The sequence below is a fragment of the Chlorocebus sabaeus genome, chromosome 25, assembly GCF_047675955.1.
Source record: "Chlorocebus sabaeus isolate Y175 chromosome 25, mChlSab1.0.hap1, whole genome shotgun sequence".
Classification (NCBI taxonomy): Eukaryota; Metazoa; Chordata; class Mammalia; order Primates; family Cercopithecidae; genus Chlorocebus; species Chlorocebus sabaeus.
The window spans coordinates 47312401-47456125 of NC_132928.1; the positions used below are offsets into that span (position 1 = coordinate 47312401).

At 43.7% G+C, this 143725-nt stretch overlaps 3 protein-coding genes, 1 long non-coding RNA gene, 1 other non-coding gene and 1 pseudogene across 7 annotated transcripts; 3 read left to right on the plus strand and 3 right to left on the minus strand.

The window, feature by feature from the left end:
- Positions 1-19308: 19308 nt before the first annotated feature.
- On the minus strand, positions 19309-46802 carry LOC140710275 (uncharacterized). Its single transcript, XR_012091247.1, has 3 exons — positions 46318-46802; positions 21281-21328; positions 19309-20319 (listed from the first exon to the last, which is right to left on the minus strand). It is a non-coding gene; the product is annotated as an uncharacterized lncRNA (long non-coding RNA).
- Positions 23094-40864, plus strand: LOC103230473 (transmembrane epididymal protein 1). Of its 2 annotated transcripts, XM_073011712.1 has the most exons (2): positions 23094-24145; positions 40599-40864. In XM_073011712.1, the coding sequence occupies exons 1-2, from the start codon at positions 23270-23272 to the stop codon at positions 40626-40628; spliced, it is 906 nt and encodes a 301-aa protein (XP_072867813.1). In that variant the 5' UTR covers positions 23094-23269; the 3' UTR covers positions 40629-40864. The 2 variants fall into 2 exon arrangements, with proteins under 2 accessions (XP_072867813.1, XP_007987474.3); XM_007989283.3 differs by lacking the exon at positions 40599-40864 and having other exon boundaries at positions 23094-24175.
- Positions 38824-40864, plus strand: LOC103230472 (transmembrane epididymal protein 1-like). The gene has a single exon (XM_007989282.3). The coding sequence runs from the start codon at positions 39723-39725 to the stop codon at positions 40626-40628; it is 906 nt and encodes a 301-aa protein (XP_007987473.3). The 5' UTR covers positions 38824-39722; the 3' UTR covers positions 40629-40864.
- A 1843-nt stretch (positions 46803-48645) lies between the features above and the next one.
- Positions 48646-57534, plus strand: GLUL (glutamate-ammonia ligase). Of its 2 annotated transcripts, none has more exons than XM_007989284.3 (7): positions 48646-48804; positions 51698-51876; positions 53145-53306; positions 54037-54183; positions 54542-54669; positions 54873-55072; positions 55701-57534. In XM_007989284.3, the coding sequence occupies exons 2-7, from the start codon at positions 51711-51713 to the stop codon at positions 56017-56019; spliced, it is 1122 nt and encodes a 373-aa protein (XP_007987475.1). In that variant the 5' UTR covers positions 48646-48804; positions 51698-51710; the 3' UTR covers positions 56020-57534. The 2 variants fall into 2 exon arrangements, with proteins under 2 accessions (XP_007987475.1, XP_007987476.1); XM_007989285.3 differs by lacking the exon at positions 48646-48804 and adding an exon at positions 48869-49953.
- Positions 57535-103945: 46411 nt separating this feature from the next.
- LOC103231033 (eukaryotic translation initiation factor 1 pseudogene) lies at positions 103946-107856 on the minus strand (annotated as a pseudogene).
- Positions 107857-113277: 5421 nt separating this feature from the next.
- LOC119619804 (U6 spliceosomal RNA) lies at positions 113278-113384 on the minus strand. The gene has a single exon (XR_005236260.1). It is a non-coding gene; the product is annotated as a U6 spliceosomal RNA (small nuclear RNA).
- Between the last annotated feature and the right edge of the window lie 30341 nt (positions 113385-143725).

The following is a 143725-nucleotide window of genomic DNA, read 5'->3' on the forward strand; positions in this document are numbered from 1 at the left end:
GCTACTCTGAACCTCAAAAATCATCATCTATTTTCGAAGACTGATAATTCTTCTTAGTCACTAGGGGGTTGTCAAAATTGAAAATAATAATGCTAGTAAGAGTATTTTCTAAATACCAAGGTAACATTTTCACATGTCCATGTTCTATTTTATTCTTTCTTTTTTATCTATTTATCTGTTTTATTCTTTAAGCTTTTAGTGCTACTTTGCCAGGGTTTATTGTGAGTTACTCTGTGACAGATGCTAAGTTAGGTTTTACATGTTTTTTCTCATTTAATCTTACAAAAAATCCTAATTTATGTTAATAATAATGCCAATTAGTATCTTCATTTTGAGAATGAGGAAACTGAAGCTTAGAAAGCCTAAGTAATTAACCCAAAGTTCATGCAGTTAATACACGTTATAGTCAGGGTTTAAGTTCAGGCAGACCAATTCCAGACCCCAGCCCTAAGTCTCTGCATAATGACAGAATTCAGATATCTTGGCTGGGGCTGTTGGGACTGGGGATCAGGGAAAGAGAAGAGGTGGTTTAGGGGATGAAATTTGCAAAGGCCCCTCAGATCACACCCCAGAGGCAGTCCTGGCTGCTGGTCCCCATAGTCAGCCTTCAGAGTTCCACTTTGAAGGAATTCAAACTCCCTTCTAGAAGGAGGTGTCAGACTTTCTTCCCTCATAGGGCACGGTGGGCTTCTATGCCTGCCCATATGTAGCTGACACTGCAACTTCTCCATGGCAGAATGAAACAAGCAAGGCCGTAGCACTCAGGGAAATATATCTGATGTCTAGATAATCCCAGCCAGGGCCTAAGACCTCTTCACAGCCCAGCTACTAACAAGACTTCAGATTTTTTTTTTTTATTTGCAATAAGAATTTGTAGCTTTAGATATTTCATTCCAATTCAAACAGGTTTATTTGAAAAGAAAAGTAAAAAACAGTTAATAATCCAATAGAAAGCTGTAGTTTTGAGCTGCTGATAGAGCCCAAACTCACCAGTTTACAAATATTTTCTTTGCCTACTTGTTCCCTCTGCCCATGCACCTGCCCAACCTCTCAGTATCAAAAGCTCCAAGATCAAAGTAGGCTTTATTCCTGGAATGCAAGATTGGTTAAACACACAAATCAATAAATGTGATTCGCCACATAACAAGAATTAAAAACAAAACCCATATGATCATCTCAATAGATGCAGAAAAAGCTTTTAATAAAATCCAACATTGCTTCATGATTAAAAACCCTTAACAAAGTAGGCATTGAAGGAACATATCTCAAAATAGTAAGAGCTGTCTATGACAAACCCACAGCCAACATCATACTGAATTGGCAAAAGCTGGAAGCATTCCCTTTGAGAAGAGGAACGAGACAACGATGCCCACTCTCATTGCTCCTATTCAACATAGTACTGGAAGTCCCAGCCAGAGCAATCAGGCAAGAGAGGAAAATAAAAGACATTTGAATAGGTAAAGAAGAAGTCAAATTATGTCTCTTCACTGGTGATATGAATATATACTTAGAAAGCACTAAAGACTTTGCCAAAAGGCTCCTATAACTAATAAAGTTAGTAAAATTTCAAGGTATAAAATCAGTGTAAAAAATCAGCAGTATTTCTAACACCAATAATAATCAAGCTGATAGTCAAATCAAGAAAACAATTCCATTTACAATATCCACATACACAAAAAATACCTAGGAATACATCTAACCAAGGAGGTGAAATACCTCTACAAGGAGAACTACAAAACATTGCTGAAAGAAATCATAGATGACACAAACAAAGGGAAAACCTTCCATGCTCATGAATTGGAATAATCAATATTACTAAGATGGTCATAGCAATCGACAGATTCCAGTGCTATTTCTATTAAACTACCAATGTCATTTTCCACAGAATTCAGCCAGGCACAGTGGCTGATGCCTGTAATCCCAGCATTTTCAGAGGCTGAGGTAAGAGGGTCATTTGAGCCCAGGAGTGGGCAACATAGTGTGGGCAACATAGTGAGACTTCATCTCTATTAAATTTTTTTTTTTTTTTCCGAGACAAAGTTTCACCCTTATTGTCCAGGCTGGAGTGCAATGGCGTGATCTTGGCTCACTGCAACTTGTGCCTACTGGGTTCAAGCGATTCTCCTGCCTCAGCCTCCTGAGTAGCTGGGATTATAGGTGCCCACCACCACGCCCAGCTAAGATTTGTATTTTCAGTAGAGGTAGGGGTTCATAATATTGTCAGGCTGGTCTTGATCTCCTGACCTCAGGTGATCCACCTGCCTCGGCCTCCCAAAGTGCTGGGATTACAGGCTTACAGGCATGAGCCACCACGCCGGGCTACTAAAAATTTTTAAAATGAAGAAGGTATTCTAAAATTCATATGGAACCAAAAAGAGCTCAAATAGCCAAGGCAAAATGAACAAAGTTGGGGTATCACATTACCTGACTTCAAGTTGTACTATAAGGCTAGAGTAACCAAAACAGACACAGAGACCAATGGAACAGAATAGAGAACCCAGAAATAAAGCCACACAGCTGCAACCATCTGACCTTTAACAAAGTTGGCAAAAATAAGCAATGGAAAAAGGACTTCTTGTTTAACAAATGGTGCAGGGATAGCTAGCTAGCCATATGCAGATGAATGAGACTGGACCCCTACCTTTCACCATATACAAAAATTAACTCAAGGTGAATTAAAGATTTAGATGTAAGACCTCAAACTATAAAAGTCCCAGAAAAAAACCTAGGAGATACAATTCTGGATACTGGCTTTGGCAAAGAATTCCTGACTGAGTCCTCAAAAGCAATGGCAACAAAATAAAAAAAAATTGATAAATGAGACCTAATTAAACTAAAGAGCTCTGTACAGCAAAATAACCTATCAACAGAGTAAACAGACAACCTAAAGAATGGGAGAAAATATTTATAAACTTTGCATCTGACAAAGGTCTAATATCCAGAATCTATGAGGAAGTTGAACAATTCAACAAGCCGGCTGGGCTTGGTGGCTCACACCTGTAATCCCAGCACTTTGAGAGGCCGAGGTGGGTGGATCACTTGAGGTCAGGAGTTCAAGACCAGCCTGACCAATGTGGTGAAACATTGTCTCTACTAAAAATACAAAAAAATTATCTGGGTGTGGTGGTTCACTCCTGTAATCCCTGCTACTCAGGAGGCTGAGGTAGGAGAATTGCTTGAACCTGGGAGGTGGAGGTTGCAGTGAGCTGAGATTGCACCACTGCACTCCAGCCTGGGCGACAGAGTGAGACCTCTGTCTCAAAAAGAAAAAAAAGAAATTTGACAATAAAAAATATAACCCCATTAAAACGTGGACAAAGGACATGAACAGACACTTCCCAAAATAAGACATACATGTGGACAAGAAATGTATAAAAAAATGTTCAGTGTCACTAATCATCAGATAAATGCAAATCAAAATCACAATGAGATACCATCTCGCACTAGTCAGAATGGCTATTGTTGAAAACTAAGAAAATAACAGATGCTGGTGATGCTGCAGGGAAAAGGGAACACTTATGCACTGTTGGGAATGTAAATGAGTTCAGCCACTGTGGAAAGCAGTTTGGAGATTTTTCAAAGAACTTAAAACAGAGTAATCCCATTACTGGGTATATGCCCAAAAGAAAATAAATCATTTTTCCAAAAAGTCACATGCACTTGTGTGTTCATCACAGCACCATTCACAATAGCAAAGAGATGGAATGAACTTAGGTGCCCATCAGTGTGGGCTGGAAAAAGAAAATGTGGTACATATACACCATAGAATACTACACAGCCATAAAAAAGAATAAAATTATGTCCTTTGTAGCAACAGGGGTTCATCCGAAAGCCATTATCCTAAGCTAATTAATGCAGGAAGAGAAAACTAAATACCATATATTCTCACTTGTAAGTAGGAGCTAAACATAGGGAATTCATGGACATAAAGATGGAAACAGTAGACAGTGGGGACTACTAGAAGCGGGAGGAAGATAGGGAGACAAAGGCTGAAAAACTACCTATTGGGTGCTACGCTCACTCCCTGGGTGACAGGATCGTTCGTACCCTAAACCTCAGTGTCACACAATATACCCATGTAACAAACCTGGACATATACCCCTGAATCTAAAAGTTCAAACAGAATCCCCAAGATCAAAAAGACTATTGAGTCATAGTCTGAAGAATTCCGAAATGATGGCATCCTCCTGTTAGAGCTTTCCTGATAACCTGGACCATATGAACAAAATAGGATTGTCAGAGTAGACTATCATCTGCAGCCCAGCGGATTTCACCAGGCAGAATTGGCAAGTTTAGGCCAGAAAACATCACTGTTTCTCCCGCAGTTTTCCACTTGCTCCATCAGTTACCGACTGGCCTGAACAGGATGATATTTTTAAAAATTAGCATTGGTGATAAACATTCTTCTTATGCAACAAACACTGTAGATAGTTAATCCTCATAATCAGCATCATTCTTATTTGACATGCAAAGTGATTGAGGCTCAACAACTTGTCAAAGGCCATGCAGCCAGGAGATGGAATTGGGATTCAAAGCCTGGTCCAGCTGGGGCCAAAGCCTGGTTTGCTTGTGGCATGCCATACTCACTGTCTCTCGGACCCATCCTCACCACTCTATCCTCTGGGTAAATGGACTTCACCAACACGTCTGGCCAATCTCAATATCATATGTGACAAGATGAATTACTGTGCCTCTAAGGTACTCAATTAGGTCTGATTTTTCACTGTTTGTTCACCCGGATCCATGGAAATGGGAGAGGACCATTAAGGCATACATGCCCCTGTCTGAGAAAACAGAGCTTGCTGCTGACAGCCAGGTGAAAGGACGGTGCCTGGCTTTCTGCACAGTATGTTGTAAAGCCAGCATCCAATACACTCATTCAGGAGGACCCTTTCTCCCCAGCCCACCCTTAAATGCCTAAAGCGAGTTTCTATTTCCTATTACTCTTTATCCCCAGGATTTTACTCCCAAGATTGCCCTAACTCAGAGAAGAAACTGAAGGTTGGAGTTAGCATAAAAACATGCACTTCTCATTAGATTGTCCAGAGTGTCAGTTGTAACCTGCCCCTTTTCAACACTTGGAACAGAAGCACAGCACAGAAAAATAGAACTACTGCTACATTTCCATTATGTCCCTGACTGCTCAAGACCTTTGGCTTGTTTGTTATTGATCAGACCCAACATAAACGCCACAATTGGGCCTTCAAGGTCTTCTGTCAGCTGTGTCTCTGGGTCCCTCTATTCAAGACTTCTGGTCCTCCCACCCCTTCACCTCCCCTTATATCAACCCCTTTTCCCCCTGCAACTTTGGCAGGCAAACTGCTCCTCCCCAAACCCCTCTTCCTCCCATCTCTATGCTTTGGCTTATGCTTAACACACCCTTTCACCTCTATGTTCCTCCTCTAACATCATCATTTCTTTTAAAACCCAAAAGAAACGATGCTCCTATCCCTGCAGTCCTTTTTACTAACACTTATTCAGTAGGCCTACAGTTACTGGACACCTCCCATGGGTCATGGAGCTCCTCTTTGGACAACATTTATTGAGCTTTTTTTATGTGCTAGGCACCAACTGCCTTGCATACCGCCTTGTTTCTCTGCTCCTCTTTACAGGAAATCTCAGATATGCCATTTATAGTCATTTCTCAATTCCTGTCTTTCCATGCTGTTTGAACCAACTTCAAACAGAGTCTTGACCCCTCCTCTTCACTGAAATTTTTCAAAGTTGGTAATGATTTCCACACTGCTAAATCCAGTGGTCAATTTTTAATCCTCTTCTTCATTAACCTCTCAACAATATTTGATACAAGCATCTGACAACATGTTATTTTAATGAAGTGTTATTTAAGAGAAGTAAGATAATGTTTAAGAAAATATTTTTCTTCATATTTCACCTTATGAACTAAAGGCTGAATAAGTACTTTTTTTTTTTTGAGACGGAGTCTCGCTCTGTCGCCCAGGCTGGAGTGCAGTGGCCAGATCTCAGCTCACTGCAAGCCCCACCTCCCGGGTTTATGCCATTCTCCTGCCTCAGCCTCCCGAGTAGCTGGGACTACAGGCGCCCACCACCTCGCCCGGCTAGTTTTTTGTATTTTTAGTAGAGACGGGGTTTCACCGTGTTAGCCAGGATGGTCTCGATCTCCTGACCTCATGATCTGCCTGTCTCGGCCTCCCAAAGTGCTGGGATTACAGGCTTGAGCCACCGCACCCATACATTTTTATATATATATACAAAATCACTATAATTATATCAGCTATAATTGGACTCTGATACAAGTGTGGTAATTCAAACAACTGGTATTGCTGCTAGCAATGTATTTTTTCCCCAGTGTTGAATAACTTTTGATAGAATTCTGAACAAAACAAAGTACAATGTTTCTTTGATTTGAATGATTTAATTTTAAGTGTATATTAAGATGTACTAAGAATACTTTGTACAGTGGAGACAGGGTGTAGGCTCAGAAATTACAGGTGTTTTGCCTGTAAATCCAGCATGTTGGCAGGCCGAGGAGGGTGGATCACTTGAGGTCAGGTATTCAAGACCAGCCTGGCCAATATGGCAAAGCCCAGTTTCTACCAAAAAATACACAAATTAGCCAGGCATGATGGTGCACACCTGTAGTACCAGCTACTAGGAAGGCTGAGGTGGGAGGATCGCTTGAACCTGGGAGTTGGAGGTTGCAGTGAACTGAGATTGCACCACTCCACTCCAGCCTGGGCGACAGAGTGAGACCCTGTCTCAAAAAACAGAACATTAAAAAAAATTATACAGTTTTTGTTTTCCCCACTTAAGTAAATGCTTACCAGAACATTCAAAACTTGTGTGGGGCATGAGATAATTCATTTTGCTTGATACTCTCTCATACATTGTGGAATATCTAATATACCTGGCCCTGGCCCATGAAATGACAGTGGCACTGTCAGTCATTGTGAAAATCAAAAATGCCCTTTAAAATTTCCACAGTGCTCCTCAGGAAGGTAATACTTTGTGGAGAGACAATTTCCTACAGATCTGTCTCATTTCTGCATGGCTCATGAGCAGGGCCACTGACTGACCTTATTCTGGACTGTCTTTTCAAGGATAACTGTATAGCAAAAAGCTTTGGGACATGGAAAGAGTGGAGCCATCGGAGCAAAAGGTAGGTATGTTTCTTGCTCATTGGAAAAGGTTCAGGCCTCCTAAGCCTGGGGTCGACTTACTGCATGTGCGGACATCTGCACTCTTCATGCTGCTTGAGGAATTGAGACCCTGGGATCTGGGATAGCAAACTGCAGATACTCTGGCTCCTGCTATTGCTGCAGTAAAGCCCTCGGTCTGTGAGCTGAGAGTCTTACATCTTCTGCAGCATTAATGAACCTGTGGCAGGCTAACTTGTTAGCATGCAGATTGGAGAAGAATCTCAGTTTCTTCATCGCTCTTCATACCTACTCCACTGAAAATCACCAGAACTATATGCTAACTCCCAAATCTATCTATACTCTCCTCCTGACCTTTCCTTGAACTCCAGACTTTTATAACCAGCTACAGCCATTAATACTTAAACATCATTCAGGCATCTCAAATTTTTTATTTTAATTTTTTAATCACTCCTACTATTCTGAACACCTCAAACTTTAAATGCCCCCAAGTAAACTCCTAGTCTTTTCCCAAAATTCTCTTCTCCCCAAGGGTGTGCCTTTTATTAAAGTTGTCACTGTTCTCTACTAGCTCCTAAATTGCAGGTATTGGGTCTTGTCTTTGTGACTCAGACAGCTCCGAAAGGTATGGTAGATGACACAAGCTGTGGCTAACGAAATGAGCTCAACCCATCCCAGTGCAAGCTGGAAGCAGTTTATCTTTCTTACCGCAGCCCCCTGTAAACCTGCCCTGTGGAACTAATTTTCTTTGCTCTTGGACAAAAACCTCAGTCACTCAGATAACAAAGGCCCAGTCCAGTATAGTCATCAAATAATTCATCCCAATTCAAGGTAATATCTAAACTATAAACATCTTTCCAACTTAATACTCCCCTCCCCCTTGCTGGGCTGCTTCAGGCTGAGGAGTCTGCAGAGGTTGGAGGTGGCTGTGACAGGGCCTTGGTCAGCTTCTCTCTTCCTGGCTTCACCTCCTACCCACTCTGTAACTGCCCTCTGTTCTGCTCCCCCGGGGCCCAGGGAGGAGAGACTGGGGAAACAGCACTGTCTTCTGTGGCTGATGGATTTGCTCATGTCCTCTGAGTCATCTCTCTCCAGAGGTGTCTCTGTGGCTGCTGCAGAGATCCTGAGATCAAGCACTGAGGCACCCTGGATGTCTACAATGCCCCTCTTCCAGACAGTGAAATAGAAGAAGGAGACTTCTACTCCTCCTCTATCTCCAAAGGTCCCTTTTATCCCTCCAGGATGTCTTCTGGGGGAAGAACCCATGAAGAAGATCCCAGTGCGGCTGGCTTTCCTGGGGTTCATACATACACCCTACAGACAACTGCCACTGTCCTTCTCCCATTAGTGGGTGTGTGCCCAACTCCCACTCTGAGCCCCTCCTCTCTGTGACCAGGCAGGCCCAGCCCCACATAAGGGTCAGACACAGCCTCTCGGTCCCTCAGACCCCGAAGAACACACACCTGTTCTCCACACAGCATCCTTGAAGCCTTTCTCACATGGCTGAAGGGCAGGGGTGGGTATCCCTCATCTTTCCCACTATCAGGGGAAGGGTGGGCTGCAGAGAGTGCACAGGACACTGATAGTTCTTTGCAGAGAAATCTCCTTTGTCAACCTCTTGCCAACCTCTATTCCTTACATGGGCTAAAGCTGGGGATGACCAAAGACTAATGGCGGCATTGACTCTCACCTCCATTTCAACCTCCTGTATAGGCGCTCCAGCACCACGCCTTGGAATGACGGTGGGACTTTCCACCAACACTTTCATTACTAGCTTCTGCTGAAACTCAGAGACAAGAGGGTTGGCTACTGTGAAGATCTTGTTTCAAATGTTTGTTGAAATGAATTCCAAAAATGGAAAATGACAAGATACAGCTCCAAAGGAGGTCTGCTGCTCCCGAGCCATGCCCAGAAGAGCAGTGCTGCCAAGAACAGAGCATCTGATGAATTCTTAAGCTTGCTGGGAATATCTTCAGACGGGGGAGGCAGGGAAAGAAATGTTTTTGAAAAAAGAGTTCTTTGGGGATGTGGATGTGGCAGGACACTGGGAAAAAAAGATCACACCACCCAGGAGGTTGTAACAAGGAGGGGAACAGTGGGGGCATTCAGCCTGGAGGTTCCAGTCCAGAACTCATTCTCCCCAGGACGCTAAGGTCTTTTATGACAGAAGGGAACTGCCCCTGCTGGGGGCTGCCTTTGGCAATCCCAACCCTCCTTAGTTAAATATCAGTACTTCTCAACTTCTACCTGAAAGTGTATATTTAAAAATGAATAAATAAATATCAGTGTTGATCGCCATTCTCCTTTTTGCCCCAAAACTCTATATCCCAGTAGAAAGTCTCAGAGATCTGCTTCTTACCAGCTTGAGGACTAGAATAAAGAAGGAGAAACAGAAATAGATGTGAGAGACAGTAACCACCATTATTTGAGCACATACAATGATCTAACTCCCTAGCCTATTACAATACAAATCATTTGACCTTTACAATTCTGAGGAGTGAATGGAACTAGCTTCATTTAACTTATAGGGAAAATGAGGCTCAAATTGATTGGGAGATTTTCCCATGAAAACACAGATGGAAGAAACAGGGTGAGTACAACTTGCTTCCCCCAGAACATTCCCTGCTCTTTCCTGCCAGTGCTCACACTGTGTGTTCCACCTAAAGGGCAACTTTTTTTTTTTTTTTTTTTTTTTTTTTTGACATAGAGTCTTGCTCCATTGCTCTGGCTGGTGTGCAGTGGTGTGATCACGGTTCAACCTCAACCTCCTGGGCTCAAGCGATCCTCCCGCCTCAGCCTTCCAAGTACCTGGGATTACAGGAGTGCATCACCACGCTCACCCGGCTAATTTTTTATTTATTTTTTGTAGAGAGAAGGTCTCACTATGTTGCCCCGTTGGTCTCAAACTCCTGGGTTCAAGTGATCCTCCTGCCCCAGCCTCCTGCCCCAGCAAAAAGTGCTGAGATTACAGGTGTCAGCCACTGCACCCAATCCCCATTATTCTTAAAAGGGCAGCTCTCATCTAACTCTTGCATCTGGCCATTTCAGATGACTCCAAGGTGGAAGCAAGCGCATCTGCCTCTATCAGATGGGACTTTGTACCTCTTTTATGACATGTCACAGTCTTCTCCTAATGTGGCCACCTGTGTACATCTTATTTCCTCTCCTAGAATGTGAAATCCTTAAGAACAGTGACAGTGTCTTATTCAACTAGGTATGACCCAAAGAATTTCATAGGAGCATTAGAGAAGTTTCTTGTTCACTGTAGGTGTTTGACGCATGTTTGTTGCATGAGAAACACAGAGGCATTGCAAAAGATGAAATCTCAGGTATGCTGGTACCACAGCCCCTTGTTTGCAGCTCAGATGAACTAGATCTGAGGGTTCGCTGTCATCAAAAGCAAACGCTGGCCAGTTGCCAGAGGGCATCTACCCCATCCTGGCTTCTGCTTCAAAGTTTCTCCTAAGTCCCAGCCGCAGCTCTCTTGATCTTTCCCTATTTGATCATTAAAGTTAATTTGGGACATGAAAAGATCCAGAACCAAATATTTCATTAAGTCCAGGTCTTAATGCAGCAACTGCAGACAAAACAGGTAAAAATAGGGCAGAGGTTCTGAGTATGAGGCCAGCAAATGTGGCACCTGTTGAAACCTCAGGCCCTCTGTTCATGGACTGATATCTTCAGTCAGCTTGGGGGATGCTGAGAATATCAAGGGAAACCAATTATGTCTCTTTATAGAGAAATTTTAAGTATTCAAGGAGCTCCTCAGTTCTCATTCTTGAGGTATTAAAGAAATAACAGGCCAGGTGCAGTGGCTCACACCTGTAATCTCAGCCTTTTGGGAGGCCGAGGCGGGCTGCTCACTTCAGGTCAGGAGTTCGAGACCCACCTGGACAACACGGTGAAACCCCATCTCTAGTAAAAATACAAAAATTAGCCAGGCATGGTGGCGCATGGCGCACGCTTGTAGTCCCAGCTACTCGGGAGACTGAGGCAGGATAATCACTTGAACCCAGGAGTCAGAGGTTGCAGTGAGCTGATTGTGCCACTGCACTCCAGCCTGGGTGACACAGTGAGAACCTGTCTCAAAAAAAAAAAAAAAAGAAGAAGAAGAAGAAAAGGAAGAGGAAGAGGAAGAAAAGAAAGAAAGAAACGACAATTTTTGTAAAAAGTCTCATTGAGAGTCCTAGAAAAGGACTAAGATACCAATTATTAATATTAGCTACCATTTTCTGAGTTATTACGAGGATTGTGCTGAGTATTTTTACATAAATTATGTTTTCTAATCCATACAGTAACAGTAAGCCTCTGAAGTGACAGAAGTTAAGCTATTGGCTTGAGCTCTTGTAACTACTGAATGGCAGAAAACATGACAAAGGTGAGGCTCCCACCATGGCAGAGTAGTCCTAGAGTCCGTACCATTAAACGCCTCACTGTGTTGCTTGTTAGGGTATCTCATAATGCCCTTTTCTTTCTTTTCTTTTGAGACAGAGTCTCTCTCTGTCACTCAGGCTGGAGTGCAGTGGTGCGACTTCTGCTCACTGCAAGCTCCGCCTCCTGGGTTCACACCATTCTCCTGCCTCAGCCTCCTGAGTAGCTGGGACTACAGGTGCCCACCACCACACCTGGCTAATTTTTTGTATTTTTAGTAGAGATGGGGTTTCACTGTGTTAGCCAGGATGGTCTTGATCTCCTGACCTCATGACCTGCCTGCCTCGGCCTCCCAAAGTGCTGGAATTACACCTTGTCCTTCTTAACAGGAAGAAAAGACACTAGCCAATAACTGCTGCATTAGATGATGCTGCTCTGAGTGAGATACCAGTGAGGTGAGGCCTTGATGTTAATTAAATCTCATATATAAAATTCTTTTATTTGAGGAACAAAAGAGTAGGGGCTTCACACAAACTATTGGTGCTACAAGAAACCAAGGACATCTTTGCCTGTGACATGCCTCTATTGCATGTCAAGGCTCTTAAGATCCAATGGGATTGTTTGTAAAGTTTGACAAAGCTGGAGCTGGAGGAGTGAGGAAAGCTGGAGAACACAGAAATATGGTAAATTGTCCCCAATCTCAGGCTTCTCTAATATTCCATTCTAACATACTTATCTTTTTTTAGGGGAAATTTTAATTCTAGTAAGTGTAAGTTACTCATTCTTATGGAATTTTTTTTAAAGGAAGAACTGGGGTCCAAAATATATCAGTAAGTCTAAATACATTAATGATCACATTAAATTTAAGTATCTTAAATTCCTTTGTCAAAGTAACACAGATCTTCTGAATACCCTAAACTATAGTGTTAAACTATATAGTATTTAAAAGACATATTCTTAAACTAAGGGGGCACAAAAAGGCTGAAAAACAGGCATTAAAGTATACTAGATAAATAATAAAAGAAAGCACATGCTATAGTGCTAATATCTGACAAAAGAAAATGAAATGAGAAGCATTAACAATTAAGAGGGGCAAAGATATTTTTCTTTCAATTGTATTCAATTCACCAAGAAGATAAAACAGTTATGAATCTTAATGCATTGACAATGTGGCATTATATTTTTATATATAAAAACATATGCATTAAATAAATGCTGATAGAAATAAAGAGAAATAATACAGAGCCATGGTCAAACAACATAATACATTCGTTTCAGAAATAATCATATCATATATAAAATTAATAAAAATTAATTGTGTTTGACTTAATTTTAAAGATTTGAATTAATTAATTTGAAGATTTGAACACTGCTCAAGGAACATTTATTAAGAAAAAAAATATCCCCTTGCTCTCCCCCACTCCACTCAAAGCAGAAATAACATCAACATAAAAAGAATGGTAAAAGGAAACAAAACAATATATTTGGAAATTAAGACATTCTTCTAGATAACTTTTGTGTTAAAGAGAACATTCCAAAATGTCGATTCCACTGACTGTGGGCCACCACTGAGTCCAGGTTTCAACTGGCCAACCTAGCGGACTGTATGTACTACTTCTATTTGCTCAAGCCAACATATTCAATTCAGAATCTCAAGGAAGTAAACTCATATTGAGAAATGTGGTTAAGTCAGCTCTTCAGTTTTACTTTAGATGGTTAAATAGCTTTAGGATTCATTCATAGCCATGCTCCCCAAACTCTGGCCAAAACTGATTGGTGAAGCCTCATAATTATTGTAGTGTGTCAGTTTCCTCTCCCACCTCAGACCAGGTCTTGTACATCCTTACCTGGGACCTACTGTTGTTATGATCTCGGAGGTACTTAGAGAAGTGGGAATGGATCCTACAGAAGTCAGCATCCCATGGGGATGGCATTCTCCCAGGTGCAGTCATTGAAACGTGTTTATACAGAGGAAGGTGCCCTCTCTGGTGGGAAGAGGGGTTTCCTCAATCAAAAAAGTAGGTCATACGGAATTGGGGAGTTCAAAGTTCTCAGCCTGCCCAGGCGCAGTGGCTCACACCTGTAATCCCAGCATTTTGGGAGGCCAAGGCAGGCAGATTGCTTGAGGTCAGGAGTTCGAGACCAGCCTGGCCAACATGGTGAAACCCCGTCTCTACTAAAAATACCAAAATTAGCTAGGCGTGGTGGTGTGGGCCTGTAGTCCCAGCAACTCGGGAGGCTGAGGTGGGAGGATCACTTGAGCCTGGGAGGTGGAGGTTGCAGTGAACTGAGGTTGTGCCACTACACTCCAGCTTGGGTGACAGTGAGACCCTGTCTCAAAAAACAAAACAAAACAAAACAAAACCAAAAAACCCAAAGTGTTCAGCCTCACCTCTTTCTCCCTCTCATATCTCAGGATCTCCCTCTTTCTCTCACCAGTGCCCTTTTAGTCTTAGAGACTGGCAGGGGCAAGCATTTAATTGGCTCTGCCACTGTGCAAGTCATACAATCCAGAGCCTGATGTCATCTTTGCCATATCTGCCATGAAACTAGAAGAAATGAGGGATTCCTTCAAAGTTGGCATAACAGTGCTTTCATTTTCCACCCATCTTCTGAATTGAGTATTTAAGGCCTTCAATTTTTCTTTTCACTCTGTACACTCTCTTGGGCAGCACTGTCTAATACAACCTTCTGCAGGGATAAAAGTGTTCTCTACCTGTGCTGCCCTATAATATAGCAGTCACTAGCCACATGCGGTTTTTGAGCACTTGAAATGTGGCTAGTGTGACTGAAGAACTGAATTTTAAATTTTATTTAATTTTAATTAATCTTAATTTTAATGTAAATAGCCACGTGTGGTTAGTGGCTACCAGACTGGACAGTGCAGCTCCAGGGCACCAAAAGGAGTTAGCTGACCCCAAATTTTTATAATCACTATTGTCATCATCTTACCAATTTGCCAAAGTCACTTCCTCTCCCAACCCCTTGTCCTCCACTTGCACTTCAGTCCATGCAATAATGGTGTGATTGTGATGCCACCATAACTTAGAAATGAAATGTCTCCTTTTCCCTGGCAAGGAGGTTATCCATGCATTTCTAAGTGTGAGAGCAACCTAGTCCCAGAATTCTATCTTCAGGGCCACTCCTGAGGCCACTCTTGATATCTGTTACTCTATCAATCATTGATCTAGAATTGCACACTCAAATGGGGTAAAACTGTTATGTGTTAATTAAATGAGTTATTTAAAACACTGTTGGCAGGAAAGTTAACATATCCAAGAGTTAGCGACAGTGAAGAGCCACTAAGCACACCTAGGCACAGGGAAGCAGCTGACCAGACCTGAGGGGTAGCTCTAGCTATAGGAGCTGGCCTCCTGCTGGAGCTGGGGCCCTCTGTAGGTGATGCAAACAACCTCTGCACTCAGCAGAGAGGCTAACTGGGAACGGATATGTCAGACCCATTCTCCTCCTGCTCACCACCCTCCTTCCTCCTGCCTGTGCCTTCCTTTAAGAAACCCAACCAGAAGCCAGAATGTGAAGAAGGTTGTTATTGCCATCCATAAAGTGCGGCCTCCAGAGACACAGAGGGTGGGCAAAGGTGGAGGGTGGTTCTAAAGTTGCAAACAAAACATTTCTCTGTTTGTGCTACTACAGTAGCTCACCCATGTTTGAACTATTAAGAAAAAAGTCTGGACAGATGAGGCCTGGACTCTGACCTTGTGCTGATTCCCCATAGAAATGCCGCCTGTGAATTCCTGATGAAGGCAGCTGGTCTTCCCTCCCCTAGAGCTATTTCCTAATGAAATAAAATGAGTTATAAACTTTAACAATGACAAACACAATGAGGAAAACTTAAGCAACCAAAGAAGGACAAATTTAAAAGGTGATTTTGAAAGAATCTTACAGTAAAACATAGTAAAAGGCAGTTTTCTATGACGAGTCTAGAGATGATTCCTTGTACCTTCCCCACAAACAAGTCTTGTTATTGAAATCCTCTAAAATGCATTCTACACATCACTCACCATGAAACTCTGTAATTCAAAATAATTCTTTAATATAGGTTTGTATACGTAGTGTGTGAGTATGTATACTACACTTTTAGCGATGTCGTAAGCTCTGTGAGGACAAGATTACGTCACCACAATTAGTAAATTCATATTTACTGGATTCCTGAGGACCTTCTTGCTCCCTGCAGCATTTCATGATGCTAGACACAGTGGTAAAGGCTGTGCCTGGGGCCCCTTGGGACTGTGGGATGGTGCATCGGGGAGACAGACGTTGGAGGAGTCTCACCATGGAGTAGACAGGCCACAAAGGACTTCCTCGGCTCTTTTGATCAGTCTGAGTTTCCCCCACGAAACAGCTTTCCTGGTACTCTGTGTCCAGACTCTGGAGCTGTCTGGCAGTTCTGCTAATCATTCACCACCTTTGGCTTCTTTCTCAGCTACTGTGGGCAGTGTGTCTGGTTTGGGATGGGTGATTCCTATCTTCAAAGTCCTGGGATCAGGATGTTCATGTTTTAAACGAACAACACGTAGCTTTGATGCCTGGCCAAGGAGGGGGACTGGACACCACAGATAGAAGGTTATTTTGGGGTTATTTATTCTGCATCCATGTAATTTGCAGCCTCAAACATCTGGTGTTCCAGTGCACACTTCTGCCTTCCTCCTCCTCTGACTGTCGACACCCCTGTTCCAGTTGTCAGGAGTTAAATAGGGTAGCCCGAAGATGAATGGTATTTGTTTGTCCCCCACATCTACTGTGTCCCTAGACCCACTTCCCAAAGGCAGTAGAAGTAATATTACTAGTGAACAAATTTAGCTCACCTGCATGCCTGCAGTCCATTCTAGGTAGAACTAGGTTACTCAGAAGCAGGCCTCGTTCTTTGCTGATGGTAAACACTTATGGGAGCACTGGAGTTCACTGCACCAGGGGACAATTTTCCTCAGGGCAGTTCAGTGATTTCCCAGAGCACAGGCAAGAACCAAAGAGAATCCCAAGCATTTCTCCTCCTTGGTCCACTCCATCACAACGTCACACCCACAGCTTCCCTTGTACCTCCTCTCCCTGAGCATGCAGCTCTTTGAAGTTTCCTGAATGTTTTGACCACTAGCTAAAAGAAGACAATTGTGGAGTAATAAATACTCCCTTTCTATGCAACAACCCCATTCTCTCTCTCAATTTAGAGAATACATGTCGAAGTCTTTCCTTTCTCTAACAGAAATAAAGGCTTTGCTAATTAAGAGAAAACTGGGACCAGAACCCTGATCTCTTAATTTCCAGTCAATTTTGTTTTTCCATTTCATCACCCTGTCTTCCTAAAGCTGGGTTTCTACAACAAAATGTTAACAGCGGATATCATCAGGTTTTGGGATTGCAAGTGTTTCTTTTCCTCTCATTTTTGGATTCTGTATTTTTCCAGATTTTTCTATAAGGGTTATGTACTAGCTTTGCATTAGCTTGGATGAACTAGCTGCACTAACAAACAAATGCAATAATTTCCATTCCTTAATTTTAAAAAATTAATTTATTTTTATATTCATGCATAGTCCAAAATGAGTGTTCACGATCTGTGTATAAGCTTCCTACAATGAGTAATCCAGGAAATCTGTCCCTTACATCTTGGAGCTCTTCCATCCTCAACAAAATATGACTTTTAACTAATCTGGGATACTCTGTATTAAGCCAGAAGAAAGAAAAGTAACATAGAAAAGTATGTGAGGGAGGATTTTATAGATAAGAACAGAGAGTAATATATATCACTTCCTTCACACTCCATTGGCTAAGACTCAGTTTCAAGCCTGCATCTAACTGCAAGGTAGGATGGCAAACAAAAGAAGAAAAAGAAATGAATTCTATGAATTGCTAGCCAGTATATGCCACATTTGTATATACTAAAAAAGGAGGTTGAAGTTAAAATGGAATAAGGAAGTCAAGTCCCTCTGGAAAGCAATCTTACGGTCTCTTTCCTACAGTATTTTCACACTCAAATCTCCATTCTCCCACTGGTAAAAAGTGGCCTCCACCCTCCAGGGTATAGAGAGATTGGATTTTCCTGATACAATCATGTGTCACTTAATGACAGGGATATGTGCTGAGAAATGTGTCATGAGGTGACTTCATCATTGTGCAAACATCTTAGAGAGTACTTACATAAGCCTAGATGATATAGCCTCCTACACATCTAGGCTAAAAGGAATAGCCTATTGCTCCTAATCTACAAATCTGCACAGTGTGTTAGTGTGCTGAATACTGTGAGCAATTGTAACATATGCTAAGTATTTATGTATTTAAACATACCTAAACATAGAAAATATATAGTAAAAATATGGTATAAAAGATTAAGAAAAATAGTATACTTGTATAAGGCACTTAGCATGAATGGAGCTTGCAGGACTGGAAGTTGTTCTGGGTGAGTCAGTGAGTGAGTGGTGAGTGAATGTGAAGGCCCAGAACATTGCTGTATACTTTTATAGGACTGGCAGTGCAGTAGGTTTGTTTATGCCAGCATTACTGTTACAGGACCAACAGGTTCATATGCCCACTGCGCAGCAACAGATCAATATGCCAAGACAGCAGGGTTTGCAGCAGAGAAAGAGTTTAATGATTGCAGGGCAGCTGAGTGAGGAGATACGAGAAACCCTCAAATCTATCTCCCTGAGGAATTTTGGGCTGAAGTTTTAAGGGGATCATGGAGGGCAAGAGGCTGGAAAATTGAGGTAATTGATGATTGGTTGGGGTAAAGCTGATGAAACCATCAGGATGTAGGGACTGAATTCTTTAGTGAGTCAGTTCTTTCAGACTAACTGACATCAGTAGTTTCACTGATATACAGGACCTGAAAGAATATCTCAAATGAAAAACATAATGTTTCACAATGTTCAAGTTGTTGTCTATAGAGCAGTTAAGGAGAACTACAATCTAGGCTCTGCATGATTCTGGGGCAATAGACAGCAAAAAACTATGAGGAAGCAAGTCAGAGAGCAAGCTGACCTAATGATTAATGCTGAATGCGCTGCAAGCTTGGTTTATTTTCATTTATCCCTCTTCCTTCTTCCCTGATTGAATTTATAAAATTTCTATGGATGGTTTCGTCACCACAAACATGTGAGTAATACGTTAAGCTATGATGTTGGACAGCTATGATGTCACTACATGACAGAAATTTTTCAGCTCCATTATAATCTTATGGGACCATGGTTGAATATGTGGTCCATCATCATTATGCAGCACATAATGGTATTAAGTACGTGTGAGAAATATTTGGATGGATAGGATTAAGTGGGGACATAAGTAAGTGTGAGAAATATTTGGATGGGAGAGAGAGCTCAGAGGCAGCGCGGTGACCTAGGTGTAAACTCTCCTTGTGCCCACTAGGGGTGTCAGCACACAGATGCTGTCTCTCTGCCCTACAGCATTGCTTGTATCATGAAGACAGATGATACGAGATGTGGAGGATCAAAATCAGCATGATTTATGTTCTGTGATGAACTTCTCCCTTAAGCACACTTATCACCCTCAGAGAAATTCCTATTCCATGTACCCTCTGTAATAAAACCAGAAATATTTGTGTGCCTATGCCTCACATTCCCTGTACCTTGTTCTCCATACTTTCTAAATGAAGACTTTCATATATTTTGGAAATTTGCCTCTTACCAGATATATGGCATCTTAGTCCATTTCTTGTTGCTTATAACAGAATACCTGAAACTGAAAAAGAATTTATTTCTTATAGTTATGGAGACTGGGAAGTCCAAGGCCAAGGGGCTGCATCTGGCGAGTGTCTTCTTGTTGATGAGGACTCTCTGCAGAGTCCTGAGACAGCATAGGGCATCAAATAATGAGGGAGCTGTGTGTGATAACTCAGGTTACACTTCCTCTTTTTTATTTTTTTGACAGAGTCTCACTCTGTCACCCAGGCTAGAGTGCAGTGGCACAATCTCAGCTCACTGCAACCTCCACCTCCCAGGTTCAAGCGATTCTCCTGCCTCAGTCTCCCAAGTTGCTGGGACTACAAGCATGTGCCACCACACCTGGCTAAATTTTTGTATTTTTAATAGAGACAGGCTTCACCATGTTGGCCAGGCTGGTCTCGAACTCTGGACCTCAAGTGATCCACCTGCCTCAGCCTCCCAAAGTGCTGGGATTACAGGTATGAGCCACCTCACCTGGGCACCCTCTATGTTTCTTATAAGGGTTATGGTTTCAGGTCTTACATTTCAGTTTTTAATGCATTTTGAGTTGATTTTTGTATATGGTATAAGATGAGGGTCCAATTTCATTTTTTTTTTACATGTGAATATCCAGTTTTCCCTAAGACATTTATTGAAAATACTATCCTTTCCCCACTAAGTATTCTTGGTTCTCTTGTTGAAGATCAGTTGAACATATATGCGTAGGTTTAATTTCTGGGCTCTCCATTCTATTCCATTGGTCTATGTGTTTGTTTTTATGTCAGACATAAAATGTTTTGATTACTATAGCGTTGGAATATAATTTGAAATCAGAAGTGTGATGCCTCCAACCATGTTCTCAAGATTGATTTGTCTATTTGGGATATTTTGTGTTTCCATTTGAATTTTAGAATTGCTTATTCTACTTCTGTGAAAAATGCCATTGAAATTTTGATAGAGATTGTATAGAATCTGTAGATTGGTTTTAGTAGTATGGACATATTAAACATTTTAATTCTTCCAATCCATGAGTATGGGATATTTTTCCATTTATTTGTGTCTTCTTCTTTTTCTTTCTTCAATGCTTTATAGTTTTCAGCATACAGATCTTTCGCCTTTTTGATTAAATGTAGTCCCAACTTGAAAACAACAAAACAAATAACCAGTTTAAAAACGAGTAAAGAACCTGCATTTCTAGACATTTTTCCAAAGAAGGCATAAATGGCCAGTGGGTATGTTAAAAGGTGCTCAACATCACCAATCACAGAAAAATGCAAACAAAAATCGCAAGGAGATATCACTTCACATCTTAGAAGAGCTATAACAAAAAAGACAAAAGATAAGGAGCATTTCTGAAGATGTGGAGAAAAGGTAACCCTTGTACAATATGGTGGAAATGTAAATTGGTTCAGCCGTTATGAAAAACAGTACGGAAGTTTCTGAAAAAATTTAAAAAGGACTATCATACGATCCAGCAATCCCACTCCTTGGTATATATCCAAATTAAATGAAATCAGTATCTCAAAGAGATATCTGCACTCTTATGTTACAATAATCAAGATACAGAAACAACCTAAGTTGGGGCCAGGTATGGTGGCTCATGCCTGTAATCACAGCACTTTGGGAGGCTGAGGTGGGTGGATCACTTGAACCCAGATGGATCCACCAACAGATGGGTAAGTAAAGAAACATATATATAATGATATGTTATTCAACCTTAAGAAAGAAGGAGGTCCTGCTGTTTGTAACAATATGGATGAACTTCAGCTGGGCGCGGTGGCTCATGGCTGTAATCCTAGCACTTTGGGAGGCCACAGCAGGTGGATCGCCTGAGGTCTGGCCTGACCAATATGGTGAAACCCTGTCTCTACTAAAAATACAAAAAAATTGGGCGGTATGGTGGCATGCACCTGTAGTCCCAACTATTTGAGAGGCTGAGACAGGAGAATTGCTTGAACCCAGCAGGTGGAAGTGGTAGTGGGCTGAGATGGTGCCACCGCACTCCAGCCTGGGAAACAGAGAGAGACTTAGTCTCAAAACAAAAAACAAAAAAGAAAAAAAAATATGTAGCACACTTCAAATACAGTAGTCCCCCCTTACCTGCAGTTTCATGTTCTTAGGTTTCAATTACTCGCAGTTAACTGCAGTCTGAAAATATAGAATTTTGAGAGAGAGAGAGAGAGAGAGAAATTATATTCACACAACTTTTATTTCAGCATCATTTTATAATTGTTCCATTTTTAGTTATTATTGCTAATCTTTTGCTGTGCCTAATTTGTAAACTAAACTTTATTATAGGTATGTGTATATGTATAGGGGAAACCAGTATATGTAGGGTTCAGTACTAACCTATCCCAGGTTTCAGGCATCCACTGGGAGTCTTAGAAAGTATCACCCATGGATAAGGAGGGGCTATATAAACATTAATTTTTATTAAAAAAAAAATGGGGGCTGCTTTGCCTGTGGAGTAGCAATTCTTTCATTCCTTTGTTTTCTTAATAAACATGATTTCATTTAAAAAATAAAAAATAATGAATAAATAAATAAATAGGGCCAGGTTTGGTGACTCACACCTGTAATCCCAGCACTTTGGGGGGTTGAGGTGGGTGGATCACTTGAGCCCAGGAGTTTGAGACCAGCCTGGACAACATAGTGAGGCCTCATTTCTACAAAAAATACAAAAAATAGCTGGATGTGGGGGCTCATGTCTGTTGTCCCAGCTACTCAGCAGCTGAGGCAGGAGGATTGATTGAGCTCAGGAGGTTGAGGCTGCAGTGAGCTGTCATCAAGTCACTGAACTCCAGCCTGGGCAACAGAGCGAGACACTGTCTCAAAATAAAAATAAAAATAAAAATAAATAAATGAAGACTCTTGCCTTGGATGCAATCCATCATATGCAACTGGTTGCTACCTAGTGCCTAGAACTCTTTCTGCCTATATGTGTTAACACATAGTAAATGATAATTAAAGAGAGAATAAAGTCGAGGACCTAATTCACATTAAAATATAAGCAACTCATTGGATCTACTTATCTCAACATATCTGCATTTTAATAAAAAATTACACCTTAACATTCCAAAATTGATCTCAAAAGGTGACATTTTGCGTTCATCTACTGTTCAGTGGAAAGACAATTTGGGGCAATTGAGTGGTTTTCTTTGTGGTCCCCAAAAACTGTTACAGAAGAATAAAGAGAACAAGAGCTCAAATATATGAACACACACCCAAATGTTTTCAAACTTTTATGTCTGGGAAGAATATATTTGCTCTTAGTATATGATCCAACATATGAGTAAGGAGTCTTTTTTTTTTTTTTTTTTTTTTTTGAGACAGCCTTGCTCTGTCACCCAGGCTGGAGCGTAGTGACATGATCTTGGCTCACTACAACCTCCACCTCCCGGGTTCAAGTAATACTCCTGTCTCAGCCTTCCAAATAGCTGGGATTACAGGCACTCATTAACATGCCCAGCTAGTTTTTGTATTTTGAGTGGAGACAGGCTTTCACCATGTTGGCCAGGCTGGTCTTGAACTCCTGACCTCGAGATCTGCCTTGGCCTCCCAAAGTGCTGGGATTACAGGCTTGAGCCACCAAGCCTGTCTGAGGAAGGAGTCTTAAAGGATGCATGAAGGTTTGTGAGTAACCCAGGTCTTCTCTGGATAATCTCCGTGCTCAGGCACCTCTTTTTTCCTACTCTGAACGTTGAACAGGGGCAGAAGGAAGCAAGCCATGAGAGAGAGGGACAAGTGTGACCAGAAGGTCCTCAAGGGCCCAAAAGCAGAGCTCCTGAGAGCACAAATTCCCACAGGTGCATACTAAAAAATATTTATGTTTCTATTTTGGCAGAACTCAATTAGTTCCCAATGTACTGGAATGAAATGGAATAATGAGACCTACCTCACTAAAAATCTAGGCTCCTGTCCAGAACTTTCCATTCTGTGAGACAGCAGTGGGCAGAAGGAGATGATAAAAGTAGGTAGAACTTAGCTCTGTATATATAGACCCAAAACTCCAGGGGCCTATGAGGGAGAGGAGGGTAGAGAGGTCCTGAGTATCGTTCTTCATGCTTCAGTCAGACAGGCCTCTATTCCATGGGAAAGTTCATTGGCCATTTTTACCCGGGGCTATTTCTTTTCTCTTATGGACTATATCAGGCCACAGTGGTCTCCAAGGGCATGATACTCAAAGGTTGTGTCCTGTATTCTTTGTGCCCTCCCAGGAATAAGCAAAGATGTTCCAGGCTGTGGAAAATAGCCTATGGAGGATTACTGAAGATAGTGACTGGCTCCCTCTTAACATTTTATGTGGTCCTCTGTCTTGATGGCGGGATGGTGCTAATGAGCAAGCAGGTGCCATCAAGGTTCATGTACCCCAAAGAGTGGCAGCACCTCACCATGTTCATCCTCCTCACTCTCAATGGCTGTGTGGACTTCATGAGCAAGAACGTGCTGCCTCAGAGGTGTGTGGGCCTAGAAAATGGTACCTTGGTCCTGATCATCTACCAGCTCCTGCTGCTGATGGTGTCACATGCTAAAGACTCAGAAGGGGTGGAGCTGCACGTTCACTCTCTGCTCATTTTGGTGGTGTTCCTGCTGTTGCTGGTGTTGACTGCACAGCTGTGGGCTCCCAACATGTGTCATCTCCAGCTGATGGAGACCTTTCTGATGCTGATGATGGGCTCCTGGCTGATGCAGGCAGGCTTTATTCTATACAGACCTGTCTCTGGCTACGCATGGCAAGACGATGACATCAGTGACATCATGTTTGTCACTACCTTCTTCTGCTGGCATGTGATGATCGATGCCTCATTCCCGTTGGGAATCTATGGCTTCTCTTCCTTTTGGTATCATTGTTACAGTCCAAGCTTGAAGCTGACTGGGCCCAAAGAAGCTCCGTATTACGCAAGCACTCCAGGACCCCTCTACAAGTTGCTACAGGAAGTGGAGCAGTCAGAGAAAGAGGACCAGGCTCTCTTTTTTTCAAAGAGCTCCCCCTGAGACAGGGCCTACAGTGGCTGTCATGTGGTCCACCTCATATTCCTCTTGTGGGCTTCTTAGTCATGAACGTGGCACCCTCTTTGGTCCCCAGTGAAGGGCATGGCCCTGAAGGACAGTAATTGGCCCCGACTGTTGTCCCTGTAGCTGGGCCTCAGATTGCTGAGGAGATAGGGAGAGAGAAACCTGAAGAGGGGGCACAGATGGGGTTATGTGAATGGGGCAAAGTGGAAGAGGAGGAAGAGGCCCAAAGGGGTAGGAATGTGGCCAAGAAATATCCATAGCGGGAAGAGAACAATCAAAGGGAGGCCTCTGAAAGGAGGAGGGTGGAGCCCAGCAGTGATGCCCTCACCAGCTGTCTGGCCTGGTTTTTACCTAAGGAATAAAGACTTCTCACAAATCAAGATTGCAGTGACGGGTATTTCTGTTGGCCAGCTAAGGTGAAACACCATAAACAGATGGAGTACCATTCACTTAACCCACCTGATTGAAATAAGAATCTCATATATATTTTTAACTTGGGTGGATTAGCATCGTTTCAAATTCTGCACATAAAGTGAGAATTAAAACTGTTTACATCATAGTTTTTCAAGTCTCCATAAACCAAACTTTCACTAAATGCCACCACATCTCTAACTCCTGACCTCTAATCCAGCCAAAGCAAAGTGTTTTTCTACTTGTTTAACCACCACTAGCCCCAGCAGCAGTTTACTAGATCCTGATTTACTGGAGCCTACACTTGAGCCTTTCCAAATAACGCTCTCTACAAAACCCATCGGCGGTCACATTTTTACTACGCAGTGTCATTCTACACTCAGCAATAAATTTCATGCACCACTTCCACCAAAAAGACCTCCTCCAGAAAATTCTCATAGACTCCTTGGGTCTGGAGATCCAGAAACTCTGTAAATCTGTGTTGCTATTTGCCCGTGCTGCTGATACACTCTCCATTGCTCTGTATCTCATATTGCCCCTCTCCAGGAGGTTTTGCTCCACCAACTACAAGGCAGGCTCCCGAACAGCAGGGAATTTATCCTATCCTTGTTACCCATTTCCGCTGCATGTTCCAGAAGAATATAACATTGTCCTCTGCACAGTTCATGTGTAATAAAGTCTCATTTGCTTCAGGCACCTCCCTTTCCTGTCTCTTCTAAATGTAGTGTCTGCTCTGTGAACTCTCAGAGAGGCAGCCACGGGCTAAGACTGCATCACATAGCAGCAGGTCTGTGTATAAAATAAACTCCACTGACCTGTTTAGGAGATCGGTTTACTCTGTGTATCATCTTTTACTGGACCTCTATGAGGTATGCCCCATTGGCTTCCCAGATGTCTCCATTTTACATATAAAAAACTGAAGGCTTCCACAGGTGTCTGTGCCCAAAGACTCACGGCTGGTCAGAGACAGGACAGGAACATATGCTCTGAAAGTCAAGCCCCTGCTTCTGTTGTCTGGGCTCGAGTGACTTCTCTGCAGAGAAAGGTGGAGGAGTGTGACTGATGTGGAAAACAAGATGGGCAGAAAGCAGGTGGCAAGAAGCCCCGGTGTGCATGAGTAGAGCACTGCAATGACCCCCAGGCCTCCTAAAGAGTATGTGCACATCATACCTTCTGTCTCTATCCTAGGCTGCCCTGGGTGTGCAGAGGATGCTGGGCTTCCATACCCCTGGCAGGGCTAATGTTTTGGGTACAGGTCAGACTGGAGCCTGAGACAAGATGCTTCTAATCTTTCTTGTTTATTGGATTATGTCTAATTACTGGGCTCTTTTTCATTATTTACCATCTGGGCTCTCATTTTTTATTGCCTTTTTTATTTTGTTTTGTTTTGTTTTGTTTTTGAGATGGAGTCTTGCTCTGTCACCTAGGCTGGAGTACAGTGGCGTGATCTCAGCTCACTGCAACTTCCGCCTCCTAGGTTCAAGCGATTCTCCTGCCTCAGCCTCCCAAGTAGCTGGGACTACAGGCATGTGCCACCATGCCCAGTTAATGTTTGCATTTTTAGTAGAGACAGGGTTTCACCATGTTGGCCAGGCTGGTCTTGAACTCCTGACCTCAGGTGATCTGCCCACCTTGGCCTCCCAAAGTGCTGGGATTACAGGCATGAGCCACTGCACCCGGCCTTATTGCCATTCTTGAATATAGTCATGGTAAATAACGAAGAAACCACTTCCTTATTGATCTCATCAAGTTATTCATATCCTAGTTCTAAACTGCTAAGCAAATCTCTGACAATTAGTGAATTTCTCCCAACATAATATCTCATAAAATATGTCTTGCAGCTAATATACCTGCATTTGTAGAAACATTTAAATTGAGTGTACTCCCCTCCAAAAGCATTCCCAATATAAGTTTAACGAAATTCAGCAAATCCATTGTAAAATATATCTGAGAAAGGAACACTGAGACAGCTCAAGCATTTTTTTTTTCCCAGAAGAAAAAAATGAGGGAGAAAATTGCTTTGCCAGCTTTCATAATCCATTATGAAATTAACTCAAGTATTAAAACAGTGTGGTATAGGAGCAAGCAAGTAACATAGGTCCATAAATCAACATGGTATAGCTTAATAGAGGTTCCAGAAACAGAAATATGGAATGTGAGAATTAAATACATATTATGAACGGTTTATTCAATTAATGTGAGGAATAATTGGCTTTTTATTTGTAGAAACAACAACTTTGTTTCAAGGTGTAGGCAGGGTTTGTTCCTCGTAGATGCTCTGATGTAAAATACGCTGCGTATCTCCCTCCTAGCTTCCAAAGACTGCTGGTAGTCTTTGGCATTCCTTGGCTTATACCGGCATCACTCCCAAATATGCCTCCATCTTCACATTGTCTTCTCCTGTGTGTTTCTCTGTGCCTTTAATCTCCTTCTGCTTTTCTCTTACAAGGACACCTGCCATTGGCTTTAGGGCCCACCCCAAATCCAAGGTGAGCTCATCTTGAGGTCCTTAACTTAATTATATCTGCAAATACTCTTTTCCAAATTAGATCACATTCACAGGTTCTAGGGGTTAGGACTTGGACCTATCTTTCTGGGTGCCACCATTCAATTCACTATCCTTTCATATATAAAGAAGTCTCATGTCCCATGTCCCATGTCCTACCTCCGTTTGGGGCCTAGAGGCAGTTAACAGCTCCAACTATTACTCAAGTATCCCTATGGTCTCCTCATACTCTGTCCACATCTGTAAGAGAAGTACCTTTATTTATGTATTTTATTTATTTATTTTTGAGACAGAGTCTCGCTCTGTCACCCAGGCTAGAGTGCAATGGTACAATCTCTGCTTATTGCAACTTCTACCTCCCGGGTTCAAGCAATTCTCCTGCCTCAGTCTCCTGAGTAGCCGGGATTACAGGTGCCCATCACCAGACTCAGCTAATTTTTTTTTTTTTTTTTTTTTGTATTTTTAATAGAGATGGGGTTTCACCATGTTGGCCAGGCTGGTCTTGAACTCCTGACCTCAGGTGATTCACCTGCCTTAGCCTCCCAAAGTGCTGGGATTACAGGTATGAGCCACCGCACCCAGCCCAGAAGTACCTGTATTAAACCCTCTGTGAACTATCCCAATTTGGGTTTCCATCTATTTCTAATTGAAACCGTACCTGAAACAGCAGTGGAGGAATTATACTGCAGGCCAAAACCTTAGAAAGAGTTCACCCTCAGATGTTGGTAAGAGTGAAAAAAGAAAACTTTCACTACTGAATTTCACAAAAGTGAAGATCCAATGAAGGACACTTATTTGTAATCATGTGGTTAATAAATGGAGGAGATTTTTCACCTCCAATCAAAATGACCAAGGGATTAATTAATATATTTAAGAATCCTAAAGAGCTACTCTTTTCAAGGAACTATGCAAGGATTGGCAATAAAATAATGAGAAAAATACAAATAACAATATACATAATTATATTGTAACTATGGTAATGGATGAAAAGGATAATTAGATGGTTTGGTAAGCAGAATTCTAATATGGTCCCCAAGATTCCTGCTTTTGGTGTACATATTCAGGTTAATCCCCTTCCCTTGAGTGTTGCTGGGACCAGTTCATATAAGGAAATATAAAATCTAAGCTTAGTTACTAATCAGTTGACTTTGAATTAATCAAGAGGAAGATTGTCCTGGATGGGTCTGACCTAGTCAGATGAGCCCATAAGAAGAAGGTGAATCATCAAGGATTCACTCCTTCTGGCCTGGAAGAAAACTCACAGCCATGTCATGATTTGTCTGTGAAAGCCATGTGCCAAGAACTGAGAGCAACCTCTAGAGCAGAAGATTCAGTTGGCTCCTTTTGGATTCCTGACCTATACGAACTGTGAAATGGTCAGTTTTCATTGTGTGTGCTCCTAAATTTGAGTTAATTTGTTACAAAGCAATCGGAAACTAGTAAAGATGGTGTTAAATTTTTGTAAAGGTTTATCCAGCACTGTGAGCAGTAGAAAACACTGTATCATACTGAGACTTGTGGCCCTGTAACAAAAAGATTTTATCCAAAATGAAGTAGGTGTACAAAGAGGAGCTAGTACCATTCTTACTGAAACTCTTCCAAAAAATCTAGGAGGAGGGATCCCTTCCTAACTCATTCTACAAATCCAGTATTACCCTAATACCACAATCAGGCAAGAATACAACGGAGCAAGACTCCATCAAAAAAAAAAAAAAAAAAAAAAAAGAAGAAGAAGAAGAAGAAGGAGAAGGAGAAGAAAGAATTCAATGTCATTTTCTATAGCCACACAAAAAAATAAAAACTAGAAATACATTTGACCAAAGGTGAAAGATCTCTACAAAGAAAACTACAAAATACTGACAAAATAAACTGTAGAAGACACAAATAAATGGAGAAACATCCCGACATCCCATACTCATATACTGGAAGAATCAATATGGTTAAAATGACCATATTACCCAAAGCAATCTACAGATTCAATGCAATTCTTACCAAATTGCCAACATTATTTTTGACAGAATTAGAAAAGCAATCCTAAAGGTCATGTGGCTCTATAGAAAAGCCTAAATAGCCAAAACACTCCTAAGCAAAAAGAATAAAGCCAGAGGCATTACATTGCCTGACTTCAAATTATACTACAAACCTAAAGTAACTAAAACAGCAAGGTATTGGTACAAAAATAGACTCATAGATCATGGTACAGAAATAAAGCCACATACCAACAACCAATTGATCTTTGATAAAGTGGAGAAAAATAAAGAATGGGGGAAAGAGATGCTAAATGGTGCTGGGTAAACTGGCTAGCTATATGCAGAAGAATAAAACTGGACCCCTATCTCTCACTATATACAAAAATTAAAAGGAAATTGATTAAAGACCTAAATGTAAGACCTGAAACTATTAAAAAAAAACCTAGAAGGACACCTAACCAAAAAAAAAAAAAAAAAAACTCTTCTGGACATCAGCCTAGCCAAAGAATTTATGGTAAAGACTCCAAAAGCATTTGTGCAACAAAAACAAAAATAGACAAATGGGACTTAAACTGAGATGTTTTTGCACAGCAAAAGAAATCATCAACAAGATAAACACACAACCTACATAATGGGAGAAAATATTTACAAATTTTGCCTCCAACAAAGGATTAATATCCATAATCTAAAAGAAACTCAATTCAAGAAGAAATAAATGAACATTTCCATTAAAAAACTAGGCCAAGGACATGTACAGACATTTCTCAAAAGAAGAAATACAAGTGACCAACAAACACCTGAAAAAATGATCAACATCAAAAATCATCAGAGAAATGCAAATTAAAACCTAACTGAGATACCAACTCTCAGCAGTCAGAATGGCTTTCAGTAAAATGTCAAAAAAAAAAAAAAATACATAAACCCCAGATGTTTCCTTTTATTTTATTTTATTTATGTTTTCATTATTATTATTTTTGAGACAGTGTCTCATCCTATCATCCAGGCTGGAGTGCAGTGATAGGAATACAGCTCACTGTAGCCTAGAACTCCTGGACTTAAGTGATCTTTCTTGCCTCAGTCTTCCTAGTAGCTGAGACCACAAGTGGGCATCAACACGCAAGGGTATTTTTTTATTTTTATATTTTGTAGAGGCGAGGTCTTGCCTTGTTGCTCACAGCCAGTCTTGAATCCTACTCTTAAGCTATCCTTCTACCTTGGCCTTCCAAAATGCTGGGATTACAAGTGTGAGTTACCTCACCTGTCCAAAAAACAACGATATTGGTGAGGATGCAGAGAAAAGGGAACATTTGTATACTGCTGGTGGGAATGTAAATTAGTTCCACTTCTATGGAAAACACTATGTACATATTTCAAAGAACTAAAAATAGAACTACCATTCAACCCAGCAATCCCACTATGGGCTATCTAGCCAAGGAAAAGAAATCATTATATAAAAAGACACCTGCTCTCATGTGTTTATTGCAGCACTATTTACAAAAAGCAAAGTCATGGATCCAACCTAAATGTCCACCAAGAGTTGATTGGAAAATGTGGTATATATACACCATGGGATACTATGCAGCCATAAACAAGAACAAAATCATGTCCTTTACAGCAACATAGATGGAGTTGGAGGCCATTATCCTAAGTGAACTGACGCAGAAGCAGAAAATAAAATATTGCATGTTCTCAGTTACAGGTGGGAGCTTTCTCCATCTTTATGTCCATGAGTGCCATTGTTATTAAACAAATGATACTCATGGACATAAAGATAGAGAAAACAGACTCTGGGGACTCCAAAAGACGGGGGTTAGGGAGATAGGACTTAAAATTACCTACTGAGTACGATGTCCAATATTAGGTGATGGGTACACTAGAAGCTCTACCCCCACCATGATGCATGTAATACCAATGTCCAATGTAACAAACAAGTACCCCCAAATCTAAAAATAAAAAAAATAATAAAATGAAGCAGATACTGTTGAGAAGCAGCAGCTTTACAGCCATTTACTTCTTGTGCTCCTTACTTCATAAGGAAGCTTTTGTGAACTTAGGTTCCTGAGCCCCAGAAAGCAGGTGAATTAGACAGGGCATATAAGTATTGTAGACCTGAGCTATTGAAGGCAGGGGAGAGGATTGGGTGAGAATAATTAGCTTAACCCTTCAGGTGATTGGTCATAATTGATTTCCAGGAGTTGCATTTACATGATCTTCCTGTAGTCCTCTTAGAGAAATGGTAGACAGCATGTATTAACTAATTGATTTAAAGAGATAAACCCTTCAATCTTATTGACTTAACAATAGAAAGTTATTAATCCCTACACATAAAGTTGAATGCCAGCATTCCTAGTTGGCAGGGAGCCTTCCACATAGTCTTTCAGAAGCCAGGGTCCACCCATCCTGTGTCTTTGCCTTTCTGCAGAGCCCCCCAGTTCTCTATGTTCAGCCAACAGATATGAAAAAAGAAATGGGGAGCAGGAGGGAGGCTTCCATGGGCCATGCCTTGAAGTGGAATACAGCACTTCTACACACATTCCATTGGCTCGAGCTCAGTCTCCAAGAGGCTGGGAAATGTAGTGCCTGCCTGGGCAGCCCCCTTCCACCACTCTACCTGTGGGAGGGAATGAGACTTTTTGGTGGTCACATAGCTGTATTGTCCACATGAAACTTGAAATTTAGAGGGATTCCCAAACTGCAGAATGAAGAATCCTTAACAAAGGAAGCAAAGGTTAACTCCTAACTAGGGGATGCATATTCTGGTTTGGAAGAGAAATGATCTTGGAAAAATAGATTCAGGGAGCTTGAGTTCTGTCCTCAGCCACAGGTTATGAGTCCATAGCATGGTCATAAGAGAAGATATAGGAATAACAGAGGTAGGGGCCAGGTGCAGTGGCACTTTGGGAGGCTAATGGGGTGCAGATCACTTGAGATCAGAAGTTCAAGACCAGCCTGGCCAACATAGTGAAACCCTGTCTCTACTAAAAACACAAAATTTAATTGGTGTGGTAACACATACCCATAATCCCAGCTACTTGGGAAGCTGAGGCAGGAGAATTGCTTGAATCCGGGAGGCATAGGTAGCAGTAAGCTGAGATTGCACCACTGTACTCCAGCCTGGGCAACAGAGTGAGACTCTGTCTCAAACCAAAAAAAAAAAAAAAAAGGAATAACAGAGGTAGGGTGAGTACACGCTTCCACCTTGACAAAAGTTTCCATAAGAAAAAGAAATTTGCAGCTATTGAAATGTGATCATTGAAAAGTACCTGAAACCAATTATACAAATGGTGAAAACGAAGTCATGGTTATGCAATGGAGGTACAAAGCTCACATTATACACAATTTTGAAGAGAAAAATTATGAGCTAGTGTGCCAGGTGAAATCAAGGATACATGACTCTTTTTTTTTTTTTTTTTTTTTTAACAGAGTCTCACTCCGTCGCCCAGGCTGCAGTGCAATGGCACGATCTCAGCTCACCGCAACCTCCACCTCCCAGGTTCAAGCTATTCTCCTGCCTCAGCCTCCCAAGTAGCTAGGATTACAGTCACCCACCACCACATCCAGCTAATGTTTTGTATTTTTAGTAGAGACGAGTTTTCGCCATGTTGGCCAGGCTAGTCTCAAACTCCTGACCTCAGATGATCCACCCGCCTAGGGCTCCCAAAGTGCTAGGATTACAGGCGTGAGCCACCGCGCCCAGCCAAAGGATAGATGACTCTTGAACTAAAAAATTAGAATGTTGCTTTCCATTTCTTTTTTTCTCTTTGTCTTTCCTTTTTCTTTTCTGATCTAACTTTTTTGCTGTGCCTCACCTGAATGCCTAGGCCAGTGGTGCAGGTGCAGGCAGCAGGAAGTTTTCCAGCTCTTATAAGCCTTGTTTTCGTAAGTCAGTAACAAATCCCAAAGCTTAGTAAACCTTACTTCAAATAAGATGAAAGTTTGAAACATGAGCAGATGAGCTATCTCTGACCTTGTTCTGATTTCCCTGGACCCACTCTCTGTATGACCTTCTCAAGCCTCCAGCCTTCTGACCTTCTCTTCCTAAGGTGTACTTGGCTTTGCCAACGATGCCCTCCTAAACAAAGTTAAATTAAAATATGCCTTTGAAAAATATCACAGTCTGTGGAAAAATCCCACAGTCATTAAGAAGTTAATAGTGTAGTGCTCTAGATGCCATTTCCGATCAAACTTCTACCTCTTCAATGAACTGCTTCTTTCACTAAAATTTTGAAATGGATATTTCCCTCAACAGGTCATTCAATTCCATCCAATATCTGTGCAATCCAACATGGTAGCCATTAATCACATGTGGCTATTGAGAACTTGGAATATGGTTTGTCTAAATTGAGATGGGCTGTAAGTGTAAAATATACACTGGAGTTTGAAGATTCTGTATGAAATAAGAAAGATAAAATACTTCATTCAGGCTGGGCATGGTGGCTTATGCCTGTAATCCCAGCACTTTGGGAGGCCAAGGTAGGCAGATCACCTGAGGCCAGGAGTTTGAGACCAGCCTGGGCAACATAAGGAGACCCTATCTCTGCACAAAATTTAAAAAATTGGCTGGTGTGGTGGTGTGTACCTGCACTCCTAGTTACACAAGAGGTTGAGGCTAGAGAATAACTTCAGCACAGGAGTTTGAGGCTTCAGTGAGCTATGTTTGCACCCCTGCACTCTAGCTTGGGTGACAGAGTGAGACCCTGTCTCTTAAAAACAAAACAAAATAAAACAACTTGTGGCTCATGCCTGTAATCCCAGTGCTTTGGGAGGCCAGGGCAGGTGGATCACTGGAGACCAGGAGTTTGAGACCAGCCTGGCCACCATGGTGAAACCCCATCTCTACTAAAAATACAAAAATTAGCTGGGAGTGGTAGTACACACCTAATACCAGGAGTTGGGAGGCTGAGGCATGAAAATTGCTTGAACCTGGGAGACGGAGGTTGCAGTGAGCTGAGATTGCACCATTGCACTCCAGCCTGGGTGGCAGAACAAGACTCTGTCTCAAAAAAAAAAAAAAAAAAAAAAGTAATTCCTAACTTTTATATTAATTACATTTTGAAATAGTATTTCTAATATATTGGGTGAAATCTCACTAAAATCAATTTCACCTTTTTTATACTTATTGAATGTGGGGGTTGGAAAATTTAAATTTACATGTGATCTTTGACTTCTATGAAACAGAAGTAGTCTAAGAAGTAGTCTAAATAGTTCCCTAATATGTGTGTGTATGTGTGCATGTGTGCATGTGTGTGTAGAGGTGTTGTGCCTTCAACTAAACAGTGAGCTCTTAGAGGGAAAGAATTTGTCTTTATACTCCTTTATAAGCCCTGCAGACTCAGAAGGGTCCATGGCAGTTAGGAAATCCAATGTTTACTGTGTTCCTGAGGACGTTCTTGAGTACTCTGGCATTTCACGATGCCAGACAAAAGGCAGTGGTTTTACCTGGGCTCCCTCAGGAATGTGGGGCGGCAGGTGGGGAGGCAGGTCTCGGCGGAGTCTCGCCATGGAGCAGCTGGGCCAGGAGGGACTTCCTGGACGCCAGTAGTCAAGCGATTTTTGGAAACTCAGCTTCCCATTGTTTAGGAAAAACTTTTAAACTGTGTTTTTCCTCTGCTTTCACACCACAGCATTCAACACAGAAGACTTCTGTAAGCAAATGTGGGGGTTTTCCTTCACACGCACCAAGTGGCAGACACCAGCAGGGTGTTGGTAATTAAATTCCAACACTATCTACCTGGAGATAGCGTCAGATCCCACAGGGTGAGGGTTCAATCACCAAAACTGCCCCTCCAACAGTAGCTGCAAGCCGGACTTTCAGAACTTCTGACGACCAACTTTAAGTTGGGGTTCCCATAACCCTGCTCTTTGGATTTGGTTAATTTGCAAGAGCAACTCACAGAACTCAAAGAAACACATTTGCCAAGTTACTATAAAGGATATTGCAAAGAATACAGATGAAGAGATGTGTAGCGTGAGGTATGGGGGAAGGGGCAAAGGGCTTCCATGCCCTCCATAAGTGTGCCACCCTCTAGGAACCTCCACCTGTTCAGCTACCTGGAAGTTCTCTTAACACTTCTTTGGCCTTTGGGCTTTTTTTTTTTTTTTTTTGAGATGGAGCCTCACTCTGTGGCCCAGGCCAGAGTGCAGTGGTGTGATCTCGGCTCATTGGAACCTATACTTCCCAGGTTCAAGCAATTCTCCTGCCTTAGCCTCCCGAGTAGCTGGGATTACAGGCATGCACCACCTTGCCCAGCTAACTTTTGTATTTTTAGTGGAGACGGGGTTTCACCATATTGGCCAGGCTGGACTTGAACTCCTGACCTCAAGTGATCCACCCACCTCAGCCTCCCAAAGTGTTGGGATTACAGGCGTGAGCCACCTCACTCAGCCCTTTGGGCCTTTTAAGGAGACTTCATTGATCGTCCATGAATGATGCATGGATAACTATGTCAAAATGTGACTGGACAAAAAGGGCATGATGGAAACCCAGGAAGGCCTGTCTGTTCAGATTCTTCTTGGTCTCTCCATGCAGCATTCCTTCCTGCAGAGTATGGGGCAGGACCCTCTCTGGAATGAAGGTCTTATGACCTGAAATCAGATTAGGGTCCTGCCTTGGGCAAGTGAAAGGAGGGGAGGAGAAGGTCAGAGAGAGATTCGGTTTCCTGAGGTCTGCTTCTGAAGCCTAAAGTGCTCCCAACATTATGACAAAAGACTGTCTCAGGGTTAAGGGAGATATGAGCTAGAAGCCATGGACAAAAGTCAACATGTATATAATCATAATATCACAACCATGAAACAGCTCTCCAGGTGCTTCGTGTTCACAGACTCTGGAGCTGTCTGGCAGTTCTGCTAATCATTCACCACCTTTGGCTCCTTGCTCAGCTGCTTGTGGGAAGTGTCTGGTTTGGGATGGGCGATTCCTATCTTCAAAGTCCTGGGATCAGGATGTTCATGTTTTAATGAACTATGTGCAGCCTTGATGTCTGGCCAAGGCGGAGGACTGAACATCCCAGACAGGACCGCAAGTGGGGCTACATGTCCTGCATTCATGCCACATTCAACCTCCCATTGCTGTTGAGTCAGTGCTGCTGTTTTCCCTCCTCTTCTGACCACTGGTGCCCAGCTCTCAGCTGCCAGGAGCATCTGTGGCAATGAGTGTGTGAGCCGGAATAAGCTCTGCTACTCCCGCCTTGTGTGGACCACAGACCTGAAGTTCAAGAAGCAATACTAAGAGTAACCATTGTGATAGATGCCATATACTGTCCCCTCCACCAAAAAAGAGCGACCAAATGCAATTATTCTTGAGGCCTGAACACCACAGCTCCTGGAGGAGCAACAGACTGCCTACTTCTCCCAGGACAAATTCAAGAACCAAGGAGAGTTCCTGGGGTTCTCTTCTCTGTGATTCACTTCGGAAGTATTGCTCTCAGATTTTCCCTTTGAATCTCCTTCCTCTGAGCTTCAGGTCTACAGTGCTTCCATGTATTTTGATAGTTCACCAAAAGGGAGAAGGAGACAGGAGACAAACATGCTCACCTCTGTGTCGCAACATCTATGCCTTTTTATTTTCTCTGTAGGAAAAATTAAGTCCAATGCTCACTTTTTGTAGATAAGGGTATGACATTCAGGAAATCAAGAGAAAACTAGAACTAGAACCCAGATTCTGACTTCACATCAGTGTATTTTCCACTTCCTCATGGTGCCTTCTGAAGACTGTCTCTACACCTCACTGGTGAAATGGTCACATCCAAGTTGTGGGATTACCGATGATTTTTTTTTTTTTTTTTTTTTTTTTTGAGATGGAGTTTCACTTTTGTTGCCCAGCCTGGAGTACAATGGCGCGATCTCAGCTCGCTGCAACCTCCACCTCCCAGGTTCAAGCAATTCTCCTGCCTCAGCCTCCTAAGTAGCTGGGATTACAGGCATGCACCACCATGCCCGGCTAATTTTGTATTTTTAGTAGACACAAGGTTTCATCATGTTGGTCAGGCTGGTCTTGAACTCCTGACCTCAAGTGATCTACCCACCTCGGCCTCCCAAAGTGTTGGGATTACAAGTGTGAGCCACAATATCTGACCTTACGGATGATTCGTAATGTTCTTTTCGTGTATATAATTTATGTTGTACTGAAGGGGTGTGGAAAGAAATGAAACAGAAACAGAAAGAAAGAAAGAGAGACAGAGAGAGAGAGAGAGAGAGAGAGAGAGAGAAAGAGAAAGAAAGAAAGAAAGAAAGAAAGAAAGAAAGAAAGAAAGAAAGAAAGAAAGAAAGAAAGAAGAAGAAGGAAGGAAGGAAGGAAGGAAGGAAGGAAGGAAGGAAGGAAGGAAGGAAGGAAGGAAGGAAGGAAGGAAGGAAGGAAGGAAAGAAAAAGAGAGAGAAAGAAAAGAAAAGAAAAAAAGAAAAGAAGGAAGGAAAAGAAAGGCAGGAAAGCAGGCAGGAAGGAAGGATGGAAGGGAGGGAGGGAGGGAGAAAAGGCTGGCACAGTGGCTAACACCTGCAATCCCAGCAGTTTGGGCGGTAAGGCAGAGGATCACTTGAGCCCAGGAGTTCAAGACCAACCTGGGCAACAAAGTAAGAATCTATCTTTGAAAAGAAAAAAGAAAAAAAAAATACCTGATTCTTCTACAATGACTGTATATTAATTCTATAAGAACACCTAAAAATTAAAATTAAATAAGCAAAGTAAATTCCTTCAGAAAGCAGAATTAAGTTTTGTTTTTATAGCCTACCTTCACATTCGACTCCCCAGCCACACCAGATCTCACAACTGCAAGTAGTATGAATTATTGTCATGCTCAACTGCAGAGAGCGATATCTAATTTTTCTGGCATAATGTGGGCTTGAGAAAGTGTAAGTAAGTTAGGCATTTGGATGGGAGGGAGGGCTCAGAGGCAGCACTGTGCCCTGTGTGTAAACTCTCCTCCTCCCCACTGGGGGCGCCATCAGCACACAGGTGTTGCCTCTGCTTTACAGCATTGCTTGTAGTGTGAGCAGGGATGATTACGCAGAGGACTGAGTCAGCAAGGTTCACCATCTGCGATGAACTTCCACTTGCCTCAGCACACCTATTGCCCTCAGAGAAACTCCTGCTGCAGGGACCCTCTGCAATAAACCCAGAATCACTTGTGTGCCCAGGGATGCTTCACATTCCCTGTATCTTGTTCTCTCCACCATCCCCCTTTCTCAGGCTCGGAGGGCTGTTACCCAATACCTAGAACTCTGTCCTCCTAGATGCATTAGACGCTCATCAAGTAATCACTGAGAAAGGAAGCTGGTGGCTATTTCATATGAAAATATCAGTGGCCAATACCAGCTCACTGGGGTGATTCCTCTCAGTGGTATCCCCATTTTCAGGACTCATCTTACTTTCTTATATCAGTTAGGGATGGCTGATGGAAGCATAGCGATGGGATATGGATGCCTGATAGAAACTAGACCTTACACATGGGAGCTGGGGACAACATGTACGGAAAGCTGTTTTCTCTCTGCTGTGTTGGGGACCTGAAGTCATTTCAGGTTGAGGTGGCAACAGTCAGCAAGAACCATATTATATGAACGAGGGAAGGCCAAAGACAAACCAAAACCAAAGCCTACCAGGACAAACTGGAGCCCATGTCCTCTCCCTATCTCATACTGCAATGGCAGGCAACCTGCAGAAGGAATTGGCGCCCTTCACGCAAAGAGTAGCTCAGGGCAGCTCTAGGCCTGGCCGCTGCTCATCTGGGAGGTGAGCCTGCAGAACAGTGACGCAATGCATGAACTACAGCAGTACCCAGCACCCTACGCCTTCGGAGTATTCTTAGGTTGCTGCTTCACTTCCGCCTTCAGATTCTCATGTAAATTCCACCTGTAGCGAAACCTAATTTGGAACCACACTGGGAAGGAAATTCTGGGTTCAAGCTCAGTTATGCTGACACTACTACAAAATCACCACAGCCCCTAAAATCAATACCCAGGGGCGGCTTTTCAGATTCATCTCCTGGCCGGTAGAAATTTTGAAGTAGTGGTTGGGGGAATGTGAGCGGGTAACAGGGGGATGTTCAAGGAGGCTTTCTTGGAGGTCTTCAAGACGAGTCTATCATAAATAAGTAGAAAAGCCAGACAGGTGCTAAATATACTATATATCCAAATGTTCAAATGTATCCATAAAGAAAACGTTTGACTTTACAATTGGACCAAAATGATGTCTGAGAAGGACTAAAGTATACTCAAGAGTTTATGAGTGTCCATAATTTGTTGGATACCGTCATGGCAACCCACTCCATTTTCCTCTCCTTTTCTCCTCCGAGCTCTGGGAAGGACAAGAGGAAGGAAGCCATGGGATGTAGGGATGAGTGTAACCAGAAGAACCTCAAGGGCTGTAAGAGGGTCCTCTGAAAGCCCATTCACCAACTTCTTTGGCAGAGGCCAGTGCATTCCCAATGTACCAGAATGGAATGGAATGATAGACCATATTCCACCAAATGTGTAGGCTTGTCTTGAGAAACATTTCCTCTTTGTGGGGGAGCAGTGGGTGCGGTGAGATGATAAAAGTAGGTGGAAGGCAGTTCTTTCCAAAGCCCAGAACTTGAAGTGGCTGCATAAAGTGAGGCTGTACCTGAGTATTGCTTTTCTCTCCTTCAGTGAACAGATTGATGGTTCCATGGGAACCTTTATTGGTCATGTGTATCCAGGGCTGTTTCTGTTCTTATATGGACTATATCAGGCAGTAGTAATTTCCAAAGCTATAATATTCAGTGACTCTCTCCTATATCCTTCATCCCCTCCCAGGAATAAGGGAAGATGTACCAGGCTGTGGAAAATATCCTATGGAGGTTTGTTGAAGATGGCGACTGGCTCCCTGTTGACAGTTTATGAGGTCAGTTGCATTAAAGAAGGGTTGATGTTGATGAACAGGGAGCTGCCACCAAGGTTCATGTACCCCAAAGAGTGGCAGCACCTCACCATGTTCATCCTCCTCACTCTCAATGGCTGTGTGGACTTCATGAGCAAGAACGTGCTGCCTCAGAGGTGTGTGGGCCTAGAAAAAGGTACCTTGGTCTTGATCATCTACGAGCTCCTGCTGCTGATGGTGTCACATGCTAAAGACTCAGAAGGGGTGGAGCTGCACGTTCACTCTCTGCTCATTTTGGTGGTGTTCCTGCTGTTGCTGGTGTTGACTGCACAGCTGTGGGCTCCCAACATGTGTCATCTCCAGTTGATGGAGACCTTTCTGATGCTGATGATGGGCTCCTGGCTGATGCAGGCAGGCTTTATTCTATACAGACCTGTCTCTGGCTACCCATGGCAAGACGATGACATCAGTGACATCATGTTTGTCACCACCTTCTTCTGCTGGCATGTGATGATCGATGCCTCATTCCTGTTGGGAATCTATGGCTTCTCTTCCTTTTGGTATCATTGTTACAGTCCAAGCTTGAAGCTGACCAGGTCCAAAGGAGCTCCGTATTACGCAAGCACTCCAGGACCCCTCTACAAGTTGCTACAGGAAGTGGAGCAGTCAGAGAAAGAAGACCAGGCTGTCCTCCTTGCAAAGTGCTCCACCTGAGACAGGGCCTACAGTGGCTGTCATGTCGTCCACCTCATCTTCCTCCTGTGGGCTCCTCAGCCATGAGCATGGTACCCTCCTTGGTGAAGGTAATGGCCTTGAAGGCTAGGAGTTGGTCCTGTCTGCTGGTTCATTTTCTTTTCTTTTTTTTTTTTTTTTTTTTGAGGTGGAGTCTCACTCTATTGCTCAGGCTGGAGTGCAATGGCACAATCTCAGCTCACTGTAACCTCCGCCTCCCGAGTTCAAGTGAATCTCCTGCCTCAGCCTCCCGAGTAGCTGCAATTACAGGAGGCTGCCACCATGCCCGTGCTGGTGCATTTTCTGTCTCTGAGCCTCTAATTACTGAGAAGATAAGGGGAGAGGGATTGAGAAAGAGATGCTGATGGGATTTGAGGGAGGGAAGGAAAAGGACCAGGAGAACAAATTAGTGTGCAAGAAAAGCCACTGGGGGAAGAGAATGTAACAGAAGGAAGAGCTGTGAAGGGAGGAGAACAGAGACTAGCAGTTATGCTGTCACTAGCTTCTTCGTCAGGCACAAGGGATTGCCTTTTACCTGAGGGAATCAAGACCTCTCACAACTCACAACTGGACCCATTCAAGTCCCATCTTGATAAAGAAAAGTGGGCACTTTATGTGCTCACCAAAGTGGTGTCACCACGTGGAAGCAGCATGATAGAATTTATAATTAATTCATACAGGCTGAAATTATGCTCGTTTTGCCTCCTTCTCTTCCCCTAGCTTTCAAGAATTGGCTTCATTTCAAATGTTACATATAAAGTGAGACTTTTAAAATACTTAATAACATTTCAAATTTCCATAATTTAAATTTGTATAGAATTCAAATGCTATAGCATTTTTATAGAATTCAAATGCTCGGTACTTTCCTGACTTCTCATTTTATTACTCTTACTCTAGCCCAAACTTTCCTATTTCACCATGACCACCCTTGCACAAGCAATTTAGCAGATACCATTCTTGGGTCTTTGCAAATTTCTTTTCCTTGCATATCACAGTCAGTCATACTACAGTCACATATTTACCGTGTTATTCGATTCCCAGAATAAACCTACATCCACCCCCACCACACCGAGTACCCCCAAGGTGGCCTTCTCCAGAACTCTTATTGATTCCCTTGTTTTGGAACTCTTGGGCACTTACATTAAATCTGCCTTGTTATTTTGCTCATACAGGTGACACACTTTCTTTTATACTGCTGCTGAAATCATTTTCTTTTAGGAGGTTTTTCCTCACCCACTAAAGTAGAGGCTCCTAAAGGGAAAAGGCTTTGCCTTATCCAAGTTACCAAATTTCCTATGTATACTCCAGCTATGGATCATGGTTATGTTTAATAAAGGCTTCTTTGCTTCCAGAATCTTCCCTAATCCTGTTTCTTCTAAATGCATTGCTGGACAGGTTGGAGGTTTTGTGAACCTCTCTGGGTGACAACAACAGTCCTGAACACTGAGTCATTGCCTTAGTAATGCACCCACTCTCTTCCTTGTTTTGGGGTATAATAAAATCCAATAACTTGTTCCTGGAGTTGACTCCGTTATTGTTTTTAATCCTCACAAATGTTTCTATAAGGAATCTCTAGAAAACTGAGACTCCAGCAGGTTGACTTGTCCAAGTCTCACAGCTGGTATGAAGCAAGACAGGAATTTAAGTGCAGGTGTGTCTGACGCAAGCGTGACTGTGTCCTCTGGGCCACAATGACTTTGCTAATGGCAATGGAGAAGCAAGTTATCTCAAAATGAAAAAAATGAAATTGTGAAAGAAGAAAGAAAGATGGCTCACGCCTCTAATCCCAGCACTTTACAAGGCCAAGGCGGGCGGATCCCTTGAGGTCAGGAGTTCGAGACCAGCTTGGTCATCATGGTGAAACCCTGTCTCTACTAAACATACAAAAATTAGCCAGGCGTGGTGGTACACACCTATAATCCCAGATGCTCAGGAGGCTAAGGCAGGAGAATCACTTGAACCTGGTAGGCGGAGGTTGCAGTGAGCTGAGATTGCACCACTGTACCCTAGCCTGGATGACAGAGTGAGACTATGTCTAAAAATAAAAAAAGAAAAAAGAAAGAAAAGAAAAGAGAAAGAAAGAAAGTCGGCCAGCCAGAAAGCCCAGGTGAAGCAAACAGCACAGTGTAAACACCCTAGACCTCCCTTAGGAGTGTGTTTATGCAACACTTTCTGTCCTCTACCCCGACCCCCATCTCCCCTAGGGGGTGAGAATCTGGCAGACTCTCAACTTCTGGCTGGGTCTTACATTTCTGGGCTCAGATCCAAAGCAAGTGCTGGGGATAAGACTTGTTTGTGACCAAGGCTTCTAATGCTTGCCATTTCCCCTTTACTCTTGGTTCCTAGACTTTTTTCAATTACTTTTCTTTGGGAGCCTTCTTTTTCTCTTTACCTCTCTTACACATTAACGGGACGGGATGAAAAAGCACAAACACTTAGCTGCCTGTTTCCTGTAATGAGGCCTAATTCTATAACAATAAACCTCTGGTAATCAAGTGATACCCCCAACATAATAGCTCTCAAATATTCAGTGTAGGCAATAAGCCTGCATGTTATTAACTTACTAGATTTAAGATGTAACAGAAAGGTCCTCCCACCAAAGGCTACTCAAGAAAAAACTCAAAACACTCAAGCTTTTGGGGAGAAGTTTGTCATTCTCACAAAATTCCAGCAGAGGGCACTAGGTTCACACCACCCTGGCCAAGCTTCTGATTCTCCAACCCCAGTAAACAAGTCTCCCCAGAACGGGTTTAAAAGAAGTGGGAGAGGAGAAAGGAGAGGAAAAATCCAGCACCGGACTAAGAATTGCCCAAGCATCCAGAAAACATACCCTAGGGCTGTTTGTTTCCCGTTAAAATTTGGCGAGTGAATGTGAAATAAACAGGGATCCAAATTAACTAATGAGGTGGGAGGGGAGGAAGGGCTGTGGATCCCATTGAGGATTTCTTTGGGAATGGTACCAACTAAAGCACATACTCTGATCTAAATAATTTTTTGATCAGAATGCTAAATTCCCTAAATTTTTAAATTAGCTTCAATAATGTTCCAATCTACAGAACAAAGATCTGTACAATGTAAATTGAGAATAAAGGACTAAATGTATCTACAAAAACCTCAGATTCACAAAACAATGAAACCGGAGGCAGATTATCAGATGTGAAAAATGATCTCCAAAGAGTCTTTCAAAGAGAATCTGTCCTACGGTGGTTTTTTTGTTTGTTTGTTTGTTTGTTTTTCCTTCTGGTAATTTAGTTATTCACAAAGAAAATATATATTAAGTGTCTGCTATATGGAAGTCACTGGGTAAGCACACCCAAGATTGAGAGGGAAATGGTTGGTTCCTGTCCTCTGCACCTCCCTCAGTGAGGACTGTAGGAATTTCAGTATTTTAGAGATGGTGGCCCTGAAACAGATCACCCACAGACCAAAGAGACTAAAGGAAAGGGAATAGAAAAAGAACAGCACCTTGAAAGTTCATTAGGCTCTAAAATACTGCCCTCATGTGACTTCATCAAGTTATTATGATTCATCTAAGCTTCAGTTCCTCCTCTTTAAGATAGAATGATGTGAAGATCTAATTCTAGAATTGTAAGGCTTTAATTTTCTCAATAGGACATATTTCCCCATGTTGTTAACTAAGTTGAACTTGATTCTTCCCAACTTTCCACGTAGTTTCCTGCTAGAGACATGATTCAGGGTAGAGCTCAAACAGACCCAAACCTTCCATCATAACATGCAGTTGGGGAAATGAAACGTTCCTTGTATTTGACTGATTTCAGCAGGCATCCTACAAAACTCAAATCAGGCTAGAGATATGGCTGAGACTTGAATTTCCAATTTCCTGTCCTGAACTGAAAAATACCAAACAATCAAAGACTATAAAGAACAATGCCTCCATTCTCAGTGCTAGTTATTGAACTGAAGTATAATGCAGTCTTTCCTTCTCTAACTGTATAAAGTGAAATTTGAAAGCTTGGCCAACTACAGCTTTTCCCTAAATTATGGTTTAAGAATAATGCTATCAACTTCCAGAGCTGTTTCATTTCTTCTTCATTTTTATTATTATTATTTTGATTTGGTTTAAGATTCTACTATGGTCCATTCTTTTGGAAAGAATTGATGTTGGTTTATTACAAAATAATAATTTTTAAAACAATATTATACAATTCTGGGTTGGGTTTCCAGGGTGTTCCCCAACGCTGAGTCTCAATTGTGTCTCTTTAACATGATTTAAAGGTCTCCCGGAATGCCTGTTGAAATCATTCATACGCAGGGAAAATTCCATTTCCTAAACAGAAAAGGTTTGGTCAGTGTGAACCCTACCCTAAATTTCGTGTCTAATGTGTACAAGGCAACCACAGAGGCCCTGGGAAGGCACTCCAGATCGCCAGGTAAAGGATTTCTTACTTGCAGAGTGAGAATGGATCCTTTAAAAAACAGAGACAGGGCCAGGCGCGGTGGCTCATGCCTGTAATCTCAGCACTTTGGGAGGCCAAGGCGGGCGGATCACGAGGTCAGGAGTTCAAGACAAGCCTGGCCAATATGCTGAACCCCGTCTCTACTAAAAATACCAAAAAATTAGCCGGCTGTGGTGGCACACACCTCTAATCCCAGCTACTCAGGAGGCTGAGGCAGGAGAATTGCTTGAACCTGTGAGGCAGAGGTTGCAGTGAGCGGAGGTTGCAGTGAGCCGAGATCGCGCCACTGCATCCAGCCTGGGCAACAGAGTGAGACTCTGTCTCAAAAAAGAAAAAAAAAGAGAGAAAAAGTTGTTTCCTAATAGAGATAAGATTTGGGGGTAGAGCAAAATCCTAATACAAAGCGTTTATTTCAGGCAGCAGAATAACACTGAAGAAATACTTTTAATCTCAGGCTATTTCTGCAGATTTGGAACAAAATCTTTCCCTGTAATTGCTCTCCCACTCCACCCACCCCTTGGACATGGCAATTCTACTCTAAGAGAGAAAAACATGACTTCAAAGCACATGCAATGGAACCCCTTGTCAGCACTGATACGGTGTGTACCAAGAAACAGAAAAGTTCATGGGTTCAAGCATTCTAATGCTCTTTTTATGGTAGGGGTGAAGAATGGGGGTGGGTGGCAATTTAGGGAAGAAGGGGAGGGAGAAGAAAGGGCAGCAGACACAGCAAAGTCAAACTGGATGAAACAGGCTGTTTTACTTTTAACTTCTCTAAAAGTACAGTCTGGGTTTCTGGGGGCGAACCAGTTAAGGGTTTTCTTCCGCTTTTACTTCTTGCCTATGCTCAAGCCTCCCTGGTCAGTTCTTGGACTCATCTGGGCCCTAATTTCGTCACTTTAAGTAAATGTGGGGCTGGCCAAGGAGGACAAGGCCTCTTGTTCACTCCTGAAAGAGTCAGTGGTCATTATATAGGTATTATGTTCCTAACCTTACAAAGCATGCCCCTGGTCACATGAATGGATCAAAGCAAATCCATTTCCATTATCAGAAAAGCAGCTCAAAGCACGTGTTCTCTTGATAGTCACTTCTGTATGTTTAACAAATATCATTTATTGAACACTCACCCTGGACACTACTGCGGGATATGACAATGAATAAACTGCTCAATGAGGTCAAGACATCTAGCACGGGAAGCAGGCACTCAAATGGCAGAAACACTGTAAGCCTGCAGAACTGCACTCACACCTTACCATTCCGTTCTCTGTTACGTTTGCCATCCCCACCTCGGGTGCTGGTGGTGTGTGCAGCAGAGGCTCTGGCTTATGGTTTGGTAGTTTGGTATCTGGAAATGATTAAAACATATTTTAAAATAAAAACGTCACTTTTCTCCTCCTTTGCTTCCCCTCCTCAACCATTTAAACTCACACCTTTAAAGAAAGAAATGAAGACCGCGCACTGTGTTACCAAGGTTAAGTCCAGTTCGATATAATGAATGGTAAAGCATTACACTGAGTCAGAAAAGTCGTATTCAAAAGTCGCTACAGGGAAAGAAAGAATCCGATCACCTCAGATTACAGAACTTGGCCTATGATAATTATAATTGCTATTTTCTAAACATTTACGATGCACCAGGGACTACTCAATCTCTTCTGCATGTACTATCACAATTAATCCTTTTATAAGGTAACAATTATTACCCCTCCTTTTTTTTTTTTTTTTTTTTTTTTTTTTTTTTTTTTTTTTGAGACAGAGTCTCGCTCTGTCGCCCAGGCTGGAGTGCAGTGGCCGGATCTCAGCTCACTGCAAGCTCTGCCTCCCTGGTTCACGCCATTCTCCTGCCTCAGCCTCCTGAGTAGCTGGGACTACAGGCGCCCGCCACCGCGCCCGGCTAATTTTTTTGTATTTTTTTAGTAGAGACGGGGTTTCACCGTACCCCTCTTTTATTATAGACAAAAAAACAGGCTTCATGTGGCTAAGTGATTTGGTATGAAGGGAAAGCCCGGATTTGAACCTAGGTTTGCCTGACCTGCAGCCGTGCCTGTAGCCACTACAATGGAATGCTTCAAGGGGCAGCACTGAAATTTAACGAGGAATTTGTAAGGCAACCTACACAATCCCAAATGTCACCAGTATGAAACATGCCAAAAACCCCTGTTTGAGATGAATGCTGCATCTGTCATTTAAAAGTACTACAGTGTTATACAGTCTTAAAGGAAAGGGATGTTGACCAAAGAAGGCGAGTTATGTGTATGTGGTCGCAGGCAACATTTCTTTTCCATATTTGCGGTACAAAACAACCAGAAGAACAAACTTCTTCCCTTCCTCTTCCAAAGGCACTGGAAGCATCAATTCTTGCTCTTCAAACTGAAAGAAGCAATAAAAGCTGGACACCATCAGGTAGATTTCAGGCACTAAAAACAGAATGATCGAGTAACAGTACGGATAGCAATATCTATCTACCTACCTATCTACCTATGTTGTGTCTCTAGGTACACATATAATTATTGTGCATCTGCTGACAACCATCCATTTCAAGATTGTGTTCACATACACATTTTCCCAACCATCACGGCAAGCTGAGAGGAGAGGTATGTATTCCCATTTTCCAGATTAACAAGCCGCACTTGATAAAGCAAAACCAGGGAGAATTCGTTTAAGACATTTCTTGACAATTCCTGGACTTCCAAAGGGGCAAGTGAACACCTCGATTTCCTTTCGGCTGCTCAGGGGCCAGTTTGCACACAGAATTTCAAATCTAGTGGGCGGTTCCACAGATCGTTTTCGATGACCACTTTATTTTGCAGATGAGGAAACTTGGGCCCTGAGAGACCTGCCGAGGGTCTGGCCAGCGGTATGACACAGGTCTCCAGAGTTAAGTTTCTACCGCCCTCCAGAATCCTCTGTGAAATTAGAGACACAGCACGTAGATTTCAAATGTGAAATGGCAGAGTTCTGTTTATTTCCCTAGAGCCAACAGAGCCGGAGCGGGCGGCTCTTCCAGGCTTTGGGAACCCGGACCCGTCCCCAGGCCCGAGCGGCACCTACGCTAGCCCAGGCCCGCCCAAGGTTCCCCCGGGTCCCGCGCCCCGCGCTCCCTCTCAAGCTAACCCCTGCCCGCTGGAAGCGGGGCTCGGAGGCTCCCTCGCAACAAAAGGCTAAATTCGGTTTCCCTGGTTCCGCATTTCCCCAGGGAGCTCTCCTCGTAAAACTATTGCCCGTAAAGACTGCAGGGCAGAGGTCCAGGGCGCTTTGCTGGGAGCCTCGGGGCCCCGGGCTGGGGTCCGTCGGGCGGCACCTGGCGGGCCAGCGAGCGGGCGGGCGGGCGGCGAGCGAAGGCTTCCCGGCCTGGCAGCAACTCACCCCTCCGCCCTCCGCCCTCCGCCCTCCCGGCTCCGCTCCCCTCCCCCACGCCGCCCTGCCCCTCCCCCACGCCCCTTTCTCTTTCTTTCTTTCCCAGCTCGCTTGCCCCCACCCCAGCGGCGCCCGCCGGGCTCCTCGCCCAATGGCCGCGGGGCCGGGGAATGCATCAGCTGATCGGCCCGGGCTCCCGGCCGCTGGGAGCCAATCAGGGCACCGGGGGCGGCCCCCGGCCGCGGATAAAGGGTGCGGGGCCGCAAGCGGCCTTGCAGAGTCGAGAGTGGGAGAAGAGCGAAGCGGGTGAGCGGCACTACGGCCTCCTCTCCTCCTAACCTCGCTCTCGCGGCCTGCCTTTACCCTCCCGCCTGCTCGGCGCCCAGGTAAGCCCCCGGACGGCCCGGTGGCACCCAAGCGACACGCACCGCCCCTGCTACCCCGCGAGGCGCGCCACCCAGCCTCTTTTTTCGGCCGCCTGCCCCTCCAGTCCCAGCCCTACGCTGCGGCCTCTCTGGCCCGGGCCTGAGGTCCGGCTCCAGTCCTCCTCCCGCGTGCTTCCGCCGCCGATGGCTTGGACCCTCCGGGGCTGGCACTGGTGGGGCGCGCCCTTGGCCAGGCTCTGGGAAGGGCGGGGTGAGTTGTTTTGATCTTCTTTTCACTACTTGCGGCCCAAGCGCCGCCCCTGGAGGCCTTTGGGCTGGCCCGCGCCCTGGGGCTCACAGTGGTGTTTGCGCTGTGGATGGTGTGGCGGTGCGGTCCCCTGCAGAGCGCAAACAAGGCGCTTGGTTGGCGCGGGCGCCTCGCTGCTTTCCTGGTGGTGGGGCAGTCGTCGTGGTTCTGGCGATCGTTGAGACGCCTCGATTGCGGCGTGTAACAGTGAGCGTTGTTTGCGCGGCCGGCTCCCGCCTCGGGGTCCCGGGGGCCTTCCAGTGTGACCGAACAATGGAGAGCCCGGGCCTCGGCACAGTCGGTGGAGAAAATGGGCCGGGCGGAGGCAGCTGCGCCCCCACCCTCCCCGGGGACCCCGCAACCCCTCGGCGGTGGGGTATGGCCACCTCTGTGAGGCCCTGAGATTCAGACGGGGGCCCGAGGGGCGGGGCGCCCGCTTTAGGGACATTTCAGTGGGAAGGGGCTGCTCTCAAAGTGGATAATTACAACTCCCTCGGGGGCGGGAAGCGGGGATCCTCCCCCAGCCGCAAGTTCACGAAGAAAGCAACCAATGAAAATTATGAAGACGACGAGAAGTCAGACTCCTCCGGGTCGCCCTCCAACTGTTTCGGCTTCGTCGCCTACTCCGTGAACTCCGGGGAGAAATCTCGAGTCAAGATTAAGACCTTAACCCACCAACCGGCCTGTTTCGACACCCCCCGGGCCGACCGCTGTCTGTCCCCTTCTCCATCGCCCTCGCCCAGAAAGCTCCGGTGCTTGGACCAGCTCGAGTCTGAGAAAGAGGAGAGGCGCGAACGCCACTCCAAAAAGAGAAGGGCTAAGGAGGGCAACCCTAACAATACGCTTGACTTTCTGTGGCTGGGGTGAGTGAGGGGGCAGGGAGGACGACCCCAGAGTTGGTGAGAGCTGCAGAAACGGCTAAAAGCTTCAGAATCCATTCCCCCCACATAAACTTGGCGCCATGGCAGCAGCAGTTGATAGAGTGCTGGCATCCAACTGGCTCACGGAAAGGAGCAGGAGATCCGAAACAGGCTTAGGACAAAGTGTGCATGATATTGGTGGTGTAACAGGTTGGAGAGGACAGCTGAGAAATTGGGTTGTAGCTTTTTTTTCCCCCCCCACCGACAGAGTCTCGATCTGTCGCCCAGGCTGGAGTGCAGTGGTGCAAACTCCCGGCTCACTGCAACCTCTACCTCTAGGGTTCAGGCGATTCTCCTGTGTCAGCTTCCCGAGTAGCTGGGATTACAGGCGGGCACCACCAGGCCCGGCTAATTTTTGTATTTTTAGGAGAGACTGGGTTTCACCATGTTGGCCAGACTGGTCTCGAACTCCGTACCTCAGGTGATCCGCCCGCCTAGGCGGGTTGTAGCTTTTAGCGGGAGCTGAAGGGTTCTGGGAGGGAGGTGGGAAGTAGGATTTGGCCGCCTGAATCTTCTAGAGGCAATATTGGGGTGTTGGTCTTCCCCAAGGGGAAGGGTGGTGAGGCTGTCAGAGGGAGAAGCAGTTATGTTTTCAGCTGGGCAAACATGGACGGTTGCCCATAGAAACTTTGCCACTGTACTTCAGAACGTTGCCCTAGTCGTTGGAGGAGAACAATGTGTTCCCTTTCTAGCCATCCTGGGCCACGGAGGGAGGAGGGAGGGAGAGAACGTTTCCTCTTCGGCTGTTGTGGCTTCAGAATTTCTGTTCTTTCAGAGGTTTTCTGGTAGTGGTTGGCAGTTATTAGTATGCCTCATGGCTTTTAAAATTCCAGATCTTTTTTATTTCGAAGTGGAAATTTCCTAATTACTTGAAGTCTTCTTGTGGAATTCCATGATATTGTGATTCTTGCTCACTATCTTAAGTGAAACTTTGCGTGAGACCTATGGAAATTATGGCAGCAAACCCCTTAGAATCTGGTTTGAATCAGCTTTTGTTGTAGGAAACTGCTAGCCTTTAAAAAAAAAAAAATATTGTAACCTTGTTTCATCCTCAAATCTAAATGTGTGGTGGGTTTTCTTTTGGTGGGGAGTGGCCGTGGGTTTCAGTTAAGACCACAGCTAGGATGAAAGGCAAAGAGAAAAAAAGAAACCTTGGAAGCCAAGCCTGTTCTGTGGCTGGATTTTACTTGTATTGGAAGAAGTTCTATGTTTTGTAAATTTGTGTATTGGTTTGGTTTGTTTCCTCTGATAGATTAGTATTTGGATAGTTTAGTGTTACCTCAGCTACACTGAAGAAATAGACAGTCCTCACAAGTGTAAGTTCCAACTTGGAAGCCTGGGATCTGCAGTAGCTGTGGAACTTAAGCCTTTGAGCTCAGAGATGCAAGAGGCATTGAGTTACTACCAAGGGCCTGATCTTTTCTTTAGCAGGCATCTGTGTTAATTGCTTCAAAAGGTGGTGATCAGTTTTACAGCCTATTATAAAGGAGATTTTCGCCTACTATAAAACTAATCCCCCTGAAAGAGTGAGTAAACATAACTTTCTGTGTGTTGACTTCCAGAGGGGAAGGAGTTGGCACTTACACCTTGATTCACAACTTTTGATTCAGTTGTCCCTCTTAAGCCATTTTTGCAGGGGATCCATTTGGAGTGGGCATTAACAAGGTTATTTTTTTTCTCTCTCCAGAACACCTTCCACCATGACCACCTCAGCAAGTTCCCACTTAAATAAAGGCATCAAGCAGGTGTACATGTCCCTGCCTCAGGGTGAGAAAGTCCAGGCCATGTATATCTGGATCGATGGTACTGGAGAAGGACTGCGCTGCAAGACCCGGACCCTGGACAGTGAGCCCAAGTGTGTGGAAGGTGAGACAGCAATGTGGAGTGGAGCACACGCTGGGTGGGATCTGCAGGGGGTGGGCCTTTGACTCAGCCTCTGGATTAGGCCTCTTTATTCTGTTTGTAAAGCTTTTCTAAGGCAGGGCTTTCCAGACTTCATTCAGTCAACATTAAGCTCCTACACTGCCTCAAAGCAGAGCAACAATGGAACCCTTTATTTAAATGGAATTGTGCACGTAGGCCAGTGTATTGAAGAAAAACTAAGTCTGGTTTATGGAGAGTTGGCATGGGGCTTAGAGACTGCCGACCTGGGCATCCCCACTTACCTGACTCTAAGGCACCCTCAGAAAACCACTGCTCTAACCTGAGAATGCCATCTAGTTTACAAACTCTTAGAAAACTGTGCTTAATCACATCACTGGGCTTCTAGATGTGAAGCAAATGCTCTAAAATGGTTTTCAAATAGGACTGATTTTTAGTTGATGGCACTTTTGGAAATTCTTAAACTGTCTTAATTGCTTATCGAGCTACAGTTAGATTATAGTTGTGACCTTCATTTTTCAGTCTAAAACAAGCCATAGTCTTCCCTCTTCCAGAAAGGGGCCAGAGGAAAGTATCACCTCCTACCTAGTTTAGGATAGCTTACTTTTCCTTTTTGAATAAGTGAATGATCATAATACAAAGCCTATATTGTGTACTTGCTATGTGGCAGATAGTTCACAGACGCTGAAGATACAAAGTGAGAGTCTAGTCTCTGCCTTCAGAGAACTCAGTCAGCTAGAGAGACAAAGCAGTCTTTAAAACAGTGGGAAAGGTGGATAGGTAATAAGGGAACATCCTTGAGTAAGTCATCCTTCTAGTTGTCTGTTCCTTCATCTATAAAATAAGGACATTACTTGCCAGAATACACTGGGGGCATGAGAAGAAGGAAGCGACACATTGCCTAATGGAAGAATCAGAATCCTTCACTATCTCAGTATTTTAAGTGACTGATAGGCTGGTAATGGTAACAGAATGCTTCAGTTTGTCTCCTGGAAGACATTTGGGAAGGGAGTGCCTGATGTATTTCTTTTAAGGAAGTGGTACAGTGGTCTTACTTGGAATTCAGATAGGAAGGGCTATAGGATCAGGTACAGGTGCCAGGGTATACATATTAATGATGGCATTTATGCCTTAATAACTTCCTGGAAAAGAGATCTTTAGAGATGGGAAGGTGAGTGAAGGGCTGGCTGTATTTGCATTGCTTGGAAAGCTCCTGTACATTTTAAATGTAATTTTCCCTCTTTTTGCCCCAGAGTTGCCTGAGTGGAATTTTGATGGCTCTAGTACTTTACAGTCTGAAGGTTCCAACAGTGACATGTATCTCGTGCCTGCTGCCATGTTTCGGGACCCCTTCCGTAAGGACCCGAACAAGCTGGTGTTGTGTGAAGTTTTCAAGTACAATCGAAGGCCTGCAGGTGTGTATAGCACAGCTATGGATTCCTCTCCTCAATCTGTGAATGCTGTGAAGGGGAGGGAGGAGACATTCTGCAATCAGTATTGGGAAGACTAGGCTATTTCAGGACTATTTTAAGAATCTAAGTGATTGAGCCTCTTCCCTGAACTTCTGCTTTGAGGAAGAGATAATATGGCCCCATCTTTCTATGGTTTTGTCTGTTGGTAGCATAAAACAGCATTAGATTTGTCCAGATCTGTTTGCCGGTCTTGGAGTCCCCAGTAACAGCCCTCCTGCCTAGAATGTAGGCCAGGACAAATGTAAACCAATGGACAAATGATTCTCAAAAACTATAGAATGGCTCCAAGTGCCTGAGAAATGAAGAATAAATCTAACAAGCAGAAGCAGCTGTCTTGTGAATAGAGGGTTAAGTGCCTGGCATTTGGTGCTTGGGAGGTGGCCAGAATGCAGATAAGGTGAAAGTTGCCCTGTTCTAAATCCATTCTCATGTGACTTGGTTGTAACTGAGTTTAGTTAAAACTGAAGTCTTTCAGAGTCTTCCTACAGATGTACAGTTATTGCTTCTCTCATTTTTCCAACTCAGCGACTCAGTGATCCCAAGAAGGCCTATACTGGGTCATTTCAGCCCATAGTGCACACCTCAGTTGTATAGAATCCAAAGACTGTTCTCCCATCAGCATCGGTATTCAGCATCAGATCCCTGATGGCATATTGTTGACTCTTTTTTCTAGAGACCAATTTGAGGCACACCTGTAAACGGATAATGGACATGGTGAGCAACCAGCACCCCTGGTTTGGCATGGAGCAGGAATATACCCTCATGGGGACAGATGGGCACCCCTTTGGTTGGCCTTCCAACGGCTTCCCGGGGCCCCAGGGTAAGTCTTCTTGGGTTAGAGGTGAAATTCCCAGAAGTGTCTTAACTGTTCCAGAATGCCCCTTCCCAGGGATGGGAGTGACTTTCTGAATCAAGAAGCAAAATAATACAGTAAAGGCGAAACAGCCCTCACATCACCAAAGTCCAAAAATGGATATAAATGTATAAAGTAAGGTTTTAGGGGGAAGCTTTGGCCCCACAGGTGAAGAGGAACTCCCCTGTTGCCCCTCCCCTGCCCTGCACCTGCAGATGAAGGCAAGGATAGTGATTCAAGAGGGCAAGGCTTAAGGGCCTTCTGATCTCTGACTTTGGGATTCTCTAGATTTCTTGAGTCTTATTTTGTCTTGATGCTTCTGTAGGTCCATATTACTGTGGTGTGGGAGCAGACAGAGCCTATGGCAGGGACATCGTGGAGGCCCATTACCGGGCCTGCTTGTATGCTGGAGTCAAGATTGCGGGGACTAATGCCGAGGTCATGCCTGCCCAGGTAAATATAACTCCAATCCATCAATGATGAAGGGTAGGTAGGTGCATATAGGACTTTTGCTAGTAAGGGCTGCTGATACACCACTCACTAACCCAAAACCTAAGAATGGGTTGGAGTAGAGGTGAGAAGAGAACAGGTTTAGGAGCTTCTGAGTTGGAGTGAGCAGTTGGCTTTGTTTTAATGGCCAAGCTTCTCGTTTCTAGTGGGAATTTCAGATTGGACCTTGTGAAGGAATCAGCATGGGAGATCATCTCTGGGTGGCCCGTTTCATCTTGCATCGTGTGTGTGAAGACTTTGGAGTGATAGCAACCTTTGATCCTAAGCCCATTCCTGGGAACTGGAATGGTGCAGGCTGCCATACCAACTTCAGCACCAAGGCCATGCGGGAGGAGAATGGTCTGAAGTGAGTACCTTCTGCTGGGGCCATCTTTAATCTCCTATGGCAGAAAACTTGGGAAGAGACTTATCAATCTCTCAGCAAAGTCTCCTTTGCAGGATGACTTGCAAATATTTACCAGAGTTAAGTAAACTTGACTTCTCAGTCTGGACGTACCTTAGCTGTTGACACTTGACTTCAAATTCTCATTTTGTTCCTATTTGAAAAATACCAAGTAATACTTCTGATTCACAGTGATAATTATTATATAAATTATAACATAATTATTAGTCATATATCATTATATAAACATTGATATATAATATATATTTGTGACATATATATGTCGTGACAGGGAAAAGTTGACAAATTCATGCATTTGAAAATCTTTTAGAACTAAATTAGTTAATAATACAGGCATGTGGATAAGCTTAATGCTTATGAGGGGGAGAAAGTTTCAAATGATTGGTCTTTTCAACAAATACTTTCTACTGCTTGTCGGGCACTGTTCTGACCCCTGAGACACACAGGTAAGAAGATGAAGCCACTGCCCTCATGAAGTGTTTGCACCACTGGTATCATATTTTGGTGCACTTCATTCTTGGCTCCATACCTGGAGACAAGATTGGACTGCCATCTTTTCTGTTTCTTCTAGGTACATCGAGGAGGCCATTGAGAAACTAAGCAAGCGGCACCAGTACCACATCCGCGCCTATGATCCCAAGGGAGGCCTGGACAATGCCCGACGCCTAACTGGATTCCATGAAACCTCCAACATCAACGACTTTTCTGCTGGTGTAGCCAATCGTAGCGCCAGCATACGCATTCCCCGGACTGTTGGCCAGGAGAAGAAGGGTTACTTTGAAGACCGTCGCCCCTCTGCCAACTGTGACCCCTTTTCGGTGACAGAAGCCCTCATCCGCACGTGTCTTCTCAATGAAACCGGCGATGAGCCCTTCCAGTACAAAAACTAAGTGGACTAGACCTCTAGCTGTCAAGCCCCTCCTAGTTCTTCATCCCACTCCAACTCTTCCCCCTCTCCCAGTTGTCCCAATTGTAACTCAAAGGGTGGAATATTAAGGTCGTTTTTCTCATTCCTTGTGCCCAGTTAATCTTGCTTTCTTTGTTTGGCTGGGATAGAGATGGGTCAAGTTATTAATTTCTTCACACCTACCCTCCTTTTTTTCCCTATCACTGAAGCTTTTTAGTGCATTAGTGGGGAAGAGGGTGGGGAAACATAACCACTGCTTCCATTTAATGGGGTGCACCTGTCCAATAGGCATAGCTATCTGGACAGAACATGTTTGCAGGAGGGGGACTTTTCTTCGAGGTAGCTGAAAGGGGAAGACCTGACTTCCTCTGGTTAGGTTAGGACTTGCCCTTGTGGTGGAAACTTTTCTTAAGAAGTTATAACCAACTTTTCTATTAAAAGTGGGAATTAGGAGAGAAGGTAGGGGTTGGGAATCAGAGAGAATGGCTTTGGTCTCTTGCTTGTGGGACTAGCCTGGCTTGGGACTAAATGCCCTGCTCTGAACACGAAGCTCAGTATAAACTGATGGATATCCCTACCTTGAAAGAAGAAAAGGTTCATGTTGCTTGGTCCTTGATTTATCACACAAAGCAGAATAGTATTTTTATATTTAAATGTAAAGACAAAAAATTATATGTATGGTTTTGTGGATTATGTGTGTTTTGCTAAAGGAAAAAACCATCCAGGTCACGGGGCACCAAATTTGAGACGAATAGTCCGGATTAGAAACCAAGCATCTCCTTTTGAGTAGGGAGCGAGGGAGGTGGTGCTTAGAAAGATGGTGCTCTGGGGTTGGGTCCTCATGACCACTTCTGGGTTTCTGCCCTGCCCACCCTCTGGAGAAGGTGGGCACTGGATTAGTTAACACGTTTCTAGCAGTCATTTGATCTCTGTGGCTTTGGTTTAAAAGATAGACACTTGTCCACGTGGGTTTAGAGATAAGAGTTGGCTGGTCAACTTGAGCATGTTACTGACAGAGGGGCTATTGGGGTTATTTTCTGGTAGGAACAGCATGTCACTAAAGCAGGCCTTTTGATATTAAATTTTTTAAAAAGCAAAATTATAGAAGTTTAGATTTTAATCAAATTTATAGGGTTTCTAGGTAATTTTTACAGAATTGCTTGTTTGCTTCAGCTGTCTCCTACCTCTGCTCTTGGAGGAGATGGGGACAGGGCTGGAGTCAAAACACTTGTAATTTTGTATCCTGATGTCTTTGTTAAGACTGCTGAGGAATTATTTTTTTTCTTTTATAATAAGAAATAAACCCCACCTTTATTCCTTCATTTCATCTACCGTTTTCTGGTTCTTAACGTTGGCTGTGGCAGGCCAGCTATGGTTTTCTCTTGTCATGACAACTTCTAATTGCCATGTACAGTATGTTCAAAGTCAAATAACTCCTCATTGTAAACAAACTGTGTAACTGCCCAAAGCAGCACTTATAAATCAACCTAACATAAGATCTCTCTGATGTGTTCGTGGTTCTTTCAAATCCCCATGTACCATTATATTCCTTTATTTCCTAAAACAGGCAAAATAAGCTCAAGTTTATGTACTCTTTGAGTTTTTAAAACACTGGAGTGATGTTGCTGACCAGTCCTTTCCTGTACCTCTCTAGCTTGGGTATTTGGGACTACTGGGATTAAGTTTTTCACCTAGACTTAATAACACAATCTTGGCATTTCCTAGCCTAGAGTTTTGTAGCAGGGTACAACCCCCACTCCTCCACATTCTGTGCTCCCCTGAGTTTGGTTTTGGCTTACCATAACATTGTTTTGACCATTCCTGGCCTAATAGCCTAAAATACTTGATGTATGATTAACTGGCTTTACAATTTCTACTATCTGTTGTCAGTGATTCATTTAAGTAACATATTAGCTACTCTGCTTCGCTGGTTGAAGCCTTCCAAGGCTGGCTATGCCCTAGGCATGAGCTCGTCCTTGGGTGTATCTTGCCTTGCAGGAAGACCAGTGGACTGCTTGTCTCAGTGATTCTCAAAAGCTCTGTGTTGTCACCCGTGCCCTTGCCCCTTGCTCTACCTTGGTCCGTGTATCTGGAAGTTCTTCCACTTTATCCTGGCCAATTCCTACCTTCATTCATTCCTCATGAGGCTGGGTAAAAGCTCCCTCCGGCTCCCATGATGCTGTGCACATACCTAGCAAAAAGCAGTTATTCGACAGGGCATGCAATATTATTAACATTAATACTACTAATAATGTGGGCAATAATGATTGTTTTTAAAAGGCAGAATACTCTTATCAGTTTGAGATAGCTGGGGCCTGTGATAGTATTTAGATAGGACACAGTTCTTCAGGCAACTGTATTTTACACTAGTCAAGTAATCCTAGATATCCATGGTTTTTCTTAAGAAAGTTGGCTGCTGATATGATTTAATATTCAAAGTAGAGTCATCTACCTATTAGCTTGCTGGCATGGTCCTAGTTTACGCCTGTTGTTTCAGCATGATTGTTGAGTACCCTCTTTCATCCTTAGCATTTTCTTGATTTTGTTGTTAAATGATGCATACCCTTATTTCCATTGAATCTCTACTTCCACCTCCCCAACAGAAGTTGTCTTCCCTTTGCTTAGTCACCCTTGCAGCCTCTTGGATGGTGTCTCCTACACAGTGTAAACACTAAACTGAAGAGGCAGTGACCTGAGCACTTTGGATTTCGTTCATTGTAATCAATTCCCTGACAAAATGATTGCATGAGAAGGAATTTTAAGTTCATAGGATCAGAATTTAGGTGAAAACAACCAGCATATTTGTTTCTCCCCCCTCTCACCTAGAATTAACTTTGACCTAGAGGTCACAGTGCAATCCCCTTATATTTCTAAAAAATTCTATTTCATTTTACAATATGCAGATATATGTCCATACACATGCATAATATAAATGTATACCATATTTGTAAACATATACCATATTTGTATACATTTATATTATACATTTGTATTTCTAAGGTGTTTTTTATAGTTCATTTGCAGACACTGGGTTATGTGATAACTTTTATCAGTAATAGATTAAACAGAATAATGACCAAATTTTCAACCTTAAGGAGTCAAGCCAGTATTTACAAAAGGAGGTCTCCATGAACTCCTTAAACATGAGTTCCCCTAATATCATCTTGCCAGGTACTAGAAAACAACTAAGTGACAGCACAAGCTATAGGGAATTTGAATGAATTCAATGGATGGGTGCTGTATAGGGCCTTTTGTTGTTTTTGAGACAATCTCACTCTCACCCAGGCTGGAGTGCAGTATGGCGTAATCTTGGCTCACTGCCACCTCTGCCTCCCAGATTCAATCGATTCTCCTGCCTCAGCCTCCCAAGTGGCTGGGACTTGGCACCACCATGCCTGGCTAATTTTTGTATTTTTAGTACAGATGGGGTTCCACCATGTTGGCCAGGCTGGTCTTGAACTCCTGACCTCATGTGACCCCCTTACCTCCGCCTCCCAAAGTACTGGGATTACAGGCGTGAGCCACTGTGCCTGGCCTAGGGCCATTTAAAAAGCCAGATCTGTGCTGCTGTGTAGAATGGTAGACAGGTGGATGAGAAGTTCCTGAACTATTCTTGGCCCTTTTACCACTAAGTGAAAGTAACTTGCTGTCCCAAAGAAAGATGTCTCATCATTCAATAGGACTTCCTAATTGAACTTCATGAAAACAAGAGATCCTGTTTTTCTTGCTCACCACTGTATCTTGAGACCTGTTGTAGTGCCTGCAATACTTGTTTAATAAATTATTTTTAAGTATCAGTTTTGTGAGCTTTAACTCTATGAGGTCTTTATTATTTGACTGTATTTTAACTCTGGCCATGACAGGAAGACAAAGTTCCATTTTTATTGAACTTAAAAAGAATCAAGGCCAGGTGAAGTGGCTTACGCCTGTGATCCCAACACTCTGTGAGGCTGCAGCGGGAGGATCTCTTGAGCTCAGGAGTTTGAGACCAGCCTAGGCAACATAGTGAGGTCTAGTCTCTACAAAAAAAAAAATTTTTTTTAATTGCACGCCTGCAGTCTCAGCTATCAGGAGGCTGAGATGGGAGGATCACTTGAGCCCAGGAAATTGAAGCTGCAGTGAGCTGTGATTGCACCACTGCACTCCAGCCTGGGTGACAGATTGAGACCTTGCCTAAAAAAAACAGAACCCCAAAAAACAAGTTGAAAATGTTGATTCTTTTTACTACCAACATTATGGCAGGACTAAAAACTTCGTGGGAGTGTACTGTGGAAAATAGTGATAATTATTTCTGGTTGTAATCAGGCTACCAAGAGCCTCGTGTTGCTTTAATAGTTATAACTGCCAGGCACAGTGGCTCATGCCTGTAATCCCAGCACCTTGAAAGGCCGAGGCAGGTGGATCACCTGAGGTCAGGAGTTCGAGACCAGCCTGACCAATATGGTGAAACAAACCCTGTCTCTACTAAATACAAAAAATTAGCCAGGCATGGTGGCACATGCCTGTAATCCCAACTACTTGGGAGACTGAGGCAGGAGAATTGCTTGAACCTGGAAGGCAGAGGTTGCAGTGAACCAAGATCACACCATTGTACTCCAGCCTGGGCAACAAGAGGGAAACTCCATCTCAAAAAAAAACGTTATGACTGAGGCCGAGCATGATGGCTCATGCCTGTAATCCCAGCATTTTGAAAAGCTGAGGCAAGTAGATCACTTGGGCTCAGAAGTTCAAAACCAGCCTGGGCAACGTGACAAAACCCCATCCCTACAAAAATTTTGAAAAATTAACTGGACATGGTGGCATGTACGTGAAGTCATAGTTATCTGGGAGGCTGAGGTAAGAAGATTACTTGAACCCAGGTGGTTGAAGCTGCAGTGAGCCATGGTTGTGCCACTGCACTCCAGCCTGGGTAACAAAGTGAGACCCTGTCTCAAAAAACCAAAAAAAATTATAACTGATGTAAACTGGTAGTTTAGGCTGGGTGCGATGGTTCAAGCCTGTAATCCCAGCACTTTGGGAGGCCAAGGCAGGTGGATCACCTGAGTTCAGGAGTTCGAGACTAGCGTGACCAACGTGGTGAAACCTTGTCTCTACTAAAAATACCAAAAATAGCAGGATGTGGTGGTGGGTGCCTGTAATCCCGGCTACTCAGGAGGCTGAGGCAGAGGTTGTAATAAGCAAAGATCACTCCATGTCACTCCAGCCTGGGCAACAGAGTGAGACTCCATATCAAAAATAAATAAATAAATAAATAAAGTGACAGTTCATTTAACTCCAAAGACTTCGGGTACATTTCTACTGTAAACAATCTGAGCTGATTAGAGCCCTGCCATTTTATAGCGTTTGGCTCGATCTCCAACCATTCATTTAAAAAAATTCTACCTCAGGCTGGGCATCATGGCTCAAGCCTGTAATCCCATCACTGTGGGAGGCCAAAGTGGGCAGATCACTTGAGGTCAGGAGTTTGAGACCAGCCTGGCCAACATGGTGAAACCCCATCTCTATTAAAAATACAAAAATTAGCTGGGCATGGTGGTGGGCACCTGTAATCCCAGCTGCTTGGCAGGCTGAGGCAGGAGAATCGCTTGAGCCCAAGAACTAGAGGTTGCAGTGAACCAAGCTTGTACCACTGCACTCCAACCTAGGCAACAGAGTGTGACTCCATCTAAAAAAAAAAAAAAAATGCGATTTCATTTTACAATATGTGGATATATGTCCATACGCATGCATAATATAAATGTATACCACATTTGTGAGAATATGCATATATGTACACATTAGATACACAATACAAGCACAATACATATGCCTTTAGCTCAAGATACAGCGTCTTATAAAGGAGACAGGAATTTAGGAATATATGTTCCAGAAACAGTACACAAGAGAATTCGCTGAGATGAGAAAGTTGTCACTAGGAACGGGGAGTGGTAAAATGTAGAAAGTGTAATTGTTATTAAAGGTCTACTGCCAACTCTTTCCAGTTAATTACCCACTCTGCCATGCTTTATGGACAGCAGGTTGTCAGCCACTGTCAATAAGTCTTTGCGCATGGTACACTGCCTGGAGCTCCTCTAATATAGGAGAGTGATATCCTAGTCCATGTTACAGAGGGAGTGTCCACACAGTTCCTATTGTCATTTGATGAGTTACTTTTCAGGGTCCTTGTACCTGAGCAAGTTTTGTCCTCTTTTGGATGGATTTCAGATTGAGTTACCTGCATTGTCTTGAGATTGCAGCCTGTCTCCTCCACTATACGGCATAGTCAGCAGATCTATTAGGTAAATCCCAGTGGGCCCTCAGTCACTAAATCCATCCTCCGTGCTGAAGCCTTTCTGCATTTGCCTTTTGATAAAGGTTTAGAATAACTCCTTCTCTGTGACTCTATTTTACTCCTCTATTGACACTAAATTGAATTGGCATTTAAGATATGAAAAAATCAATAATCAAATGAAATGGGAGTCAAATAGGCACTATTTTGGTGTGTTGGGGAAAGCATATGAATGAGGGGTGGTCAAGTGAATGGTCAAGTCTCCTTTACGACTCTCCTCTTATAGCTCAAGGTTGTCACTGGCAGCACCAAATGGAAGGGGACTTCTGGGCCCATTGCTATGTATCCCAGTTTATTCTCAAACGATTTTGTGAGCTGCTTTGGTCACTGTTTAAATAAGGCTACAGAATGAAATACAGTTTCACATTGTGGGAGGCAAGGGAAAAGGATTCGTTTTTTCATTCTTTGGAAGAAGTGAACACTTGCCTGGACTCTGGGAAGGAACCTGTGATCTAATTAGCTAAATTTAGGGAGACAGTACAGTAAGAGAATGTACTTTTCCAGGGCTTCCTTTGCAAGAGAGGATCCATCTCTTCAAACAGTCCACCACCAGACTCATTCCTAGGTGGGCCTAAGATCCAGAAACTACCAATCTATTAACATTTTTATGTAAATACTGCTATCGCATAGCACTTAGCCAAGGAAGCCTTCAATAAATGTTTGTTGAGTTACATTATCAGAGAAAGGTCACTACTATGTCACTGGCTAAAGAAAGTAGATAGAAGGCTGGGGAGTGAGGCCTATTAATCATAGTATTAATCATAGGTGTTAATGGTTTGTATACGAGCTGCCTCACTCCTGCAGTAAATTCCAAATTACTTAATTCAGAAATATCCTCTTTTCCCTGATGCCAAATGCAGGGCCTTTAGGGTGGTCATCTGAAATGCTATATCCTGTAGGCTGCTAAGTTTCCAGGTTCTTCCCTTCTCTTGAAAGAGGATGGTTGAGAATATACTTAGATTATCTGTGTCATTAAATGATTCACTACTCCAGGAATTGACACCATTCTTTACAAAATCAGCCTGAGATAATCTATGACATTCCCAAAATTCCTTCCAAATTTGGAATTTTATGCTGTGAACTGTCATACCCAACACTGAAGTTAAGCAGTTTTTGGTTAAATGTGGCATCTTAGAGGGTAAAAGAGCTCCTCCAACTTATGATCGGTTATTTGTCATCAAGGTTCACAGCTCAATTCAGTGTTGGAGAAGTTGGAAAAAGATGAACAAGTCGTTTTGTTTTGTTTTGTTTTGTTTTGTTTTGTTTTGTTTTGTTTTGAGACAGAGTATTGCTCTGTCACCGAGGCTGGAGTGCAGTGTTGTGATCTCGGCTCACTGTAATCTCTGCCTCCTGGGTTCAAGGGATTCTCCTGCCTTAGCTTCCCAAGTAGCTGGGATTACGGGTGTGCACCACCACACTCAGCTAATTTTTGCATTTTTAGTAGAGATGGGGTTTCACCATGTTGGCCAGGCTGGTCTTGATCTCCTGACCTCAGGTGATCTGCCCACCTCAGCCTCCCAAAGTGCTGAGATTACAGGCGTGAGCCACCATGCCCAGCCATATTTTAACACAGCATTTTGGTTTTGTGGAGGGGTAGGGAGAGGCATAAGAGGCAGCATTTTATATTAGTAGTGACAGGAATATTTAATCATAAAATGATTCAGCATACATTTATTTCAGGTTAGGAAGAACCATTTCTCTCTGTTCCAGGGCTCTGGCTTCTGTACTTTAGGAGTCCTAAAGTTATATAACCATCATCCTCAGGTAACTCAGCCCAGCACTCTCTATCCCTGAGGGTTTACATATCATTAAAAAGCACCACGAGTGTACTGTCTATTGCTGCATAACAAATTACCCCAAAATGTAGCAGCTTAAAATAAGAACTATTATCTTATACAGTTTCCAAGCATCAGGAATCTGGGAGTGACTTAGCTGAGTGCTCTTGCATTGAGGTTTCTTAGCAGGTTGTAGTCAAACTGTGAGGGCTGCAGTCTCTGAAGAGCTGACTGGGTTCAGTTCCTTGCCATGTGGGCCTCTTCATAGTGCTGCCCATGCCATGTCTTTTTCCAGAGCGAGTGATCCAAAGAAGAAAATGAGAGAGAGAAGCCACAATGACTTTATAAGCTAATCTTGGAAGGGACATCCCATTGCGTTTACCATACTTCATTTGCTAAAAGTGAATCACTAAGTTTTGTCCAATTCAAGGGGAAGGGAAAGCTCCATTATCAAAGGAAGAAGTATCAAAGAATTTGTGGAACTATCTTTAAATCTTCCACAATGAGTAGTTTGGCCCTGAGAAAATAGTCAAAGTTGAAGTGTTATCCTAGAGAGAAAGGTTTTGGTTTCCTTTGATTCCTTTAATATCATAAGTCCTTTAATAATATCCTCTTGGCTGGGTGTGGTAGTTCACGTCTGTAATCCCAGCACTTTGCGAGGCCAGGGTGAAAGGATCGCTTGAGCCCAGGAGTTTGAGACCAGCCTGGGCAACACAGTGAGACCCTATCTCTACAAAAATTAAAAATGGGCCGAGTATGGTAGTCCCAGCTACTTAGGAGCTGAGGCAGGAGTATGGCTTCAGCCTGGAGGATGGAGGCTTTGCTGAGCTGTAATCCCACCACTGTACTCCAGTCTGGGCAACGGAGTGAGATTGTGTCTCAAAAAAAAAAAAAAAAAAAAAAAAAAATTGGCTGGGCGTGGTAGCTCACACCTGTAATCCCAGCACTTTGGCAGGCGGAGGCAGGTGGATCACCTTAGGTCAGGAGTTTGAGACCAGCCTGGCCAACATGGTGAAACCTAATCTCTACTAAAAATACAAAAATTTGCCAGATGTGGTGGCACATGCCTGTAATCCCAGTTACTTGGGAAGTTGAGGCAGGAGAATCACTTGAACTTGGGAGGTGGAGGTTGCAGTGAGCCGAGATCACACCACTGCACTCCAGCCTGGGCGATAAGAGTGAAACTCTGTCAAAAAAAAAAAAAAAAAAAAAAAAAAATTAACATACCAACATCTTTGAGCACCAACAGTCAATGCAATTTCCATTGAGCATGCACTGGTGGGAAATGATTTTTTATATGCTTGGAACATTAAATAGTGGGTTATGTTCTTCTGAAATACAGAATAGGAGAAAGGCCTCAGGTCTCCAGGCTCTTTCATGCTTCCCCATTCACCAGCCTCCAGACTCATATAGTCAGCATGGAGTTGTGATGAAGGCTGGGCGGATGGAGGCAATGTCATTCATGCCTGTTTGCCTTCCACTAAGAACTATCAGTGCCACACCATGCTAGGCAGTTGCTGCCTCCAATAGGGATTCCTGCAGGATGCTGGCACTCAGCGAGCTCCCCCCATTAGTGAGAGCTGAAGACCTGATGCCCAGCTAAAATGAGGGAAGAAGAACTTTTCAGGTAGCACATCCTGTCCACTAGAGCCCAGGAACATATGAATTGGCAGTAGAAATTACATAGTCTCACTGTCTCCAGTCTCACCTCCATTTTTTTTGTCTCCTTCTTCCACTTCTCTGGTCTTTCTCTCTCCTTCCTAATTCTCTGTGTCTTTGTTCTCCTCCCCATTCCCCTCCCCTTCTGCTGTGACCTCTAAGTTGGCTCAGCGTCATTGTTCAAGATGTTAGTTACATAACATGGCTTATGATAGCAAAAGCAAAATAACAGGCTGCCTGCCATGCCAGGTGAAACCCAGCATGAAAAGAAAATACTTCTTCGTGGCACCTCTGGGCTTTTTTGGGCTATGAGGAGGATCAGCTGAAGAGGGCTTAGATGTTCCATGTGCACCAAACTTCAGATCTCTCTTGAGACTAACTCACCCAGATTTGGGAGCATTTCAATTTTTTTTTTTTTTTTTTTTTTTTTTTTTAAGGCAGAGTCTCACTCTGTTACCCAGGCTGGAGTGCAGTGGCACGATCTCGGCTCACTGCAACCTCCACTTCCCGGGTTCAAGCGATTCTCCTGCCTCAGCCTCCTGAGTAGCTGGGATTACAGGTGCCTGCCACCACACCTGGCTAATTTTTGTATTTTTAGTAGAGATGGGATTTCACCACATTGGTCGGGCTGGTCTCAAACTCCTGACCTCAGGTGATCCACCCGCCTCAGCCTCCCAAAGTGTTGGGATTACAGGTGTGAGCCACCGCGCCCGGACTGGTGTATAAATTTTAATCCTAAAATCTCAGAATTGAAAATCATGCTAGGTCAGTCACCCTAAACTTATTTTGGGTTATTCTCCTCTTTGATACTCTGGTTAAGACATAAAACAGTCACGAATATTCTGTCTCGAAAATATGCTTTAAATATAATTTCAGTGAGTTGAAAGTCTCCCTGAAGCTCAACCAGGGATTGGGTTAAGAATCCCTTGTCCCCAGGTCACTCTTCGTTTAGGAATCTTTTGTAAGAATCTTCTGCTGTACAGTGCCGCACTATTAGGTGGTCATCCAATATATGCTCAAACCCTCTCAGGCAGGGAGGTCACTATATAGTAAGGAAGCCCTTTCCATTTATGAACTGCTTTATGATTTTCTCTATGATGAGGTCATATGTGTCTCTATGTGGCATTTGCCTTTGTCCTTATTTTCCCCTCTGAAAGTATACAGACCCAGGCTTATGCTTCTTTCACATGACAATCCTTGAGAGAATTGAAGACAGGACTCACATCTCCGTTGAGTCCTTTATGTTTTTTCAGATTAAACATTCTCAGTTACTTCTGTTTCATCATGACTTCAAGATCTTTCTCCTTCACTGGGAACAGTGGCTCATGCTTGTAATCCCAGCATTTTGGGAGACTGAGGCAGAACGAGACCAGCCTGAGCAACATAGTAAGACCTCATCTCCATTTAAAAAAAAAGAAAAAAAAGAAAAAAATTAACCAGGTGAGGTGGTGCACACCTGTAGTCTCAGCTACTCGGAAGCTGAGGTGGGAGGATTGCTTGAGCCCAGGAGATTGAGGTTGTGGCGAGACCTGATTACACCAGCCTGGGTGACAGAGTGAGACCCTGTCTCAATAAAAAAGATCTTTCACCAGCCAATTCAGCTCTCATTCCTCCAGATATTCTCCGGATTGTCAACTCAGTTCTTTAAAAGGCAAATTCTCTAAGGCTAAGCAGATGTCTATTCAGAAGCTACACCCGTAAGACCAGTCTTAGAGAACTATTCTCTGGATTGATAATCCAAAAAATATCCAGAGGAATAAGAGCTGAGCTGGCTGGTGAAAGGTCTTTTTTGTTGTTGTTGAGACAGAGTCTTTTCTGAATAGGCATCAGAAGAAGCAGATGCCTATTCAGAAGACTCCAAATTTCTAATTAACATAAAAATGTCACTGACTTATTGGAAGTCTTATCACACCTGTTCCTTTGCAGTCCTATTAAAATCCTGAAAGAAAGGATACATTGCTCTTAAACCCAGCATCTATCTACTTGCACTAAAGTAGCAGATCCAAAGTTTATCCTCATTAAATTTCATCCTGCTAATTTGGTACAATTTTTCCAGGCCATTGTGATCTTTCTGAATTTACCTTGGTTCTCTCTCTTTGAATTACTGATAGATTATTTAACTACATTATTATAAATTCTTCAATCAAGTAAATGACAAAAAGACGAATGGGAGCACAAGTCAATAGAACATTCTGTTGCAAAAGTCTTCCTTTCAGGTGGGAATCAATGCTCTATGAGTAGTGATTGTTCACCAGATACCATGTATATAACTTTCCTTTATCCAGTTCATTGTTTTAGCTTGTTTAGTTTGCTCATAAGAGGTTTTTTTCAAATGTCTTACTGAAATTGATGCATTATGTCAAAATAAAATATTGTCCTTATCTGTTAGTCTAGAGACACTATTTGAAAAACAAAAAGAAAATCTGAGTTGTCATAACTTTCTCTTCATTAGCCTATTTGTTAATCATGACCACAATTTTTGTTTCTGATTACCACTTGAAACTTTGCTCTAATAAGTTTTCTATAATTTTACCAGTATTATAAAACTTGTCAATCTCATTATCAAAATTGTATTTTAAGAAATGTAGGCTGGGCGTAGTGGCTCATATCTGTAATCCTAGTACTTTGGGGGGCTGAGGCAGGTGGATCACTTGAGCCCAGGAGCTCGAGACCAGCCTGGGTAACATGGTGAAAACCCAACTCTACTAAAAAATACAAAAATTAGCTGGGCGTGGTGGTGCGCCTGTAGTCCCAGCTACTTAGGAGACTGAGACATGAGGATCACTTGAACCCAGGAGGCGGAGGCTGCAGTGAGCCAAGATCGTGCATGGAATTCCAGCCTGGGTGACGGAGTGAGACTCGGTCTCAAAAAAAAAAAAAAAAAAAAGAAATGTGGCCAACATTCACCCAGTATACAGTGCACTTCTGTTCTGAACATTTCTGCATATTTACTGAGAATGGTTCCGGGATCTCATTAGCAGTATTTCTCCTTTTCCCTAGTCCTGGAGGGCCTCACTCCCTGGATCAGAGATTAGCAGGATTTTTGCTTCTTTGCCTCGAGGGAGGATTGGGTTAGTGGGTGGAAAGGCAAAGCTGCTGCAAGGCCACCTCTCCAATGGTCCCTAGTGAAAGCTCAAACGCTGACTCTTAATGGGGAATGGGAGAGGGGCTACCCAAGCAAGAGACCCCTGAGAATCCTTGAAGGAAATAGTTCCCAAGACAGAAAAGACATTGACATTGCTTGTGGGAGATGAGGGGATGCTGGGAAGGTGAGAGGACTTTTTAGAAAATGGGATGGACTATAGGACCTGAAGAGGCTGGATCAGAGAACTGAGCAGGCCACCTGCTTCTAAGAGACCACAGGGCCTTTAACCACATAGCTGCAGCCACTTGCCCCCTTTCCCTTGCTTTCTGGGCACTAGGTAATCCTCTTGAATTTATTTCCAAGTCTGGGCAGGGATAGAGACCCCAGCAACACTGCAGAATTTCCTGCCAGGCTGACAGGGTGAAGGCTCAGAGTTAAGTGAGAGCCTCATTTTTAAAAAGAGAGACACAGGGCAGCCCTTTGGGTGTGAGGGCAGCTAGAAGATATATCAGGGAGCTGCCTTTGCATAGCAGGGACACTATTTTTACTTAGTTTGTAAATCTATTTGGATTGGCTGAGTAGGGATTCTAACGCTATTACTAAAGCCATCAAGCCATGTCTCAGCACCACCATTATTGGCTTCAGATTTAATTTGATTAAAACAAATGAAATAAAGTGACATGGTGTGGGTGTAAATTCAGAACCCTCTAACCTGTTACTGGCATCTGCTTCTGGTGTCTAGCCAAGTTCCTAGAAGATAATCAGTAAATGTTGTTGAAGGAGTGGATGAATTCTTAGGGATCTGAGCTATTTGCTTGTATTCCTCTATCTTTTGAGCTTGTGCTTTAAAAAATTATAAGCTCTACAAAAATCTATATGATAAAAGACTTTATCTGTAAAAGTCTATTGTTGGCTGGGTATGGTGTTTCACGCTTGTAATCCCAGCACTTTAGGAGGCCAAGGTGGGTACAAAAATCAGCCAGGCGTGGTGGCATGAACCTGTGGTCCCAGCTACTGGGGAGGCTGAGGTGGGACAATCACCTGAACCCAGGAGGTTGAAGCTACAGTGAGGCAAAATTGTGCCACTGTACTCCAGCCTGGGCAATTGGAGTGAGATCCTGTCCCCCTCCCCACACCCCAAAAAAAGTATGTTGTTGTTTTTTTCCCTGCATTGTAGTTGCTGCATGCTAAGTTGTGTTGACTCATTTTACTGCACAATAACTCTATGAGGTAGTGTTACTATTACTATCCCCGTTTTATTATTATTATTAGTTGTGGTGTTTTTTTGGGTTTTTTTTGAGACTGAGTCCCACTCTATTGCCCTTGAGTGCAGTGGCACCATATCTGCTCACTGCAACTTCTGCCTCCCAGGTTCAAGTGATTCTCCTGCCTCAGCCTCCTGAGTAGCTGGGATTACAGGTGCTTGCCACCACACTGGGCTAATTTTTGTATTTTTGGTAGAGATGGGGTTTTGCCATGTTGGCCAGGCTGGTCGCGGACTCCTGACCTCAAGTGATCCACCTGCCTTGTCCTCCCAAAGTGCTGGGATTACAGGCATGAGCCACCATGCTCGGCCTTACTATCCTCATTTTATAGAGAAGAAAATTGAGGTACTTAAAGGTTGAATGACTTGCCAATGACCAAACACTGGTAAGAAGCAGTCAGGATCTGATCCCAGGTAGTGTAGCCCCACAGTCTGCAGAGTCCTTTCTGCTCATCCTTGAGATGGCAGTGAGAACTTCCCTATGTATACCATTGTATGAATGCGACAACAATGTGTGTTTATTTTAGTTACAAGAGTTACAGATCCCTTTCTGTCTTAACTTTTTGTGATATGACACAGTTTTATCTTAGAAACCATATTCTTCTGCCAGACACAGCAACTCATGTCTGTAATTTCAGCACTTTGGGAGACTGAAGTGGGAGGATCCCTTGAGCCCAGGAGTTTGAGACCAGCCTGGGCAACATAGCAAGACCCCATGTCTAATAAATAAATAAATAAATAGCCAGGTATGGTGGTGCACATTTGTCATCCCAGCTACTCAGGAGGCTGAGGTGGGAGAATCATTTGAGCACAGGAGTTTGGACTGCAGTGAGCTATGATCATGTCACAGCCTAAGCAAGAGTGAGACTGTGACTCAGAAAGAAGAAGAAGAACAAAAAGAAGCTATATTCTTGGTGCATGCTCCTTTGCTTTCATGTCTCAGAAAAGGCACATTTATAATTCAGGGAAGTTTGACTTCTTGTTGCCTCCCTGTTCTGTCTTCTCTGTTGCAAAGTAGAACCGTCCAGTTTTTAATGAACACTGACTGGGAGGTGACTTTCTGTTGGGATAGAGAAAGGAGAGAACAAAAGAAGATCCTGAAGGAAGTATGTCATATCCTTTTTGCTTTCCTTTGTGATCTGAAAAGACTTAAGTGTAACAGAGATGGCTCTAGTATATTTTTAAAGAACTGCAATGGGAGATAAAATAAATAGATGGGAGGGAACACAAATAGCTTGAATTTTCCCCTATGATTCTCACTGTTCACTGGGCTCTCTCCATCTAAGTACTAGGAGATAGCAGGCGAACCTGTCGTAGCTTTAGGATATCCCTAAAAGGCAGGTAGAGGGGAGGTTCGAGTAAAGAAAGGAACACAGCATTTAAGTCTCTAAAGTGCTTTCTAGATATGAAAGTGGCAATTACTATGCAGCAAATATATTCTTTGGCCATATACGTTTTGCTTTTCAAAAGGCAAAGCACTTATTTGTATACTGTTTGTTTTTAACTGTCAGGGAGACATTAGACTAAGCTAGAAATAAACTTTCACCTTCCTTCCACCTTTTCCTCAAACATCACAACCATAGAAGAGTCAGTCCTCTGAAATTCCAAACTAGCCAAGCCAAGGACTTTTGTGTTCTTAGCACCATTTCCTTTCTATACCTGCAGTATGAGATAATTGTAAACTTTCAAAATCACTCCAGACCTAACTCCAGAGGAGAGAGAGAGGGAGTATGTATTTTTTTAAACCATCTCAAATGGTTCTTATTAGTTCAGTTCAGGAAATACCTAACACCCAGCTTTAGAGTGCTGAGCAAAGCCTTGATTTTGGACTCCAAGGACCTGTGATCACTCTCCATATGGCACTGATTTACTTAAATTCATTCAGATTTTTTTTTATACTTGTAGAGTGGGAATTATAATACTCCATCCTGCAGGGGAGAGCTTGTTGCTACAAAGCCTAGTCCCCTCCTCCAGACATTAAGACTATTCTGGACGATACTTTGAGCTGATTACCCAAGACCAATTCCATCAAGCCCCCTTCCCTGTTTTTCTGCTTTGCTTTGTTTGTGTTTTTTGTTTTTGAGATGGAGTCTCGCTTTGTTGCCCAGGATGGAGTGCAGTGGCATGATGTCAGCTCACTGCAACCTCTGCCTCCCAGGTTCAAGTGATTCTCCTGCCTCAGCCTCCCAAGGAGCTGGGACTACAGGTGCGCACCACCACGCCCTAGTTTTTAATAGAGACCAAGTTTCACCATATTGGACAGGCTGGTCTCGAACTCCTGACCTTGTGATCCGCCTGCCTCGGCCTCCCAAAGTGTAGGATTACAGACATGAGCCACTGCGCCCGGCCTTCCCTGTTTTTCTGAATCCAGCCAGAGTTTCAAACCTCAACCTTTATTACAGGGTCTTCACACCTAAACTACTCCACACAGTCTTTAATGTGTACCAATGTACTCTTCTCTTCCCCATATCACACCCTCCTAACTGTGCTCCCTGGGGCCCCTGGTTTGTGGCTCTGTTTAAAGTCCTAACTTATTCACTGCACATTCCCCACATCTCATTGCCTTAACAGACAAGGCTTTCCTTCATGGCCAGCTGGACATATGAGTCCAGAGCTCTTGGCTTCCCAGATATCTCCATGAGTTCTTGGCTGTTTCTCACCCTCCACACCACATCTGACCTTTCCTTTTAGATCTCTTTACCTGGCTTCTCCTCCTTTGACTGGCTCCAACCTCTAAATTTTTGAGATTTTCCAGAGCTCTGTTCTAAACTCTTTTTAATATGCTTCTCTCCATAAGTAATCTCACTTTGTTTACATGTCCCAATCTTTAGTTTCAGTCCATATCTCTCTCTTGGGCTCCAACTTGTACATCCCACTACCTGCTTGATAATCCCACTTGGATTTCTCCTTTTTTTTCCTTTTTTATGACACCATACCATTGAATGGATTTCTAATAAGAATCTAAAACTTGAATATGTCCAATACGGAACTCTTCATTTCAGAGCCCTTTCCTTCCTTCCTTCCTTCCTTCCTTCCTTCCTTCCTTCCTTCCTTCCTTCCTTCCTTCTCTCCTTCCTTCCCTCCTCCCTCCTTCCCTCCCTTCCTCCCTTTCTCTCTCTCTCTCTCTTTCTTTTTGAGGCAAGATCTTGCTTTGTCACCCAGGCTGGAGTGCATGCAGTGATGTGATCATGCCTCACTCCAGCCTTGACCTTCTGGGCTTAAGCAATTCTCTCACCTCAACCTCTTGAGTAGCTGGGACCACAGGCATATATCACCATGCCCTGCCAATTTTTAAATTTTTGTAGCAACAGAGTTTAACTGTGTGGCCAGGCTGATCTCAAACTCCTGGACTCAAGCAATCCTCCAGCCTCAGTCTCCCACAGTCTTGGGATTACAGGTGTCAGCCACCACACTTGGCCTCAGAGCCTCTTTCTAACACTCTTTGTCCTTCTCTCTCTGGCATCTTCCATTGTTACCCTAAACCTGGTGATGAACCTTGATTTCTCCTTTCCACTCATGGCATGCTTTCTCCCCATCTTGTCCATCAGCAAATAGTTCACATCTTATTGACAATTATATTTTGAATCCTTCCATTTTTATCCTCTCTATCATCACATTTCTAGTCCAAGTCACCATCATCTCTCAGTTGTACTTACATTGTACCTCATAAATGGTCTTTCTTCTTCAACTCTAATCTTTAATTAATTTCCCAACAGCAACCAGAGTAATCTTTTAGAAACCTGAATCAGATTATGTCCCATCTTTCCTCAATTTTTTTTTTTTTTTTTTTTTTTTTTTGAGACAGTCTTGCTCTGTTGCCCAGGCTGGAGCGCAGTGGTGTGATCTTGGCTCACTGCAACCTCTGCCTCCCAGGTTGAAGCAATTCTCGTGTCTCAGCCTCCCGAGTAGCTGAGATTATAGGCACGCACCACTACTCCTGGCTAATTTTTGTATTTTTAGTAAAGATGAGGTTTCACCATGTTGCTTCAGGCTGGTCTTGAACTCCTGGCCTCAAGTGATCCACCCGCCTTGGGCTCCCAAATTGCTGGGATTACAGGTGTGAGCCACCATGCCCAGCCTCCTCAAGCTTTCTAATGGCTCTCTGCCATTGTTGTAATGAAGTTCAAACTCCATTCTGTTACCTCTTAGACCCTGTACTGATCTGGACCCTCCTGGCTTCTCCAGCTTCATGTCAGAGCAGGGTGCACTTGCTCCTTGTGTTCAGCTCCACTGTCCTGCTTTCAGTTCTCAAGCCACTCCAAGACAATCACCTTTGGGTCTGCTGCTTCTTCAGGCCCAAGAGGATCATCTTGAAGTTCCAAGAAGAGCTGTCTGATTCTCACAGGTCTCAGAGAAGCCTTCTATCATCACATCACCTAACACCTCTACTCTTTCCTCTTCAGGTTCTATCACATCAACTTTAGGATTTCTTTTAGGACAAGTATTATAATTAGCACAAAGTTATCATCCTTCTTATTCATTTCTGTGTTTGTTGTCTGTATTCCTTAGAATAATTATTATTTCCAATATGATATACCAGAAAGAGTTTGGGGCTTGTAATCTAGATTAATTGTAGATGTCATTATCTATTACATGATCGTGGCAATTTAGTCTTTCTGTGCCTTGCTTTTCTCATCAGTTGAATGAGGTTAATGTAGAATTGTAAGGTCATTGTTAGGATTGATGACATAACATCTTAAAATATTGCTAGAGAATTTTTCCTACTACTGAACACTGGGTGTGGCATTTCTAAAGATGTTCACATTCACAAAATTACATCTGAATAAGGTCATTTTAAGAATGATTTAAGAAGCCTTTATGGAATGATTTTTTCTATGGTTTCCTTCCCAACGTAATGGTATGAATGAAGAAATGCTCTGGGCACCTTCAATGTTCTGGGCAAACTAGTAGAATGCACAGGAAAGGAAGAAAAAGCTTTCTTTCTTTCTTTCTTTCTTTTTTTTTTTTGACAGGGTCTCACTCTGTTGCCCAGGGTGGAGTGCAGTGATGTGATCTTGGCTCATTGCAACCTCCGCCTCCTGGATTCAAGTGATTCTCCTGCCTCAGCCTCCCTGGTAGCTGGGATTACAGGCACCTGCCACCACTCCCAGCTAATTTTTGTATTTTCAGTAGAGACCGGTTTCACCATGTTGGCCAGGCTGGTCTCAAACTCCTGACCTCAAGTGATCTACCCACCTCAGGCTCCCAAAGTGCTGGGGTTACAGGTGTGAGCCACTGTGCCCAGCCTCGAAAAAGCTTTCTTGACCCACATAGTGAAAACCCAGTGAGGTTCAGGGAGAGCATTAGGAGATCCAGTGCAGTCGAGGTAGCATTTTAAAGCAGCTCCATGTAAACTCCTGACTTGGGAGGTTCAAAATAAGACTGGCCATTGGAATTTTGGTTCCTTAGTGACTTTTGTTCAAAAATGTGCTTTCTTTTCTTTTCTCTCTTTTTTTAAATTTTATTTTTAATTTAATTTTATTTTTTGAGACAGGGTCTCACTCTGTCATTCAGGCTGGAGTGCAGTGGCACAATCAAGGCTCACTGCAGCCTTGACCTCCTGAGCTGAAGTGATCCTCCCATCTCGGCCTCCTGAGTAGCTGGGACCACAGATGTGCACCACCATGCCTGGCTAATTTTCAATTTTTTATAGAGATGAGCATCTCATTTTGTTGCCCAGGCTGGTCTCAAACTGCTGGACTCAAGCAATCTGTCTGCTTTGGCCTCCCAAAGTACTGAGATTACAGGTGTGAGCCACAGTGCCTGGCCTAAGAGTTTGCTTTCTTTACTCCTAGAAGTTAAGCTCCAAGAGTAATAATAAGTAATAAGTAAATAATAAGTAAGCTCCTATTTCATTCAAATTCTGACTTTCTCCCAGCTCCTTTAAAGCATGTATATGTGGAAGGGAACTTTTGCATAAAAGGAAAAATAAACAAACACTAGATTTAAAAACAAAGTGTGGGTCTGAGCACCGGTTCTGCTAGACACAATTTAGGTAGAGGAGGCTCCAAACTTTTCTGGCAGGTTGAAATCATTGGCAGCCTCTCGAATATGGTTAATGTAAATTGGGACATCTTTTGGGGAGCATAGTTTTACAATCTTAATCGTTATTTCCAATGGACATGTCATTTTGACCCAGGAACTCTCCTTCCAGGAATTTATCCATAGATGTACTTGCATATGTGCATGAAGGCATATATACAGGAAAGGTCATTGCCCCATTGTTTATATTATCAAACTACTGGAAGAAATAACTGATTGGATAATATGGCCCATCTACATGTAAATATTATGCAGTTGTTAACAAGAATGAAACAGATCTATGTGCATTGGTAAGGAAACTGAAGCTACGTCGTTCAGTGAAAAAAAAACAGGTGCAAAACAGCATATTGCATCTCACCATTTGTGTGTGTGTATATATACATATATATAAAAGCACACGCGCACACACACACACACTCCAGACACATATACTATCCCTGGAAAGTCTACAATTACTGATATCAGTGACTTATTCTATGAAGGGAACCTGGAGGCAGGGTTAGGAGAAAATTGTGTGTTGTTGTTTTTCTCCAAGCTTAAAGTTTTTCTTTTCTTTTTTTTTTTTTTTTTTAAAAACCATGCACCAGTGAAGGAGCAGTATCTGATCTTATTGCCTTCGGGCAAGTCACTTAATCTGAGATTCAGTTTCATCGTCTATAAAATGGTTACAGTGATGTACAGCCCTCAGGATGAAGTAAGGCTGCCACATTTACGTGACAAAGCACACTGTAGGGAACATAGCACACATCTCCCTTTTTGTCCCCCCCACTGGGGGTAGAGTCAGTGGAGCGTCATCTCTCATGGCTTGGGTTTCCTTTCTGAGGCCAGGAAAGTTGCTGTAGATGCTGTAGCTATTTAAATCGACTGACCTTTCCTTCTAGGGCTCCAGGACACCTCTATCTTAGGCTGGTGGTGACTAAGGTTACTGATGACAGAGGTTGCTGGGGGTGTGTTGGAAGGTGGGGCAGGGGTGGGACTGTGCATTCATCAGATATGTATGACCCACTGGCTCACAGGCTCTGCAACTTTCTCTTGATAGAGATGCCTGCCTGGAGACTGGTAATCTCAGAGAAGATAGAAATAGCAGGGCTCTTGGCGGTAAGTCCCGCCTCTTCTTGGCCTGAAGCCCCTCCAACAGGCTGTCGGAGCTTTCTTCTACTTCATTGCCTTGGCTGCCTGAAGCCCTCTCCTGAGGGTAATAGAGCTTTGTCAGAGGAGCAGGGTTGGGCTGACAGGCCTTCCAGAGGACAGGAAAGGGAAATTGATAAGAATGTTTCATTGCTGGGTGCGGTGGCTCACGCCTGTAATCCCAGCACTTTGGGAGGCCGAGGCAGGCAGATCACCAGAGGTCAGGAGTTCGAGATCAGCCTGGCCAACATGGCAAAACCCCGTCTCTACTAATAATACAAAAATAAGCCGGGCGTGGTGGTGCACGTCTGTAGTCCCAGCTACTCGGGAGGTGGAGGTTGCAATGAGCCAAGATCACCCCATTGCACTCCAGCCTGGGTGACAGAGTGAGACTCTGTCTCAAAAAAAAAAAAAAAAAAAGAATAACATATCTCCTTAAGAGGCACTGACAGTGTATCATTTTCCCACCTGGTTTCCTCAAGCCCAGTGATACCACCAAGGGAAGGTCTAGGGAACTTTAACCCCCATCGTGATCCTCATCGGCTCCACTTACCCCCATCCCCATCATACAGTCTAAACAACACAATGTGCTTGGCAGCTCAGACAGTAAATTCCTGCCACACAGACTACCACGGCTTACTGGGAAACAAGTGCCTCCTAGAGTTAAGCTCAACCTGCTCAAGGTTGAACCTCTGAGCTGCTTTTTACAAAGTTTTACCCAAATATTGTTCTGGTATGAGAAAACTCACACAGAACTCATAGCTTTTACTTATAAAAAGCTTTCACAAAGTATTATGGGTCAGCTTGGCTGGGCCATGGTTCTTAGACATTTGATCAAATTTTACTCTGAATCTCCCTTCCTTCCTTCCTTCCTTCCTTCCTTCCTTCCTTCCTTCCTTCCTTCCTTCCTCCTTTCCTTTCCTTTCCTTTCCTTTCCTTTCCTTTCCTTTCCTTTCCTTTCTTTTCCTTTCTTTTCTTTTCTTTTCTTTTCTTTTCTTTTCTTTTCTTTTCTTTTCTTTTCTTTTCTTTTCTTTTGAAATGGAGTTTCACTCTTGTCGCCCAGGCTAGAGTGCAAAGGCATGATCTCGGCTCACGGCAACATCCCCCTCCCAGGTTCAAGCGATTCTCCTGCCTCAGCCCGAGTAGCTGGAATTACAGGGAGCTGCCACCACGCCCAGCTAATTTTTCTATTTTTAGTAGAGATGGGTTTTGCCATGTTGGCCAGGCTGGCCTCGAACTCCTGACCTCAGGTGATCCACCTGCCTCGGCCTCCAAAACTGCTGGGATTACAGGCATGAGACACCATGACAGCCTACCTTGGATATTTCTGAGAAGTAGTCTTAGATGAGATTAACATTTAAGTAAGTGAACTCTGAGCAAAGCATTTACCCTCCCTAATGTGAGTGGGCCTCATAAAATCAGTTGAAAGTCTTAGAACAAAAGACTTACAATAAAGACTTAGAACAAAGGATTTGCTCCCTTGAGCAAGAAGAAACTCTACCTGCAGAATGCTTTTGGACTCAAACTGCAACTCTTCCCTGAGTCTCCAGGCTGTTGGCCTATCCCATCAGATTTTGGACTTCTCAAACTTCCACGAGTGCATGAACCAATGCCTTAAAATAAATTTCTTTCTCTCTCTTTTTCTTCCTTTCATTTTACCTATTTATGCAGATATATATATAGAGAGATAATCTCTTGTTGGTACTGTTTCTCAGAAGGACCCTGACTAATACGGGGAGTATAATTTTGTCCTATGATCAAATAAAACCTAATTAGATGATCTTTATCAATTATCTTACCAAAGTCAAAATAAAGAAGAAGCATGCATTGAAAAAGCTGGCAAAAATATATTAAATGTTAAAATTAAATGGTGGAACTATAGCTGATTTTCCCATTTTTTTTTCTTCCCAGAAAAAGGAAGCCTCTTACATTTTGTAAATGTTTAGTAATGAAAATTTACTTTTTTTTTTTTTCTTCAGACGGAGTCTCGATCTGTCGCCAAGGCTGGAGTGCAGTGGCACGATCTTGGCTCACTGCAGCCTGCACCTCCCAGGTTCAAGCAATTCTCTGCCTCAGCCTCCTGAGTAGCAGGGATTATAGGTGCCCGCCACCACGTCCGGCTAATTTTTTGTATTTTTAGTAGAGACGGGGTTTCACCATGTTGGCCAGGCTAGTCTTGAATTCCTGACCTCGTGATCCACCCACCTCGGCCTCCCAAAGTGCTGGGATTACAGGCGTGAACCACCGCACCCGGCTGAGAATTTACTTTTTCACAGAGACAGGGTCTTACTCTGCCGCCCAGGCATGAGTGCAATGGTGCAATCTCAGCTCACTGCAGCCTTGATCTCCTGGGCTCAAGCGATCCTCCTGCTTTAGCCTTTTGAGTAGCTGGGACTACAGGCACGCACCACCACAGCTGTCTGATTTTTAAATTTTCTGTAGAGACAGGGTTGCACAATGTTGCCGAAGCTTGTCTCAAACTCCTGGGCTCAATAGGTCCTCCAGCCTTGGCTTCCCAAAGTGTTGGGATTACAGGCATCAGCCACCATGCCCAGCTGAGAATGTATTACTTTATAATGAAAACATTTAAAGGCGCACTCACCCTCAGCTGGATTTCATTTGATTCCCACAACTCCTCTGCATGAGAGGTAGATTATCCTCACTTCAGTAACAAGAAACTGAGGCTCCAGGAAGTAGTGTGATTTGCTCAAGGCCACACAACCAGGTAAGAGGCAGAGCCAGGATTTCAGTGCTGGTTTCCTAACTCCAGCCTCAGTGCTCTTGCCTCTACATAATGGCTGCCTTTTATGGGATCCTAGACCTGAGAGAGGGTGGCATCAAGGTTATGGTTCTTTCTAGACTAACTTTTATATTGGACAGAGAAAGATGGAGAAAAATGCACATGTTTAAAATTATTTTCCTAAAAACATTTTTTTTTTTTTAAATTTCTCCAAAAAAGAGAAATGGTTTTGTTTGTTTGGTTGGTTGGTTGTTTTAGATGCGGGGTCTCATTGTTGCTCAGACTGGAGTGCAGTGCAGTGATTATTCACGAGCATGATCATTGTACGCTAAAGCCTTGGATGTCTGGGCTCAAGCAGTCCTCCTGCTTCAGCCTCCCGAGCAACTGGGACAACAGGGGTGCACATGATGAAAATTTTGCATACCATTTCTTGGGGCTCATTGTCCCCACCTCACCAAGTATCTGCGAACCCCAATTATACTTCCTGCTTAGACTAAGAGAAAGGGAGATGTGGTCACTTCATCCCCTCCCCCTCTTCCTTGCACTCAGCGGACACTGTAGACTCTGACCCTCTTTGGCCCATGCTCAGCCCCTTCCTGGTTCCCATGGTGTTCACACGGAAATCTGCATCTCTCTTTTATTCTTCCTCTGCCATTATTTTCACACCTAAAAAAGCTTAACTTCTCTGCCCCCATCAGAGCTCAGGAGCAAGGCAGGGATGACCTGTTGACCCTGAGAGGAGGAGGCGGGGATAGAGGAGAGTCAGGGTTGGTGGGAGGAAGTAGTTTGGGACAATGGTGACAAAGCACTAAGGGATGAAAAAGCAGTGGTGAAGAGCACAGACTCTCTGAAGGCAGGATTATGTGAGTTCAAATCTCAGCTCTGCCCCTGCGTGTCTATATGACCACAGGTGAATGACTTAGCCTGTCAGAATATCTACCTCACAGGGCTGATGTAAAAATCAAATGAATTAAAGATATAAAAAGTAAATTTCCTGGTATATGCAGTCCATGTTTACTTTTATAATCCCTAAACTAGCTGTGTGACTGGGGCAACTTACTTCTTCTCTCTGACCTTCAGTTTTCTCATTGATAAAGTAAGGGGTTTGGACACAAGTTCTTTTTCACTTTCAAGTTCAAGTCTTCTGACCTGTTTTTAGTCTTTGGAGAATACACCCAAGTTTCTATCCAAGTGCTGGCTGTATGAATAGACAGCTGCCTATGGAGTGTAGTTTAAATGGTCACATTGTCCTTGCCACTTGGCATCTACCATTATAACTGTATGCTTTTGGATATTACAAATGCTTCACATTTTTAAGAGTGTCCAGGCCAGGCATGGTGGCTTACGCCTGTAATCCCAGCACTTTGGGAGTCTAAGGCAGGCAGATCACTTTAAGGCTGGGGGTTCAAATTCAGCCTGGATGACCCTAGTGAAATCCCATCTCTACTAAAATGAAAAAATTATCCACGTGTGGCGATGTGCACCTGAAGTCCTAACTCCTCAGGTGGATGAAGCAGGAAGATCCCTTGAGCCCAGAAGTTCGAGGCTGCAGTAGCCATGATAGCGCCACTGCACTCCAGCCTGGGTGATAGAGTGAGACCTTGTCTCACAGAAAGAAAATTAAAAAATAAATAACAACAACAACAACAAAACATAAACAGTGTCCAGTGAAGTTTATATCCTCTGGGAGATCCTAAAAGTAAAAAAGATGGAAGGACACTAACAGCAAAAAAGAGACAATAGGTCCCCTGGGAGGTGGGCGAGGGGCATGACTATAGCCTGTCACAAACTAAAATTCTCACTCAGCTTGTTCCTTCAGTCTCACCAGATACTTCTTTGGCCTACACAGGCTTATCTTCCTTTTTTCCTTGACTCCATCACTTATCAAGCTATTACCATATTTTTTTCTTCTGTTCACTGCTAGATTTTAAGAAAGAATGATCAACCCCAGCCACCTCCACCGGCCAGCCAGCTGGTCACAGCCCCAACCTCCCGGCCTCTCTGAAAACCTTGGCCCAGTTTTCTTCTCAAAATCTTCTTCCCCTTCTTGTCAGTGACCTGGCACTCTTGTCTCTTCTGACTGCTTTTGACTTTCAAACAGCCTCTAACTCTAGTCTAGCCAAGCCCAGGCCCAAAGGTGGTGAGGCTGTCGGGGGATATTTGGCCCATCCAAAAACATCAAGATTGCCTTGGGGAAATGTGACCCTCAGAGTTTAGACCTTACAATTCCATTCTGAAGGTGTGTGCCATTCTTCTTCTTTCTTCCAAGCTCTGTTCCTGCATCCCAACTCTACTCTTCCCTCTTCTGCTTTTTAAACAATGTTCAGGGAGCTGCCTAGGCAGGTTCAAAACAAACAGCTGCCCAGAGCACCACCCCCTCCTCCTGGCCCACCTGCTGGTGCTATAAATAGAATGGGATCTATGCCCCCAAACACTGGAGTCAAGTTGCCAATGCTCAACCCTCTAGCAGGCAGTTTTGCTGCCCTACTCTTGCTTAGGGGGATCTTAGGGGAATCTGAAGCCCCATGAATCCCCTGGCTCCCTTTCATGATTCCCTGTGTCTTTGGGGGCTGTGGCTCCTTCTGGTGGCTGGCACGTGCCCTGGGCCTCAGGGGATCCTAGGGTAAGTCAGGGTGGAGCAGCAATTCCTTCCTATTTTCAAAGCCAGGCTAGGTAGGCTAACTCCTTTCAGGTATCTCTATTCCTTCCTAAGGATGAGGCTCTCTAGACCCCAGTGAGTTCACTAAATTACATTTATCGGTATGGAATGAAAAGACTGTGCGCTTACCCGTTTGTTTTTCTCATGTAACAAGGTTAGGAGTAGCTGCCAGGGCTGTGCAGCAGCACCCAGATGTCCTGATGTCCAAACTTTTTTCTTTTTTTTAAATTTTTTAAATCTTTCCCCTGCAGATTGCTCAGAACTTTTTTTTTTTTTCCAAACTCTTTATATGTTTTTGCTTCACCATCCTTAGTAAGTGGCTCTTCTCCTTATGGTCTACAGATGGCCTTTTGAATCTCCCAGCATCATTTCTGTATTCTAGTCAAGAAAAAGGCATGAGTGGTAAAGGGCAAAAGACCAGGTGGCACTTACTAGCTGAGGTTGCCCCCGACCCCTGTTGCTTTTGTTCTTCTGCCTCTATAATTACAGAAAGGGTCTGCCCCTTTAACAAGCCCTTTCCTGGATGCAGCCCCTGTTTGCATCTCATTGGCCAGAACTGTCACTTGGTTGCCTCTAACATGCAAATAAGGCTGAGGGTTTTGACTTAGGGACTTTGCCACTGAACACCAAGTCAGGGTTCTCTTAGAGAAAAGGAAATGGAAAATTGATATTTTGTGGGTATTTAGCCCTGTCTGCCCTAAATAGGACTTTTTCTTTTTTTCTTTCTTTCTTTTTTTTTTTTTTTTTTTGAGATAGAGTCTCACTTTGTCACCCAGGCTGGAGTGCAGCGGCACAATCTCTGCTTACTGCAACCTCCACCTCCTGGGTTCAGGTGATTCTCCTGCCTCAGCCTCCCAAGTAGCTGGGATTACAGGCACCTGCCACCACACCTGGCTAATTTTTTATATTTTTGGTAGAGATGGAGTTTCACCATGTTGACCAGGCTGGTCTCAAACTCCTGACCTCAAGTGATCCACCTGCCTTGGTCTCCCAAAGTGCTGAGATTACAGGCATGAGCCACCATGCCTGGCCAAACAGAACTTTTTCCACAGTACCCACAATAAGTTCACAAATATTTCCAAGCCCTGACTCTACCACTGTACATCATCTATGCTCTCTCTATATCTGGGCAATACAGCGTAATAGTTAAGTCTAGACTCTGGAGTTGGAAATGTGTTCCAATCCCTATTCTACCACCCATTAGTTTTGTGGGCTTGGTCAAGTCACTCAAGGCCTCAGTTTTCATACCTGCAAAGTGGGGATAATAATTGTTCCTACCTTCTATGGTTGTGGTCAAGATTAAACAATTTAATAGATATATAGCACATGCTATATAATAAGAACTCAACAAATATTAGCTATTATTCAATTGCTGTACAGATCATACTGAATTATATTTTAATGTATCTCATTTAAAAGATTGTGAGCTCCTTGAGCAAGGTTGCTACTTCTCTCCTCCTCTACTTTTAAGTATTGAAAGCAAATATTTTTAACTACACAAGTGAGACATAAATTCACCTGCCTTGTAAAAATTTAAAACATTACAGAAAAGGCTAAAGTTCTCTTTGACAATCCTACCCTTCACCATCCCTTTTCCCAACCCCTGGAAGTACACATTGTTACCAATTTATTGTTTTTCCTTCTGACTGCTTCCTATATATTTAATATGCATATATATATACCCACAGAAAATGTTTGGTTTTTTTTTTTTACCACCTCTGTGGACATGAAGGTTTTAAAAAATGTCACTTGTATCACATTATTTGAATCATCCTTTAACTCCCTATTTAAAAAAAAAATTCAACCATATAGCTTGGCAACCATGGCAAAAGTAAAAAACACGTGGTTTCCCAAGTTTTCTTTACTTTTCCCAGACTGCTTTCTGGTGCTTCCTAGTATGGATAATACTGTAGGTTATTTAGCCAATTCCCTATTAATTGACAAATAGATTATTTTCCACTTATGCTATTGTGAAATAACTGCACAAAGAATATCTGTATATGTATGGCTCTGATGCCCATGTAGATACCATAAAATGAAATGTCTGGGTTTTAGAATGTGAGCGTCTTATATATTTAAAGATATTGCCAAATAATCTTCTCCTCTCACCCAGAGATAGCTGTACCTAAGAAAGTGTTTTTTTATCTTTAACTCAGGAATACCTTTGGGTCTAGCAGTCTAAGCTCAATAAATGTTTGTTAAATTGCATGCCCCATCAAGATTTTGTCTGGAGATTAGATAGGGAATTTGCTATAATACATCCTGAGGTCTCCTTAGACTGTTTTCTGTGTTTGAAAATTCTCTTGAGTCTAATATCTCCCTCTAACAGTACACTCTGTTCCTTTTCTGCCCCTTAGGTCAGGGAGAAGAAATCTAATTCATGTTTCACATGATGTGCCAGTCTGTAACAGACTGAAATTCCTACCTCTTTCCCTACTACCCTCATTTTTAATTTTTCAAGGTTTTTGTGAAGATAAAGGAGATAATCTTTGTGAAAGCAGTATCCAGTTCTGTTCAAGGCTGGAATGTAAGTATAGCACCAGTATGTCCCAATTTTTTGAGACAGATTTCTTTCTTTCTCTCTTTCTCTCTCTCTCTCTCTTTGTTCCTTCCTTCCTTCCTTCCTTCCTTCCTTCCTTCCTTCCTTCCTTCCTTCCTTCCTTCCTCCCTCCCTCCCTCCCTCCCTCCCTCCCTCCCTCCCTTCCTTCCTTCCTTCCTTCCTTCCTTCCTTCCTTCCTTTCTCTCTCTCTCTTTCTTTCTTTCTTTTTTTTTGAGGCAAAGTTTCATGCTTTTTGCCCAGACTGGAATGCAGTGGCGTGATCTCAGCTCACTGCAACCTCTGCTTCCCAGGTTCAAGCAATTCTCCTGTCCCAGCCTCCTGAGTAGCTGGGATTACAGGCACACGCCACCGTGCCCAGCTAATTTTTTGTATTTTTAGTAGAGATGGGGTTTCACCATGTTGGCCAGGCTGGTCTTGAACTTCTGACCTCAAGTGATCCACCCACCTCGGCCTCCCAAAGTGCTGGGATTACAGGTGTGAGCCACCGCACCCAGCCCAAGGACAGATGACTTTTTATGGAATGCACTTTTACTTATTTGAGGTTTTTGGATATGCAGTACAATCACATGGTTTAAAACACCAAAAAGTATATGTCAAAAAGTCTTACTCCCATGCTTACCCCTCATCCTTTTGGTTCCCAGCTCCTCTATCCATGTCCCAGGTAACCACTTTAATCAATTTCTTGAGTGTTATTTGAGAAGTTATTCAAGTACTGATATATATGAAAAGACATGTTTCTCTCTCCTCTCTGAGCCCCACTGAGCCCCACCTCCATTCTACCCCTTGGTTCTTTCAATTCACATTATATCTCAAAGATATTTCCACATGAAAACACAGAGGGCTTCCTGAAAGCGTATCATTTCAACAATAAATATTTCCGTAGAAATTTTCTTCTGTTTTTTTTTTTGAGACAGAATCTCTGTCATTCAGTCTGGCATGCAGCATTGCAATCTAGGCTCACTGCAACCTCCACTTCCCAGGCTTAAGAGATCCTCCCACCTCAGCCTCCCAAGTAGCTGGGACCACAGACGTGTGCCACCGTGCCCGACTAATTTTTTTGTTAGCCTGAATTACTGAGCTCAGGCTACCCGCCTACCTCAGCCTCCAAAAGTGCCGGGATTACAGACATGAGCTACTGCACCCACCATTATTTTTAATGTATATTAAAAATAATATATATTAAATTGTATATAATATATAATTTGATAAGTGGGAATAATATGTATAATTTGATAAGTGGGAACATTTTGATAAGTGGGAATTGCTATATGTGTATGTATATGTAGATAAAGATATAAATATAGATATACATACATATGTTACCTTTTTGTTATTTAAAAATTTTATAGAAATAAATCCATTAATCAGAAAAACAACCCATGTTTTAATTTTTTTAATTTTAAATTTTTAAAATTTTTTGTGAGATGACATCTCACTCTGCAGCCCAGGCTGGGGTGCAGTGGCACAATCTCTGCTCACTGCAACCTCCACTTCCTGGGTTCAAGCAGTTATCCTGCCTCAGCCTCTCAAGTAGCTGGGACTACAGGTGTCCACCACCACATCCAGCTAACTTTTGTATTATTATTTTTTTTTAGTAGAGATGGAGTTTCACTATGTCGGCCAGGCTGGTCTCAAACTCCTGACCTCAAATGTTCAGCCAGCCTCGGCCTCCCAAAGTGCTGGGATTACAGGCATGAGCCACCATGCCCAGTCCCCATGGTTTTAATTTGGAGTTCATACAATCTAATCACTGCAGGCAGGGCCTGAGCAGTATGGTAAAGGCTGCCCTCTGGGAAGCAGTGGTGGCCTCTTTCCTTCAGCTCTTCTCAAATTGCTGTAGATTTTATTTATGTATCTATTTTGTAATATTGTTTTTTTCCTGGGAGCATAGATTCAAGTTTCCCTGAATATATACTTTCTTGATTTTAAATACCTGCTTATATTAATATTCTCACATTTTCATGATTGAGAAAGCTATTAATTTTCTGAATCCTATCCTCGGTTTTCACTTTACAAGGTGTTTCTTACCTTACCCAGACTTCACTCCAGGGGTTTCACCCCCAGCTATTGGCATACTGGGGAATAACTTTTGGCTCTGGGACTGTCCTGTGCATGGTAAGATGTTCAGCAGCATCCTTGGCCTTTACCCACTAGAAGCCAGCAGCATTCCCCTCCCCACATGAAGGCATGGGCATGGCTCACTACAGCCTTGACCTCCTGGGTTCGAGTGACCCTCCTGCCTTGGCTTCCTGTGTAGCTGGGACCACAGGTGCATGCCACCACACTCAGCTATTTTTGTTTTTTAATTTTCTTTTTTTGTAGGGACAGGGTCCCACTAAGTTGCCCAGCTGGTCTTAGATTCCTGGGCTCAAGTCAGCTAATTTTTAAAAAATGTATTTACCTTTTTACATTTTCTTTTTCTCTTTTTAAGTTTAATTCTAAATATGGGACCCTGCTTGGTAAGGTCGACTAATTATTTGATTGTTTGTAGAGATGGGGTCTCACTTTGTTGCCCAGGTTGGCCTGGAACTCCTAGGCTCAAGCACTCCTTCTGCCTCAGCCTCCCAAAGTGCTAGAATTACAGATGTGAGCCACTGCTCCAGGCCTCCCCAACTTCCATTTTAATAAATATGTCTGCAGACTTTGCCAAGTATTTTCTAGGAAGCAATATCTCCACCTTGAGAAATACTGCTGCAGCCTTAGAGCAAAAGGAGGAAAACTCATAGTCTACTAGCTAATATCCAAACAGGAAGAACTATTAGGCTGAAGTATGCTTCTGTTTCATTTTCCGTTCCAGAGCCAAGTACTTGTTTATTTAACCAAGAAACTCTAACTTACTAGTTTAAAGAAGGTTTGAGAATAGAGGTGGAAGCCAAAGGATAATGAATAAATTTGTTAATTTGTCTTTCCAGCCAGTGACTTTGGTTGATATTTCTTCACAGTCACGTATCTCAAGTACTGTTTGTCTTTTTACTTTTGATAAATCATTTTTTATATATGTATGTTGTAAGTCAATGCCTTGCTTTCCATTAAATGTCTCAAAGTTACCTTGATGAAGTTGAAACTTTTTTTATATGTGACAAATTTATACCCAAGTCTTGATTAATTCCTGCATCAAAAGTTCTGTTTCCTTTTCAGTGTTTCTCAAAATGTGCATTCAGTTTTAGAGTTGGCCACTGGCTTTGGATGAGAAAGTGAAAGAGGAGTGTGAAAGAGTGTCCTCTGTCCTCCTTCTTGAGACACAACTTGTTCTTCTTTTCAGAGGGAAGAATAGAACAGAATTTCCCAGGCTAGAACATAAACATGCTGTCAGATGCCTGGAAATCCTGCTTGGCTGTCAAAGACCAGTTCACTTGCCTACTCTTCTATGTGGTTCCTGAACCCGCTAAGCAAAACAAGTCTGTCTCAGCCTTTCTTTCTGGCAATGTTTCAACACTGCCTGACATCATGCTGAAGTGGGGACACACGTCCCCCTTTAACCTGGCTCCTCCATTTGGCTGTGAGCACTTTATGGACATGAACTTTTTTATATGTATCCCTGGAATCTCCAGTGCCCATGATGGCACTTGGCACATACTAATGGCTAAACAAATGTTGTTTAGTTTGGATTGTTTAAATCGTTGAACCTTTTCCTCTCAAACCTTATGACTGCTTTAGAAGTATTTATTGTTTCTTCTTTTTGGAGTTCATGTCTTTGGAATATCCCTTCCATGCCCAGAGATCAGCATTGCTTTGTTACATTCAGTGAAAGATAAATTTCATCATCATGATCATCATCATGATCACTATTAATAAGTATCTTTTATGTGCCAGACACTTTAATCTTATCCAATATTTTGCAATTACATTGCAAAGCAGGCATTCTTATACCCACTTCTCAGATGAGTTAAAACGCTGAAGCTCAGAGAGGTTGAGTAACTTACCCTAGGTCACCAACTAATAAGCAAACTAGAATATAAAATCAGATCTCTAATGTCTAAATATTTACTCTTTCCACTGTGTCATTCCAGTATGTCATACATGGGAATCTCAGGGGAAGCTCCAATGTGGAGTAAAAGCTTTGGTCAAAGACATTTTTACTTTCTGCCCTGACAGGCATTCAAACCCCTAGTGGTTGCTTAGATTTCTCCTGTACAGAAGAGAATGCTTTACCTGCTAGGATTGGAAGGACACACCTGGAAAATTAGTGTGTTTGTGGTGATGCAGGGATCCCCTAGAAGGGTCGCCCGGGGTAGTAAGAACTCTCTGGCATGGTCCAACCTAATTTCCTCCTGTTCAGTAGGTCATATCTCCAGGATTGTGCAAGGAAGGGAACATTTGAGGCAAGGCCAGCAGGAGAATGTGGAGTGGGGCAAGCCTGGAGAACATCAAAGCTCTAACCAGACCTTTCTCATGCTGACTGCTGAGTGACCTCTTAAGCAATTCATTGTGTAGTTTTTTCCCACTCTTTTGCTCACAGTCTATATTGGATAGTGACTAAGACAATTTCGAGAAGAGGGTACTACCAATAATTACACTGGGATATCAGATTGCATCTAGAACTTTCCTGGGGAGACCAGGATGTATGTTCTCCCTATTTGGAAGTCTTGTTTTCATGGCTTCTCAAAAGCCCAGAGTACGAATGTCTCTGAGACACTTTGGATTTTGTTTGTTTTGAGATGGAGTGTCACTCCGTTGCTCAGGCTGGAATGTAGTGGCACCATCTCAGCTCACTGCAACCTCCACCTCTCGTGTTCAAGTGATTCTCATGCCTAAGCCTCTGGAGTAGCTGGGACTACAGGCATGTGCCACCATGCCCAGCTAATATTTGTATTTCTAGTAGAGATAGGGTTTTGCCATGTTGGCGAGGCTAGTCTTGAACTTCTGACCTCAAACAATCAGCCTGCCTCGGCCTCCCAGATTGTGGGGATTATAGGCATGAACCACCACCAGCCTGCTGAGACCCTTTGAACAGGCTGGGAGACCTTACAAGGCAGTACAAATTGATGGGGCCTTTCCCAGGCTGGATAGCTTTGGATAAGCCATGCAACCTCTCTGCATTCAGTTTCCTCACCTATAAAATAGGTACAGTGGTATTTATTTCAGGGGCTCACATGGAGCAAAGGAAATATAATATATGCCATGTCTAGTACATAGCAGTCCCTTTCTTAGCTGGATTGGGGGACCCCAGCAGATACCGGAGGTGATGGGGATCACTGGATATTGGTCCAGGTTCAGGAAAACTCTGGAAACCCTGAGAGATGATTTGAGTTTTAGATTCCTCTGATTTGAGGATTCTTGGCTTACTCTCAGTTGATCAACATGGACCCCACTCATTCTGACGGGCTAAGGAATATCTATCCACCAGATGTCAATAAGGGGCAGGGGGAGAGGCGGGAAGAAGAGGAGAAAGGGCTTTGAAATGTGCTTCTTGGACTACCCTGAAGATGGGTGGTAGGGGAGAAGGCCCTGACATAGTCCTGCCCAGTGACAACTTGGGAGAATATGGGAGCTAATCTTGGTTGCTGTGTTTGCAATTTCCACCCCCCGAAAAAAAAGGAACCGAAGGAAAGAGCTAAGCACCTTAAGTTCAGGGCTGGAAAAGCCCCCAATTTTTACCTTTTTGGGGGGGGGCAGGGTGAGGGGCAGGGGCTGGCAATACGCTTTCAACCTCCTGACTGGACAATGATTATTTGGGCATCCAAACTCAGGGAGCATTTTCCAAGACTCATTAGAGTTTAGGAGAAAATGTTTGGTGCAAGGCCCCCTCTTAAAGTAGCTTCCACCTTAGCCTTCCTTGTCCTGAGGGAAGGGGAGAAGGGGGCCTGCCTGCCTGCAATCTACTAGGTTTGCTCAGAAGGTAAGACTGTTGAGCCCTGTGCTTGGTTAGTCAGTCTTGGTTAGTTATGCTGGAACAGCTAGAAGATGAGCAATATGACGTCTGTTCCCTGAGACCTCACTGGGAACACCAAGTAAGCAATAGGCAGGCCTTCCAGAGGGGCAAAGACACAGTTGACTCAGATTACAGTGCTCCCGTGAGGTAAGCACACAGCTGGGCCTGGGCTGGCGCCAGGCAGGGAGATTGACATGCAAAGCAGTGCATTCTCATCTTCTGCCTTACCTTAGAGGCTCTTTCCAAGGCCTGGAGTTGTTGTTTTCAGCCTTTCACGCTCCTCTTTGCCATTCCAGTGGGAGGAGAAGCTGATGTGCAGAAATACTAGAAGGCACATGGCTGGGTGCTATTTCTGGCCTGGGCTGAACTCACAAGTCCTAGAAAGAATGTTTCTGACACTGTTTGCCTTCCGAGAATCTGTGAAGCCCAGGGACAAACACTGCCTGGCTCTGTACTCACTCAGACCCATGGACTTGCCAACCATGGCATCCAGAGGGGCTGGAGCAGGAGGGTGATGAAAACAGTGGCACTGCATGGAAAGAGCTCCCAGTGGCTGGCTCAGAGCACACTGCACTGTTGGCTGCTTTTTTTATTCATTCATGCATTTATTAAGCAGTTGTACCTATCAGAGGTTCTTCTAGGTGCTTGATATACACAAGAGAACAAAACAGACAACACTTCTGCTTTCAAAGATTTTACATTCTAGCAAAGGGAAGGCAGATAATTAAAAATGAACATAACAAATAAGTAAAATTTTGTTTGTTTGTTTGAGACAGAATCTCGCTCTGTCACCCAGGCTGGAGTGCAGTGGTATAATCTCGGCTCACCATAACCTCTGCCTCCTGGGTTCAAGTGATTCTCCTGCCTCAACCTCCCAAGTAACTGGGATTACAGGCACATGGCACTGCACCTGACTAATTTTTGTATTTTTAGTAGAGACGGGGGTTTCACCATATTGGCCAGGCTGGTCTCGAACACTTGACCTCAAGTGATCCACCAGCCTTAGCATCCCAAAGTTCTTGGATTACAGGCATGAGCCACCACACCCGGCCTGAAATGTTTATTATGTTAAATGGCATTAAATGTTAAGGAAACAAGAGAAAGCAGAGTAGAGTAAATGAAAATCTGCTGGATGGGGAGGTTGCATCTTTAGATAGGGTGATCAGGCTGGACGTCATTGACTTAGAGAGCTGCAAAGACGTGAAGAAAGTGGTTAACTTAGCCAGGTTCACAGCTGGGGGAAGAGTGATCAGGGTAGGGGAAACTGCTAAAGCAAAGGCCCAGGGATGGGAAGATGTGTGCTACATTAAGGAACAGCACAGAAGCCAGTGTAGCTAGAGCAGAGGAAGCAAAGAGGAGAAAAGTAGGAGAAGCTTCAGAGAGGGGATGTGCACTGAGGAAATAACTGATCCTATGGTGCCTTGTAAGTCCTTTGTAAGGACTTTGGCTTCTACTTTGAGTGAAATGGGGATTCGTTTCAAGATTTTTGAACAGAGAAGCAGCATGATCTGACATTTTTGGAAAGAATCACTCTGGAAAGATGGCAACGGCAGTGTTAGCCTAGTTTTTGGATATTTCTGAATCCTCACATAAAAACAGAAACTAGAATGAAAACCAAGGCTGGGATCCGTGGCTCACGCCTATAATCCCAGTACTTTGGGAGGTTATGGCAGAAGGATCATTTAAGTCCAGGATCTCGAGACCAGCCTGGGAAACATGGTGAAGCCTCATCTCTACAAAAATTAGCCAAGTGTGATGGCATGTGCCTGTAGTCCCAACTACTTGGGAGGTTGAAGCAGGAGGATTGCTTAAGCCTGGGGGGTCAAGGATGTAGTGAGTCAAGAAGGTACCACTGTGTGCTCCCATCTCACCCCCACAAAAAAAATAGAATGAGAATGAAAACCCTTGGACAACATTTAGCTCAAAACTAGGTGATGAAGTATCCTTATGAACCCCAAAATAGAAGTGGAGAGAAACAAATTACTTATAGCCACAGACCTGGACTGGTATCAGCATCAAGGCAGAGGAAAGGGACAGAGTATTTGGTTGGCCTGAGAACAGGAGAGCCACAAAATAGCCAATAGTTATTGTATGGAAAGCATAGGAGGGTAGTTTGAGACACACTCTACTGGCAGGTGATGCAACGGCCTGCAACAAGGCCTGCAAGTAGGGGCTGGAGTGCAGTCCCCGGACCTGGGGAGCTGATCATTGCAGGAATCCTGGACACTGTCCTACGTGAGGAGGAACTGCTGGGTGTGGATTGAAGAACAAACAGGACAGCACAATAAAGAAACAGAAAGAGAAGGTCAGAGCAAAGTGGTGGAAGAGAACAGAATCCGGAAATCTCAGAAAGCAAGCCCTTTGGTTTTGTTTTTTCAATATGACCCAAAAACAAGAGAGGAGGAAGCTCTGTGAAAGTGGAGAAGCTACCTGAATCAGGGCTCCTTCTAACAGTTGTAGAAAATTTAATTTCCATAAAAATGAGCAACAAAAATGTGTCAAATTCAAATTCAAACAGAATGTTTATAAGGAAAACAGTAATAATAATGTCCCCACAGATCATGAAATCAAGACAGGAAGATAAGCAAAAAATAAAAAAAAAAAAAAACAGAAATATCCAAAACACCTGATCAAAATAATAGTATTCTTTTTTCAAAATGAAGTAAAAGACATTAAGAAAATGTCTTAAATTAGCTGGGCATGTTGGTGCACCTGTAGTCCTCACTACTCAGGAGTGGGGCTAAGGCAGGGGGGTCATTTGAGCCCCAGAGTTCTAGGGCACAGTAAGCTATGATCATGACACTGCGCTCTAGCTGGGGCAACAAAATGAGACCCCATCTTTTTTAAAAAAAATTATATATTAAAAAAATAGAGGCTGGACACAGTGGCACACCTGTAATCATAGCACTTTGGGAGGCCAAGGAGGATCATCTGAGCCCAGGAGTTTGAGACCAGCCTGGGCAACATAGTGAGATGCCATCTCTAGTTTTAAAATAAAATTTTAAAAAATTAAAAATTAAAAATAAATAATGTCATATCAGAATTAGATAATATAAATCAGAATTAAATAAGCTCAGAAAAGAGGTGACAAAACTTAGGAAATGGAAAGAAAAGGAAAAAAATCAAAATAAAGATCAAACTAGAATGAATACAAAACTAAACCAACATAACAAATATAACTTAACAGAAATAGAAAGTCAAAAGGCAGAGAATTATAAGAATCAAAAAGGAATGCAGCAAGATTAAAAAGGATTTGAGAGAAAATGACTAATATTTAAGACAGGCAAAAAGAAACCAAAACAAAGAAACAGAATGAATACTTAACACTATAACTCAAGAAAACTTTCCCGTCCCAGCTACTCGGGAGGCTGAGAGGGGAGGAAAACTTGAGTGCAAGAAGTCGAGGCTGCAGTAAGCTGTGATGGCACCATAGCCTGGGTGACAGGGTGAGACTCTGTGTTAGAAAACAAAAAGCAAAAAAGAAAACTTTCTAAAATTGCAGAAAAAGATAGGAAAAAATATATTTTTTTGAGACAGAGTCTTGCTCTTGTCACCCAGACTGGAGTGCAGTGGCGTGATCTTGGCTCACTGCAACTGCCTTCCAGGTTCAAGCGATTCTCCTGTCTCAAGGTAAAGATTTGAAACTACATATTGCAAGAGTATATAATGTGCTTGAGAATAAACGTGTATTAGTAAAGTTTTTGACATGTTCTAACAGTTCTAGAAAATTTAGGATCATGAACAAAAAAAAGCCAAAAACATATATTAGTAAAATTTTTAGACTTTAAAGGAAACGAAGGAATCCATTTGGCATCTCATTATAAAGAGCATGTTACTTGTGAGGGAAAGAAAATTAGTTTATCATCAGACTTTTCAACAATAATGCTTAATGAGCAAATGGAGTAACATATTTAAGGTACTCGAGGAAGGAAAATGTAAACTAAAGATTTTTAAATCCGGCCAAACTTAACCTTAAAGCAGAAAGGACACGGACAAATTTATCAACATGTAAGAAGAACTCAAGGAATATTGTTCCCAGGAGCCCTTCTTAAGGAATTTATTAAACAAGATGCATTAGAAAACCAAAATGACTCAAATCAGCATAGAGATGATTGGTGATAATTAAATACATAGTCACTTGTAGAATTAGATTAATTGAAGGTGAAAAGGCAGAGGGTATAGTATATGTAATAGTTATATGCTCTGACAATGCAAATTTAGTATAACCAGAGAATGGGTATAGGATCAGCAAAATTTTTAAAGCTGTTTTCAATAATCATAATGACTTGTGATTGTATTAATATGGTCATTCTGAGACTATTGTATTTATAATGCAAGATAAAGCACATGAGCAACTGTAGAATATTCTATTACCCTTAGGTCCTTGAGAAACAGGATTTTCAGAATTTGAATCAGAAATTCCAGCCCTGAATTCAAATTGGAACCATCACTATGAACTCATTAAGTATTTCATCTTCACGTATATATATATATATATTTTTCTCCCTACTCTATTAAAATCAGTCAAGAAACACTGCAGGCCTGGGTCACAGAATATTCAAGATGAGCCTGAAACACGTTTTCATACCACGTAGTTAAAAAGTTATCAAAGATTATGAATTGGTTTTCTAGGGCTGTTATAAGTGCCACAAACCTGGATATTTCAAACAGCAGAAATTAGACTGGGCGCAGTGGCTCACGCCTGTAATCCCAGCACTTTGGGAGGCCAAGACGGGTGTATCACCAGAGGTCAGAAGTTTGAGGTCAGCCTGGCCAACATGGCAAAACCCTGTCTTCACTAAAAATACAAAAATAAGTCAGGCATGGTGATGCGCATCTGTAGTCCCAGCTACTCGAGAGGCTGAGGCAAGAGAATCGCTTGAATCAGGAGATAGAGGTTGCAGTGAGCCAAGATCATGCCATTACACTCCAGCCTAGGCAAGAGTGAGACTCCACCTAAAAAACAAACAAAAAACAAAACAAAACAGAAATGTCTTCCCCCTCAGGCCTGGAGACTAGAAATCTGGATTGTAAAATCAAGGTATTGGCAAGATGATCCCCTCTGGAAGCTCTAAAGAAGACTCTGTTTCGTGCCCCCCTCCTAGCTTTCGGGGGTTGTTGGCAAACCTTGGATTCAGCTTGTAGATTCACCGCCCTAATCGCTCCCTCCATTGTTACATGACAAATGTCCCTCTTCTTTGTTTTTTTTGAGATGGAGTCTCGCTCTGTCACCCAGGCTGGAGTGCAGTGGCACAGTCTTGGCTCACTGCAACCTCTGCCTCCTGGGTTCAAGCGATTCTCCAGCCTCAGCCACCTGAGTATCTGGGATTACAGGAGCACGCCTCCATGCCCGGCTAATTTTCGTATTTTAGTAGAGATGGGGGTTTTGTCATCTTGGCCAGACTGGTCTCAAATGCCTGACCTCAGGTGATCCTCCCACCACGGTCTCCCAAAGTGCTGGGATTACAGGCATAAACCACTGTGCCCAGTCCCTCTTCTTTTAAGTACACCAGTCATATTGGATTTAGGGCCCACATGAATCCAATATGACCTCTTCTTAATTTCATTACATCTGCAAAGACCCTATTTCCAAATAAAATCAGTCACAGGCTCCGGATGAACAGGAGTCTTGGGAAATCCTATTCAACTTAGTACTGACTGCTAGGGTCAGGTCAAAAGAATGAAAGGAAGCTCACCCAGCTCACCTATCCTGGGCAGCATTCCATGGCCCAGATTGTGCCCACCATCCTGATTTACCTATCCTGTGTCTCGTTTTCTTAAACCCCTGTTTCCTGCTAGTTTATCTGATAGATGATATCAAATCCATTAATGTTGGTAATGGTTGAACAGGAGCTGTTTAGACATGGTTCACTTACATTTTCATAAATGTATTTTAAGCTATGACTGGGAGAAGGAAATCACGAAGCAATAGTTGACACTCAGCAGACATGGTGGACCTTGCCGTTATGCAGGAAGCTCAATGCTCTGACAAAAAAGAGGCCTCTCTTGGTTCTTGCCCTAAGAATGAGGTCCTGATGATCACCCAGCTGGGTGCAGAGTACTTGCTCTAGTTGGATCTTACCTATACCTCGCTTGGTTTCTCTTAGCCTCTGGAGGTTGAGCTCAGTTACCAAAGAGCTTGCAGTCACGTGTTAGCCACTGAGCCCAGGGTGAAGGGGAAAGGGACATGGAGTCCACCTTCTGAAGGATTTTTCAGGATAGAGGCTCTGAGTCCTAAGTTTTGAATCCGCTTATTAACACAATGGGTCTCATCACTTCACTCAAGGCCAGTCTGGGTCCAGGGTTCAAAGTCATGGTTGTATGAGGAGAATTCATTGTGCTCCACAATTTCTGTATTGCACTTCAAACAAAGGAGAGCAAAGGCATCTGGGCATCTGGTGATGGGAAAAATGGCCTGTATTTTCTTTTTCTTTTCTTTTCTTGTTTTTTGAGACGGAATCCTGTTCTGTTGCCCAGGCTGGAGTGTAGTGGCATGATCTCGGCTCACTGCAACCTCTGCCTCCTGGGTTCCAGTGATTCTTCTGCCTCATCTTCACAAGTAGCTGGGATTACAGGTGCCTGCCACCATGCCTGGCTAATTTTTTTGTATTTTTAGTAGAGACAGGGTTTTGCCATGTTGGCCAGGCTGGTCTTGAACTCCTGACCCCAGGTGATTTGCCTGCCTTGGCCTCCCAAAGTGCTGGGATTACAGGCGTGAGCCACCATACCCAGCCTGTATTTTCTCCACTCCCTCTTTGGCATTCAGCCTTAGTTCTCTCAGCCCCACTGTGCATGGAGCTTGGCTCCTCAGCACCCGCGGGTCCTGACAGACCCTCCTGTCAATGGGCTAGAAGGCATGTCCAGCCAGGGAGCCCCAAGCTGGGAGCAGTGAACACTCCCATTCCAACTCCAGCCTTACACTAAGCAAACAACCCACTTTCAGTCCCCAAAAGTCACCTTCGGCCTCTGTAAAGAAAAAAAAAAAAAAAAAAAAAAGGCATGTTAAGACTATTTGTCCCCTAAGGGTGACCTATTTGTGTCAAAAGATTTTCAGTGATGGCTTCTTCTCTTCCTCCTTGTTTCCTGAAGATGCCCAAGAGGCAGGCATGGACTTATTATGGGCACAAACCCTTTACATAATAGGACTTTTATTTTCAGATCCCTAGCGACCCTCAGAGTATCCATGATCCCTCTGAAATTGTATGGGCATTTGAAAAATATCTTTTTCTTTCCCCATTGGAGAGTTTGGCTATGGCTTTAATCAGATTTTTTTGTGTTTGTGAGACCAAAAAAAGAAAACAACAACAACAACAACAATGTCCTTTTATTATCCCTACAAGATAAAACATAATCTCCTTTTTACTTTCTGCTACCTTCTTCACTGTTTTATTCAGAAATAATTTTAACATTTCCAATTGTTAAAATAGCCCAGCCAGGCACTGTGGTGTGTGCCTAGAGTCCCAGCTACTCTGGAGGCTGAGGCAGGAGGATCACTTGAGCCTGGGAGGTCAAGGCTATAGTAAGCCATGATAGCACCACTGCACTCCAGCCTGGGCAACAGAGTAAGACCCTGTCTCAAAAACAAAACAAGCACACAAACAAAAACCCTTGTAAACTTATAAATATTTGTCCGGGGCTTTTAAGTATCCAAAGATCTCAATTGTCTTTAGCTTTCAGACAGCCTGTGAATTTACATACTACGACCACCCCATTTCACAGAGAAGGATATAGGCTCAAGGAGGCAGGTAGGGCCAGGTGCAGTGGCTCATGCTTATAATCCCAGCATTTTGGGAAGCTGAGGTGGGCAGATCACTCGAGGTCAGGAGTTTAAGAGCAGCCTGACCAACATGACGAACCCTGTCTCTACTAAAAATACAAAAATCAGCCAGGTGTCATGATGCACACCTGTAGTCCCAACTACTCAGGAGGCTGAGGCAGAAGAATCACTTGAACCTGGGAGGTGGGGGTTGCAATGAACCAAGATTGTGCTACCGCACTCCACGGAGTGAGACTCCGTCTCAAAAAAAAAAAAAAAAAAAAAAAAAAAGGAGGCAAGTAGATGCCCCAGGGTGATCTAGAATACTTAAATCTCTCCCTCTAGAGAAGAGAGCACTTTTCACTCTACGCAGAGCAGAAATAGTACAACAGCCTGTCACTTTCTTTGTGCCAAGAGGCCGAGAAATTGTATGCACATTAAAATAAAAAATCCATGAAATAAACAGTCTTTGGATGGGAAAGGAGGGCTTATTTTATTTGTAGACAGCTTCTCTTTGGGCCATGTTACCGACGTATGTGTGGGGTGGGGGCATTCAGAGGCTGCTTTCTTGGAAGTGACTGGATCACTGGAACCCCACGAGGCAGAGGTTGCAGACAAAAGAAGCTAGGGTGGAAAAAGACTTAAAAATAAGGCTGTCCCCTTTCCACCAAATCCCAGGAAAGTCTCCTAACATGGCCCATCTCCTCATTTTCATCTGTAAAGGGTCATGTCTGAAAAGAGCTTTGCAGTGAAGTTCAAACAGCTGCCCACTCACATTTTTCTAGCCCACAGACTGTTGTTTCCCTACCCAACAACATCATTCCAATGTCACTGCGACTGCTATCTCTGTGGCAGTAACAATACCCTGAAGACAAATCTTAGTCCAGGCGTTCAGGTTTTAACTAGGTCTCTTACTCATTTGCCTTCTGTGTTTCTTTTTACTTGGCTATTTAACATTCCCAAGTCTTGAGGACAGGGTGCGTGAGCATTGTGTAATACTGATTTAAAGCTAATGCTCTATGTTGTTCTCTTTAATCTATATCTGTAATCTCTAGGGGCTCTGCCACATCAAGTGCCCTCACAGTCTCCTGAGTCCACAGCGACTTCCTGGCACAGATAGATGCAGCATCAGGGTCCTCAAAACCACCTCCTATCCCCTCCTGCGGTCCCCAGACTCGCCCCTTTCCTCCCTGCCCCTGTAGCCTGAGCCTGATGTGTACAAACACGTGGAATCCATCTTGTTATGTAAGCTTCCTGGTCGCTGAGATGGGTGACTCAGTGTCAAGATGGTCCCTCACTCTTTCTCAGCCTCGGGCAGTATGCTAACCCTAGCCAAGTCAGCGGCACACTGGAATGGAAATCTAGGCCTGCTAATGGAGTCCAGCTGAGTGGCTTTCATTTCCCAGTGGAGCCTGGTGAGCCCAGCAAGCCCATGGGAACCGTCCCGGAGCTGTTGCAAACTAACCCATGGGTGGAATTCTCCATCTTCCTTGCTCATTTCCTTTTACCTCCCCTTCTCAGCTTTGGCTGAAGATCACAGAAGGTTCACATTCAGCAACCCTTTGCTCTGGGGCTGCCACCTTCTGGGTCCCTGTTATGGACTGAATGAATGTTTATGTCCCCCTCCAAATTTGTATGTTAAAGCCCCAACCCTCAATGTGATGGTGCTGGATGGTGGGATCTTTGGGAGGTGATTAGGTTTAGATAAGGTTATGAAGGTGAGGCCCTATGATGGGATTAGTGCCCTCTACGAAGATAAGAGACACAGCCAAAGAGGAAGATGTATGTTGACAAGGCAGCCGTCTGCAAGTCAGGAAGAGAGCCCTCACCGATACCTGACCACGCTGGCCCCTGATCTTGGACTTCTCACCTCCAGAACTGTGGGAAATAAATGTCTGTTGTTCAAGCTGCCCATCCCATATTTTGTTGTAGCAGCCTGAGCAGACTAAGACAGTCCCACTGACCCAAGTCCTCACCTCTAGGCTCCGGTGAGGCTCAGACAGTAAGTGGTGCTGGTGTAAGAGGATGTGCTCAAAGGTTTTAACTCAATGTGAATACAAATTGTGTCTCCTCGGCTTGAGGTTCTCATCACAGAGTAGGAAATCCATGGATTGGGGACATTGTCTATAGAGAGGACAGACTGGCTGATTTCAGTCTCTTGCTGTCTCTCATTTCCCTCCCCTGCAGGTATGTGATTGTTTCTCCTCTCCCTTCCAGGACAGGGGCAGGTGCTAGCATCCTCCTGACTATGGGACTAGGAGCCAGAAGGCCCCAAATTCTAGCACAGGTTCTGCCACTAACCTGGTATTAGGGGTTAGGCAGCTCACTCTTTCTCTCTGTGCCTCAGGGACTCGACCGTCATCTGCTTTTGAATTGTTACTTATTCCATTCATTAATGGAACCAGCTCTTCCTAGTGGTGGGGTATGGTGCTAAACAAGGTGGCAGTAATCCCTACCCCCGTGGAGCCTGCATTCCAGAGTGGGGAGATAGTCAATGAGGAAATGGTTAAATAAGATAGCCACCAACTATGATGCATGCTCTGAGGGAGATAAGCAGAATGATGAAACAGATTAACTTGGAGGAGGTGGTAATTATTTAAAAGACTCCTTAGGCTGGGTGCAGTGGCTCATGTCTGTAATCCTAGCACTTTGGGATGCCAAGGCGGGCAGATCACCTGAGGTCAGGAGTTCGACACCAGCCTGGCTGACATGGTGAACCCCATCTCTACTAAAAATACAAAAATTAGCCTGGCGTGGTGGTGGGCATCTGTAATTCCAGCTACTCAGGAGGTTGAGGCAGGATAATCACTTGAACCTGGGAGGCAGCGAGCCACGATTGTATCACTGTACTCCAGCCTGGGCAACAGAGTGAGACCCCATCTCAAAAAAATAATAGTAATAATAATAAAAGCCTCCTTCTGCCAGCTGAGAAAGCACAAGCCCATCAAACAGGGAAGAGCTTTCCAGGCAGAATTATGAGCTAATAGAAGCAAAAATGCTTGAAAAATTATACAGTGCAACACAGATAGCAAGCTTAATCTAAGTAAAAGTGCCTTCATTCTCTGCAGCTTTGCCTCATTCTTTGATTAGAGCCTGGAATTGGCACAGCTGCCTAGCACCTGGATAACAGTGTTAGGGACCATGAAATCACACAAGAGGCCAACGCTGAGGTTCTTGCTGGGCACGTGTGGTGGAAAGGTGGGTGGACTAAGTATTCTGTTCTCTTTGAGGACCTGACGATCCAATCTATGCAGAGAAACCCTTTACCTCTCACAGTCCCGCATCCCCAACTGCTTTAGTCCTTTGTTAATCCTTCTTTCAACATCCAACTGCCATTTATGGAGCACATGCCAAGAGATAGGGATCCTCCTTTCCTCTGAGCAGGAACTCAGGAAGTGACACCCTCCTCCCCATGTCACAGTCCTGGCAGAGGCCACTCCCCCAGCTTGTTCAAATTTGGGTCCATGTTGGCTAGGGTTGGTCCACTTTGCTTGCTGTTTTGCTCTCCAGCTAGATCTCTTTGGGGAGTCAGAGGGGTCATCTAGGGATCACAATGTTTAGCACGCTTGTTTTCTCCCTGGACAAATGTCCAGAAGCGTGTGTGGAGTGGGCACGCAGCGAATCTCCCTCAGGAAATCCTAGTAGCAAACTTCACTGACTGACCAGCTGAGGAAATCAGCAAGGTTGGGCCCAGTGCTATCTCTGGGCACCTTTTCTTAGAGACAAGGGCACTGGACAGAGGCCACAATATCAGGTTTCCACTTGCTAAGCATGGAGCCTGATCTGCAGTTTTATCTCTCTTAGTTGTGCTGCCCCTTTGGCTCTGACATTCTATAGCTGTGTGACTTTAGGGGGACAGCAGTTTTCTTTTTTTCTTTTTCTTTTTTTTTTTTTTTGAGACTGAGTTTCGCTCTATTGGAGTGCAGTGGAGCTATCTCCACTCACTGTAACTTCCGCCTCCTGGGTTGAAATGATTCTCATGTCTCAGCCTCCGGAGTAGCTGGGATTACAGACATCTGCCACCACGCCCAGCTAATTTTCGTATTTCTGTAAAAATGGGCTTTCAACATGTTGGCCAGGCTGGTCTCCAATTTCTGACCTCAGACCATCCGCCTGCCTTGGCCTCCCAAAGTGCTGGGATTACAGGCGTGAGCCACTGTGCACGGCCAGGACAGTGACTTTCAAACTTCAGTGGGTATCAGAATTTCTTAAGAGCTTGTGAAAATGCAGATTCTTGAACTTGCTGAATAAGCAGCTCATTGGATGGGGTGTGTGGGAATCTGCATCTTCCAGACTAATTTATTCCTACTCTCTGGCCTCTCTCATCCTCTAACACCCTCAACCCTTTCTTATCTCAGAGGCTTTGACATGGCTATCCTACCTGTCTGAATGCTTTTTCTCTGGCTCATTCTGCTTCTTCAGGTCTCAGCTCAGCTATCACCTCCTCTGAGAAGATCTCATGGACTTCTCTATTTAAATTGTCCTCCCTCATTCATTTTGCCTACCACCCTAACTTTAGCAATTTCATTTCGGTGTTTGTTGATTGTTTATTGTTTAGTTCCTTTGGTTAAGGACCTTGTTTGTCTTGAGCACTACTCTAGCCCCAGTATTCAGCAAATATTTGCAGAATGAATAAATGAAAATGTAAATGAGGATTTCTCAAGGTCAGGGGCTCTCAAGTTTTAACATGCAACAGAATCACCTGGAAGGCTTTTTAAAACAAGATTGCTCAATCTTTGTTCCCAGAGTTTCAGATTCTTATTATCTGGGAATAGGGGCAGTTCTAAGAAGTTTCCGGGTGCTGCTGATGCTTCTTGTCCGGGAACTGCACTTTGAGAGCCACTGCATAAAATTAAAACCGCATCTGTATGCCGTTAAAGTATATCCACTGGTAAGTTGTAGAGAGGAGCCCAAGAGGAGGAAGTTCAAATGAGTTGTCTCAAAGGTACTTGGAAAAAGTAAGGAGCTCCAGGACAGTGCTAAGGTCTCTTTCCTCTTGGAGATCTTGGGTTTCTGAGATAAAAGACTGCTCCCCCTCACCTTTTTTTTTTTCTTTTCTTTCTTTTTTTTTTTTTTTTTGGCTCTTTTCAGTTTATTGCATGAAGGAGTTACACTAGGCCCAGTTAAAAGCAGACCCCAAATGGTTACATTATACCAGCTGTGGAGATTTTTAAACTTGTGACAAGGGACAGAAGGGAAATTCTACTCAGTGCAAGGAAATCCTCACTTAAGCTTCAGTGAGCCACAAGCACTTAAAACCCATGAACCTTCAGCTGATCGTCCTTAGCCAGTCCAAGCTCTACAAGGAGCTGGCATATGTTCTTGCGTTGGTCATCCTGTAGCTGAATTGCTTCTCTATATTCTGGATGCTCAATTACAGTACCATTTCAGGCAAACTTCTTAAATGCCTTCGCTAGTTTCTTTTTATCATAATCATCAGCAATCCCTTGGACAGTAGTAAGGGTCTTCCTGCCATTTCTCTGTTGAATTCCTATATGGATATAATCCTCAGTGCCAGCAGGAAGCAGGTCATCACCCTTACTTGCATCAGCAAAGGAGTTGAAAGAGTGGAGGTTCTGGATAGCGAACTTACGATACGATTCCTTTTCCTCGATGGAAACGGGCTGCGGAAGGCAGAGGTGGCAGGAGAAGGCAGGCAGTGGGGATGGAACGTCGGGAAGTGAGGGGGCTCAAAGGGGAGGCTGCTGACTGGACCCCCCTCCATTTTTTTTTTTTTTTTTTTTTGTAGAGATAAGACCTCATTATGTTGCCCAGACTTGTCTGGGACTCCTGGCCTCAAGCAATCCTTCTGCCTGGGCCTCCTAATATGTTGAGATTATAGGTATGAGCCACCACATCCAGTCCAAAGACTGCTTTTCTGATGAGGAAGTTGTGGTGGACAAATCAGCCTATTCTTCTTCAGCTACCTGAATAAGAAAATCTTAGAAAATGATTCTTAGGCTCCCAAACTGAACATCCAACAGATCTCAAGTTGCTGTGGTGACCTGTGTTTCTAAATCAAGTCCTGCTTCCACAATTCCAAAAGAGTAATTACTAAATCAGAGATTAGGAAACGGGAAAAGAAGAAATTATCTTCATCCAAAGACAGCTTTTCCCAGAGTATATTCTGAAGAATATTAGCTCCATAATTAACAGAAAGATGAAAGTGTTCCACGGTCCAATGAAATTCAGTGACACTGAAAGCCATATCCATTACTTAGAGATACATACCTGCAAAGTCTCATAGTCCAGAAATCAGTTTAAGATAGTTAAGTTCCATCCTGGGCAACATAGTGAGACCCTGTCTCTACAAATAATAAAAAAATTAGCTGGATATAGTGGTGAGCACCTTCCAGCTACTTGGGAGGCTGAGGCATTAAGATTGCTTGAGCCCAGGAACTCGAGGCTTCAGTGAGCCATGATCGTGCCACAGCACTCAGCTCGGGCACCAGAGTGAGTCCTTCAAAAAGAAAAATGTTAAGCTCCTTCCTTCCTTCCTTCCTTCCTTCCTTCCTTCCTTCCTTCCTTCCTTCCTTCCTTCCTTCCTTCCTTCCTTCCCCTGTCTCTTTCTCTCTCTCTCATTCTCTTTCTTTTTTTTTTCTGTTTTGAGACAAGGTCTCACTCTGTCACCCAGGCTGGAGTGCAGTGGCACGATCACAGCTCACTGCAGCTTCAGCCTCCCCAGGCTCAGGTGATCCTTCCACCTCAGCCTCAGAGTATTGAGATTTTTTTAATTTTTTGTAGAAACAGGGTCTTGCCATGCTGCCCAGGCTGGTCTCAAACTGCTGGACTCAAGTGATCCACCACCTTAGCCTCCCAAAGGGTTGGGATTATAGGCGTGAGCCCTAAACTGTCTTTTGATATAAAACCAAAGAGCATTTTTGCTCATAACATATCCTGAGGCACATATTTAGAGAAGCACTGCCTTTGGGGACCTTTTCTCTTTAATGGGAGAAATTTGGTTTTGTTCTGGAAGGAAACTTCATGTAAACATGAAAAACACTCTGATACACACACACACACACACACACACACAGCCTTAACATCATGTAAACATGAAAAACACTCTGATAGACACACACACACACACACACACACACAGCCTTAACATCATGTAAACATGAAAAACACTCTGATAGACACACACACACACACACACACACACAGCCTTAACATCATGTAAACATGAAAAACACTCTGATAGACACACACACACACACAGCCTTAGTCCCCAGGTAGGCAGGAAAGAAAATATCAGGAATGACCGTTCCAGTTCTCGTCCCTTCCAGATGTGAAGCTGCCCTGAGGTGTGTGACATGGGATGTTGTCTGTACCTGGGTGGGGACCTGAGGCTGCTCTTTCATTGGGCAGTTAGGGTGAGTGGAGAGGAAGCTCTGGGGGTGAGTGATAGGCAGCCAGGAAAGTGATGGCTTGGGGAGCACAGAGTGGAATTTTCCCCTGGAAATCCTTTTGAACTGAAGTGGATTTGAATGTTGCACTCACGGTCACCTAGATCCCAGGGCTAAATGATTTTTCTTTTCATTTTCCAGTAACAATTAACATTGCTGTAGTGATCACAGGCAATTTGGAGACAGTTTGTCTGGCTGTAGTGATGGAAACAAGAAGGAAACTCCTCCCTAAACCCTCAGGGAAACTTTCTTTTCTCTTCTCTCAGTTGGTGGGAAGAGGGGGACACTGAAACATTCCTGCATTGGCAAGGATTGTTCCACCTTTTGTTAAATTAAATACTTTTCAGCCAGGAGTAGTGGCTCACGCTGGTAATCCCACCACTTTAGGAGGCCAAGGTGAGTGGATCACCTGAGGTCAAGAGTTGAAGACCAGCCTGAACAACATGGTGAAACACCATCTCTACTAAAAATACAAAAATCAGCTGGGCATGGTGGTGCACATCTGTAAGTCCAACTACTCGGGAGGTGGCGGCAGGAGAATTGCTTGAACCAGGAAGGTGGAGGTTGCAGTGAGCTGAGATCCTGCCACTGCACTCCAGCCTGGGCAATAGAGTGAGACTCCGTCTCAAAAAAACAAAACAAAACAAAACAAAAACAAAAACAAAAAACAATTAAACAGTTTTCAGGATCTTATATTCTTTTAGCAAAACATTCATTTTGGGTAAATGAATGATGTTTTCATTAACCATCCAAGTGACACTCCAGAGGTGGTTTTAGATTAGGAAACAGAGGCTGAGAAGCCAGGAAATCTTTCTGGGGCAGGGGCAGGGAAGAACGTGATGTCTTGTTTTCTAGCTCACTGGAAACCTCTGAGCCTCCAGGCATGTTGTCGGTGGCATCCTGCATTTCACTTTGAATATACAAGTTGGATTTGACAACCAGGTGAGATCAGAATCATGCCCATGGGACAGAATGCCTTTTTTTTTTGAGATGGATTCTTGCTCTGTTACCCAGGCCAGAGTGCTGCAGTGCAATCTCGGCTCACTGCAACCTCCGCCTCCCTGGTTCAAGTGATTCTTCTGCCTCAGTCTCCTGAGTAGCTGGGACTACAGGCACATGCCACTACACCCGGCTAATTTTTGTATTTTTAGTAGACACAAGGTTTCATCATATTACCCAGGCTGGTCTTTAAGTCCTGACCTTGTGACCTGCCCACCTCAGCCTCCCAAAATGCTGGGATTACAGGAGTGAGCCACCGCGCCTGGCCTTAGAATGCCTTTTATACAGCCTCTTGCATTGCAGAGGAGCTGCTTTATTCCTGTCCCAGCAGCTGAGCAACTCTAAAAAGCATGGCTTTGTGTTTTATGGTGTTAATTTTGTTGATTTCTAAAGGCTTTTCTCTGTCTGCCCTTCCTTTCTTTCGTCTCTTCTTTTCTCCCAAGGAAAAAGGAAACCATAACAAAATATTACCGTATTTGAGTAAGCCGTCAGAATCTGCATCTGGGAGTGAAGAGAGGGCTTTCTTTTCCATGACACAGTGCATGCCATAGAATGTCCAAACAATGAGGGACCGCGGGGATTATCCTGCCCACCTCTTATAAGAAGGTAGAGGCCCAAAGTTAAGCTCTTGCACAGGACTCTTAATCACAGCACCACCTCTTTCTGCTACTCCAGGCTGGAAGGGAGAGCATTATTTGTTATATAATTTCACGAGTTCTGCTGGAGCTCTGACAGGGTCTCTGCAGTATGACTTGACATGACACTATTTGGAACCATTAAGCTGGCATATCTTCTGGTGTGCTGTTAAGCTGGGGTATCTTCTAGTGTGCTGAGGATCTGGCCAGCTTGCTTACATTTGTGGGCTGACTGGCCGAGAAAGAATGAGATGACTTCAGCCTGCAAAGAAAGGCTGCTTATCTATTCTAAAACAGGCTTGATGCTTTTCTTTTTTCTTTTTACTTTGAGAAGGAGTTTTGCTCTTATTGCCCAGGCTGGAGTGCAATGGCGCGATCTCGGCTGACTGTAACCTCTGTCTCCCTGGTTCCAGCGATTCTCTTGCCCTTGCCTCCAGAGTAGCTGGGATTACAGCCACGCGCCACCACACCTGGCTAATTCTTTTGTATTTTTAGTAGAGATGGGGTTTCACCATGTTGGCCAGGCTGACCTCAGGTGATCCACCCACCTTGGCCTCCCAAAGTGCTGGGATTACAGGCGTGTGCCACGGCACCCGGCCGGCTTGATGTTTTTCTGAGCACTCAACCGAATTAGTTTGGAAATGTCTGAGGCTTCTATAATGGAGAAAGAGTGAAACTGAGCAAGGAGTGCCATAACCCCCCTGGTGAAAACCCACCAGATGCTGACATCACTGGAAGCCCCTGTGTAGCTCCAGCTCTCAATTCTGTCACTTCTTTATTCCTCCTGAGTGACGGCTGAGTTTAAATTCTGGGTCTCTCTGCCATGCTGTGAAAAATTGTCTTCTAAAGGACGGCCACCATGTAAGTCAGGGCCTGTGGTTGCACCAGCACCTACCCATCTAGTTCCTTCTTCAAGGAGTTTTAGATCATTTGGTGCTATAGAGCCACTGATGCAGACTATGATAATGTCTGTTCTGGATACTTTATTTTTTATTCTGGTGACAGGTTTTTTTTTTTTTTTTTTTTAATGTAAACTTTTTTTCCCCCCCGATTGGCAATATCATCATTATTTTTCAATCACATTCTTTTTGATTGTTTTTGTTTTTGTTTTTGTTTTTTTTGAGACGGAGTCTCACGCTGTCGCCCAGGCTGGAGTGCAGTGATGTGTTCTCAGCTCACTGCAACTTTGCCTCCCAGGCTCAAGTGATTCTCATGCCTCAGCCTCCCGAGTAGCTGGGACTTACAGGTGTGTGCCACCACACCCAGATAATTTTTTTGTAGAGTGGAGTTTAGCTATATTGCCGAGGCTGGTCTTGAAGTCCTGGGCTCAAGTGATCTGCACCCCTTGGCTTCCCAAAGTGCTGGGATTAGAGGTGTGAGCCACCACACCTGGCCTTACATTCTTAAAATTAATGTGTGTTGACAGTAATTGCCTGTTAGTTGGACCTGTGACTACATTAACAAAAATAATCTTTCATGTAGCATATAGGGTTAGAGTGATAGGGAGGGCGGGAAGAAAAAAAGGAAAAGGAAAAGGATAGAGAGAAAGAGTTCTGTACATTAAAGAATGTGTTGCTCTTGGAGTCTCTGAGATCTTGGCAAGGCCTGCAACGAATTATGTATGTTGTTTTCTCTGGATCCTCAGTGACAATTGGAGCTATGAATAAGAGTTAGAAAGAATAGGACACTGTATTTTCCAGAGTAGAAATATAAATACATGTTTTACAGCCTCAGAGTGAATCCCCAAAACTGAACTCACACTGTAGAATGTAATTTGACACCTCCCTCAATCACAGCCACTAAGAGTGACCGCCATTGGGAACCTAATGTTACTCAGAAAACAAGGACCATCAAATCCTAGGGTTGGGAGGATCTTGGAGGTTATCTTGTCCCTTTTATGCCTTCTAGCTCTTGAGCAATAAGGGAATCTGGAGCAGTGAGGGATGGGAGGGGACAGAGGCAGGGAGCCTCTGCCTCTGACTTTGTCTCAAAGATTCCAGAAATGAGGATGCATTCTTGGTCACCAAAATGCTATCTATCTTATTCTAGTGTTTAGTTTTAAGAAGCCCCAGTGCAAGGATAACAGTGATTAATATTATCAGGAGCACAACATGTTGTGCCTGGCACCATGACAAGCACTTACAACACAACTTACCTCATTTACTACAACAGCCCCATGAACGTAAGCACTTCATTTATAAAGAGAGCAACACAGAAAAAGGTGAGTAAGTTACTCTAGACTTAGCAAGTGGCAGAGCTGGGGTTCGAACTAAAGTTTGACTGATTTCACACCTCAACCTTTTTTTTTTGAGATGGGAGTCTCTTTATATTGCCCTGGCTGGTCTTGAACTCCTGGGTTCAAGTGGTCCTCCTGCCTCAGCCTCCCAAGTAGCTGGAACTATAGGTGCACACCACCATTCCAAGCTCCTGCATCTCTAACTTTTCTGGTATTTTTATGCCCTGCCATTTGCGAGAAAGTCTTACTATTATAAAATGGTTCTTTTTATGTGCTGTATAATTGGTTTTGACTTACAAGCCAAAAGACATTTTCTTTGAAAATAACAAGCAGTTCATAATTAGGGTTGCCGGGCTTAGCAAATAAAAATACAGGGTACCCAGTACAGTCAAATTTCAGACAGACAACAAATAATTTTTTAGTTTGTGTGTTTTAGATATTTTTAGCCTAACTATGTCCAAAATATTACATGGGACATAATTAAAACTAAAAAAAAAATTATTTGTTTGATATTCAAATTTCCTGGTCATCCTGTATCTTATCTGTATTCACAATGAATGAGACCAAGTTGCTAAATTTAGTCCCTTTGTAGGCCACAGTGTTGCTCTGTTCCATGGCTGATGACTCTCTAGTGGGAACCTCTTCATCTAGGGCCTTCTGTAAACCCTTCAGTCCCATCCCTTGTGTCTTTTTTTTTTTCTTTTTCTTTTTTTTGTTCTGAGCCCTTTGTGTATTCTAGATTCTACTACTTCACTGGTTATGTGTGTGGCAAGCATCTTCTCCCAGTGTGTGTCTAGCCTTCACCCCTCCCCTCCCCTCCTCTCCCCTCCCCCCGCCGTTTCGTTTCGTTTCGTTTCGTTTCGTTTCGTTTCATTCAGCGTCTGATATGGTTTGACTGGGTCCTCACCCAACTCTCATCTTGAATTCCCACGTGTTGAGGGAGCGACCAGGTGGGAGATAATTGAATCATGGGGGCGGGTCTTTCCCGTGCTGTTCTCGTGATAGTGAATAAATCTCACGAGATCTGATGGTTTTAAGACGGGGAGTTTCGGTGCAGAAGTGCTCTTCTCTTGTCTACCGCTGTCGGAGATATGCCTTCCACCTTCCACCATGATTGTGAGGCTTCCCCAGCCATGTGGAACTGTAAGTCCAATAAACCTCTTTCTTTAGTAAATTGCCCAGTCCTGGGTATGTCTTTATTAGCAGGGTGAAAACGGACTAATACAGCACTCAAAATGTTTTTAATAAGAGAGTAGGATCAGCGTTCGTTTTTCTAGCTCGGCCGGCCCATTCGGCCCTGGCACACTGAAAATTTCGGCCCTTGGAACACATAGGGTTTGGTGTGGCTGTGCGGGGTTGCCAGGGTAAATGCCAGTGTCGCTATGGGCCCTTTTGAGGACCAGAAATCAGGATGGTGCCACAGCACTTGGGGGAATCCAGGCCAGCTGCTCAGAGGTGCGCATCTTGCCCCAGCCTTGGGGATGCGGCTGGGCCCTGGCCGCTCACACGCAGTGCGAACCTTTACTCTGGGCACTTCGTGAACCCGCACAACCGCAGCTGTGGGCCTGAAACCATAGCCGTTTTGTTTTCCGGGCCTGGAAGGTTCATCTTCCGATCAGGATCAGAGGTGGCCGGTTGGTGCGATTCACAAAAAGCCTCTTCAGTATAACCTGGCTGAAGGTGGACAGCTTGACCAACAGCCCTGGGTAGATGTCCAGCGCTTGGGCTCCCTGTGCCCAGCCTTTCTGTCCTTGCTGTGGTGGATGTCGACTCCCACGATGGCGCCTCCGGCTCCACCAGGCCGGGAAGGAGCCATTTCACTTTCTTTACGGGATCTTTGATAAACACATTTTATCAGTGTTTTCCTTTATTATCTGTTGATTTATTTTGAGACAGGCTCTGGCTCTGTTGCCCAGCCTGGAATCCAGGGGCAGGATGTCAGCTCACTCCAGCCTCCACCTCCCAGGTTCAAACAATCCTTCCACCTCAGCCTCCTGAGTATCTGGGACCATAGGTACGCATCACCACACCCAGCTGATTTTTGTGTGTTTTGTAGATATGGGGTCTTCCTACATTGCCCAGGTTGGTCTTGAACTCGTGGCCTCAAGCAAATGTTTTCCTTCATAGTCATAAGATACTTTTGTGTCTTATTTAAGAAATTTGGCTGGGCATGGTGGCTCATGCCCTGTAATCCCAGCACTTTGGGAGGCTGAGGTGGGCAGATCACTTGAGGCCAAGAGTTAAAGACTAGCCTGGCCAACATAGTGAAACCCTGTCTCTACTAAAAACACACAAAAATTAGCTGGGCCTGGTGGCACACGCCTGTAATCCCAGCTACTCAGGAGGCTGAGGCATGATAATCGATTGCATCTGGGAGGCAGAGCGATAGTGAGCCAAGATCATGCCACTGCACTGCAGCCTGGGTGACAGAGTGAGACCCTATCTCAAAAAAAAAAAAAAAAAAAAAAAAAAAAAAAAAAAAAAAAAAAAATTCTTCCCTACTCTGTGAATACAGACGTGTTCTCTTATTTCATTATGATTTTTTTTGTTTGTTTTACTTTTTGTATTTGTCTTTTTTTTTTTTTTTTTTTGAGACAGAGTCTTACTCTGTCACCCAGGCTGGAGTGCAGTGGCATGATCTTGGCTCATTGCAACCTCTGCCTCCCAGGTTCAAGTGATTCCCTCCTGAGTAGTTGGGATTACAGGCACCCACCACCACACTCAGCCAATTTTTTTGTATTTTTAGTGAAGGTGGGGTTTCACCATGTTGGCCAGGCTGATTTCGAATTCCTGACCTCAGGTGATCCACCCACCTTGGCCACCCAAAGTGCTGGAATTACAGGCATGAGCCACTGCGCCTGGCCATATTTAGGTCTAATCTGCCAGTATTTCTGCTTGTGTGCAGTATGTTGTTGGGTCCTCCATTGTGCCAGCACTATTTATGAGTGATCCATCTTTCTTTGATGATCAACAATTAAAAAAAAAAATCTTTAAAAAAATATGGAATGCTGATTTTACAGTGGACTATGATTGTGACACTGCACTCCAGCCTGAACAACAGAGTGAGACCGTCTCTTTAAAAAAAAAAAAAAAGAAAAAGAAAGATCTCTTAATGAATTGGTGTGCCATCCTGGTGAAGGGGCCATGCTGATCTTCTCTGTATAGTTCCCATTTTAGTATATGTGCTGCCGAAGTGAGTGCTAATCAACAATTTTAGTATTTCTGTGACTGTTCCCACTGCTGGACAATGAGCTACTTTTGTCTCTATATTACTAGAGTCTAGCATATAGGATTTGTCTCTGAGAGTGGGCTAAATAATTGTTGAACTGTGTTTTTTTTTTTTTTTTTTTTTTTTTGAGACGGAATCTTGTTCTGTCACCCAGGCTGGAGTGCAGTGGTGCAATCTTGGCTCACTGAAACCTCTGCCTCCCAGGTTCAAGTGATTCTCGTGCCTCAGCCTTCCGAGTAGCTAAGATTACAGGCATACACCACCACACCTGGCTAATTTTTGTATTTTTAGCAGAGATAGAGTTTCACCATGTTGACCAGGCTGGTCTTGAGCTCCTGGCCTTAGGTGCTCAAGCCTGCAAAAGTGCTGGTATTACAGGTGTGAGCCACTGTACCTGGCTTGAACTATGTTCTTAATCCTGGGCACCACCTGCAAAAATCTGTTAATATAAGTAGGGGCTTAAGCAAAGGAAGATTTCTGCTAATGAGGAATTTTATCTCAACGGAATTTTATCTGTTGAATTTACTAAATGAGTTGATGAGTTTCATTATTGGAATAATAATTGTATTAGTTCTCGAATGCTATAAAGAAATACCTGAGACTGGGCCGGATGTCGTGGCTCACACCTGTAATCCCAGCACTTTGGGAGGCCAAGGTGGGTGGATTACCTGAGGTCAAGAGTTTGAGACCAGCCTGACCAACATGGCAAAACCCCATCTCTACTAAAAATACAAAGTTAGCTGGGCGTGGTGGCAGGGGCCTGTAATCCCAACGACTCAGGAGGCTGAGGCAGGAGAATTGCTTGAACCCGCGAGACAGAGGTTACAGTGAGCCAAGATTGTGCCATTGCACTCCAGTGTGGGTGACAGAGCAATATGCTGTGCCAAAAAAAAAAAAAACAAAAACCCACAAAAAACAAAAAACTGAGACTGGGTAATTTATAAAGAAAAGAGGGCGCCGGGCGCGGTGGCTCAAGCCTGTAATCCCAGCACTTGGGAGGCCGAGATGGGCGGATCACGAGGTCAGGAGATCGAGACCGTCCTGGCTAACACGGTGAAACCCCGTCTCTACTAAAAAAAAAAAAATACAAAAAAACTAGCCGGGCACCTGTAGTCCCAGCTACTTGGGAGGCTGAGGCAGGAGAAGGGCGTGAACCCGGGGGGCGGAGCTTGCAGTGAGCCGCGCCAAGATCGCGCCACTGCACTCCAGCCTGGAGACAGAGCGAGACTCCATCTCAAAAAAAAAAAAAAAAAAAAAAAGAAAAGAGGTTTAGTTGGCTCAGGGTTCTGCTGGCTGTACAGGAAGTATAGAGGCTGCTTCAGGGAACTTACAATCATGGCAGAAGGCAAAGGGAAAGCAGGCATGTCTTATGTAGCCAGAGCAGGAGGAAGAGAGAGTAGGCCGGGGATGCCACACACCTCTAAACAACCAGAATTGTGGGATAGCTCACTCACTCACGAGAACAGCTCCAAGGAGATGGTACTAAACCATTCATGAAAACTGCCTCCATGTCCCAGTCACCTCCCACCAGGCCCTGTCTCCAACACTGGGGATTACAATTGAACATGAGATTTGGGTGGGAACACAGATTCAAACCATATCAATAATAATATTTCAATAATAATTCAATAGATACCTTTCACTGAGATTTGACCAAGGCCAGGCGAAGCTTTACTCACATTCTCACTTTTCATCCTCACACGGCATAGTCAGGAAGAAAATGTCATCGTCACTATTCGCAGAGGAAGAAGCTATGGTTCGGGGTGACCTGGTGTGCTGGAGGTCACACAGAGCAGGGTGCAGGCTGGGACTATGAGCAGCTCTGTAATGACAGCTCAGAAAACCTCTAACACAAACTTGACCTCATTCTGCCTCTTCAGCATCACAAGGTGCTAAACCAGATGCCTAGAAATAGGGCACAGCTTTCCAGCTAGGACATTTCTATACAGGACCTGTAGTCTCTATAACCAAAAGGGACCCTAGATGAGAGTCTACATGTGAAAGTTAGTGGGGCTTACATTTTGGCCCAACTCCAGAAGAAACTTTCTAAACTAGAATTGTTTGACGTGGAACCATTCCCAGCAGTGTTAGAAGCTTTGCACCATCCAGCTGTACTGTGTGACATCCACCAATCACTGGCACAGGTCCTGATAGTACCTACTCTCTGTAGATCTCATTTCCAGGTCTCCATTCTCCCATTGTCCTGAGGTCCCCATTTCTCTCAGAGCTTCTGTATCTTGGGGTCTGAGTATTCGATAAACATTGCTTGAACCCCTCTATTCGTCAGGTACTGTACCAGGTGCCGGGGTGCAGACGTGGATAAAAGAGAGTTATCCTTAGGATGGTCACTGAGGCAGAAAGATTCATTAACATGATTTTATTATAATCTGGTAAATGTTAAGATGTGCACTGTCTCCTGTAGGATCCCAGAGAAGGGCCCTGGTCCTAACAGGACGATGTCTGGAAAAGATGCCTTTTGAGATGAATGACTCTTGAAGGATGAGGAGATTTAAGTCAGGCAAAGAAAGTCCATAGTGATGTGGCTGGGGGTGGTGGAGAACCCATGCCATTCTAAGAACCAAAGAGTAGTGGCCGGACACAGCGGCTCATGCCTGTAATCACAGCGCTTTGAGAGGCTGAGGTGGGCGGATCACCCAAGGTCAGGAGTTCGAGATCAGCCTGGCCAACATGGTGAAACCCTGTTTCTACTAAAAATACAAAAATAAGCCAGGCGTGTTGACCGGTGCCTATAATCCCAGCTATTCAGGAGGCTAAGGCAGGAGAATCACTTGAACCTGAGAGGCAGAGGTTGCAGTGGGCCAAGATAGCACCACTGCACTCCAGCCTGGGCCACGAGAGCGAAACTCGGTCTCAAAAAAGAAAAAGAAAAAAAAGAAAAAAAATATAGAACCAATGAGTATCTTTGAATCTCAGCATAGACTGCTTCCCTGTTCCTCAGCTTTTCCCCTTTGCCTTCTCCCTGGGACTTTTCCCAATCTTTTCCCTGGATAGAAAGCCTTGGAGTTCTCCCATTATCTGTAATTCTTACCTATCTCCAGAAAGTCATTTATCTCTTGACCTCTGTTTTATTTTATTTATTATTAATTTCTTTCTTTTTTTTTTTTTTTAAAAACTGAGTCTTGCTGTGTTGCCCTGGCTGGAGTACAGTGATGTGATCTTGGCTCACTGCAACCTCCACCTCCTGGGTTCAAGCGATTCTGCCTCAGCCTCCTGAGTAGCTGGGACTACAGGCGTATGCCACCACGCCTGGCTAATTTTTGTAGTTTTAGTAGAGATGGGGTTTTCCTGTGTTGGCCAGGCTGGTCTTGAACTCCTGACCTCAGGTGATCTGCCCACCTTAGCCTCCCAAAGTGCTAGGATTACAGGCATGAGCCACTGCGCCCCGTCTTGACTTCTGTTTTAATTCTAATTATGTGCTGGGGTCTAAAAGTTCATTGTAAGGCAAACTCTCAGAGACAGTAACTCAGGAAAGGAGTGGAGAAGGCTCCAGACCCAGCATCTGAAGTGCACACTGGCCTGCGCAGAGCAGAGTGAGTGAACCGTGCATGGTCCACAGCACCACTTGAGGCCCAGAAACCCCTGGCTGCCTAAACACCACTGAGATCCTCCTTGGTAGCAACCAGGTGTGTGGAAAGAGCTTCCACACCAGAAAGACCTGGAGATAAATTCTGGCCCCACTTCCTAGCTTCTCCACAGAAAGTGACTTTCCTTATCAGGGTCTCAGTTTTCTTATCTGTAAAATTGGTAGGAAATAAGTGCCCTTCAGGGTTGTTCTAGGATTAAACAGGATGGCCCATGGAAAGAACTGCCAGGGAGGCGCCCAATCAATGTCATTTTCGTCTAGATTTCTTTGTGTGAAAGAACTGACTAGAAGAAAATACCCCAAAGCAATTGATGCTTTTTCCCAAAGTATTAGAATAAATTTAGAAAATTTGCACTTAAAATCTTATTTGTGGTGGCCAGGCGCAGTGGCTCACGCCTGTAATCCCAGTACTTTGGGAGGCTGATGCAGACAGATCACTTGAGGTCGTGAGTTCAAGACTAGCCTGGCCAACATGGTGAAACCCGTGTCTACCAAAAATACAAGAATTAGCCGGGTGTGGTGATGCACACCTGTAATCCCAGCTACTGAGGACACAGAGGCAGGGGAATCACTTGAACCCGAGAGGCAGACGTTGCCGTGAGCCAAGATTGCACCACTGCACTCTAGCCTGGGCAACAGAGTGTGACTCCATCTCAAATAATAAAAATAAAATAAAATAAAATCTTTTTTGTGGAAAATGTAAGCCTAGGGATATTCCTAGGGCCAGAGAGTGGGTAGATTTATTTTTTATTTTTTAAAAAGCTTTAATATTTTATATAGAGGGAACCTCACTATGTTGCCCAGGCTGGTCTCAAACTCCTGGCCTCAGGTGATTCTCCCACTTTGGCCTCCCAAAGTGCTGGGATTACAGGCGTGAGCCACTATGCCTGACCCAAAGAGTGGGTGGATTCTGGAGGCAACTGGACTTGAGGATCTTTTTCCAGCAAATACTAGAAAAGATCATCTGAGAGATGAATATTGACCATCATCCCACTACATCTTCTGAGGGATATTCTGCAAGTACCCGCATGTCTGACTCTGTCTCACAGTCCTTATATTATTGAGAGTCCTTTCTGTTATCTTACTTAAAGTTTCTTGTACTTCAGCATGAGTCATGCTCTCTTCTTATAGCAAGGGAGTACTGCTATAAAATGGACATTTTAACTACATAGCAACATCCTGTTTCATCTGAAGCTCTGTTGCTCCCTCGTTTGCCTGGTTTACAAGTTATCATACTGTATTATGGAATGCTGGGCCTAAGCCAGACCTCTTCATTCACATGAGGAAACTGAGGCTCAGAGAAGTCCATTACCTAGCTATGATTCTACAGCCAGTAAGGCACAAGAGCTGAGTTAGAGCTCAAGTTTTCTGAGTTCCAAATCTAGAGTTTTTTTCTCTTCCCTTTCACTGAAGGGCTCCTTTTACTGGTCACATGTCTGGAAGTGACCCAGGCCCTTTCATACATCTCTAAGAGCCAATGTCAGATGTTTTATCCTGGGAGTCAGAAGACCCAAGAGTCCCAGTCTTAAGCCTCTTCAGAATTGCTCCTCTGGACTGGGCGTGGTGGCTCATGCCTGTAATCCTGTTTTGGTAAGTCAAGGCTGGAGGATTGCTTGAAGCCAGGAGTTCGAGACAAGCCTGGGCAACAGAGGGAAACCCAGTCTCTACCAAAACAAAAAAAGAAAAAATAAAAGGATTTCTCCCAAGGAGAATGCAAGGAGAATGACAACAGCGCTTTTATTTATGTGCTTTTTAGGGATACCAAATACCATTGGTGAAGCAGGAATGTCTTTTGCAAACTGGGGCCTTTGCATGAGAAGATTCAATTAGAGACAGGTAGATAGATAGACAGATATAAAAATATAATTATACATTGTAATTATATATGTATAAATTATGTAATATAACATTTTATATTTTTGAATATATGTATTTTGGGGGTAAGGTAAGAATCATAACTTCCACCATTTTTTTGTTTTGTTTTGTTTTTTTTCCAAGATGGAATCTCCCTCTGTCGCTCAGGTTGGAGTACAGTGGCACAGTCTCAGCTCACTGCAACCTCCACCTCCCGGGTTCAAGCGATTCTCCTGCCTCAGCCTCTCGAGTGGCTGGAATTAACAGGTGCCCGCCACCACACTCAGCTAATTTTTGTATTTTTAAATAGAGATGGGGTTTCACCACGTTGGTCAGGCGGGCCTTGAACTGCTGACCTCAGGTGATCCACCCGCCTCAGCCTCCCAAAGTGTTGGGATAACAGGCGTGAGCCACTGTGCCCAGCCACTTCCACTGATTTTTTTAAAAAGGGGTCTAGGGCTTGAAAAAGTCTGAATCATTCATTCATTATTCATTCATTCAACAATTTTTTTTTTTGAATGCTTATGTAAGGTACTCTACTAGGGCCAGAGAATGTTAATGGAAATATGGAAATAAAATACACATGTTCCTACCCTCATAGCACTTTCATGCTAGTGAAGGAACTGAATGACAAACAATAAACAAATAACAACAAAATGTCACCTTAGGACAGACTGCAAAAAAAAAAAAAAAAAAAAAAATCTAGGAATTACTGATCTGACTATACTTTGTATTTTTCTCTGGATTTTATATTTTCACTTTCCTTCTGAGAAAGTCAAATTTCTCTAAAAACACACCCAATTTAACTTCTCAGTTGTAATTTGAAGGATAGTTACATCTCTAAGTCCTCCAAACCTCCACTTCAATGGTTTTGTTTGTTTGTTTGTTTTGAGACAGAGTCTCATTCTGTTGCCCAGGCTGGAGTACAGTGGCACTGTGTCGGCTCACTGCAACCTCCATCTCCTGGGTTCAAGCAATTCTCCTGTCTCAGCCTCCCGAGTAGCTGGGATTACAGGCACCCACCACCATGCCCAAATAATTATATTTTTAGTAGAGACGTGGGGTTCACCATGTTGGCCAGGCTGGTCTCGAACTCCTGACGACAGGTGATCTGCCCGCCTCGGCCTCCCAAAGTGCTGGGATTATAGGCATGAGCCACCACACCTGGCAGTGGGGTTGTTTTATCCACCAGGCTATTGAATAGATGCATGCTGCTTTCCTCCCTGCCTCACAGGCAGGCAGGATCATTCCAGGTCTCTAGAAACGACAGATTTGTTTGCCCAGCATGAGCAATGTGGTTTCCCATGGCAGAATCTCCCTCCCTGTAGATTGCAGCTGCTGCTTGTGCAAGACTGAATGATCTGAAAGACTCACGAAAACAGACCACCAAGATGTACCAGTGAATTTTTAAGATTTGTGAACCGTCAGGATGTTGTTCAAAATTGTATCAGATTAAATCTTTGCTTATTGCTAAGTGAATTTTTCATATGTGCATATCTGTTTTATTCAAATGCAAGTGATTTACACAAACCCCCATCTGCAATCCTTAAGACACTCACAGAATGATGCAGTGTTAGGTAACTAGAATTGTATCTATTTTTTTGTTGTTGTTGCCTCCCCTGCCATACCTGTTTGTTGTTTGTTTGTTTGTTTGTTTGTTTTGAGATGGAGTCTCTGTCTGTCACCAGGTTGGAGTGCAGTGGTGCAATCTCGGCTCACTATAGCCCCTGCCACCGGGGTGCTAGCAGTTCTCCTGCCTCAGCCTCCCCAGTAGCTGGGACTATAGGCACACACCACCACACCTGGCTAATTTTTGTATTTTTAGTAGAGATGGTGTTTCACCATGTTGGCAGGCTGGTCTCAAACTCATGACCTCAAGTGATCCATTCGCCTTAGCCTCCCAAAGTGTTGGGATTACAGGTGTGAGAAACTGCACCTGGCCATCGTACCTATTTTTGAACTGATTGTTCTAAATTCATCTATGTGAGTGGGCAGTAAAAAGAAGGGGTGACCTGTCGAAAGTCTTACAACTCAAAGAAAACAGAAAAATAAAGTCCTACAACTCAATGGCAAAGGTGAAATTCAAATCTAAGACATATGATTTCTAGATCTCTGCTCTCCAGGCACGAGATTAGATCCGACAGCCTGACTCAGATTACACGTGTTATGTGCATACAATATTACAGAATGCTGTGAGGCTCCAGCCTGTTAGAATTTCCTGTTTGAGCTGGGAGTGGAGACTCACGCCCCTGAGCATTTTTGAGGCTGAGGTGGGAGGATCTCTTGAGCCTAGGCCATCCAGGGTACAGTGAACTATATGACAGTGCCACTATACTCCAGTTAGGGTGACAGAATGGGACCCAGTCTCTAAAAAAGATAAAAATTAAGTTTAAATTAAAAAACGAATTTTCTGCCCGGTGCTGTGGCTGTTCACACCTGTAATCCCAGCACTTTGGGAGGCCACAGTGGGAGGATCGCTTGAGACCAGGAGTACAAGACGAGCCTGGGCAGCATAGTGAGACCCCATCTCTCTCCACCAAAAATAAAATATTTGTTGGGCATGGGAATGTGTACCTGTAGTCCCAGCTACTTAAGAGACTGAGGAGGGAGGATCGCTTGAGTCTGGGAGTTCGAGGCTACAGTGAGTTGTGATCACGCCACTTTACTCTAGCCTGGGCCACAGAGTGTGAGATCCTGTGTCTTTGGTTTGTTGTTATTGTTGTTTTCTTTTGAGACAGAGTCTCTCTGTCAACCCTGTCTCTCAAAAAAAATTTTTTTTTCTTGTCCTGACTAGTTGTAGGGAAAGTGTCACACCATTGACTGAAAGGCCAGTTCTGATTTAGAAAAAAATAAACCTTTTCAATTAAATACGAAGATGTAGTTGTAACACTTTGGACCAAAAATACAAGTAAATTACACTTAAAAAAAAAAAAGATGTTGGTGAAGGCCATGGACATCACTTGGAAAGTGAGTCATGTAAGGGTAACAATGAGATACCATCAGATTCCCAGGTGAGTGTCTGAAGTCCCATTGGCTGTCCAAAGAGGGTCTGAATTGGTTTGAACCCAACTGTTGACTTCTCTTTTTCATAACCTTTCTTCCTACATCCATCTTCACTTAGTTTCTCCCTCCCATTCCCTAATATATTGGATTTAATGAGGAGATGAATTCCCTTCCTCTAAGAGTCTCTGGAGACAGGCTTCAGGTCATGGTATTCCAGCATTTAGGCTGCACGGCAGCCCCCCAGTGAAGACATGGGAAAGTGTCAGAAAATGAAATGAGCCTCCACTGGAGAGATAGTCCAGCTTCTTTCCCAAGGAGCCATCGGATATTTATAGAGCCAGGCTTAGGATGTATGCCCATTGCTGAGAAGGTTTTGCGGCCCGATCTGGTATACATTAGAGGCTCTATCTTTCCATCTCCTCAGTTCATGAAGCGCTGGTTCCTGGCCTAGGAGAAACTGAAAGTCAAACCAGACAGGGGACTTTTCTTCTTCATAGTTATTGTGAGCCAGCCAATTCCAGGACTTAAGCTTAGGCTTGTTAGGCTTTAGTTCTTCTGGGAAATGCCATCTGTTAGGAGAATGGATTTCTGGGCAGCAAAAGTGCTATTAATTCTATTCTAGTGTAGTTGCTGTATGGCAAGGCTCATATTACCCTTTACTCTGGGGGTAGGGAGAAAGGGTTAGGATCAGGCATTTGCCACCATTAAATCCACCCTCTTTTTTGTACATTCTGCCTGTTGCCTCAGTTCACTGCCACACCCTCGCCCCACACATACACACCAGACCTCTCCTTTAGTTTTCAAGCCACTACACAATCGAAATGTTTGTGTGAATTTTCACATACAGTCTAATCTTTATGTCAAGTGTGTAATAAGGCTTAACATTTGTCTAGAGCAAACAAGGAAGTCTTGTTAGGAAATTCATTCCTTAGGATCTTATGTCTTAAATTGGACTGGTGCCTTTTGTTGTCACAGTTGTTTTTATAATGACATGCACGTAGGTTTGCCTTTCTGAATTCTTATGTTGAATTTACTGTTGGTTGGCACCCACCACTAGCATAAATTTCTACTCTTTCAATCAGTGGGACAAATTCACATGCCAGTCGAGGCTGATTCACCTGTTCAGTGCTGTGAGTGATTTGAAGAGGACCACCTTCTCAGCACTTCTTTGGCCCAGAGTCACAGGAACACTCTTCTCAAGAATGTGGTCCTGGTAAGGGAATTTATAAAATACTTACAGATTTCAGGAGTCCACAGTTTCAGGCAGAAGGAGAAAACATCTGCTGGTTTGAAATACTGGAGACAAATTCTTGTCCAGTGCCCAGGAAAACTGGTTTTCTGACCAAAGACTCAGGGAGACTGGAAACTCTTGGAATGTGGATGACAGAGGAAGGGGTTAGGGATGGAGAATGGAGTAGAAATCCATGTGTTCAGGACAGAATCAAAGACAGCATCCTTGATTTCTCTCTCCTTCTTACCCTTCATAATCAATCTGTTAGCAGGTCCTGCCAGTCCCACCTTCAAATCATGTCCTTGATGTCATTCACATCTTCTTCACTATCATCACCTAGCTAAGCCTCTGCCATCTCTCACCTGGTCAACCCCAATACCTCCTCTGACTAGTTTCTGTGTATCTTCTCTTGCTGCATTCTAATTCATTCTCCATGCAGAAGACAGGGAAATCTTTTGCAATTGCAAATTAGATGACAAGGCTTTCCTGCTGGCATCCCTTGGGCCACTCTCCTTTGTTCCTGGAATTCCATCAAGCCACCTACCATGGCCTACAGAGTCCCCGGTGTTCTGGCTCCTGCTCACCTCTTCTAAGTCTTCTCATTCCTCTCTCCCACAGCCATGGTGCTCCAGTCACATGGCCTCCACTCTATTCCTGGCCAAGCATTTTGGTTTTCTGTATTATTTCTTCTTCTCCTCCTCCTCCTCCTCTTCTTCCTTCTTCTTCCTCTTCTTCTTCCTTTTTTAAACAGGGAGTCACTTGGTTGCCTAGGCTGGAGTGCAGTACAGTGTCCTGATCACAGCTCATTGCAGCCTCAACCTCCCAGGCTCAAGAGATCCTGCCACCTCAGCCTCCTGAGTAGCTGGGACCACAGGTGCGTACCACCACACCCAGCTAATTTTAAAATTTTTTCTAGAGACAGGGTTTCACCATGTTACCCAGGCTGGTTTTGAACTCCTGAGTTCAAGCAATCCACCTGCCTGGGCCTCCCAAAATTCTGGGATTACAGGCATGAGCTACTATGCCCAGCCTAATATGGGTCATTTTAAGCCCTCCTCAATGTGCATTAAATACTGTACTTGTGTTCAGGCATGGTGGCTCATACCTGTAATCTCAGCACTTTGGGAGGTCGAGGCAGATTGCTTGAGCCCAGGAGTTCGAGACCAGCCTAGGTAACATGGCGAAACCCAGTCTCTACCAAATACACACACACACACACACACACAAAAAGGCCAGGCATGGTGGTGTGCACCTGTAATCCCACCTACTTGGGAGGATGGTTTGAGCCTGGGAGGTGGAGGTTGCAGTGAACCAAGATGGCACCAGTGCACTCCAGTCTGGGTGAAAGAGCCAAACTCTGTCTCAAAAAAAAAAAAAAAAAAGAAAAAAAAATACTGTACTCGTTTACTGAATGATTGTTTATTTGCCCCCACTTACCCTTTGAAATTTACCAAAGATAAGTGACTAGGATTAGCAATCATTCTTTATTTCCCTGTTCCATCTGTTCTGAGTTAGGAGAAAGACAAAGCAAAATGCAATCTCACCAACAGCAATATCAACAAAAGAAATCCCTTGAGCCATGTAGCCCCAGCAGCTAGCCGAGGAAGGCAAGCTGGGATTTGGGAACAAGTGGGTAACCCGGAGCGGAGGGGCCACAGGAGGCATAAGCAGCTTCAGCAGCCAAAGATTTTCCCTTAGTCTTAGGAGGTGACATAAGCAACTTTTCCAGAACCGTCTTGACACAAGCAGTAAATTAAGTAAACAAGGCAGAAGGTCGCCAGAACCTGGTCTCACCTAGTCCTGATGTGACTCTCTGGTATCACGTGGGCCAGGAAGCTGGAGGGAAAGTCTTCTCATCCGCCAGTCTGTCTAAAAACAAACCTTTCTGCTTGTGTGGTGGAGGAGTTGCAGAACTTGTAGTCAAAGCATGGTGGTGGAAGGGAAATCACTGTGGGGACTTGAAATACCCTAATGATTTTAAGGGCTTCTGGAGACAAAAGGGGATTAAACTTCAAATTAGGGAAAAGTAAAAACTCAGTTAACTCATTAGCTGGGCTCACCTAATTAATCTTGGTAGCCTGGGGCACAATTCAACCCAACAGAATTTACTTACCTTTGGAGACTTTAATAAGCTCTGAAGCCAGAGGCCCTGCCCCCATTGCTATGGGATGGGAGAGTGGGGGGGGGGGTGGGGTAGTGAGAGGGGGTGGGGGGGGGGGGGTAGTGGGAGGGGGTGGGGGGGTGGGGGAGAAGGAGATAAGGCTTGGAGCTGACTAGTTCTGGGGACAAAAGAGCCCTAGGCAGGAGGAGCTGGCTTTGCTCCCTTCACTGATCTGAGTCTTCCATTCTAACCTGCTTTCAGCTCCACTTACTCATTTGGCCATGCATTCATTCCATAAATGTTCAGTTCTTACTATGCCCTAGGCTTGCTAGGGCTGTAAATTTACTACAGTGTTAAATAAGATATGCAAGATCCCCAACTTCTGGAAATTTACATTGTAGTAGAAGGGCAGACATTTGAAAAATAAACAAGAGCCAGGCATGGTGGTGGGTGCCTGTAGTCACAGCTACTTGGGAGGCTGAGGTGGGAGGATCACTTGAACCCAGGAGTTCAAGACCAGCTTGGGCAACACAGCGAGACTCAGTCTCTACAATAAATAAATAAATAATACAAAACAAGTGAAGCACAGGTAAACTGAGTAGTTCTGTGGAACAATTAAAGGGCATACCCACTGAGTAAAGACCTCTTTCAGGAAGTGACATTAAGTCCAGTATCTGGAAGGAAGGCTTCCTCATTGCTGCTTTTCATGCTTTGGAGATTTTATGAGTGCATTTCTCCATTTATCGAACATCTAGTGGTAGTATACAGATGAAATAATTAAAAAACAAAATCTAGTGAGCACCTTTTACGGCCAAACCCTTTGCTTGCTGGGCACTGCCAAAGAAAAGATAGATAAGTCAGGGATCTGCCCTAGAAGAATTTATAATTGAGTGGCAAAGCCTGAGAAGTCAACAAGAAAACACTTACGAAGAATAATTTGGCACAGCTGAGCCAGATGGTCTCTAAGGTCATTCCTTTGTCTAAATATTCTGTTGTCTAATAAGTTCCTACTGCATGTCTAGTACTTTGGGGATGCCCATTCTCTCCAAGGCTCTCATAGCCTAACTGCAGAGAAAAGGCTTACATGTATGAAATATTAAGATTGTAGAAACCAGCACCTGTGGTGATTCCTATGTTCTCACTTTGACACCTGTGTACCCCAGAGATCACTGAGGCTTTTAAGATCCATTAGGCTTAGCTCTTGCCCATTAACCATTTTTGGATTTCATCTAGTTTATGGCAAAATATATGCACCTTGCCTTTTTTTTTTTTTCTTCAGGGACCTCTGAGAGGGTCTGGAATTAGGGTTCAGATACCATCCATCTGTTAGGTGCTTTGAAGATGCCACTCCATCTGTGGGATTCAATTTACATAAACTGAAGACTATTCTTTTGAGTTGAAGTGAGGAGAGGCATCTATCCTCTCCTCCTGGAAAATTATTTGATCTCCTGGAAGCAAAAAGCCCACCATGAAGTTGTTCTTGCCATGGACTTCTGGAGGAGCTGACTGTCCTTTGGGAAGCTACAAATGCAGCCTTAAAATCTGTTCGCAAGGAAGAGAGAGAGGCTTTTTCTGAGTGATCAGGTAGGTGAATCCTCCTCTTCCTCCTTTTTCCTCTTTTCCATAACAATCTGCAATCCCAACCACCCCAATCCCCTGATATTTTGCTGAAATCGCTTCCACTAAATTCCTGATGATCTCCAAATCCACTTGTAACTATGGAGCATCCGCATCTCTTGAAATTCTGTTTTTCTTTGGCTTTTGGGGACACCTCTCTTCCTTGGTTCTTGTCCTGTGTTTCCGGCTGATTATCTTTTAATCTTCACCTCCTTTGGCTGCCCTTTAAAATGAGTATTCCTGGAAGTCCTTAGTTTTCTCCTCTACTCACTCTATTGACAGTTTTGAGGCATTGATAACCAAAATCTCTCTCTCTACATGAAATCCATGTAGACATGGATTTCAAAATGGTGGGATCAGATCTCCAAAGTGTGTATGAGGTCTTTATCTGTCATCTGATTTTCAGACACATGTATTAAACTGCCTTCTAGACTTTCATTGGGTGAATTTAATTCCTAAACCAGTTGTCCTGTTGTTCCAGTCTTACAGACTGGTACTACCAAAAACCTAGGGGCTATTTAGACTTCTGCTCTCTGTTATATCATTTATTCAGTGGAAATATATTGATCTTTTACTATATTCTGGGCACTGGACCATGTGCTGTAGGTACAGCCTCTGCCCCAAAGAGACTCATAATCCAGGAGACAGGTAAACAATCAGAGAAACACACTGTATGATGTAATCAGAGGGATAAGTACATGAATGGAAGCACATACTAGATGTAAGACATAGAGAAAGCACAGCAGAAGGACTGACTAGGAGATGGAATAGGAAAAAAGGCTTCTTTGAGGAGCTGATGCCTAGGATGGGTTGTGAAACACAGATGGGACCAGGTGCAGAGGTGCATGCCTATAGTCCCAGCTATTTGGGAGGCTGAGGTAGGAGGGTTGCTTGAGCCCAAGAGTTAGAGCATGTAATGTGCAATGATGGTGCCTGCGAATGGCCATTGTACTCCAGAGTGGGCAACATAGCAAGACACAATCTCATAAAAAACAAACAAACAAACAAAACAAAGAGAATGGAATTCCCATGACAAGCGGGGGAGGTGCGGTATTTTAGGCATTTCAGACTTCATGTAAAACGTATGGGTGCGTGAAACCAAATAACATTTAACTAAACAAATATGAGTGGTTTGATATTGATGGAGTATAAAGTTTAAGGCAAGGGGAGATTTGACAGGAGGTGAGCCAGAAGTAGTAGGTAGGGGCCAAATCATAAGGGGTCTGTATAATAATAAGGGCAATAATAGCTACAATTGGCTGGGCTCAGTGGCTCATATCTGTAATCCCAGCACTTTGGGAGGCTGAGGTGGGTGGATCACTTGAGGCCAGGAGTTCGAGACCAGCCTGGCCAACATGGTAAAACCCCGTCTCTACTAAAAATACAAAAATTAGCCAGGCATGGTGGTTCTTGCCTGTAATCCTAGCTACTTGGGAGACTGAGGCAGGAAAATTGCTTGAGCCCAGGAGGCGGAGGTTACAGTAAGCTGAGATTGCACCACTGCACTCTAACCTGGGCAACAGAGTGAAACTCCATCTCAAAAAATAAATAAATAAATGAAAAATAATAATAGTAATAGGTACAATTTACAAAGTAGACTTTACATACAGAACCATTAGTGCTCAATCACCCTGTATTATTATTCACACTTTACAGCAAGGGACCTAAGAGGCTGCATATCCCATACAGTTGTTTAGCTGGAATCCACATCCAGGATTCTTTGTTTCCAAATTGTAGGCTCTGGCCAAGAGCTTTGGCTTATGCTTATAATCCTAGCACTTTGGGAGGCCAAGGAAGGAGGATCACTTGAGCTCAGAATTTGAGACCAGTCTGGGCAACATAGTGAGACCTCATCTCTACAAAACAATACAAACAAATGAGCTGAGTGTTGTGGCACACACATGTAGTCCCAGCTACTCAGGAGGCTGAGGTGGAAGGTTCCCTTGAACTCAGGAGTTCAATGCTGCAGTGAGCTATGATGGTGCCATTGCACTCCAGCCTGGGTGACAGAGTGAGACTCTCTCCCTCTTTCTCTCTCTCTCTCTATATATATGTGTGTATATATATACACACACATATACATATACATATACATATACATATACATATACATATACATATACGTATGTGTGCGTATATGTGTATATATGTGTGTTGTGTGTGTGTATATATATACACAAAACCAAAGCCTAGGCTCTTTGCTGTCTACGACACCTCACTTGCGCGATGCTCAAATGTCCTTCCCTCATGGAGTTTATAATCTAGCACAGGAAACATTAGCATCCATTTGTCTATCCTTCTGTGTGAGTCTCTACTTCAGTTGGAGGAACTGGCACTGAAGCTATAAGGATGGAGGAGGATTACAATAAGCCAATGATGACATACCCATCCTTTTTGACAGTGGTTGGTTTAAAAACCAAGGCTTAGTCTAGCAACTGATTAAAAGACATATAAAATGTGATATATTCATACAGTGGAATATTATTCAACAAGAAAAAGGAATAAAATACTGATACATGCAATAACATGGATGAACCTTGGAAACATTATGCAAAGTGACAGAAGCCAGTCACTAAGGACCTCATATTGTATAGTTACATTTATATAAAATGTCTGGAATAGACAAATCTGTAGAGGCAGAAAGTAAAGTAGTGGCTGCCTAGGGCTGAAGGGAATGGGGGAGTTGGAGGATGGTGGCTAAAGGGTGGCAACTTTATTTTGGAGATAATGAAAATATTCTAAAAGTGGTCGTGGTGCTGGATACACAACTCTGTGAATATACTAAAAGCTATTGAATTTAATACTTCAAATGGTGAATTGTATGGCATGTGAATCGTATTTCAATAAAGCTGTTTTAAAAAAGGCTAAAGTTGGCTGGGCGCGGTGGCTCAAGCCTGTAATCCCAGCACTTTGGGAGGCCGAGACGGGCGGATCACGAGGTCAGGAGATCGAGACCATCCTGGCTAGCATGGTGAAACCCCATCTCTACTAAAAATACAAAAAAAAAAAAACTAGCCAGGCGAGGTGGCGAGCGCCTGTAGTCCCAGCTACTCGGGAGGCTGAGGCAGGAGAATGGCGTAAACCCGGGAGGCGGAGCTTGCAGTGAGCTGAGATCCGGCCACTGCACTCCAGCCCAGGCGACAGAGCCAGACTCCGTCTCAAAAAAAAAAAAAAAAAAAAAAAAAAAACTAAAGTTAACAGTCCCGTGGAGGAAAAAGTATTTAGTGCAGAAGACTGCATGCCATGAGTTGGGAGGGGAGGGGAAATGACCTCTGCTGTTTGTGAGGTCAGAAACTAAGGTGAGGCTGCCTTGGCCACAGATGGTGGTGGCGTATGGTTCTGAGGTAAGTAGAGACATTTTTAGTTCCATAATAGTTCTTTCCCCTGGCTTCCAGGCTTCCTACCCTGCTTCCTCACCACCTCCCACTTTGCAAATCATCTCTAGCATCATCCAAATCTGACCTTGGCAGTTCCCTACTTAAAATCCTCCTGGGCACTCTTGTTGCCTTCGGGATAAGGCCCAAATCTTCACACTCCTTTGCCAGCCTATGAAGCCCCTTGTGGTGTCACCCTCCCACCCCTCTGCTTTTGTCTCCCACATGTATCCATGGCCACACTGGTTTGTTGTCTCACAGCTCTGCCTCTCCCAGGGTGCTGAAATTCCTGCCTGGAATGCCCTTCCGCTTGCCTGACTTCCTAGTCCACCCACCATTCAGTGTGGCTCAAATATCACCTCCTCCAGGAAGCTTTGGACTTGTCCAGGCTGGGCTAAAGGTCGTCCCTCTTTTGTGTTCCTAGCACGCTTTTATATACATTCTGGCTATCTAATGTGTGCACTTGTTATTACTCACTTCTAATTGTGTTAGTTTCAACTCTTAGTCTGAATTCTTACCACTTGACCTTGGCCAAGTTACTTAACCTCTCAATATACTGATCAAAAAGGGGATTAAAAACAATATCTTCTTCCTAAATGTGCTGTGAAGATTGAAGTTATTAAAAATACGAGAAAATGTGTTAAAGCCATATATATTGTGTATATATTATATATTAAAAATATATATTCAAATGCTTTGCACAATGTCTTGCATAGTGTAAGCACTACATAAATGAAGATTTTATTCTGCCTGTTATTATCGATCGTTTATACTAAACTGTAAGCCCCTTGAGAATAGTGACATATTTAATCTACTGCCTGACATCTGGTATACTAGTATACTGCCTGACATCTGGTAAGCATTCAGGAGATACCTGGGTCTATGTCTCCCCCATGTTTTCCATGCTGGCTTTGCCATTTTAAGTATTTTGTATTCACAAAGACTTGGTGAAACTATAACTCAACTCTTTTTTTGTTTTGCTTTTTCTTAATTAAGTAATCCTTCCTCCTCAGCCTCCAAGGAGCTGAGATTACAAGTGTGTGCCACCCATGCCTAACTCTACTCTTGGACTTTTTGATTTTCAAAGAATGTGGTAGTGTGGGGGAGGAGGAATTTGCATGGGGGAAAAAAATCCAACTTTCTGAGACAGTCCCAGAAGAGATGAAGAAAGATGAGGTTTTTTTTAATTTTGCCTAGGTGCCTGGAGGCTGGGAGGCTTTATCTGAACAAGAATATCTGCCTCATCCTTGAAGACAGAGGGGGGAATCGTTCCTCTCCATGTTTTTATTAGAACATTTGGAAATCCTGAGAACAGGGAGTTCTTTTGTCAGATAAAGGCTCAGGCAAATGGGGAGCTAGACTAGATGAAGTAATTGTTGTGGGTATATTTTCCAAACTCTAAAGAAGACAAACTATGGCTCAAAAGAATTGTTTTTATCCTGATTTGTGATTTTATTTATATAGGAAGTGGTGCAAAGATATAAAACACTGAAATTGCATGAATGAATTATCTGTATTAAAGATAGACAAAAGAAACAAGTGTAGTCAAAAATACTTCAGTGTTTGTAATGTGTTATATTAAAGAAGGTTTAGTTCACTGGGCACATTGGCCAGAGGTTGATCAGAACGGGGCAGAGGGCAGTGTATGAGGTGTAGATAATGTATATATTGATCCGAATGGCAGCTTTATGGTTGTATATATTTGTAAAAATATATCAAGTATCATTCAAAGATTTGGGCAATTCAATAAAAAAGTTCAGGGAAAATACTTTAGTGAATAAAATGGTGAGAATTGTAATTCTCACCATTTATTTACAATAGAAGTAGGTAGAGTATTTTACTCATATTTGCATGTTTGATGAACTCAGTTTACTAAGTCATTGTGATGTTTGCTAACTTAACTCTTTCAGATATTATTTGTAGGAATATTAGAATTTCTGTGAAATGTCAATGATTTATGGGATCTAGGATATTTAAATTTGATATAGTCCCCAAAAATCCAAGGAGTAGAGTTAGGAACTCTCTAAGATCCCTTCTGGTACTAAGATATAATGACCTGTCTGAGATCAAATGTATATTATTTGTGACATATTAATATAATAATTTGATTATAAATATAATGAGATATAAAAACCAGTTTGAAGTCATGTATAGTAATCATAATAGTATCATTCTTTATTATAAAGGCACATTTTGAGTTTTGGCTGCAGGACTGTTGACTAGATTTACATTGACTGCATTTTTCTTCAAAAACGTTCCAAATATTTGGATCTTATATTTTTTGAAGAGATTTTTCATATATTGTATGATCAGCTACTTACAACATATTGAATGAATGAATGAATCAACAAGAGAACACGTTATTCATTTTTTGATGCTTGGTGCTAGGGTCTTAGTAGTAAAAATGCAGATCAGCTCCCTGCCCTGATGGATGCTTAATCTAGTAGGAGAGACTGACCTTAAAGAACTGACACAAGGCATTTGAGTGCTAGGAAATAAATATATAATCTGATCTAAGTGTCTAACCAAGCCTAGGGAATTGAAAAGAGTTCCCTGAAGAAGCTGGCATCAAAACTGAGAGGAGTTCAAGGTTGCCAGATAGTGTGAAAACGGAGGCATCTAGGGAGAAGATTAGTACATGTCAAAGCTACAAGGATAGAGAACAGCATGTTGCTTTGGGAGAAAAAAAAATCCACTTGTTTGGACAAGAGAATTGGAGGAGAGATCTAGCAGCTATTAGATGTGGAAGGTGCTGTTTGTTCCTACTAAGGATACTGAGCTTAATTCTAGGGCAATCACTGAAGGTTTTAAGCAAATGTATTTATCATATTTGCATTTTAAGAAAATCAAACTAGAACCTGGTAGAACCTGGGGATAAGAAGTAGAGTTGGAACTAGAACCCAGCTCACCAGGGACCTGGTCCCACACTACCCTAAGTTCTCTACTTTTTGTTGGTCTTAAGCTAAAGTAGGAAAGAAAGCTTGGTGTTAGAAGAGAAGCTTGAGAGTGCAGCCACCCCCTTTTCCTTCTTCAGTGGCACCGTGCCATTCACTGGAGAGAGAGGAAGACTGACTGCCTACGCAGAACCATGGCAGACCCCTTTACAGGGGAACCCATCCTGTGGGCAGTACCCCCACTCCCCCAGGGACTTTTCAATCTTTTCATTGATTTTCTGTAGAAACACTTTTTTGCCAAGAGCAGAAACCCTACAAATCATGGGTTCCTGTAAGACCCTCTTGGAATTCTGTGAAAGGGTAAATGTGACCTTGGAGAGTTTTGAAAATGGATTGGTCTATTTTCGGAACACAGCACCCAGTGAATTGAAAGCAGAAGTGTTTTCCAGGACAGACAATTGGTGTTTAAGAGAGAGAGAGAAAAAGAAACTAGGAAAGCATAAAACAGTTGTAGAAATGCCACTGTAGAAATGCATGCTTGACTCCTTGTTTCTATTTCTTCAAATTCACTGACTTCTGAAACCACGTAAATTGGTCTCTGCTCCTATTACTCTACTGAAATGTTTCCTGGCTGAGTCACCAATGACTCCTTTTTGCAAACCCAACAGCTTCTTTTTGGTGCCCATCAAAACCAATCGTCTGTCTTGGAAAACACCTCTGCTTTCCAGTTTATTAACCCTAGGCACTGAGTTCTGGAAGCAGTCCAATTGATTTTTATAACTCTCCAAGGTGTTACCCTTTCACAGAATTCCAAGTGAGCTTAATGGGAATCCATTATTTGAGAGAGTTTGTGCTTTGTGGGGTTTTGTTTGTTTTTGTTTTTAATTCTCTTGACCCTCTCCAGTGGCAGAGAAACTTCTAAAACTTCCTTCTCCAAAGCTTTGGCAATACTTTTCATTCCGGGTTCTTCTTTTTCCCATCTTTAGTTGGCTTCTCTTGCCTTGCATCCAATTAGATGCTGGTATGCCCTCGGGTTTTCTTTGTGTCAGCACATCCCTCCATGTTGCTTCTGATCATCTTCAAAGCACACATCTGATTTTCTCTCTCTTTTAAAAATCTGCAGACTCTCCATCACCTCCAGGATAAAGTGCCATCCCCTGAGGGTGGTACAGAGGCTCCTCCGTAGTCCAGCCCCAGCCTGTCTCCTGGAATCTCCTCCTGCACCCCCTGCTGATTGAACGTGCCATACATATCCTCCTCCCTCTTTGCTCTTTGCTTTTGCTGCTGCTATTTTCCTGTTCACCAAGGATAAACCCTCTCTTCTCACCTAACCAACTTTCCCCACTCTTCAAAGCCTCCTAGGCCAAAGCTGTCACCCGCTGTGACTTTTCCTGATGCTCCTCTTCAAAACCTAGTAGAATTAGTTTTTGTTCCCTCAGCGCTTTGTTTATGTCTCTATATAGGAATTGTTCCATTATTTTATAACTACTTGCCTTTTTGTGTGTCTCTCCCTCTCTCAGGGACCTTTCCTTATTAATACATTACTGTAATTCCAGAGTGCCTGGCATATAGCAAACACTCAATAATGTATGTATTTTAATGCTTCCTCACTCTCTTCTTTCTAACCCCTTTCTAGTCAGCTGATTAAGGTGTAAACAAAACCCAACTCATATTTTTTCCAGCTGAGCCAGTTCAAATGGACACAGCAGGCCCTGAGAAGTAGTAATAAGAATGAAAGATCAAGGGCTTGGAGAACAAAGAGCACATTGAGTTGTTTCAGTAGTGTCGACTGGGATTGCACCACCCCCAAGTGCTTGCTTAGAAAATAACAGTAATGCTTTACAGCCTAATCTAGTCTTACACTTTCCAAAGTGGAGGCCAGCTGGTGTTAACAGCATCATGGTGAATGAGCCAAATGGCATGTGGGGTGTGTTTGTGTGTGTGTGTGTGTGTGCGCGCGTGCGCGCGTGCACGTGCGTGCTGGTGAGGGTTTTTCAGTGACAGAAGAGAAACTGTTATCTCTATTTGGAAGGTGGGAAGCAGGGCTGGAATTGGACTGCTGATCCTCTAATGCAAGGCTGATCAAACTTTTTTTGTAAAAGGCCAGATGGTAGATATTCTACACTTTGTGGGTCATACATCTGTGTTGTACCTGCTCAGCTCTGTCGTTGCAGCGGAAAAGCAGTCTTAGAGAAGATACATAAACAAATGAATGTGGTTGTGCTTCAGAAAACTCATTTATGGACACTGAAGTCTGAATTTCATCTGTTTTTCATGTGGCATGAAATATTATTCTTGTTTTTGACTTCTTGTACCCCAGTGATTAAAAAATGTAGAAAAATGTTAACTCTTGGGCTAAGTGGGCAGCAGGCAGGATTTGGACTGCAGCCATGCCATCGTTAGGCCCCGTGCTCTAATGCTTAGTTCATCGCTACATACCTGGAGTGGCTGGATTTGGGGTGGGGTCATACGGAGGGTGCTGACCTTATGCAGTGATCACAGCAGCCCTCGCCTGCTAAGTGCTGACCACATGCCAGGCTCTGTGCTTCAGCACGGTGCATGTGCCCACTCATTTCTTTCTTTCTTTTTTTTTCTTCTACTGCGTGTTCTCAGAACCTGTCATTCATTTCTTACAACAACTGTGTGAGGAAGGAGCTAGTGTCAACCAACTTTGCAAGTGATCAAACTGCTCACCCAGCTTGTAACTGTCAGTGTCAGACTTTTACCCAGGTGTCTGGTTCTGAGGTGCATGTTCTTACCACCACATCCTACTACTGTCTCTTATAGCAAAATATCATTGCCATGGAGATCATACGTGATGGGTTATGGTTTTCAAAAACACAGACATTCTTATCAAAGCAGGGTCAATTTTCCAAAAAGAAATTGAGGACAAGGAGGACCGAAGGACAGATGTTGACATATCCAGCTGTGGAAAGATTGGCTCAGAATCCCCCAGGACTTAATATACTTTTCTGAATTTGTTATCAAGTTCTTTCTCCAGAAATTTGGAGGAAGGCAGATAGTCCTCCTACCCTCTCGAAAGGTCTTCCCTCTCGCTCCCCTTCCACCCACCCACCCTCCACCAACACACACACACACACAGAGTTCCTAGTTGTGCATATTAAACTACTGTCAAGTAATCTATTTGGCATTAGTAGCTAAAGAACGGATGTCAACTTATTGCGGCTTCCAGAGGGCCCTGCCAGATGAATGCAAAAGTTATCAATTCTCCCAGTAGGAATTACCCACAACACTTTTGTGCCTGCCCTGTCCTCCCTGCTGTTTCCAGTTTCTTCTCCTTGGACACCCACCCACTCTGAACCCAACACTTGACAGTAGCTCAAGGCTCTGACCACAGTGAAAATGTAAGAAGAGTCTCCGCCACCTCTGCAGTTCTGGGAAGTTTACTCCAAGCTTTGCTTCTCCCCAGCCCCCAATTCCCCCTTCCTCCCTGACCTCATAAGCTCATTCCCTTCAAAAACCGGGGTGTGACTGTCACCCCAGGCAGCAGCAGCTGCAGGCCCTGGGAGCTCAGTAGATGGTGTTGCAATTAAGTTGTGGGTGGGGGTAGATGCTGGTGACTGGGTGAGGGAGATAAGAGAAACAAAAGGCAGTTAAAAAGATCTGTCAATGAAAAGGGTGGTTAGAGCTGGAGGAGGAGGTGGGTGAGCTGATGTGAACCTTGCCTCAACTCCTTGCTTTCTCCCAGTCCTCCTCTTCTGACCCTCAGGGGTCCCTGGAAATCTGCTACCTCCTGAGCAGGGCACTCTCCTCTCCTCTCCCCTCCCTTCCTCTCCCTTCCCCTCCCCTCCCCTTCTCTCCCCTCCTCTCCCCTCCCTTCCTCTCCTGTTTCCTCTCCTTTCTTTTCCTTTCTCTCTCCCTTCTTTCCCTCCTTCCTTTCCTTCCTTCCCTTCCTTCCTTCCTTCCTTCCTTCCTTCCTTCCTTCCTTCCTTCCTTCCTTCCTTCCCTCCCTCCCTCCTTCCCTCCTTCCCTCCCTCCTTCCCTCCTTCCTTCCCTCCCTCCCTCCTTCCCTCCCTCATTCCCTCCTTCCTTCCTCTCTCTCTTTCTCTTTCTCTTTTTTGAGACAGAGTCTTACTCTGTTGCCCTAGCTGGAGTGCAGTGGCACAGTCTTGGCTAACTGCAGCCTTCGCCTCCTGAGTTCAAGTGATTCTCTTGCCACAGCCTCCTGAGTAGCTGGGACTACAGGTGCCCATCACCACTCCGGGCTAGTTTTTATATATATATATATATTTTTTTTTTTTTTTGGTAGAGACAAGGTTTTGCCATGTTGGTCAGGCTGGTCTCAAACTCCTGGCCTTAAGTAATCTACCCACCTTGGCCTTCCAAAGTGTTGGGATTACAGGCGTGAGCCACCATGCCTGGCCCAGGATAGTTCTAATGCTTTCCCAGTAATCCCCTTTTTGTCTCCTTTGCCTTGTTCCCCTCCTACTCTTTGAATCGTTTTGGAGCAAGCTCTAGGGGTGCACTGGGGTTGGGGCATAGCTGTGGAGCCACTGGCCACAGGTCTGTCTCTGAGCTTTGTTCCTACAGGCCTATTTATGCCTGAGCCACCTCTCCCATAGGGCTTTAGCTCACCTTCTGCCCTCATATAAAGGTAATGGCCTTCGCCGGACACTGTGCTGGACAATAGGAGGGAGGGCCTGTGCCATGGAGTAGGAGGATCTGAAGGCCTTAGTACTCAGGTCACTCCTCAACTTTCAGGATTTTTTTTTTTTTTTTTTTTTTTTGAGATGGAGTCTTGCTCTGTTGCCAGGCTGGAGTGCAGTGGCACGATCTCGGCTGACTGCAATCTCTGCCTCCCCAGTTCAAGCGATTCTCCTGCCTCAGCCTCCTGAATAGCTGGGACTACAGGCATGCACCACCACGCCCAACTAATTTTTGTATTTTTAATAGAGACGGGGTTTCACTGTGTTGGCCAGGATGGTCTTCATCTCTTGACCTCATGATTCACCCGCCTCGGCTTCCCAAAGTGCTGGGATTACAGGCATGAGCCACCGCGCCCAGCCACGTCACTCAGCTTTCATCTGGGCTTCTTGATGACACTGGGAGGCAGAGCAAAGTGTTCTACATTTGAAAAACAAATTAAAAAATTATTGATCCCCACCATTATTGGAGTCACGTTTGCTCACAGTAAAAGACTTGGGCAGCACAGAAATATACAGGAAAGAAGAAGGCAAAGATCTCTGTGACTCCAAACCTGGAGAAAACCTCTCTGGGCATTTTGGTGTATTTCCTTCTCTCTTTGTTCAACGCCTATCTTTATCTCTATCTCTGCTTGTAACGCGTGGTGTCTATTTGAGGTCCTGCTTTTCTCCCCACGCACATTGGCATTGTTTTCTGAGTATTACCCGTTAAAAATTCTTCCAAAGCAATGATCATTTAATGAATAGGTATTCACCTGCCAAGATTAAGATAATGTTTTTATCTAGGTATTAGTATTGAATTAGTCTTGACGAAGACAATGTTCTTATCTAGGAATTAGTATTGACTATATTAACATCCCCAGTTAACACCACACACACACACACACACACACTCTCTCATAGATACACACACAGACACACACACATACATACTTCTGTCTGAAAGTTTATCAGGAAGGTAGGTAGATGAAACACCCCTCACTGCAAGGCATAGGCCCTTTACATGAGATCTGTGGGGAGGATGTGGGGCAGGAGGCTGGGTAAGAGGTGGGCATGGGAACATGGCTTCCAGCTACTCGTTAACCATCTCGAAATTCCCAGCCCTTGACCTAAGAGCTTCCTCTGGGATGGAGTGTGAACCAGCTACCTGACAGGTGGGACCAGAGTTCAAAACTATGTGGGTGACAGGGTGAGGTGGCTCATGCCTGTAATCCCCGCACTTTGGAAGGCCAAGGCGGGTGGATCACATGAGGTCAGGAGTTTGAGACCAGTCTGGGCAACATGGTGAAACTTTGCTTCTATAAAAATACAAAAATCAGCCAGGAGTGGTGGCGTGTGCCTGTAGTCCCAGCTACTCAGGAGGCTGAGGAAGAGAATTGCTTCAGCGTGGCAGTGGGGGGACGGGGGGTGGCAGGCAGAGGTTGCAGTAAGCCGAGATCTTGCCACTGCACTTTGGCCTGGGCGATAGAGCGAGATTCCCGTCTCAAAACAAAAACAAAAGACCCTATGCGTGTGTATGTTTTGATGCTCAAGAAAGTAAAATGGTCTCCAAAAAATAAAACTGGATTGGTCAAGGGAGTTTTATCTGTTTTCCTGAGAGTGCCAACATTATGCTCCCACATCATTGTTTATATTCCAGATTCCCTGGGTTGCCCTTAATCTGGCACATACTCCAGAACAGAATGCATTGTTTTCCTCAGTGATGGTGGCTAGCACACCCCGAAGGCCACCAGCACAGCCCATGTGTCCAGTCTCCAGAGCCAGGACAGAGGTAGTCTTTTGGGTTCTTTGGGACTAGCATAGGACAGGAGAGTGTAGTGTAGGTGGGGAGGGCAGCCAATAGCAGCTATGAACCCATCTCAAAGAAATCCCACACGAGGCCAGGCATGGTAGCTCATGCCTGTAATCCCAGCACTTTGGGAGGCCGAGGCGGTCGGATCACCAGGTCAAGAGATCGAAACCATCTTGGCCAATGTGGTGAAACCCTGTCTCTACTAAAAATACAAAAATTAGCTGAGCATGGTAGTGCATGCGTGTAATCCCAGCTACTGGGGACGCTGAGGCAGGAGAATTGCTTGAACCTGGGAGGTGGAGATTGCAGTGAGTCGAGATCGCGCCACTGCACTCCAGCCTGGTGATGGAGTGAGACTTCGTCTAAAAAGAAAAGAAATCCCACACGAGCTTCAAGGGGGTGTCCCAAGGAACGACTCTAAGACTCCAAGGGTCACGTTTCTCAGCTTTGTGGGTTAGCAGCCAACGACCCAGGGACTGAGACCACTGGAAGTAGGAAAGAAGTGAGTAGAAAAATGAGGGTTGGATTACCCAAGAGGCATACGATCATTCTGAGCCATTCAGAAAATGAGGGAATCATCAGGGTTTTGGTGGGTTTTGTTTTTTGTTCGTTTGTTTGTTTTATGAGACGGGGTCTTGCACTGTCCCTCAGGCTGGAGTGCAGTGGAGTGATCATGGCTCACTGCAGCCTTAAACTCCTGGGCTCGAGAGATCCTCCTGCTTCAGCCATCCAAGTACCTAGGACTAGGTATGCACTACCACACCCAGCTAATTTTTATTTTTTGGAGATGGGAATCTTATTTTGTTGTCTAGGCTGGTCACAAACTCCTGGCATTGAGCCATCCTCCTACCCCAGCTTCCCACAGGCATGAGCCACTGTGCCCAGTTTGGGAACCATCAGTTTTTTAAAAAAAATAGGATTTAATATTTCATAAAGAGCATCTATGTGAGGATGGGGCGAGTAGAGCCTGTGAGGATGGGGTGGGGGGTGGGTAGGGCAAAGGTAGAGAAGGGAAAGGTAATCACTCACCTTTAGTAATTAGGGCCTCAGTTATTTTCAGTAATGCAGGCTCAACAGGTCCTGAATGGGCAGGAAGGAGATGTTAAAGGAGGAAAAAGAAAGAAAGATGGAAGATAAAAAGGTCAGTGTAGTGGCTAACACCTGTCATCCCAGCACTTTGGGAGGCCAAGGCAGGAGAATTGCTTGAGCACAGGAGTTCAAGACCAGCCTGGGCAATATAGTGAGACCCTGTCTCAGAAAAATTTAAAAAAGGAGAGAAAGAAAAGCAAGTGTGAGTATCCACTGGCAAATATGTACTAAGTGTCTACTGTGTCTTAGGCTGTGTGCTAAGAACTGGGAATGTAGAATTAAAACTTTCTGATCTGCTGAGAGAGAAGGAGGAGGAGGAGGAAGAAGAAGAAGCAGAAGCAAGGAAGCGAGAGAGGAAGGAAGAAGGGAAGGAAGGAAGGAAGGAATAAGGAGGAGGAGGAAGAGGAAGAAGGAAGAAAAAGAATGAAAGCTTTCAAGCCCTGCCTTCAAGGAGCAGTATGCCACAGAAACTTGGTGTACAGATTGTCACTGGTTGTGTTACTGGGCTGCTGCTGAGCTGCCAATCTCTTTATGGTTGCTTATTCTTCAGGAGGAAGTCCAGTCTCCACTGTTAGATGTAATTTGTCTTAGAATCTTCGGAGGGGCCGAACTCTATAAGGCAAACCAAACAAATATCCTTTTTCTTCATTTAAATAACATGTTTATCATTCATTCCTTTTTTTTCTCTTTTATTTTATATTCCTTTCTCCTTTCTTCTCTCTCTCTCTCTCTCCTTTTCTCTTTTCTTTCTTTCAGACAGCATTTTGCTCTGCCACATAGGCTGGAGTGCAGTGGTGCAATCTCAGCCCACTACAGCCATCGACTCCTGGGTTCAAGCAATTCTCCTGCCTCAGCCTTGGGAGTAGCAGGGATTACAGGTACACACCACCGCACTCAGCTAATTTTTGTAGAGATGGGGTTTTGCCATGTTGGCCTGGCTGGTCTCAAACTCCTGTCCTCAAGTGATCTGTCTGCCTCAGCCTCCCAAAGTGCTGAGATTACAGGCATGAGCCACCACACCTGGCCTCATTCATTCATTTTTCAAACCTTGAGGTTACACCTTACTACGAAAGGCATGCTACAAAGGATCTATCTAACCATTTTTTTTTTTTTTTTTGTCTTGGCACTTTAAAGAACAGGGACCCTTATGACGGCCTCTCTCTGAGGCATTAACTATCTTGGAAACCATAGATTAGATTAAGAAGGGAGGTCAAAACATTCTTGAATCACTTAAAACTGGAGACTACATGGTTTCAAGGTGAAACCCCTGGGTTGCACATTGGGAACTGACATAGGAAGTCTGCTTGGAGCTTCCTTTCTTTGGCTTTCATTGGTATCCCAGTGGCTTATTGCCTGAGCAGAATCACTGAAGGTGTGTGATGTGACTGAATCAACTCTCTGCACTGGCAACCAGCAGCCACCTGCACCACCAAAGACTTTTGGGACACCCTGCTGCTGTCGTGCAAGACCCAGATTACAGAGATGAAGAGAGTGTGTTCCCTGCCCTCGGGTTGCTTACAGCCTAAGAGAGGAAGCAGAGAGGTAAACAACTGATTGGAACTTGAAACAAAATCAAATGCGCTCTAAACTCTGGAAGAGGCACTGGGACCATGAGGACTCAGATGTGAGAGCACTTAATTTCATTAACAGAAAACCTGATGGAGGGAATATTCATTTCAGCTGAGCCTTCAAAGATACCTAAGACAGCACAGGTAGAAAAGATGGAAGGTGATTTTCCAGTTGAAGGAATTGTAAGGGATTTGCACAGAAACATGAAAGCATGCAATGGTTCCAGGAAAAGTAGCTCTTTGGAGGTGGCTTGAAGGGAGGGAAAGTGCATGGGGCAATTAAGTAAAAGTCATGGGCCGGGCACGGTGGCTTACGCTTGTAACCCCAGCACTTTGGGAGGCCAAGGCAGGTGGATCACCTGAGGTCAGGAGTTGGAGACCAGCCTGGCCAACATGGTGAAACTGCATCTCTACTAAAAACACAAAAACTTGGCCAGGCATGGTGGCAGGTGCCTGTAATCTCAGCTACTCGGGAGGCTGAGGCAGGAGAATCACTTGAACCCAGGAGGCGGAGGTTGCAGTGAGCCGAGATTGTACCATTGCACTCTAGCCTGGGCAACAAGAGCGAAACTCCATCTCTAAATAAATAAATAAATAAATAAAGTAAAAGTCATCTGAGAGACTCACAGGAAGAAACTACAGCAACCTGCCCACAGACGGATGCTTAGGTGGGAAGTAGTGCATGTTGCCTGATATTCCAAGTCAGGCACACCAGAGTTTGCCTCTCAACTGTCTTATTATTGCTGACTGATGTTGAACTTATTGAACCTCATTTTCATATTACATCAGTTGAAGATAATATATCTACATTTTAGATGGATGTTAAAGTGCTGAACAAGTGAAAATGATAGATCCTCAATAAATGTAGCCCCTTTTTACCTCTTGAGGCAGAAACATAATTGAGCATCAGATCATTTTCTGTATCGTCATTTGTTTCACAAATAGTTATTGACGGCCTTCTCTGCATTGGGCCCTGTGCTAGAAGCTGAAGGGTATTCAAAAATGCAAGCCATCAAGGAAAAGATAATATACTTGTGAGATGATATGAGGAGAGATCAAAGGAGAAGTCAGTGTCCAAGATAGCAACCCATCAGAGCCCTCACAAGGCTGCGCCCCATTCATGAACAAAGGAGCATCCAGGCAGTGAGTACTGTGCGTGATGTACAAAGAGTGGTGTGCATGGTGGCCAGAGAGTGCTGTGAGTTCAGAGTACGGTGAGGTCACTGAGGACTGGGATGGGCTGGAAAGGTTTCAAGGAACAGGAGAAATGCGAGCCAGACCTGGAACCTAGTTAGCATTTGGAGAGCAGAATCACTGGACGTGTGTGAAGTGACTGAAGGAAGAAGAGGGGAAAGGAATGATTGTGTTAAGTGGCAAAAACCCAGCCATAGAGCAAGGTGAGCTTAGGGGAAGTCTGGTTTGACTGTATAGAAGGAGTCCTGGGAGATAGGGCTGAGAAGGAGATTGGTGTCAGATTATGGAAAGCTTTGGAGGTCAGGCTAAGGACTTCAATTTCCATGAC

Coding starts and splice junctions, on each gene's coding strand:
- LOC103230473 (XM_073011712.1), top strand. CDS start 23,270: ATGGGAAAGTTCATTGGCCATTTTTACCCGGGGCTATTTCTTTTCTCT. Junction 24,146..40,598: donor AGTCAGAGAAAGAGGACCAG/GCTCTCTTTTTT, acceptor AAAGAAGACCAG/GCTGTCCTCCTTGCAAAGTG.
- LOC103230472 (XM_007989282.3), top strand. CDS start 39,723: ATGGGAACCTTTATTGGTCATGTGTATCCAGGGCTGTTTCTGTTCTTA.
- GLUL (XM_007989284.3), top strand. CDS start 51,711: ATGACCACCTCAGCAAGTTCCCACTTAAATAAAGGCATCAAGCAGGTG. Junction 51,877..53,144: donor TGAGCCCAAGTGTGTGGAAG/GTGAGACAGCAA, acceptor TTTTTGCCCCAG/AGTTGCCTGAGTGGAATTTT. Junction 55,073..55,700: donor CGGGAGGAGAATGGTCTGAA/GTGAGTACCTTC, acceptor TGTTTCTTCTAG/GTACATCGAGGAGGCCATTG.